Source organism: Taudactylus pleione, unplaced genomic scaffold (genome assembly GCF_031769625.1).
Source record: "Taudactylus pleione unplaced genomic scaffold, aTauple2 ptg000251l, whole genome shotgun sequence".
NCBI lineage: Eukaryota > Metazoa > Chordata > Amphibia > Anura > Myobatrachidae > Taudactylus > Taudactylus pleione.
The window spans coordinates 2,845,793-2,989,971 of record NW_028284653.1 but is presented as its reverse complement, the minus strand read 5'-3'; the positions used below and the strand labels follow the sequence as shown (position 1 = coordinate 2,989,971).

The 144,179-nt window shown below is 44.9% G+C and overlaps 1 protein-coding gene across 1 annotated transcript; it reads left to right on the top strand.

The window, feature by feature from the left end:
• The first annotated feature begins 57,896 nt into the window (after positions 1-57,896).
• On the top strand, positions 57,897-142,416 carry ABCD2 (ATP binding cassette subfamily D member 2). The gene is made up of 10 exons (XM_088480189.1): positions 57,897-58,958; positions 62,703-62,883; positions 72,275-72,396; positions 73,939-74,104; positions 78,376-78,470; positions 83,163-83,308; positions 116,361-116,506; positions 122,443-122,527; positions 132,003-132,128; positions 138,285-142,416. Exons 1-10 carry the CDS (start codon positions 58,050-58,052, stop codon positions 138,493-138,495), a joined length of 2,187 nt encoding a protein of 728 aa, XP_088336315.1. The 5' UTR covers positions 57,897-58,049; the 3' UTR covers positions 138,496-142,416.
• The last annotated feature ends 1,763 nt before the right edge of the window (positions 142,417-144,179 follow it).

Here is a 144,179-nt window from a genome sequence, read left to right as displayed (position 1 = left end):
GACGATTCAATAGTTTTAGGCGCCCCCCGCTGGGCATCTATACGAATAGACGGCTGATGGAGCAATTCCATTGTTGCTCCGTTCGGACGCCTAAAGCTGCGCAGGGGTCTTAGACGCGTGTGCAGCTAAACCCGGTGCTTGTAGCCGTGATAGATACTAATGGCCGTCCGAATGGAGAAACAATTGAATTGCTCCATTGGGCGCTTATTCATATAGACGCCCAGATGGTGGCGTCTACAACAACTGAATTGCTGCCAGTAAGTCTGTCATGACAACCAAAAAGATAACCTTCTAAGAACTAGTAGGCAAATGATGTAGTTGAGAAGATTTTGAATAGAAGTGGAGCAGTTCTTTACATATTTATGAACAAATCTAGTAAACTAAAAAAATAATTCTAAGGTTTTATTAATTCCTAGATGACCAGCAGTAGAAGAGTCATGATATTGACCACCACTTTTTTAGGAGACAATCTTTTTGAACAAAACTTCAAGAGATAAACATCCACCTTCAAGTTCTTGTCCCCTTTAAGCCAGCAATTTCCATTCAAAAAAAGCATTTAATTAAAGTCTTATGTACAATATAGAGACTGCTAAAATTTTATTAGATGGTAATATAGACAGATCTTGAGATCTCTGAAATAATTGCCTAGCGTGCATCATCTATAATATCTCTAAAACCAGGCTTGAAGGTTAACTATCTCCATATGCTGAGGCACAGTAAATGATTAGGGGGTGACTCTAGGGGGTGGGAATAAGGGCTCCTCTCTATGAACTATGTCACAGCCTTTATGAAGTGAAGGCAGGTCCCAGGATACAACCCTCTCATTCAGCATTTGTCTTTTGAAACTTGGGGACCGACGCCCTTATGCTGATGATATTTGGTAGGGAACAGGCTGCAGCCCTGTTTCAAGGCTGCATAGCTTTTTATTTCTAAGTGGGTTTTTTTCTATTTGGTATTACATGGACAGCATAATTTAAAGAGTTAAGCCCTGTACACACTGGATGATGTTGGATGCGGCGGGCCCTATGGGGGTGCCGGCATTGGCAAATGCATACACACTTGCCGATGCCAGCAATGATGAATGACAGCGGGGAGGGGGAGCGGGGCCATGCTGCATTCGGCAGCATGGCATAGCTAACTATGGGCCTGATTCAGAGCCGGACGCTATTTGCGCTCGCTCGTCAAGAAAATAGGGGTGGCTATTCAAATGAACCGTTCGCTGTTCGCGGTCTGTTCACGCCTCTAGGTCTGAACGAGCGTACAAAACTTGCGGTCGTTTTTTGGGAAACTACGCCCCCTGGCCGCTCGCATCCTACGTCATGTCCGCTATTTATTAGATTAATCGAGTACATCGAACAGGGTATGAGTTGCTCGCTATTCCTGCGGCTGGTTTTTGCTACCACAATTTTGCGAGCAGTTCTGGCAAAAAAAAAACCCGTGACGTTATCAATGACGCTGAAGTTTTAATTATGCACACCCATAAAACGCCCGTTTTGACCTTTAAGCACGCCTGCGATCGGATCTCCACTCCCCGTTTTCAAGCACCTTCCCCTGTTACCACCCACATACGCCTCATTCTGTCACTCAAAATAGCAGGCATTCGCTATTTTGCGAGCACACGATTTTCGGCCGCACTGAGTGGTTCGCGCATGCATATTACGATCCGTATGCATGCGCAGTTGGGCAAACTTCGCTCGGAGCGAACGAGCAGCCACTTGCGTCCGGCTCTGAATCAGGGCCTATATCCCCAACTGGACTGCATTTACGGACGACTGGGGATATCGTTAACGACCCGCGGGAGCACGCATCAATCAATATATATTGATATCGTTCATATCATTCAAATAGTTCATCCAGTGTGTACGGGGCTTTAGACAGGAGGAACAAAGGAGGACAACATTTAAAAATAACTTCCTACTACTTAGAAACAATTAAAAAGGATCTTCTGATCTTCTGGACACCCTGCAACTCAGCCACCTGCTTTCATTATAACCTGGACACACCTTTTCCGAACACCCTGTTTCTCCATTGCAAGCAACTACCAGTTAGTTGGCTGCACTTTTTTTTTTCCATGTATATTTTTCTTCTCTACAGTGTTTAAATCATTCCTGTACCACTGTCAATTTATCGCTATATCCAGGGGTTAAAGTGGGCAGGAACGGAGTGGAACTGAGTTCCATCACCGCTAATGGTAGGAGGAACTAGTTCCACCTCCACCACGTTCCTGCACAGAAGTCCCACAGAGAGCCACTCTGTCTGGCCGCAGTCGCCTCCCCTCCTTGATTTCTGGCTCCATGTTCCTCCTCCGCCCGCAGCCAGCCCTCCTGTCACTCATTTTGTGGGCCTGCATCCCGGTGGCTGTTACGGTCTCTTAGGAATCACTGTGTAAAACCCCTACAACCACTGTGACAAGATCTTCTGCCAATAGCAACCACCCGCTGTTCCCTTAGAATACGTCACATTCACCGGTACTTAGGCAGCCCCCTGGACTTAAAACTCGGGATAGTAGGAGCTTACATGGCTGTCCTAAGGCCAGAGGATGTTATGCAACTAGTGGACTGGGCAAGGTGAGGTATCTTCAACAAGGTTTTCAAGGTTGAGCTTGAAGAATTAGAGGTGCGGCTTTGAGAGTCGAGGTGCGGCTGGAAGCCAGTTGGAACATAAGTTGTGAGATGTGGCCTAGAAGGCCGAGATGCAGCCTTGAGGGCCAAGATGTGGCTAGAGAGCAGAGACATAGACAGGCGGAGATGCGGCCTTGAGAGCCAAGGTGCGGCCAATGAGCGGGTAGATATTCAGAATGAGATGCGGCCTTGAGGGCCAAGATGAGGACTTGAGGGCCGAGGTGTGGCTGGGGCAGGGGAGACCACATCTCCAGGATCACTTTAAGCCCTGGCTATATCACTTTAGTAACTACCATTGTTTCACAACTATACATTTTTTAGAGTACTTTATCCTAATGTTATAGTCTTCCAACTTTAACAGCTCCAAACTACTTTTGTTTATAATATACTATTGTAGTTGTGCCTTTACATCTACTAGCACTGTTATTCCTTTTATCTGATTTTTAGATGTTTTAACTGTACTGTTCCTATATCTCACGTACATCACTACTACTGCCATTTTTCTCCTCCTCCATTTTTCTCCTCCTCCCCCCCAATTCACTCATCTACACCATGTCTCTCTTTTCTTCTACTCCCCCCTCACTCAGCATACTCAGATACATACTTCTCTCCTCTACCAGCAGTTCCCACCTCTTTCCTCCGACCATAGTCTCCTCCCCCTCTTTCCTCTCCTCTGTCTCCCTTCATCCCATCTAGTACTCCCTACCACATCTCCCATTACTCCATTATCATTCACTTCTCTTCCACCATGGTCCTGCTACACCACCACTAAGCCCTACACCTTCCCTTTTCTCCAAATCACCTCTCCTCTCCTCCCCAACACCACAGTAAACCTCCACCTTCCCCCACCACCTGCTGTCACCGTTCCTCATTCAGATGCCCTCCACTTACCAACACTCTACTCAGCCCCCTGCTCTAAATCTAAATCAATTTCTCCTCCACACTACCGCAACCCTAATAATCTAATTCTCCTCTTAACTCTGTCCCTCTTTCCTGTGCCCTCTGGAAAGCCAGATCTGTCTACAATAAACTGGTCCTCATCCATGCCAGCTTGATCTCCAACTCCCTGAATCTCCTAGCCATCACCAAATGCTGGATCTACCAACCTGACACCACTTCTCCTGCAGCTATCTCCTTTAGGGGCCTCACATACTCTCACACCCTGGCCTCGGCATCGCCAAGGTGGTGGTGGGGTCCTTCTAAACTCTGTTCACTTCTACCAACTCTTACCTTCTGAACCCTCCCTTTTATTCTTTCCATTCAAGGCTCATGATATTCGCCTCATGCAACCTCTTTGAGTAGCTGCCTTTTTTCGTCCCCCTGCCCTTAGCTCAAAATTTCTTGATAACTTTGCTTCCTGGCTCCTATTTCTGTCCTATATTAAGTGTTGTGCAGCAATGTTTATAAACCATGAATTTGTCCTGCATGGTTTGTACTGTTAATAACTTCTTCTAGTGTGCTCATTTGTTTATGTACTTTGTAAGGCACTGCAGAACCCTTGTGCTGCCATATAAATAAAGGATAATAATTATTATTATTATTCAATGGGATGGGCACACAAAACTGCTTTACTTGATACAGGTGCTGAGGTTTCATTGTTTCACAGAGCTGGTACACCACACAAACACAAGTCAGTAACACGGATAGCTGTAAAAGGATTAGGAGGTACACGGACAGCTGTAAAAGGATTAGGAGGTAAAAGGACGTGGGTGGCCAGTCTACAGTCCAAACTCCAAATAGGGAATGGTCCCTTCAAGGATGTTTCAGTGTTGGTCTCTGAGCTTCCAGGCAACATAATAGGGATGGATATCCTGACAGGTCAGTCCATAGATACCTCCAATGGCACTTATGTGTTTGGATGTTCTGTAAGAGCCTTCACAGTGTATGTACTGAAGCCAGTAGTGAGAAGGAATGCTAAATGGACACCTATATACATACCACTCCCTGCACAGCCAGTCAACTTGAAGCAGTACCACATACAAGGTGGCTTGAAGAAAATTGGTGAGACTATACAAGCTCTGCTACAAGATGGAGTATTCAGGGAACCACAAAGTTGGGGAACAGTGGCATTTATTTGTCCCCCAACTAGGCCCATCTACGATGTTACCCACAATAAATCTGAATTTGTGTGGACAACTGAGCAAGAAGAAGCGTTCCAAGTTGCTAAGCAAACGATCCAGGCGCATAACGCACTGGACCCCTACAACCAGTTCAGCTATTTGTTCTGGATGTCACTACCACAGAACAAGGTATGTCCTGGGTTCTATGGCAGAAGAAAACTCACTTAGGATTTTGGGTCAAACAGCTAAGACCTCTTTAGCTGCATATACTGCCTTACAGCACCACAAAGCAACAGAAAGTCACAGAACGCACAGATCTACCTATTGTAGGATGGGTGCGACAAGAGGGCATAGAACCGCACACTTCAAAAATGGAATTGGTTACTGTCAGAAATGGGTGGAGTATCCACTCAAGAGCCTTCTCAAGTAACCTGTCAGCTAGCAGGAATGATGTTTACATCTAAACAGCCAGGACAGCTTTCTCTGCCACTGAAAGAAGAATCCCCAGTATCCAATGCTGAACCTTACTCTGTGTTGATGTAGAAATAAAGATTGCCTGGTTTACAGATGGTTCATCCACCCTCATACAGAGTGGCAGAATATGAAATGCAGCAGCCTTTCAATCGGTTACAGAGATAGTCTTGCATGAGAGTGGAGAAGGGGGATCAAGACAATACGCTGAATTACGAGCTATCGTAATGCTATTACAATAAACTTAAGGTACATTGATAATCTACACAGACAGTTGGGCTCTGTTCAAAGGACTGAACATGCAGAAGTCCTCATGGAAGAAATAAGACTAGAGAGCCCAATCAAAACCCATTTGGGGTGGGCCAGAAGTATGGGACTATTGCTTGTCTAGACCAGTCTTCATTCGACATGTCAACGCCCATATAGGCTTTAACCACTTCTCTGGCGCAGTCGCATCAGATGCGACCACTTAAGTCTGGGCTTTCCCTTGCATGAAAAATGGGAAAGAAATGGAGCTGGAGTATGGAGAGATGGTATTCGGTAACACAAATGTGGACTTATTTCCATAACTTTACAAACTATGATACTGGTAGCATAATAGCAAAGAGGCTTCTGATGTAATAAAAGTCAATATGAAGGTGGTGTTTAGTGATAATCCAAGTGAGTCCTAAGACTCTGAAAGCATACTGAGATCTCATTTTACTCACATCCAGAAAGCTGCAGACCCGCCAAAGCACGGAAGCGAAGAAAAGCCTGACCAAACAAATGCAACTGGGTAATGACTACTGGAGAGAAGGAGCAAGGCAAAGAAGGCCAGGGAATATCACCACGAGACGCTGACTGCCAACGGAACACTTACTGGTAAGTCTGTTATACAGTGGGACGCTGCTGTCATCTATTATTGACCTTAATGCTCGAGCAGAGACATATAACCCTACCCAGGACATTTACTGTCGGCCAGACATTTAGTAGTTTTAAGTGTGTGTTATCAGTATTCTTTCAGAGTCTTAGGACCCACTTGAATTTTCGCTAAACACGACCTTCATATTGACTTATTACATCAGAAGCCTCTTTGCTATTATTTTACCAGTATCATAGTTTGTTATGTTATGGATGTTACTATGTTGCTGGCATTTTTTGAAACTGTGTCATCCATATTACACTGTTTATTGAAGCAGCGGCGCATCTTTTTAATATTGTGAAATAAACCCACATTTCTCTTACCGAATACCATCTCTCCATGCTGCAGCGCCATTTCTTTCCCATTTCTTCTTTTTTCTATATGTAAGATGGGGAGGGGCTTCACTTGGAAATTGGCAGCAGGGGTTGACAGATAGGAAGCACAGTAAATATACACTGCTAGCAATCCCAATGCATGGCCATGATGGTCCGATATATCGGTGCACAATTTTTTTTAAATATTGATATTCATTTTTATGTGTTTTAAAAAATATATATATTTTTTTAAATAATAAATAAAATCGTATTAGATAAGTTTTTGGAAAATATATTAGCAAATTAAGTGGTTAAGCCCAATGATATCGCTTACGACTTGGTTAAGTTGCTATTGCAGGATATGAGAAGATTGATATCTACAATCTGGACCAATGAGCCCATGAAAAATGTGGACACGGAGGAGCTGAAGGCACCTATGATCGGGCAAAGACAAAAAGAAAACCTCTAACACAGATCATGGCTAGAGACATTGTCAACAAATGTGTGGTCACAAAACCAGAACTTAGTCATTAATTTCCAGTCCAACAGTGCTTCATCAAGGTGGGTCACGATCCCAGAGTGCTGTCACTGCATTCCTAAGGGACAGGGGCGCAGCCATGTTGGTTCTTATCAGCTGAACACTAGTTTCCCATAAATACCTGTCTGCTGCACTAACATGCACTAACATGACTGCTTCCTCCTATCTTCTGCAAGAGCGCCTTATTTAAAACGACAACTGCCACTAGCACACCCTTGGAGCAATGTGGAGACCGTATGCATTTGCCGGATCCACAATGATGGTGGAGTGAATAATTGGCCTTATCTGGGGGCACAGTCAGAAAATTGAACCAGACTCTTCTTCAACTATCAATCTGAATACAACCATTTAATTGAATAGAACATTAAGGTCCCTACATGAACTAGACCAAGATTGGGAAAATGCAGTCATCAGAGGGGGTGATTCAGCTTAGGACGGAATTGCAAAGCTGCACGCAAGCAGCTTTGCAATTCTGTCCTTGCTAATATGCATCTACTATCCCAGCACTGCGGCCGAGGTTGCTGGGATCACCTCGCGGTGGTGGACGGTGCCGGGCCGCCAGCCAGCTGAGTAAGTCTCAGCTTACTCAGGCTGTCCAGCTTGCGAGGCCAGGAAACTGCGTCCGTGGACGCAGATCTTGGACTTGCCACTCCCATAAAACGAGGCCGCCCCCTCTCCCTTTTCCATGAGCGCCAGGAGTCTCGCGCCCCCTTAAATGCATCTGCCTGTCAATAAGACAAAGGCATAGCAGGGGCTGTGTGCTTGATTCTACTTCATCACAGAACAGATCCTGCGCAAACGTAGATTCACGATAATCGGGAACCTGCGGTCAGCTCTGCACATACGTGCAATGCTGAATCAGGCCCAGAATGCATTATTTGCTTGCAGAAAACATGAATGAAAAGCATTGTTGGATATGCACCCATTGCCCGATTTCAGCACGAACAATTCCTTTATCTATTGATTAACTAGTTTAGAAGTACAGGGAGGGAGTCTAGACTGCACACCCTAATAGTAATGAAAGGTGCTATCATCCTGAGATTTTAAAGTAATATACACAGAAAATGGAGTTGCAGATGCACTATGCGATCATTACTGTTCACATTTAAATGTATTTTATAATTAAATATAATTTCAGAGGTAGTTAGCATATCAGTGGCCAATGATACGGGCCTGCCCATCATCGTCAAGGTCACCTCATTGAGCAGGTCCCTAACACTCTGGGGTTCACATCTGGGACGCAGGGCACCCCAAAAGACAGCCAGCCAAAGACCTCCCCGGGGCATGATATGAAAAAAAGAGTGACAGTGAAGTGTTACAAAGTATCAGGTGTGTAAAAGTAGCTAATAAGTGTTCAAAATAGTAATAAAGGTAAAAATATGTGGCAGGCCCATATCATTGGCCACTGATATGCTAACTACCTCTGAAATTATATTTAGTTATAAAATACATTTAAATGTGAACAGTAATAATCGCATAGTACATCTGCAACTCCGTTTTCTGTGTATATAGTTTTGAAGTACAATGACACTTATTTCTAAAACTGGACTTCTACTGTAACACTGACTGCACAAAGGTTTAATAACGCCAAAATATCTTTTGTATGTGGTAGGGTGGGAACCTCCACCCTGGTGTACAGTACAGAAGTTAATTAGTCACAACATACTCATGGCCCTATGCAGAACCCAGTCCATCAATTCTAAATGTACAGTATGAGTAGAAAAACAATAGACATAGGTTTAGGAGACGTGCCTGCAGCCTCAAATCATGTGACAAAGGGAGATGGCATACAAATGAATCTCACCCTGGCCAAAATAAACAATTTAACACAGCTAGGAATCATCCCTAATGAAAAACTATATGTAACTAATGGCAATAATCAGACTCAGTGTTTGGAGATGGAAAAAGGAGAGTTATGGTAAAACTTACCCTTGTTACAGATGTGTCCGCATACATCTAGCCTCCTTGCGTGTTAAACAGCCCTTCTAATTGTGCCATATCGTGGCGTGGCTCGGTAGAGCCGAGTGTATTTTTGTGTGACTTTTTACCTTCAAATGCATCTTATGCACACAGTGATGCGAATAGTTAGCACAATCAGCTTCTGCTGATGAAAATGATATGCAGCATGCCTATGTTGTCTGTGCATCTGCGGGTGTATCTGCATGCAAATCGCTACGTTAAAGTGTTACAGCCGCTGACACTGTAAAGAAGTTAACGCATGCAGATACAACCACAGTCGCACACAGAACATAAGCATGCTGCATATCATTTTGATCAGTAGAAGCTGCTTGTGCTAGGCATTTACATGACTGTGCACGAAAGACACACAGTGCTACCGAGACAAACGGAGCTCCCTTGTTGTGTGGCGCAACTTGTAGCGCATAAAGGATAGATGTATGTGGACACATCTGTAACTTTCTTTTTTCAAAGTCCATAGGTTCCACAGGGAGACAATGGGGTGTAGGTGGTACTTGGGAGGACCAGACACCAACAGTAAAGTTGTTTTCAATCCCAGGATGCTTCGGTCTTTCACCCTAGACACCGCCCACAGCCTGAAGGCAACTCAGTTTTGTTAACAAGCCCAAGGCAGAAACAGGATAGGAGAGAAGGAAGACTGGTACACTGAAGAATTACACTCTAACATAGAGGAGGAAACAAGTGACCAAGAGAAGAAACCCATAGTAGATAGATGCGTCAGGGCGGGTGCCCTGTGGACCCTATGGACTTTGAGGAAATAGTTAACAAGGGTAAGTTTTACCATAATTCTCCTTTTCTTCTTCAGGGTCCACAGGGCTCCACAGGGAGACAATGGGGATGTCCCAAAGCAGTTGTTCAAGAGCGAGGACACTCCTGAGCTGAAAGGAGAACCCGGCGCCCGAAGGAAACATTCTGAAAGGCAAATATATCAAAGGCATAGAACCTAAGAAAGGTGTGGAAAGAAGACCACGTGGCAGCCTTGCACAGTTGTTCAGCAGACACACCACGGCGGGCTGCCCACGAGGGACCCACAGACGAGTAGAATGAGCAGATACTGTAGCCGGCACAGGAAGGACAGTCTGTGTGTAAGCCTGTGAGATTGTCATGCGAAGCCATCTGGCCAGAGTCTGTTTGTTAGCTGGCTTCTTGTGGAATCCATATAGGACAAAGAGGGAGTCCAATTTCCTGAACTAGTATAGAACTAGTATGGTCCACGTAGATCCTGGGAGCATGGACCACATTAACCACTTAACTGACGAATTCTTGTTCCAAAAACCGCTCCAAAATTGTCGGTTTCTTTTATGATTGAATTAGGTCACGAACATAATTTTAAACTTATCCATCACTATTTTATTTGAAAAAAATATTTTTTTAAAAACACAGTATACCATAAAAATAGCAATTTTTATATTATACTGTAGTGATGGCCATTGACGGCTGTACCATCGATGGTTCAACTATCGTTAGAAGCCATCAATTGTTTTGCGATTGGTCGAGGAGATCTGTGTACACCACAACTGCCGATGTTTCCTAAACATCGATTGAGGGTTACCATCGATGGTGCAACATTGATGGCCACCAGCAATGGCAAACCACTTGTTTTTCAGTCAGACCATCGATGGTTTGCGAACCATCGATGGCCAGTTGCCATCCCTAATCAGAGGCTCTGTGATATCCATCGATCGATATATATATATAGATCGAACATTATATATATATATATATATATATATATATACACACACACACACAGTGTATATATATATATATATATATACATATACACACACACACACACACATATATATCTATATATTTACACATACATATATATATATCTATATACACACATACGTATATATATATATATATATATATATATATATATACACACACACATACGTATATATATATATATACATATATATATATATACACACATACATACACACACGTGTATATATATACATCCATACGTGTGTATATATATATATATATATATATATATATATATATATATACACACACACACATTTGTGTATATATATATATATATATATATATATATATACACACACACACACACACATATATCTATATATATATACAAATGTATACATACATACGTATATATATATACATATATACATACGAGTGTGTGTGTGTATATATATATATATATATATATATATATACACACACACACACACACACACACACACACACACACACACACACACATATATATATATATATATATATATATATATACACACATACACACACACACACACACACATATATATATATACACACACACACACACACACAGATCTAAGAAATGTTCTATTATTTATTGCCCGATCACTGTGGCCAGCAGTGATCGGGCACATGGGGACGGGGAGGCGGAGCTGAGGCCGGGAGAACATGGCAGCAGCCGCGGCTACCAGAGCCGCTGCTGCTGCGCTCCTACACAGTGATCACCTAGTGATCACTGTAGCTCCGGAGCCGCAGCGGGAGGGTGTCCCGCTGGCGGCCCGGATAGATAGCAGCAGTGGCGGCTACCTGAGCCGCTGCTACTGCTTTTTACTGAAGGGGGTGGAGATGGCTGCCCGATCACTGCTGGCCACAGTGATCGGGTCACAGCAACAGCACTGCTGCTTCTATGGGAGGGGGGCTGCCGGCGGTGCCCGATCACTGTGGCCAGCAGTGATCGGGACACGCTGGAGAGGCAGCCATTCTTGCAGAGGGACCAGAAGGTCCCTCTGATGTAGGTGGCTGCGGGAAGATTAGCTTCCCATAGCCGCCTAGTGGGCATCTCTGACTGGTCGTATCAGATACGACCATGTCAGGGAAAGCCCAGCCTGGTGCGGTCGTATCTGATACGACCGTGCCAGGCAAGTGGTTAAAAGAGGTCTCACCTGCCGAGAGGTCTGTTGTTTGAAATGCCGAAACCCAAATTTCCTCATTGGAGGTGGAAATAAGAGACCACCTTGGGAAGGAAGCCAGGGCGTGAAGAACAGCCCTGTTCGGATGAAAGATTAGAAATGGGGAGCGACAGGAAAGCACCCCTAAATCCGATACCCTACGGTCAGATGCTATAGCCAGAAGAAACAGACTTCACAGTGAGACATTTGACATCGACTGAATCCAGGGGTTCGAATGGAGGTTCCTCAAGTGCGTGGAGAACCACTGGCAAATCCCACGAAGCCACAGGAGGGACAAAGGGAGGTTGTATACGTAGAACACCTTGCAGGAAGGTGTGGACATCTGGTAGAGGAGCAATTCTGCGCTGGAACCAGATGGACAGAGCAGAGATGTGCACTTTCTGAGAGTCTAGGCGGAGTTTGAGATCCAACCCAGCTTGAAGAAAGGCAAGGATTCCAGAAACCCTAAAAACATGAGGGTCATAGTTTCTAGTAGCACACTACTGGAAATATGTATGCCACACCCGTTGATAAATCCTGGCAGAGGCCGGTTTACGTGCTCTGAGCATGATCTGGACCACAGAGTTAGAAAATCCTTTAGACCCTAGGAGGGATGTCTCAAGAGGCAAACCGTTAAAGACAGACAGGCCAGGTCCAGATGTAAACAGGGTCCCTGAGACAACAGGTCTGGTCGTAGAGGAAGTAGGAGAGGAATGTCTATGGAGACACTTTGAAGATCGGAGTACCAATGGCGTCTGGGCCAAGCCGGAGCTGCCAACAGGACCGTGGCCCCCTCTTGCTTGAACTTACAAAGAACTCATGGCAAAAGGGAGACTGACGGAAAAAGATACACCCATTGGAAGATCCACTTCACAGATAATGCATCCACAAAGTACACTGGAAGCTTGTGGTTGTGTCGTGAGGCCATGAGGTCCACGTCCGGTAGTCCCAATTTGTCCACCAGGCGCTGATAGACATCTGGATTGAGAGACCACTCCCCTGCATGCACGTCGTGACGGCTGAGGAAATCCACCTCCCAATTGAGAATCCCCGGGATGAACACCGCGGAGAATGCGGGACACTTCTGCCATTGATAACCGACTTCACTTGCCGTCTTGGTGATTGAGGTAGGCCACTGCCATGGCGTTGTTGGACTGTACTTGTACTGGCCTGCCCTGAAGAATATCCTGAGCCAGAGAGAGGGCTTTGTAAATGGCTCGGAGTTCCATGACGTTGATTGGCAAGATTGCCTTGGCTGGAATCCAGCATCCTTGGAAGGAGTGCTGGCCGGTCACTGCCCCCAACCCGTGGAATACCCAGTCCGAGATCCAAAAGGGGCGACCCTTGTTTAGGTCTGTAGCCATCAGGATAGGGACTGGCGAGCCTCCGGAGAGAGGCCCATCATCTGGGATCTGAGCAGATGGGACAGCCTTTTCAACCTGGAGTGGATCAGGTGTTGTAGGGGCCTGGAGTGAAACTGAGTGAACTCCACCATGTCAAAGGTGGACACCATGGATCTCAAGGTCTGCATTGCAGAGTGATTTGACACTCGGCGACTGTGGAGAAATCTGCACACTCGGTGCTGTAATTCAGAGATTTTGAGTCCAGGAAGGCTCCCAGATCTACCATTCTTTGAGAAGGTGTCAGGGAAGATTTTTCTAGTTGACCAGCCAACCATACATTTGTAGAATGGCAATGGTTACTTGTAGATGGCAGTGAAAAATTTCTGGGGAGCTTGCTAAAAGCAAAAGATTGTCCAAGTATGGGAGCAGACTGATCCCCTGACGACGAAGATAGGCTGCCATAACTGCCATGATCTTGGTAAAGACCCGAGGAGCTGTAGAAAGCCCAAAAGGCAGTGTTTAAAATTGGTAATGTTGCTGTAGGACAGCAAACCAGAGATACTGCTGATGAGAAGGTGCTAAAGGTACATGTAGGTAAGCGTCCTGAATGTCCAGAGACAACATAAAGTCCCGACGCTCCATATCCAGGGCAATACAAACATACAATTCCATACAAAACCTGGGCACCCTGATAAAACTTGTTTAGAGACTTGAGGTTGAGGATAGGCCGATGACACCCGTAGGGCTTCTGAACCAAAAAAGGGTAGAATAATAGCCTTCACTCGCTGTGATGAGGGGACCGGACTTATTACCCCCTAGAGCAGTATGGACTGAATGGCCTTCTGGAGGAACACGGCTTTGCTTAGGTCCGATGGAGGTCCTGTGGAAAAGAACGGGCTAGGGAGGCCGCCTCAGGAATTAGAGGATGTATCCATGGGAGGCCACTTCTTTTACCCAGGCGTTTGAGGTGGTCTGATGCCAGAACTGGGCGAACTGAAGAAGTCAGCCTCCCACCCTGGGAGCCCAAGGGAGAGGCCCGCCCCATCAGGCTAAAGGCTTCTCCTCAGATTTGGTAGGTGGACGTCTTGTAGCCCAGGTCTGTTTGGTCCTAGGTTTGGAGGCCTTAGTGGATGCCGACAGCCGTGCAAAGGACTGACCCTGAGCTTTTCCTTGAGGATGAAATGTCCAAAAGGATGACATCCGAGGCTTTGTAGCAGATGCAGAGGGTAAGAACACCGTCTTGGAAGCTGCCAAGGTAGTCACAATCTTGTCCAATTCTGGGCCAAACAGGATCTCCCCAGAATAAGGCAGAGACTCCAAAGCCTTTTTAGAATCCGAATCTGCTTTCCATGAGCGAAGCCAAATAATACAGCGGGGTACCATGGAAGTAGCAGATGCCTTGGAAGCTAGGAAACAAGTATCTAAAGCCGCCTCTCCTAAATAGGAGCCTGCATCTCTAATGTGAGATATGTAGGACAGCTGTTCCCTCGAAGCATCTGAGGGAAATGTATCTTCTAGGGCCTCTGCCCAACTCTCAATGGTTTTTGCCACCCAGGCCGTAGCCCTGGCAGAGTGAGTAATAGCTCCTGTAAGAGAGTATATAGACTTCAGGCAAGCTTCCATTCTTCTATCTGTAGTCTTCTTTAAGGAGGTTGCAGTGTGGATAGGTAAGGTAGCGTTCTTAACTAGGCGTGCCACGTGGGAATCCACTGCAGGGGGAACTTCCCATTTAGCGCTATCAGCAGCTGGAAGAGGGTAAAAGGAAATCAAGTGTTTAGGCAGCTGAAACTTTTTACTAGGCATATTCCATGCTTCACACATATGATCAAATAGCTGATCCGAGTGAGGAAACGCTGACAAAACTACCTTCTGTCACTTAAATATTGGCTCTTTTGCCCTAGGAGTGGGTTCTGTCTCTTCTATTTGAACAATAGATTTTACAGCTCTCAAAAGTGCAGGTATATTTAATTTAGGTGGGGCTCCTCCTCTCTCGAGGGGGAGTCAGAGTGAGAGAGGTCTGCGTCTTCTGCCTCCCCAGATGATAACTCAGAATCGGATAGCTGGGTGGACTGGAAAGAAAACACAGCACACTTAGGTTTACTAGGTAAGGGTCTCTCCTTTTGCAGCACTTGTTGAAAGGCTTTAGAGGTAGCTGCCAAACTCTGCAGTGAGGTAGAAATTACGTCTACTCATGGGGGAGGCAGAGGATTGGCAGGGCGTACCTGCTGTGGCCATCCCATAGGGTGAACTACCACAGGAATTGCAAGACAACAGAGTGGGAGCAGCAGGCTGCTTGTTATTCTTGCCTTTGCTAGACATAGCTGCAAGGATAATTGTAGCACACAATCTGGCACAGTTCAGTGAGCAACCCAGATATATGTACAATATGGCACAGTGTAGTGCGCAACACAGATATACAGTATGTGATAGCCCTCACAAATATAGGTAGATGTGCGGTACAATGAACCCCCTATACCTCAGTATTCCAAGGTTATAATGAAAGAAAGGGAATGGTATAAGCTGACAGTTGTAGAAAAAAATTAACAGACAGCACCGCTAGCACAAATCACAAACAATGCAGAGCATACAATATAACTGCAGTGGGCACTAACTTCAACTACACAGACCGCAGTGGCTGGTAGGAAATAGCGCTGTATAACCTGGCTCCTGGTAGAGGTATACAAGGAGACTGGACCCAGTGTTCCTGGAGACCTGAGGCTGATGCAGAAAATGGCTGCCGTGAGTCTCTTAGGGGGCGTAGGGTGAGGGAGGAGGGGCCACAGGGAGAGGGCCTTCTCCCCTATGTTGACATCACCCACCAGGTCCCTGGCCTTAGCTGTCCCTTGAGCCAGTATAGGTTATACCCTGGTGGTCTAGTGGAGTCACGGACGAACCAGTGTCCACATTATTTATTATTATTTATTACTGTACCAGTTATTTATATAACACACACATTCCGCAGCGCTTTACAGAGAATAGCTTACCATTCACATCAGTCCCTGCCCCAGTGGAGCTTACAATCTATATTCCCTACCACATGCTCACACACTTACACACTAGGGGTAATTTTTGTTGAGACCCAATTAACCTACCAGTATATTTTTGGGGTGTGGGAGGAAACCGGAGCACCGGGAGGAAACCCACGCAAGCACAGGGAGAATATACAAACTCCACACAGTTAGGGCCGTAGTGGGAATCGAACCCACAACCTCAGTGCTGTGAGGCAGTAACGCTAACCATTTACACTGTCTGTTCTGCCCCACATCAGCGCCCCCGGTCTGTCTCCTGAGACCGGAGGTAAGACTGCACATAAACGCTGTCCCCTTGAGTCCCGGCTGCAGTCTGGGGTCTGAGGAGCCCTGCTAGCTAGATCCCCCCAAAACCCCGCAGATCTACCTATCCAAGGGCTGGAGTTGAGGTGCAGCGGAGGGGTGATGGAGCAGCAGTGCAGACGTCCAGAAGACTGTCTAACACTGCTTGCTCTATTATGAAAAAATAAAAATAAATCATAAAAATAAAGCTTGTGCTGCTTAATAGCAGCCCCACTGTTTTGCCGGACACCAACGAAACTGGGTTACCTTCAGGCTGTGTGTGGGGTATATGGGGGAAGGACCGGAGCATACTGGGATTGAAAAAAGGTTTGCTGTTGGCGTCCGGTTTTCCAAGTACCACCTACACCCCATTGTCTCCCTGTGGAGCCCTATGGACCCTGAAGAAGAAAACAGTCCTAATTCTCCGAACATTGTGCTACGTCCTATAGCCAGCCAGGGTTATGATCTTTTCAGAACATCATGTATTTGGGCCAAATCACGGGATAAGCAGTGAGCATATTCTGATGATTTCCCGAGTAGAAGAAAAGACTGAGAATAGGGAAACTCTTGATCTATTTTAATCCTCTACTGAACTTTTGTATTTTAAAATTCCTAAGGAGTATAACAGCTTCAGCAACCAAGGACGCTCTTATTACTACTTTTATTGTCATTATTACTATAATGCCACTTTTTCAACTAGACTGGACATATATTTCTCTCAGTACAAATCTCATGTGTTATATGGGTGTACTATATGTATGTTGAGATATATAATACAGTACATTACTGGCACATGTGTATAATAACTACATGCGGTGAATACACTGTATGTGCCGAGCATCGTGTGCTTACCACTCCGTATAGCTGAAGTGAAATGATGTGTCAAGAATCTGCCCTTCAAAATTAAACTATGCCCTCCTCCTCCTCCTAGCACCCTAACCTAAAAAAAACCTAGAGTGAACACTATCCCCCTTGGCTGTTGATCGGGCCAATGGTCTGTGGCCGGAGCTGTGAATTGGTGCATCAGTTTAGGATGGCAGTGTAGGTGGTGTGGAGGGTGATCGCCTGTAACTGCTGGGGGAGTCAACACACATCCAAGACCGAAAACACTGCACCATTGCCACCAACAAAGTGTGCCATAAAGTTAACTGTTTTAAAGTACTATGTGGATAGTGTTCATTCTAGATGGGCATGGGGGCCAGGCGCCTGGCCAGCAAAAGGGCACTATGGCGTGCACTCAAAAAGGGGCGTGTCATTGAGATGCACCCCCTTTACATCGCTGTGGGGGCGTGCCCAGCACTCACGGAGATCCTGGGCTGCCCCCAAGCTCTTCCTGCGCGCATCAATTCACCTGGCAGTGATTGTTTCATCACGACTCCCCCTTCCCCATAAGACACCGTGACCCGTAGGTGGGGACGGCATCCGCTAGGATGATTCACATAAAGTGTTCCTGCTACTTTATGGACGTAATGCTCCATAGAGAAAATGACAGGCAGCATTTCAATGTCAGACATGTCTGGAGGGCTATCCCTAGTATTGCAGAAGAGAGTCACTCCATTGGTTGGAAGAAGTGAGATGCTGCATCATTATTACATGTTGTGCCCAATTTATTCAGGTACAGAGACATCCATAACTGCTTGCATTGGATTACAGCAGCCCAGCATGTATGGAAACCAAGAGCACTGGTCATAAGTGCCCTGGATACACTACTCCTAGGGTAGGCAATAGAACCATACTCCAGCTACTATGAAACTACACCTCCCAGCATGCTCTGCCACAGTTTTCTGTTAGGGAATTCTTTAACTGTGACAGGGCAATTTGAGATGTGTAGTACGACAGCTGCTGGAGAGCCACAGGTTACCTATCTCTGCTGAATGCAGACATATGTTTGGAGGGGTGTCTTCCACTGTAGTCAGTATTTGTATTTAGTGTGTGGGTGAAAATGAAACTTTTGTTCAAATGTAACTGTTTAGGGAGTTAAGTCTAATACTGGACCTCAGAGGGGAGAGCTAATATTAAAAGTAATAACATTTAAATTCATTACTGTTACTTACTTTTTGTTTCTGTCTTTCCCGTTTGAAAATTATTCTGTTCCTGTGGAAAAAAAAGGAAATTTGCATCTTTTCAACATATCTTTTCATTATCCATATAATAAGCGAGGAAGAGTGCCTGCCTGTCTGTTTGTCCTATATGCACGGCCAGAGTTTTGGACCTAGCTTCACCAAATTTGGCAAGGTGGTATAGTTTGACCAGAATTAGGTTTTGCCTAGGTTTAAAGTTCGTCAGGGCCACACACTGTCACACAATCCCTTAAATTACACAGGTTCCTGGGCTGGCTCCAGTGGAAATTGGCAGTCTGACAAAAACTTGTGAGAATTCATATTAAATCCAGAGCCTCTGTGTTTGCATGCAAGAGTATAATTAGAACCTTGTAGACCAAATAGCAAGATTTTAAAAGGGCCCCCCCAGAGGTAAAAAAAAAAATACATATATTTGCCCCCACACAGATCCCATTCAGGTTATGCCACACCACACAGTAGTACCCCTTATACAAATTATGCCATGCAGTAGTAGTGCCCCATATACATTATGCCACACAGTAATGCCCCTTAAGCTGCATACACACACAACGATTTTGTTACCAACGATTTTATGAACGATTTTCAGTCAGATTTTTTAAAGTGTAATGAAAGATTTTTTGAACTACAAACGATTTTTGTAACTTCCCTTAACCACTTGCCTGGCACGGTCGTATCAGATACGACCGCACCAGGCTGGGCTTTCCCTGACATGGTCGTATCTGATACGACCAGTCAGAAATGCCCACTAGGCGGCTGTGGGAAGCTAATCTTCCCGCAGCCGCCTACATCAGAGGGACCTTCTGGTCCCTCTGCAAGAATGGCTGCCTCACCAGCGTGTCCCGATCACTGCTGGCCACAGTGATCGGGCACCGCCGGCAGCCCCCCTCCCATAGAAGCAGCAGTGCTGCTGCTGTGACCCGATCACTGTGGCCAGCAGTGATCGGGCAGCCATCTCCACCCCCTTCAGTAAAAAGCAGTAGCGGCGGCTCTGGCGGCGCCATTTTCTCACTCGGCTGTGGACAGTGAAGAGGGAGGGTGGGAGTTAGGGCTGTGTAGTGTAGTGTAGTGCTGCTGTTGTCCACTACTTCAAAGTCCATAGGGGCTGGCTGTGTTGTGCTGTGCTGCTGTTGTTAATAGGGGCTGTGTCCACTACTTCAAAGTCCATAGGGGCTGACTGGACTGTGTTGTGCAGTCAGTTCTCCATAGGGGCTGTGTCCACTCCAAAGTCCTGTGCAGTGTCCCAGTCCTAAAGGGGTGCTGTAGTGTTGTCCAGGGGGTGCTCTGTCCATCAGGGGTGCTCCCCCCAAGTGCTAAAAAAATAATATATTTTCTGTGTTTGTGAATTGTGTGCGCAGTAGCCGCACGTGCATCAACAAAGTAGTGCCAAGCGTGCGCCTGTGTCATAAGTAAAGGGCCGGCTGGCATGACCGTTAAAGGGTGCTGTAACCCCCGAAAGTACACTCCAGTCCAAACCAAAAAAAATATATTTTCTGTGTTTGTGAATTGTGTGCGCAGTAGCCGCACGTGCATCAACAAAGTAGTGCCAAGCGTGCGCCTGTGTCATAAGTAATGGGCCGGCTGGCTTTACCGTTAAAGGGTGCTGTAACCCCCGAAAGTACACTCCAGTCCAAACCAAGAAAAATTTATTTTCTGTGTTTGTGAATTGTGTGTGCAGTAGCCGCACGTGCATCAACAAAGTAGTGCCAAGCGTGCGCCTGTGTCATAAGTAAAGGGCCGGCTGGCTTGACCGTTAAAGGGTGCTGTAACCCCCAAAGTACACTCCAGTCCAAACCAAAAAAAAAATTATTTTCTGTGTTTGTGAATTGTGTGCGCAGTAGCCGCACGTGCATCAACAAAGTAGTGCCAAGCGTGCACCTGTGTCATAAGTAAAGGGCCGGCTGGCTTGACCGTTAAAGGGTGCTGTAACCCCCGAAAGTACACTCCAGTCCAAACCAAAAAAAAAATTACTTTCTGTTTGTGAATTGTGTGCGCAGTAGCCGCACGTGCATCAACAAAGTAGTGCCAAGCGTGCGCCTGTGTCATAAGTAAAGGGCCGGCTGGCTTGACCGTTAAAGGGTGCTGTAACCCCCAAAGTACACTCCAAACCAAAAAAATATATATTTTCTGTGTATGTGACTTGTGTGCACTGTGGCTGCACGTGCATCAACAAAGGAGCAGCGCCTGTGTCCCATAAGTAAAGAGCCGGCTGACTCATTTCTTAAAGGGTGGTGTAACCCACAAAGTGCACTACTCTCCAGCAAAAATAAAAAAATATTTTCTGTGTTTGTGTGCGCTTTAGCCGCACGTATATATCAATATAACATAAATGGAGGACCAAACTTTCTCCGATAAAAATAAAATAGGGAAAGATCAAGAACCACTTCCTCCTAGTGCTGTTGCTGCTGCTGGGAGTTGTTCATCATCCCAGAGAGGTAGTAGGAACATCACTACTTTTACTAAACAATTGACCCTCCAACAGTCCCTAGCGATGAGGATGAAGTACGACAGCAGTCATCCTGAAGCAAAAACGTATAACTGAGGCCTTGACTGCTATGTTGGTGTTAGACGTGCGTCCGGTATCCGCCATTAGTGCAGTGGGATTTAGACAATTGATGGAGGTAGTGTGTCCTCGGTTCCAAATCCCGTCTAGATTCCACCTGCATCCTCAAAGCAGCAGCGACAAGCGTGCGTCTGTCTGTTAAAGGGTGGTGACACCCTCAAAGTGTGCTACACAAACAATTAAAATATTGTTCTTTTTTTTTCTGTCTTTGTGAATTGTGTGGGCTGTAGCCGCTCTTGCATCCTCAAAGCAGCAGCGACAAGCGTGCGTCTGTCTGTTAAAGGGTGTTGTAACTCTCAAAGTGCTCCAAAAAATAAAAAACTATTTTTTTAATGTGTTTGTGACTTGTGTGCGATGTAGCCGCACTTGCATCCTCAAAGCAGCAGCGACAAGCGTGCGTCTGTCTGTTAAAGGGTGGTGACACCCTCAAAGTGTGCTACACAAACAATAAAAATATTCTTCTTCTTTTTTCTGTCTTTGTGAATTGTGTGGGCTGTAGCCGCACCTGCATCCTTAAAGCAGCAGCGACAAGCGTGCGTCTGTCTGTTAAAGGGTGGTGACACCCTCAAAGTGTGCTACACAAACAATTAAAATATTGTTCTTTTTTTTTCGGTCTTTGTGAAATGTGTGGGCTGTAGCCGCACTTGCATCCTCAAAGCAGCAGCGACAAGCGTGCGTCTGTCTGTTAAAGGGTGGTGTAACCCTCAAAGTGCGCTCCACAAACAATAAAAATATTCTTTTTTTCTTTCTGTCTTTGTGAATTGTGTGGGCTGTAGCCGCACTTGCATTCTCAAAGCAGCAGCGACAAGCGTGCGTCTGTCTGTTAAAGGATTACATCGATGACAGCATCCAAGTAGGCATGTCAGACAGTCCGTACCTGTACTGGCAGGAAAAAGAAGCAATTTGGAGGTCCCTGTACAAACTGGCTCTATTTTACCTGAGTTGCCCCCCCTCCAGTGTGTACTCCGAAAGAGTGTTTAGTGCAGCCGGGAACCTTGTCAGCGAAAGGTGTAGGAGGTTGCTTCCACAAAATGTGGAGAAGATGATGTTCATAAAATGAATTATCAACTCTTCCAGGGAGACCAGCCTCCAGAACGTACAGAGGGACCTGTGGTTCCAGCAGGGACGAATTAATACTCTGTGAGGATGAGGATGTACACACTGAAGAGGGTGAGGAATCGGTGGATGAGGAGGATGAGGATGACATCTTGCCTCCGTAGAGCCAGTTTGTGCAGGGACAGATTAATTGCCAGCTTGTTTTGTGGGGGCCCAAACGAACCAATCATTTCAGCCACAGTTGTGTGGCAGACCCTGGCGCTGAAATGATTGGTTTGTTAAAGTGTGCATGTCCTGTTTATACAACATAAGGGTGGGTGGGAGGGCCCAAGGACAATTCCATCTTGCACCTCTTTTTTTTCTTTGCATTATGTACAGTTTGGGGCCTAGTTTTTCAAACTGCCATCCTGTCTGCCACTGCAGTTTCACGCCTAGATGGGTCACGTGTTTGTGCCGCCCACTCGTGTCGCTTAGCATAGTCATCCAGCTACCTCAGTGCAACCTTTTGGACATAAAAACACTATTGTGAGGTGTGAGGTGTTCAGAGTAGACTGGAAATGAGTGGAAATTAAGGTTATTGAGGTTAATAATAGCATAGGAGCAGAAAAACCTACAAATTCTGTGATTTTAGCTGTTTTTATGCTTTTTTTTCAAAAAAATACAGATCCAAAACACAAAACCCAGAACCCAAAACACGGAAGGGTGGTTTTGGCAAAACCAATCCAGATCCAAAACACGAAGAAAGATCCAGATCCAAAACACGAAAAGTGGCCGGTGCACACCCCTAATATATATATATATATACACATATATATGTATGTATGTATGTGTATGTATATATATATATATATGTATATATATATATATATATACGTATGTATGTATATATGTGTATATATATATACGTATGTATATATATATATATGTATGTATATACGTATGTATATATATATATATATATATATATATATATACACACACGTATGTATGTATATATATATACATGTGTGTATATATATATATATATATATACACGTATGTATATATATATATATATATATATATATGTATGTGTAAATATATATGTATGTATGTGTTTATGTGTATATATATATATAATGTTCGATCGATATATATATTGATCGATGGATATCGCGGAGCCTCTGACTAGGGATGGCAACTGACCATCGATGGTTTGCAAACCATCGATGGTCTGACTGCAAATAAGTGGTTTGCCGTTGCTGGTGGCCATCAATGTTGCACCACCGATGGCAAACCTCAATCGATGTTTAGGGGACATCGGCAGTTGTGGTGTACACAGATCTCCTCGACCAATCGCAAAACAATTGATGGAATCTAACGATGGTTGAACCATCGATGGTACAGCGGTCAATGGCCATCACTACAGTATAATAGAAAAATTGCTATTTTTATGGTATACTGTGTTTTAAAAAAATATTTTTTTCAAATAAAATAGTGATGGATAAGTTTAAAATTATGTTCGTGACCTAATTCAATCATAAAAGAAACCGACAATTTTGGAGCGGTTTTTGGAAAAAGAATTAGTCAGTTAAGTGGTTAATGAAAATCATTCAGTTGGTCAGTCAGAATGAACTACAAATGGGAACGTGCATGAACGATAATCGTTCATCGTTATAACTCAGAAACTGAACGATTTTTTCAACAATTGAACGATAACGAAGTCGTTATAGTTAAATCGTTCAAAAAATCGTTACGTGTGTATGCACCTTTACACATCATACCACACAGTAATGCAGTTTACAGATTGTCACATAGTAGTAGTGCCCCATATAACACATTATTCCACATAATAGTAGTTCCCCTTACACATTATGCCCCCCCAGCAACTCACCTCCCCGAGTCCCTCCAGCAGCCTTTCACCTCCATGGTTTTTGTTTTTTTCCAGGCAACTGAATCTCCAGAAAAACACATTACCTACTCTTACTTACTCTTTCTCACACAGCAAATAAAAACTAGCCAAAATAGTCAAGAGTGAAATTGCAAGTGATTTTTTCCTGTATGAATACCTACAAGAATTATTTTTTGGCTATTCATCTTTCCAAAATAGCAAAAGGCAGGATTCTACTTAGGTTTTAATACTAAAACCTGCACTTGAAAATTATACTGCATACCACTTTGAAAACTAGGAAACCTTACGCATTAAGGGGCCTATTTGTTAAAGTATATTTGCAACATATCCCCCAAAAACAAAAGTTTTAGGGTATACCCGCAAATATTAATTATGCCCAAGATATAAGGAGAGACTGCAGCAGATATCTGCCACTGTCCCTCCAATTCTGACAGCTGCCTCAGCCCTAACAGGTTTCTATGGTGGCTGTTGTGCTGCCGAATTTACCAAAATCCGGAATGCGAAGCCTATAGTATCCTACGGGACACCTTTCGCAAGATTTTTTTGGGAGGGATCTGTGGCTCCGTCTTGCACATGCGCAGTAGCGTCGCTAAAGTGGGAAAGCAGGAGGTAATGTGATTGCAATTCAATCACATTACTTTTCACTGATCGCCAGGATGCGCTCCTATCGAAGCCCCTTTCCTGGCGACTCAAATGATACATCCTGGTAAATAAGGATACATTATAGCCGCAAATTATGACAATAAGGAATCCTTATTATCTGGAGCAGACAGCAAATGATTATAAATATGCCCCCAAATGTGAGGACTACTGTTTTATTTTAAAGATACGGGAGATCTAGCCATTCAAATGCCTCCATCTCTGGAAAACTAATGCTTTCTATAGTATTGGGTGTCATATAATCACCAGACAATTTCTGAAAGACATATCATTTGAAAGAGTACCACTCTGTAACCACTTAACTGGTGCCGTCGCATGGGATGCGACCGCAACCAGCTGTACTTCAGCTGATAAGGTTGCATCCCATGCACAGCCCCGCTGTGTCAACTGGCATTTGAGAGGAGCTCCTCCTCTGACTCTCTGGCCCCCCAGGCAGTCATGCACCACTTCAAGTATCGCGCCTCAGAATGCCGTGCGAACATCATTCTGGAACGCATATACGTCGTGGACCAAAGTACCCTGAACACTATTTGGCTGACCTCTGCAAGTGCAGGGATCAAGTATAGCAAGGGATACTGATCATCAGACCCCCCCGCACACGTTCCGCTGTGCTCTGCATGTTGGGGAGAGGCAGTGCTCCAGGAAAGTGGGGGCTCTACTTGCACTGGGGGAAGGGGTCTAATGCACCAATTAAAAAATATGGGGGTTGGAGGGATATAAAATTAGTTAAATGACACCAGTCCATGGGGAGGAGGGAGGGGCATGTGCAAAAATGCTGACCTATTACGCAGGGGGTGGGAGGGGTTTACACAAATGGGGATCTAATACCATTAGGAGGATGGGAGGTAATGCTAATGGAGAACAATTGCAACTGGGGGGGGTCTACTGCCAATGGGGTGGGAAGTCATTTTCCAATTGGAGCCTATTATTTAAATATATTTTTAAAAATACTTTCTAAACTTTAATAAAAAAAAAAAAAAAAATTAATAATAATTTCTGACCGGTTCTGGGGAAAAAAAAAGTCAGTTATGTGATTAAAACGAGGGTGTCTCCAAGTGCGTACATGCCAGCATGGAGGAGATAGGCCACACACCCTTGCCCACAGCCTGTGTACACCTATGCCAGCAGATTTCAGTAAGGGTTGGTAAACACTAGAACTACTTACAATCTTGCTGATGGTCGGGGTGAATACCCTTCGCCACGGATAATGCATACCTCCCAACTGTTCCGCTTCTGGCGGGACAGTCCCTCTCAGGGGTGTTTTAAGAGAGGAGGGGGCCCGTGTGCAGACTCAGTGCAGGACCCCTCCTCTCCCTGGAGGTGCAGTAGATTGCGCATTTCTCCAAGAAAATGGCGCCTACGACGTTTTCCCGGGGACAGCAGTACTGGACAATCGCGAGTCGCCGGGAAAATGGCCGCCGCCATTTTCTCAGTGATTTTGCAGAGCAGCACTCTGGAGACTACGGACAGGTAAGTATACTGGTGCATACACATGGTCAGATCAGACAACGATAATGATATCGTTGTCTGATCGTCCTCAATGTGCTGGATGATCAATATCGATTATCCAGCACACCACCAACCCCCAAACGACTAAACAACCCGTGTTCTACAATCGTGGGTTCCTATAGTAACCCGGTCGATATCGACCAGGTTGGACTGCATGCACGGGCGATGGTCATTATCAACCATCCGTGCCCGCGCATCGTCCGTCGTTTGGGGGTTGGAAGGGGCCAAAAATGGACGATAGTAACGATAAACGATATCGTTCATATCGTCCTACAAAATCTGACCGTGTGTATGCACCATAAGACTCGCCCCCGGGATGATGAAAAGGAGGGCGTGTCACAAGGCCACACCCCTTGGCAGCAAGATCACGCCACCTTTTTGGGCGTTTAAGGGTCACGACCCTGTCATTCACAAAGTTGTAAGGTATGGATAATGCAGTACACACTAGGAAGATTTAATGAACGACGGATGGTCAATCACACGATATCGCACACGACCGCGGGAGAACGCAATCAGGCACACACACTGGGCCTGATTCAGAGACGGACGCTCTGAAAGAGTGCTCACTCTGAATCAGGGCATTTTTTTTATTTTTTGTGGGGCCTCCTGGCCGCTCGCATAGCTGTGAGTGACTACCCACAGCTATTGCGAGCGGCCAGGATGATGGTCGCGATGGTCAAGACCATCGGGGCTTGCGACGAGACCCTTGTGGTAGGGTCTCGTGGCCGCAAGCCCCAGAGAGCTTCTGGCTCTAACAGAGCCAGAAGCTCTCCCACTGACATCACTGACATCACTGGTATCACTGGTGATGTCAGTGAGGCCGCCCACAAACGGCAGGCCTTCACATGGGAACGCCTCCGTTTGTGAAGCCACCCCCCCGCCAAGCCTACAAAAGGAGGCGAGCTGTTGATCAGCATCGACAGCCGCCACTTTTGTAGTGAGCCACGAAGCAAGAGAATTTCTCTCTCGCTCAGGGGCTTGCGCACGCCCAGTGCGGCCGCTGCCCATGCGCAGAGCACACCATCGACCAAGCTCTTGCGAGCGGGTCTGAATCAGGCCCACTGCACGATATGTCCGATGTGTCGTTCCGATTTCTCTAAATTGGGCCGATATCATGTGTGTACCCGACCTATCACTGAGCTGTCATAAAACGTGGTTAGAGGAATGAAGACTTATATTAAATCCTCCCAGGCTATGCATGGAAAGATCAACTGCACTACCCAGGAGGCTGGCGCAAAAACAGGCAAAAGTGAACTCACCGGGATCCACCGACCCAGTTCATGGTGCGTCGTTTTGGGGCAACGCCGCAGTCACACAGCTGAGAAGACTCGCGGTGCGTCTATGAGGTAATAGAAACGGTTCTGTCATGTCATGTGACCTAGCCGCGCGGTAGTAATAATAACGGCTCATGTCTGGTGACCTAACCGCGCGGACACTGCGTTGCCTCAGTCACCTACACGGTGCAGCGGGCCGGCCTTGGGGTAGCTTCCTGCGTGCAGAGGAGTCAGTAAAAACAAGTACAACAGGCGCCCATACAGCATACTTATTCCCCCCCCACGACGGGGGACCTGAGTGAGTGTGCTTTGAATTATTTACCGCAAGCCAAAACTCCTAAATATTTATTTTTATACAGACAGGCACAAGTCAGTAGTAGCAGTTATATGTATACAGTACTTTGGTGGTTATCATGCACATTATTTTGTAAACACTTTCTGAACAATACGTTTTTATGAGCTAGTGATCTGTGTAGTTGTGTGAAAACATCCCAACTTTTCCTTGGTCCAATGCATGTGCGCACAAGGGGATATAGCCACATCAAATTGGGCATTCCAAGTCCCCAGGTGTGACTATTGTGTCTATCCTTTTCCCTCCCCTAAAACAGAACTTCAATGCCACACAAACCCCTTCCAACGCATACCATTGGTGGGGCACATACCTCGCCTAAATGTCCTCTTTGTTTTCTTTTCCTCCCAATAGATTCGGACGCCTGATCATTACACCAACAGGAACTTTAATGACATTGTATTCAAATACATATGCTATACTTTAATATGGATTAGAACTAGAGATGTACGGGTTCGGATTTACTCGGTTCTTATCGCCATTTTACCGCAAGTTCGGATTTATTTTATTGGCTATCCAAAACACGTGATAGTCGATAGCCAATAAAATGCCGATTTGAGATCCGAGTAAATCCGAACCCGCTCATCTAATTAGAACCTCCTTTTTTTCTGTGGGAATTTGTGCCCATTAATTCTGTAGAGCATCTATGAGGTCAGGCACTGATGTTGGATGAGCAGGCCTGGCTCGCAATCTCTGCTCCAGTTCATTCCAAAGGTTCTTGATAGGGTTGAGGTGAGACACTGTGCGGCCCAGTCATGTTCTTCCACACTGAATTCATAAAACCATGTCTTTATAGTTCTCGCTTTGCTCACTGGGGCACAGTCATGTTGGAATAGAAAAGGGCCTTCCCCAAACTGTTGCCACAAAGTTGGAAGCAAACCATTGCCCAAAATGTCTTGGTATGCAGAAGCTATGGAAGCAGCAGAGCGTTGGCGACTTTTATGCACCATGCACTGAGTTGCTGTTTCTAAAAGTTTCCACTTTCTAATGATATTACTTACAGTTGACCATGGAATATCAAGCAGGGATGAAATTTCACGAACCTTCTTACTGCAAAGGTGGGCATCCTATCACAGTACCACGTTTGAAGTCACTGAGCTCTTCAGAACGACCCATTTTGTATTGCAAATGTTTGAAAATGGAGACTGCACGGCTAGGTGCTTGATTCTATACACCTGTGGCAACGGGTCTGATTGAAACGCCTTCAATAATTAATAGGTGTGACCAAATGCTTTTGTCCATTTAGTGTGTGTGTGTGTGTATATTTATATATATATATGCACACACTATATATAAATTGTGTGTGTGTGTGTGTGTGTGTATATATATATATATATATATATAGTAGCGTTCCCGCTAGGCTGTTTTAGCGGGGCGCGGCGTCCTGCCCTCTTTCTGGAAGGCAAAAAGCGCCCTGCCCTCCAGAAGGAGGGCAAAAAGCGCCCTGCCCTAACAGCCTGCGGGAACTGTCTTCACCTGCGGGTCGCAGTGTTCAGCGGGTGAAGAAATGTGCGGTGACCCGGTCACCGCCGGAGAATAGACGCCGGGTGCATGCGCCCGGCATCTATTCTCCCAGTCTGCAGGGCTTGGGAGCTGCCTGGCGTGTCCGTGAGTGCCGGGCACGCCCCCAAGAGTGACGAAAAGGGGACGTGTCTTATAGACACGCCCCCTTTCGATGACCACGCCCCCTTCTCGGTCGCGCGCGCGCCTTCGGCGCGTGCACAATTGTACCCTCTCTAGCTCCGGGGCCCTGCCTCGCGCCGGAGCTAGAGTGAACACTATATATAGTATATTGTACGTGTGCACTCACCAGTCTTCCAAAATTCTTAAAAAAAAATCACAATCTTTATTCTGTCATAGTAATAAACTTCCGAAGTTTCGGTCCTCTTTGGACCTTTATCGTTCCTTGATAAAAGGTTGGAAGTTTTTTACTATGAAAGAATAAATTGTGATTTTTTAGAATTAATTTTGGAAGACTGGTGAGTTCACATGCACACCTACATTATACTACATTCTTTGGTTTATGGATTGTCTCCATAGCGAACATTGATGTAGCACCCCAGCATATTGGCTATATTCAACTGAGTTTGGATGCTCAATGACTGTGTGTATATATATATATATATAAGTCAGGTGCATAAATATTGGGACATTGACAGAATTTTCATATTTTGGCCTCTATTCACCACCATAATGGCTTTGAAATTAAACAAACAAGATGTGCTTTAACTGCAGACTTTCAGATTTAATTTGAGGGTAATTACATCCAAATCAGGTGAATGGTGTAGGAATTACAACGGTTTCTATATGTGCCTCCCACTTTTTAAGGGGCCAAAAGTAATGGGACTATCAACTCAAAAGCTATTTCATGGACAGGTGTGGGCTATTCCCTCGTTATTTCATTATCAATTAAGCAGGTAAAAGGTCTGGAGTTGATTCTAGGTGTGACATTTGCATTTGGAATCAATTGCTGACGACTCTCAATATGAGATCCAAAGAGCTGTCACTATCAGTGAAGCAAGCCATCATTAGGCTGAAAAATCAAAACAAACCCATCAGAGAGATAGCAAAAACATTAGGTGTGGCCAAATCAACTGCTTGGAACATTCTTAAAAAGAAAGAACGCACCGGAGAGCTCAGCAACACCAAAAGACCCGGAAGACCACGGAAAACAACTGAGGTGGATGACAGAAGAATTATTTCCCTGGTGAAGAAAAACCCCTTCACAACAGTTGGCCAAATCAAGTACACTCTCCAGGAGGTAGGTGTATATGTGTCAAAGTCAACAATCAAGAGAAGACTTCACAAGAGTGAATATAGAGGGTTCACCACAAGATGTAAACCATTGGTGAGCCACAAAAACAGGAAGACCAGATTAGAGTTTGCCAAACAACATCTACAAAAGCCATTACAGTTCTGGAACAACATCCTATGGACAGATGAGACAAAGATCAACTTGTACCAGAGTGATGGGAAGAGAAGAGTACGGAGAAGGAAAAGGAACTGCTCATGATCCAAAACATACCACCTCATCAGTGAAGCATGGTGGTGGTAGTGTCATGGCGTGGGCATGTATGGCTGCCAATGGAACTGGTTCCCTTGTATTTATTGATGTGACTGCTGACAAAAGCAGCAGAATGAATTCTGAAGTGTTTTGGGCAATATTATATGCTCATATTCAGTCAAATGCTTCAGAACTCATTGGACGGCGCTTCACAGTGCAGATGGACAATGACCCGAAGCATACTGCAAAAGCAACCAAAGAGTTTTTTAAGGCTAAAAAGTGGAATGTTATGCAATGGCCAAGTCAATCCCCTAACCTGAATCCGATTGAGCATGCATTTCACTTGATGAAGACAAAACAGAAGGGAAAATGCCCCAAGAACAAACAGGAACTGAAGACATTTGCAGTAGAGGCCTGGCAGAGCATCACCAGGGATGAAACCCAGCGTCTCGTGATGTCTATGCGTACCAGACTTCAGGCTGTAATTACCTGCAAAGGATTTGCAACAAAGTATTAAAAAGTGAAAGTTAGATTTAGGATTGTTTAGTTTGTCCCATTACTTTTGGCCCCTTAAAAAGTGAGAGGCACATATAGAAACCATTGTAATTCCTACACCGTTCACCTGATTTGGATGTAATTACCCTCAAATTAAATCTGAAAGTCTGCAGTTAAAGCACATCTTGTTTGTTACATTTCAAAGCCATTGTGGTGGTGAATAGAGGCCAAAATATGAAAATTCTGTCAATGTCCCCTTATGTATGCACCTGACTGTATATATAGCGCAAGGAGAGGCTGCACTCCTGGGACTAAATGCGGGTACTAAATAATATACACACAGCCAAGTACAAACTCCGTTTCAGGTCTTTATTGACCCTTTTTCAACCAAACCCTGAAACAAATAATATAATATCCATCGAAGGGCACGGATATTTGGTATACTGTATATGCTCAGCATTTTCTTGTTTTTCTATAGCCTAATGTTTATTGATTGTTTCTCAGATTGTGGTGGTAGGTATGTCACTTGTTTTTTCTGTCTGGCCGGTTTGCTAGGCAACAGGGACGTGCTCCTTGGACATGCACTTTCGGTGTTGGTTACTGTATGTGTGGTGAATGGGGCAGTCTTTTGCTTCGCTCCATGGACCTATATAGGTAAGGTATATTTCTGTACATTTGTTCTTTGAAAAAGGGTCAATAAAGACCCAAAAGTTGACACTGCTTTTCTATTATTTAGTACCTGTATTTAGTCCTAGGAGTGCCGCCCCTCCTCCCTGTATATGTTCACTGCTGGACTGGTACCCGGGCAAGTATTCTGTTGTATATGGCAGTGCCGGTCATTGGATTTGTGTGTGTTGGTGTGCGCGCAGGTGTCCGGCATGCTCTTTACAGCATGCTATCCAGATTGGCATTAAAACTGTAAAAACACCTGTAAAGCAGCATCTTTACAGTTGTAATGCCGATCTGTATGTAGCATGTTGACCGTGTCGGCATGAAAAAGTCTCCATGCAGTAGAGACGAAACGTGTTGACGTCATTTGACAGCGGTATTCCTTATTGGCTGCAGAAATCTAGTACCTGGAGTTCCTACAGCCAACCCACTACCTCCGCTCACTGGGCTCTAATCTACATCAAGCGCACAGAGTCAGACGAGCTACCCGGCAATTATAAGCAGGTCCCGCCTCATATACCTGCTACCAGCGCCTAGAGCCAGAAGAGCTGCCTGGCATTTACAAATGGGTCCTGGCCGCCTTACCACAGAAAAGGTTAGCAGTCATTGCTCGGCCGCTCCAACAACTAACTTGTCGGGAGGCGATCATAACAGCGGAGATCACCGACTGAATAATGCGGGTCCTTACGCTGGACAAAGGTACGATTCACGGACCACTTATCGATGCTGGGACGCAAGCACAGGTAACCACTAGTTACAGCATCCACATATAATGTGCTGCTGTTCTCTTTGTTCATGAACATTATTTATATAACTTGAATCTAGGGATGAGCGGGTTCGGATTTCTGAAATCTGAACCCGCCCCCCCCCCCCCTCCCCAATCTGAGCCGGGAACCGAGTCCGGCTCAGGTTTTTCCGCCTGACTCGGAACTGTAATCGAGGCAAAACATCATCATCCCGCCTTTTGGATCTCGTGGGTTTTGGATTTTATAAAAGGTCGGCACCATTTCTCACTCTGGCTGTGGACAGTGAAGAGAGAGGGTGGGAGTTAGGGCTGGCTGGGCTGTGTTGTGCTGCTGTTGTCCATAGGGGCTGGCTGGACTGTGTTGTTCTGCTGTTGTCCATAGGGGCTGGCTGGGCTGTGTTGTGCAGTCAGTTGTCCATAGGGACTGTGGACCTCATTCAGAGTCGGTCGTTGCGGCCGCACGGTCGTACGCCACCGATGTTCTCTAAACTGCGCATGCGTAAAATTCGCAATGCGCGTGCGCAAACTAGCTATTGCGATCAGAAATTGCTCTCTTCTTCAACTTGGCCAGGTCGTTAGTTTGAGTGACAGGATGAGGTGTTTGTGGGTGGTAACAGGGGAAGGTGCTTGTGAACGGGGGAGTGGAGATACGAATGCAGGAGTGCCTGACTATGCAAACAGCGTTTTATGGGAGTGCATAATTAACTAAGTAGTGTCATGGCACATGTGACGTGGGAGATTTTTACACTGACTTGATCGTAGTGCTTAAGAGAGGGTATGGTCAACCTTAAGCTCTACGACCAGCTCCGATGGTCTCGATTAATCCTTATATGCCCGAAGGTAACGTGTAATGCGAACGAGAAGGGGGCGTATTTTTAGTCTTACGGCCGCATCCTCCCCTCGCTCGTCCAGCTAACGATCTCATCTTAACGACGCAACTTGCGAGCACTTCATTTGCATATACGGCCCTTTTACCTTACGACCGTGCGGCCGCAACGACCGACTCTGAATGAGATCCTGTGTCCACTCCAAAAGTCTATAGGGGCTGGCTGGGCTGTGTTGTGCAGTGTCCCATAAGGGCTGTAGTCCTAAAGGGGTGATCTGTCCATCAGGGGTGCTCCACCCAAGTGCAAAAAAAAACATTTATTTCTGTGTTTGTGAATTGTGTGCACTGTAGCTGCACGTGCATCAACAAAGGAGTAGCGCCAAGCGTCGCCTGTGTCATAAGTAAAGGGCCGACTGGCTCATCTCTTAAAGGGTGGTGTAACCCCCAAAGTGCACTTAAAAAAAAAAAAAAAAAATCTTCTTTTCTGTGTTGTGAATTGTGTGCGCTGTAGCCGCACGTGCATCTACAAAGGAGCAGTGCCAAGCGTGCGCCTGTCTCATAAGTCTGTTAAAGGGTAGTGTAACCCCCAAAGTGCACTCAGAAAAAAAAATTCTTCTTTTCTTTTTGTGAATTGTGGGCCTGATTCAGAGCCAGACGCTCTTTCAGAATGGTGGAGGATTACATCGGTGACAGCATCCAAGTAGGCATTGTTAGACAGTCCGAACCTGTACTGGAAGGAAAGAGGAAATTTGGAGGCCCCTGTACAAACTGGCTCTATTTTATCTAAGTTGCCACCCCTCCAGTGTGTACTCCAAAAGAGTTTTTACTGCAGCAAGGAACCTTGTCAGCGAAAGGCGTAGGAGGTTGCTTTCACAAAACGTGGAGAACATGATGTTCATCAAAATAAATTATCAATTCTTCCAGGGAGACCAGCCTCCAGAAAGTACAGAGGGACCTGTGGTGGTGGATTCCAGCGGGGACGAATTAATACTCTGTGAGGATGAGGATGTACACAACACTGAAGAGGGTGAGGAATTGGTGGATGAGGAGGATGAGGACGACATCTTGTCTACGTAGAGCCAGTTTGTGCAGGGACAGATTAATTGCCAGCTTGATTTGTGGGGGCCCAAACAAAACCAATCATTTCAGCCACAGTCGTGTGGCAGACCCTGGTGCTGAAATGATTGGTTTGTTAAAGTGTGCATGTCCTGTTTATACAACATAAGGGTGGGTGGGAGGCCCAAGGACAATTCCATCTTGCACCTTTTTTTTTTCTTTGCATTATGTACTGTTTGGGGCCTAGTTTTTCAAACTGCCATCCTGTCTGCCACTGCAGTGTCACTCCTAGATGGGCCACGTGTTTGTGTCGCCCACTTGTGTCGCTTAGCATAGTCATCCAGCTACCTCGATGCAACCTTTTGGCCTAAAAACAATATTGTGAGGTGTTCAGAATAGACTGGAAATGAGTGGAAATTAATGTTATTGAGGTTAATAATAGCATAGGAACAGAAAAACCCACAAATTCTGTGATTTTAGCTGTTTTATGCTTTTTCCCAAAAAAATACAGATCCAAAACACAAAACCCAGAACTGAAAACACGGAAGGGTAGTTTTGGCAAAACCAATCCAGATCCAAAACACAAAGAAAGATCCAGATCCAAAACCAAAACACGAAAAGTGGCCGGTGCACACCCCTACTTGAATCCAATGCACGTGTTTATTAGAACACGCTGACACTGTGGCTCTTATATATGAACTTAAAATATCTGGCTCATGAGAAGCTTGTTTCCAATAGCTACATTTTAATATTGCTACATTGTGTTTTATATTGTTATTATGTATTGATGTCTGGTACCAGTCAGTAATATTTATGTATTTAATTTCATAAATCATTTATTTCCATAAAGTATTATTTTGTTACTTAAATTAGCATCATGTGTGTATACATTCTTATGTATTTAGGCTATTACCGAGCGCAGTGTTACCCACTCTTTTCTTTTCATGTTATAACCTTGTCAGCATGACTACATCCAATATATACATAACACATTCATCTTTCAATGAAAAGATGAGGGGTCAACGCTCTCTTGATAGTACACGTACAGATGTCTCCTCACTCGTCTTTGCTGCAGTCGCACCTGGTCCCGTGCGACCCTGCTTTTTTTTTACCAAAAATGCAACTTGGGCACATCATAAGACTGTGCTCATTAATGTGATATGCGACACTTGTATATCTGTGTGCGACTTAGTCTCTGAATCAGCATGTGAAGTGCTACGATGCAGCTGCCACAGCTTTTTTCCACACCAGGTTTCGTTTATAGACACAGCATTTCAATAACCCCCGTCACCTGGGAGGGCGAACATTCATTTATTTATTTGTACTGTATTTATATAGTGCATATATTCCACAGTGCTTTACAAAGAGTAATTAGTCGTTCACATCAGACCCTACACCAGTGCAGTTTACTATATTCCCTACAGGAAGAAGGCAGAAGTATTCACTGTGTGGCAGGCCCACTTACATTTATGATACAAAAATAAAATGTAACGTTTCATGATTATATATTAAAATAGAGTGGCCCCCAGGTTTTCAATAAAAAGACAAGATAAATAAATTGTGCAAGACTGAAATAGTGTATTTACAAAGTGTCCCAATCCAAATATGTGATAGAGGAAGGTCCCAGTTGGATATAAAAGTGTAAAAATTTTACACAAAAGTGAGAGTATATACACAATGAAAATTAACATTTTACTATGTAGTGATGTCTGGTAATTAAAATTGATGCACCACAGTCTTATCAATTGTAGAGATATGGATAAATCCAGAGTTTAATCTTTCCTAATGTGCATACACACGGTCAGACTTGCTAGATCAACGATGAACAATTTGAACGATTTTACCAATGATCTCATGAACGATGAACGATTTCTGACAGTATTTAAATTAATGATATCGTTCAAATCTGACTGCAAACACAGTCAATTTTAGATATCGGTGAGTATTGGATCTTTTTTAACAGATACTTCGTTTGGTTACTTTACATTGACAAGGGGACGGGAACATCTGGAAACAGGTGAGTGTGTAAGTGTGTTTATGGATGCAATAAAGCTTTATTTTCACGGTGTGTTGTGTGTTTTATTAACCATTTCTTTACAGGTGAACTTCAGGTACCAGTGGGCCCTTAATGCCCCGCATGCTGGTACTTGTGGTTCTCCAAGTACCAGCATGCGGGGGAGGCTTGCTGGGACCTGTAGTTCCACTGTAAAGACAATGATGAAAATTCCAATTTTTACACTACACCTAACACTATCAACCCGCCACTCACCGTACAGGGGTGGCGGGGATAGCCACAGGCTATCAGCCTAGGCCAGGGGTGCCCTGGAGAGGGTGACCCCTTTATTGGGGGGGTTCCCCAACTCCCCAGGGATCCCTGGCCTGGGCTGACTAACGGTCAGGGCTGATGCTGCGGCTGGGGGATCCGATGAAAGGGCACCCCTGGCTGTGGCATCAGTCCCCTGTTAGAAAGGGTCCAGGGCTGGTTTTAAATATACGGGGTACATCACTTCAATTTTTTTCTGCGTATATTTAAAACCAGCTCTATCCCTGGTGCTTGGTGCTGGTTCTTAAATTACAGTCGAACTATACACATTTTGGACCTCATTCAGAGTCGGTCGTTGCGGCCGCACGGTCGTAAGGGAAAAGGGGCCGGATATGCAAATGATGCACTCGCAAGTTGCGTCCTTAAGATCGGATCGTTAGCTGGCTGACCAAGGGGAGGATGCGGCCATAAGACACAAAATACGCCCTCTTTTCGTACGCATTACACGTCATCTCCGGCCATATAAGGATTAATCGAGACCATCGGAACTGGTCGTAGAGCTTAAGGTTGACCATACCCTCTCTTAAGCACTACGATCAGGTCAGTGTACAAAACACCCATGTCACGTGTGCCATGACACTACTTTGTTAATTATGCACTCCCATAAAACGTTGTTCGCATAATTAGGCACGCCTGCGTTCGGATCTCCACTCCCCCGTTTTCAAGCACCTTCCCGTGTTACCACCCACAAACGCCTCATTCTGTCACTCAAACTACCGACCTGGCTGTGTTCAAGGAGAGAGAGATTTCTGATCGTAGCAGCTAGTTTGCGCACGCGCATTGCGAACTTTACGCATGCGCAGTTTAGCGAACATTGGTGGCGTACGACCGTGCGGCCGCAACGACCGACTCTGAATGAGGTCCTTTGTTCCCTGTAATGTTAAGAACCAGCACTAGTTGCCAAGTCCGGGGCTGGTTAGTGTTTTTGGGAGGAACCTCACATAATTTTTTTTTTCAAATTAACCCTATTTTAACCATTTACAGAAAGAAACATTCACAATGATTTGTCTATGTTTCTGACCATCTCGCTGTTCAGGGGGTTGAGAGTTTGAAAAGTGATTTTGACAGAGTTTGCTCCTATCTCACCCGAGCTTGTCATCCCGATTCTTGGTAAATTTGAGAGATGTATGTTTTAGGTGAAAAGTACTTCCGATTTGGCCCGATGGTGATTTGATTCGAGATTGCTATCTCACCCGAGTTTTACGAGTGAGGTGAGAGAAATCTCTCTCTAACTCACCCAACTTTACCTTTAGTAAATTTGCAAGCAGAAAAAAATTAATAAATCACCCAAGATGGTCATCTTGATTCTTAGTAAATTTACCCTCTTGTCTCATTTTATTACTGTTCTGTTCCCATTTGAAAAATGCAACAAACTATTCTTGCTCTTTATAACAAAATATTAATAATAATAATAATACAAAAGGGTCAGCACTGAAAAGCTTACACATAGATATAAACTTAATACAGCAGTCATCCCTTTAATATCGTTCATTAATGTCATGTTAAGGCAGCGATATAAATATAATTCAATGATTGTCCAAACAGCATGAAATAAATGCAGTTCAAGGTATAAACCACTATTCTTTCTCTGACACAGTCACATCCCATGTAATGTGCACTCCCACTGCGTCCCCGCTGTTTAAAATAGGAAATCAATTCTGCACAATTGCAGAACTGATTTCTGTCTGCTGTCTCGACCCCTTAGCAGTGATGTAGCGGTCTGTGACCATCTACATAATTGCAGATTTTGTGCCCCAGAATGCTGTGCGAATGGCAGTAAAAGTTAATTAGCAAATGCAAAGAGGGGAACTGAAATTCCCCATTGAGCACTATTAGCTGATTTCTGCACTCTGAGCGCAGAAATCAGCTGGGGGACTGATGATTAGTCCTCTCGTGACCCGCTCCTCTGCAATCTGCAGGAGGCTAAGGGGGAGGGGTAAGTAATCTGAGGTGGTGCATCCAAAGCCATAGGGGGATTAATAGATACAGGGTGTGTGCTAGTTATTGTCACAAGGTAGTTATTGACACTGCAGGGGAGGGGGTTACTATTAATACTTTAATTTTTATCACTGGGAGGTGAGTGGCGGGGAACTTCAGTAGTGACCTAAATACACTATGGGCCATATTCAATTAGGTGCGAAAAGTCAGTTTCTGCGGAAAAGTATCGCGAGTGATGTCATTTCGCCTTGCGAAAAGTTTCCTCCGTATTCAATTCTGAAGACTTTTCGCCGGTACGGAAACTCAATGCAATGGGACCTGCGAAAAAGTTTCGTCTATGACTTAGGTGTCAAAAAAAAGTGCAGAATTGGGGTTTTGGGGTGCAAAACTGCGGGAACCCCCCTGCATCCTTGGGACAGTCCCCAAAGGTAAACTGCATCAAAAAAAGTAAAAAAAATTTCTTTAGACACCCCAAAATAGTACTTTCATTTTGGGGGCGAAAAAGTCCAAAGGTGGGGGACAAAAATTGAAAACGTAGCAAAATAGACTCCAGGGTATGCCCCAGGTGTTTTTAAGTTTGCAGGTGCTTGCGGAAGGTGGATTTTTTACGAATTTTAAAACTTCACTTTAGCAACTTAAAAATATGCTTGCACCCATTTTCAGGTACCCCAAATTTGCTGGGACTACTTATTTACACAAAAAAAACTGCAAAATGCTATTCTTCACCACTTCTGCAAAGACGCTAAATAGCAGCTATTGAGAGCATTTAGGTACCCCAAATACCTTCAGCAGGGCTATTCTGGGGTATCTATAGTGATCCCCAATGTCAATGCATCTTTTGGGGGGTGTCAGGCTGATTTCCCCAAATCTGACAGTACTTTTTACTTGTTAGAGCTTTGCCGGGTCCCGTTTTCGATGATTTGTAATTGAATACAGGGAAAAGCGCGCACGCGCGTGATACTTTTTCGCATTAAAAACCAACGATGTCGGCGAAAAGTCCGACATGCGTAAAGTACGGGACTTTTCGCCTGGAATTGAATATGCCCCTAAGGAGGTCGGGGCGAAACCATAGGGCATCTGTTACTATTGGGGTTAAAGACCTCTAGGTCAATGGTTCCCAAACTTTATTGAATCATGGCACCCTAGAGTATCAGCATTTTTTCCACGGCATCCCTGGGCCAAGAGTTTCTTATTGAAAAATTCAGCAAAACTTAAATTAAGTAAATTGTGCTTATATGTAACCTTTAGGGTCAGTTATGTGGTGGTCGGCAGGGCTGCACTTCTTTTTGTCCACATATTATTTGATTGGCTGCCATTAGCACTGGTTTTGCCTATCATACTGACTAAAAATAATTTTATTTAATACTTTTCCGCCAACCTGAGTCACCCCTACAAGTGCCCTGAGGCACCCCATGGTGCCACGGCACACAATTTGGGAACCACTTCCCTAGGTATTTATTTTCTACACTAAAACATTTAAATATACTAATAAAAAAGTATATTAACTTAATTTAGAAAAATGTAAAACAATTTTGTATGTAATTTTTTTTTTCAGTTGTCAGTTAAGTGGTTGAGAACTCAAGGCCTGATGCAGATGTGGATGGTATTGCACAGCCGTAAGGTAGCAGCTGCGTAATACCGTCCCACTAAATGCAAATGCAGCAGGAGGTGCCTGTAGGAAATAGACACCTACTAATTTCTTCAATATGCCATGGGAGGAGAAGGACGGGCTTGACTAATGCCACAGGGCCCATCGTTGAACCAGGATAGATAATGCTCTCTTAAGTTTCTTTATTCACCTCACTAGTGTGCATTTTCTATATGCGAGACTCCGTTATTAGTGGGAGATTAGTGGGATGCTAATTATAGTCTTCACTTACTTAAACCCTCTCTTTATGGCCCTTAAGTTTCTAGGTTATAATTTGCTTTTGTGTCTCTTGGTGGCTTCTGCAGCTTGTTCTGCCGGCTACTTCGCAATCCAGGTATCGCTTATGGATATTAATGGTATTAGTCTAGTTTAGTTTGGGGATCCAGGTATGCCATAGTTTTAGGTGGTAGTAAAAGGTTGGTTGGAGATTGAGATAGTTTGTTAATTTTCATATTTACTCCAGTTAGGGTTAATTTGTTGTTTTACCTGTTATGTGCATTTACATTTTGCTGCCCTTTGTTCACTAGTGTGTAATTTTTGGCCTTTTTTGTTTTTTTTATAAGTATATTTTTGCTCCTTTGTTGGTGGTGGTCCTGGCGTGTGGTAGTGCCGGTCTGGGAGTGTGCCTGTGACTCCTGTCCTCCTGTTAGTCTACTATAATTTGTTATGATGACTTCAAGCAATGATGGTATGGGGCTCCGTCTACTGGTCTGGAAATTCTGAGGCCTTAATGAAGCCAAATCAAGTGGTCCTTAGTTATGTTTCATGTTTGGAAGTATGACTCAGATATCACGTCTCTTGGAGAAGCATATGTATAGGTGCTGGCTTTAAGGTAACCATGGGTTGGCTGGATGTATCATTCTACTTTTTCCCATAAATCACGGTACTGATTAAGAAGCATCTTAATTTCCAACAAGATTATATTCTATAAAAACAAATGGAGCTAGGGGTACAAATTGGGGCGCTTTACATAGATACAATGTAATATATCACAGGATAATATATCACTAAACATACGTCCCTTAAAAAGAAGTAATCACATCTGCAGAATTTTCATTCTTTATAAGATGTATCCAAAGTATTCCAATGTTCTTCGTCTCCACATGGGTGTAATATATTATACAAAAGAAGACAAAAACATACCAATGCATCAAACACTGATTAAACAATATAATAAAATGTATTCTCTTTAGGGGTGTGGAAGTACTCCTATTTATGGAAAGGTGCGTACCCCACTCACAAGAGAAGGTGATAGATAAATCTCATAGCAGTTTCTTTAGAATTCCAGGTTCACCCAGTGCCAAGACCAGAGACTCAAAAATGTACAATGCGTACCATAACTCACATGCATAGAGATGAGAGAAACTTGTAAAGGTATCTTTAAAGGTGAAATATAAACGTACCCCAACTCACTTGAGAGGGGATCAGAATATGCACATCAAGGTTTCTTTAAGGATCCCTTTTAATTCTTTCACTCTGTGTCTTTATTTAATCCACGACTATGAGGATTTTGTGACCTGTATTATCATTGAAGGTATGAAAGTTTGATTATCATCCATTTTATATACCTGTCGGGAATTTTTCCAGTTTTTTATTTTTAGTTTTTATGTGACTACTCCATTTTATTTTGTGATGGACTATTTCTATTAAGTATGGTAGGGACTTGTGTTTCCCATACCCATTGTCACTGTCTATTGTAAAGTCAATAAATACCTTTTGGACTATTTTTACTAATATTGGGAACCTTTTGAGTTTTTTTTGTGGATTAAATAAAGACACAGAGTGAAAGAATTAAAAGGGATCCTTAAAGAAACCTTGATGTGCATATTCTGATCCCCTATCAAGTGAGTTGGGGTACGTTTATATTTCACCTTTAAAGATACCTTTACAAGTTTCTCTCATCTCTATGCATGTGAGTTATGGTACGCATTGTACATTTTTGAGTCTCTGGTCTTGGCACTGGGTGAACCTGGAATTCTAAAGAAAATGCTATGAGATTTATCTATCACCTTCTCTTGTGAGTGGGGTATGCACCTTTCCATAAATAGGAGTACTTCCACACCCCTAAAGAGAATACATTTTATTATATTGTTTAATCAGTGTTTGATGCATTGGTATGTTTTTGTCTTCTTTTGTATAATATATTACACCCATGTGGAGACGAAGAACATTGGAATACTTTGGATACATCTTATAAAGAACGAAAATTCTGCAGATGTGATTACTTCTTTTTAAGGGACGTATGTTTAGTGATATATTATCCTGTGATATATTACATTGTATCTATGTAAAGCGCCCTAATTTGTACCCCTAGCTCCATTTGTTTTTATTGTTTACTACCAGTTGGTGGAAAAAGGTGATTTCCACAGGAACTCAGGGGAACATTCCTGGGCTGCTTATGCGCTACTGAGTTTGACACTATCATCTTTACTTGTTCTTATAAGATTATATTCTGGCTCACCCACCCCCTTTTTAAAACTTGTTTCTGAAATGGGGCTGTCAGAGTTCAGCCGGGGATCGGCTGTCCCTTACCGTCCCGCCGGCTTCCTCTGACTTCCCGGGCAGTCGGGCGGCTGGCGCAGTGACGTGGGAGGAGCTGAGCATTCACCCTGTAGCTGTGGTGTCAGGCGACCCGGTGAGTGGGGATCGCAGTTTCCGTCATGGGCGCCGACATGACACTTTCCCTATGTCAGTACTTCCTTCCCTGAGTGGCCCGGCTGGTCAGCTGACGCTGTGGGCCTATCGGCAGGCTTCCAGGGGTATATGTCCGGCTCCTGTGCTCCAGGTAGTTGCCTGAACAATCATTGTCGCCGCTAGTGTAACTAGAGGAGTCTCGTTCCAGGTTCCCGAGCTTCTAGTGTGTTTCTTCCAGAGCTTCTGAGCTATCTCACCACAGTGCCTTTACTATCAACAGCCTGTGTGCAAGTTTAATCTCCATCTCTCCACAGTGCCTTTACTATCAACAGCCTGTGTGGCAGCTAACCTCCATCTCTCCACAGTGCCTTTACTAATCAACAGCCTGTGTGCAAGTTTAACCTCCATCTCTCCACAGCGCCTTTACTAATCAACAGCCTGTGTGCAAGTTTAACCTCCATCTCTCCACAGTGCCTTTACTAATCAACAGCCTGTGTGCAAGTTTAACCTCCATCTCTCCACAGTGCCTTTACTAAGCAACAGCCTGTGTGCAAGTTCAACCTCCATTTCTCAACAGTATCTTTACTAATCAACAGCCTGTGTGCAAGTTAACCCTCCATCTCACCACAGTGCTTTACCATCACAGCCTGTGTGTAAGTTAACCCTTCATCTCATCACGGTGCTTTTACCATCACAGCCTGTGTGCAAGTTAACCCTTCATCTCACCGCAGTGCTTTTACCATCACAGCCTGTTTGCAAGTTAACCCTTCATCTAACCTTGGTGCTTTTACCATCACAGCCTGTGTGCAAGTTAACCCTTCATCTCATCGCAGAGCTTTTACCATCACAGCTGGTTTGCAAGTTAACCCTTCATCTCATTGCAGTGCTTTCACCATCACAGCCTGTGTGCAGTTTAACCCTTCGTCTCATTGCACCCTAGTTCATGATCTCCGGCCGGCAATCCGGTATATACTTCGTGGGATATCCAGCTGTTACCTCAGCCTACCAATAAATCTCCACACCTCTCTAGCCAGCACCTCAAGTGCCTTTCTCCAGCCAGGAGTTCTATCCCACTCCCCACGTGCCTATTCCAGGCATTACCCTTGGGCCACGGGTGTTTTGATTCTCTTTTCCCTGCAGGCCTTGGTCACCAAGTCAAAGGACCGCGACCTGCTTACAGGGAGCCGCACAAGCCCATATCCCGCTTGAAGGGGTCACTGGCGAACACCTCCTTGTGAGTTAGACTCCGCACCATTGACTAGGTCTAGCCAACGACCAAGACTTGTGGATGCGGAGATCATACGTCCAGGCCCCTCGCCTTCGCCTCCTCCCACAGCCTCAGACCTCGGCTTTCAAAAACCCGCCTCCCAGCGTGACAGTGGCTTATTATAGATGTCTGGAGTGCTAGAACTGATAAGGTGGCCTCCCAGTTCATAGCTGCTTGGTAGGATTTTGTCTCTGAGGATGGTTCTTGAGTGAATTCTCCTTTATGTGGGACTCCTATAAGGCATTCTTTAGAGGCACTTTCTTTAAACGGATAGCTGATATTAAGCATTTTAATAGGAGGAAGGAAGTAGAGCTAGAGCAGAAGTGTCTACACCTAGAGGCCCAATATCTATCCTCCCATGCAATCCCTGACAGGAGGCTACTGCTCTCTGTACAGCAGAAGTGGTCGGACTACCTCTATAATAAATCTAAATGCAGGCTTTTGTTTTCATGAGGGGTAGCTATCTGGCCAAAGAGGAGAATGCCAGTACGGCAATCCCGTTCACTTTAGACTCTAACATTGTTCAGTGATTCTCCAGTATAGCCAATGTTTTTAAGCAATATTATGCTTCTTTGTATGCCTCCAGAGCTTTCTACTCCCATTCTAAGCTTTGTGAATATTTAGCTTTGGTCACCCAACAAGAATGGTTGCAGAATGAATGTATCTTTGGGAGGTTTTAGGTCAGTTTGACATGGGTCCCCGGTTCATCAGCTGTGTTTAATTATTGTACTCCTCCCCAGCTGCTAGGGATTCAATCAATGGATATATAATGGCACTGTTTGGTCTGGGTAGAAGCACCCATCAAGGTTGCCCCATCTTATCTGCTCTGATCGCCCTTGCCATTAAACCCCTGGCATGTCTTGTGTAGTCTATTACCAATATTCAAGGCTTACGAGCTGGCTCTGTTGTGGACACCATAGTATTATATGCCGATGACAAGCTTCTGTTCCTGCCTGAAGCAAATGATTCCCTACATTCTCTTCTTAGAGTGGTTAATATTTTTGTGAGTTCTCTGATCTATTGATTAACTGGTCTAAATCCAGTATTTTTCTCATCTGAGGCTCTATTCCCCTAGCCCCCGCTTCCACCCCCCTGCAGCACACTTTAAAATATCAGTATCTAGGAGTCTGGATTTTCTCTTGTTATGTAACTTATGTGCAGCATAATCATGACACTATCACTACTCAATTTAGAAACAGGGCCTTGGTATGGAAAAAAACTTCCTCTGTTTCTGGTCACATAAACCTTTTTAAAATAATCATCCAGCCAAAATACCTGTAACTTCTCTAGCACTCTTCAGTCTATCTTCCAAAGAAGGTGTTTACTGCTATAGACCGCATAATTCCTCATTTGTTTGGGGTGATAATTGATCTTGTGTTAGCCTTTGCATACTGTCCAAGTCTTATGGTGCATACACACGGTCAGATTTGTCAGATCAACGATAATGATGAACGATTGAACGATTTCAACAACGATTTGAACGATTACATCAAGGATGAATGATTTCTGACATTAATTAAAATGAATGAAATCGTCCAAATCTTACTGCAAACACGGTCGATGTCAGATATCATTATCTGACATGCATGAACGCGCATCGTTGGTCGATGCATGCCCAACATGTCAACGATCTGAACGATTTTTACAATCGTTATCGTTCAGATCTTTAAGAAAATCTGACCGTGTGTATGCAGCATTAAGCTGGCCACACATCTAAAGATAATCTGTCCAACCAGCCAACTAGTTGATTGGTTGAAATTAAAATCTGGTAATGTATGGGAGTAAATGATGATCATCAATTTGAGTGGGTGGTAACAGGGGAAGGTGCTTGAAAATGGGGGAGTGCAGATGCGAACGCAGGCGTGCCTAATTATGCGAACGGCGTTTTATGGGAGTGCATAATTAACAAAGTAGTGTCATGGCACACGTGACATGGGTGGTTTGTACACTGACCTGATCGTAGTGCTTAATAGAGGGTATGGTCAACCTTAAGCTCTACGACCAGTTCCGATGGTCTCGATTAATCCTTATATGGCCGGAGATGACGTGTAATACGTACGAGAAGGGGCGTATTTTTTGTCTTACGGCCGCATCCTCCCCTTGGTCGGCCAGCTAATGATCCGATCTTAAGGTCGCAACTTGCGAGTGCATCATTTGCATATCCGGCCCCTTTTCCCTTACGACCGTGCGGCCGCAATGACTGACTCTAAATGAGGTCCTTAGTGTGTTGGCTATTACCACAAATAGACACTATACTGACAGGCTTCTTGGCTGAGTGGATGGAGTCCCCACATACTTCACTCCAATTTTTAATTTCTAACTATACATTTACTGGATTGGATTTACTGCTGCATCAGGCTGTTCTGATCTGGCTATTGCTTCTGCCCTATACGTAGGCACTGACCCTGACATTCCTTTGTGGTTTAGTGGTGCCTGTCCAGAGCTGAGCTCGCTTAGCGATGGCAATATTTGCTGTTATATGGTGTCTCTTCTGTGGGACAACTTCAATGAATCTTTTGCACAATTACAAGCTGAATATTGCCTCCCTAACACAGCCTTCCATAGAAATATTCAGCTTTGCCATGCTGTGCGTGCTCAATTTGAAAGCGGCTATTTCCTATTCCCCTCTGAAGTGACTAAAGGTACACCTGTACCGGGCCCTGAGGTCCAGAGGGGCCAGAAGACCAGGCAGGCACAAAACGGAGCCGCGGACGGCTGACTCACTGTTTCAGCCAGTGGGCCGCGGCCGCCGGGGCCCATAGCCGCAGCCCAGCCCCAGCTCCGCCTTCCTTGTAGCCTGGCCCGGGCAGCGATGGGCTCTTCCAGGTGGCTTAGCTACAGCCCGGCCCGGCCAAACCTTTAAGTGAGCAACGCAGTGCCATGACGTCATGCCTTCCCTGCCCGTCAGGCAGGCTGCACTGTTGAGGGGACTTGGATCTAGCAACAACCTTGAGGAGTTTAGGGGATGAGAGGAATAGGGGCTGGGGGCAGAGGAAGATAATGGGTGCTGGGGACAGAAGGTGAAGGGGGCACAGAAAGCTGATAGGGGCTGGGGGCAGAGGAAGGTGATGGGGGCTGGGGACAGAAGAAGGTGAGAGGAGCTGGGTACAGAAGAAGGTGATGGGGATGTAGGAAGGTGATAGAGGTTGGGGGCAGAAGGTGATAGGGGCTGGGGACAGAGAAAGGTGATAGGGCAGAGGAAGGTTATGGGGGCTGGGGCTAGAAGAAGGTGATAGGTGCTGGGGACAGAAGAAGGTGATGGGTGCTGGGGATGGAGGAAGGGGCTGGGGGCAGAAGAAGGTAGTAGGGTCTGGGGGCAGAGGAAGGTGATGAGGGCTGGATTGGAGGAAGGGGCTGGGGGGCAGAAGAAGGTGATGGGCTGGGGATAGAGGAAGGTGATAGGGGCTGGGGCAGAAGAAGATGATGGGGGCTGGGATGGAGGAAGGTGATAGGGGCTGGGGGCAGGGGAAGGTGATGAAGGGTTTCTTGGCTGAGGATGGTGAAGAGAGGCTGAATTTAAGGAAGGTGATGAGGGGCTGAGGACTGAGAATGGCTGGCTGCAGACACCATCCCTCCTACCCCTAACAGCACTGTTATCAAGAAGACCTTGTAAGAGATGGCAGACAAGAACTACAGCCTACAGTAAATCGTTAGTGACAGAGGGACAGTGTGGTAAGTCATAGTGTATTTTTACTTTATTTATAGGCTGGCATATCTTTCAGTTAACATTATCATGCTTCACATATCACACATGCAGGGCAGGGATGTGCGGGAACGGGGGTGATGGTGAAAAGGTGGGGCCCCCATAGACATCAGTGTACCGGGCCCGGAGATTTCTGTTGCCGGCCATGAAGTCCATACTTCTACATCTGTGTCCGAGGAAACAGGTATCCTAATGCCCGCTACCTACCTGCTGTTCTCCTATCTTTAAGAATAAAGTGGGAAGCAGAGTTGAGTCTCCTTTCTAAGGAGGATTAGGGGCATGCTTTGCCTCAATTAAAGATGCCAGCCCCTGTGCTCGGTACCAGTGAATTCATTATTATCAGATCTCAGTTGCAAAGACGCACGCAATTGGTCGATTAATTCTCATTGCATTTGAGATGGGAAATGCGTTTGCAGAGCCTACGCAGACCCCGAGCACAGTGATTGACAGGAAGTGTCATTTGTGGGTGGTGACCAGGAGGTGGTCGGGCGAACACAGGCGCGCCAGTGCATTGGGATGGCGTTGCAGGGGCGTGTATAAATTATTAATTGCAATTCCATACGCAGCCTGAAGCCTCATAGTGTGACCTGAAGTTAGCAATTCCTGAGTGAGGTCTGACCTGCCTTAACTGTGCGTATGGGTCCGATGTTACCGATTATTTCGATATGTTGCCCAAGTATACGGATGTGTGTAAGGGGAAGTGGCCGTCCTTATGGTAAGCTGTGATCGCAATGTAATTGCAAACATTTGCATTTCGCCGCTAATATTAGCAACTGCGGTGCGTGTGTTCTAGAAGAATAGCGATCCCTGCTGAATCAGGCCCTGAAATCCTTGTTTAAGGTGTGGCACAAATATGGCAGCTGAAATTATTCGGCCCGGATAATCATACCTTCTTGAAGGTTTCTAAAAAGGCTGCATAGTTATGTAACAGTGGATCATCTCTCTCAGAAAGGGAATGACCAAGGCCAGTGCTTGTCCTGAGATCAGAGAGGTTATGTATGTTACTTTTGCTTTTCAGATGGAAAGTTTGCGATTTATAATTTAGAACTGAATTGAGCACTGATAAAGGGAGCCTCAGCAACATTTGGGCGGGGAAGGTGGGACTATTATACCGTAGACCAGTTAGGAAGCTTGGAGCTGTGAGGGAGCTGGACCCCACTGCCATCAGATCCGGTAAGCTGTACCAGAGCTCCAGCGGTGTGTTATAACAGCACCATGGCATCCTCAATGTGTCACACATCGGACCTCCAAGCCCCATTACCTGACACATTGTTGCCATGTATTAGCCTTAGCTACCCCCCGCAAGCCGCCAAAGACATCTCTGAGACTGGTGCATGCCAATTAGCTGAGTGGTTGGCATATCTTCTGGATCATCTCTCACATGAGCGGTGCATGGGCTCCACACTGTCACCCTCCGGCCCTTAAAAACCACTTTCCTCTCCGGTGCCTGTCACATTGCTCCCGGCTGGTACTGAGGCCTGTCTGTGCTACTCCTGCCCCGTCCGCTCAGTATCCTGTCACTGAGCATGGAGATGGCTCTCCACAGCACCTTGCTCACAGTGGGCCTGATTTAGGGCCTGATTCAGACCCACTCGCGAGCGGCTGTCCGCTCGCAAGTGGGTCGATGGTGCGCATGCGCGAGACGCGACGAGCGAAGGACTTTCCTTCGCTCGTTGTGTCTGATCAAAGGGGGCGTGCTGTCGATGTTGATTGACAGCACGCCCCCTTTGGTGGGCGTGCTAGGGGCGTGCCTGCCAGACGGAGGCGTTCCCAAGGGAACGCCTACCGTCAGAAGCCGGCCCCACTGACATCACTAGTGATGTCAGTGGGAGTGATTTTGGCTCTGATAGAGCCAAAATCACTCCTGGCCTTGCGGTTGAAAAACTCAACCGCAGGCTTCTGCTCGCACTGGCGATGGTCAAGACCATCGAGACCATCATCCTGCACGCTCGTATAGGCTGTGGGTGGTGACCCACAGCTATACGAGCATCCAGGAGGACGCTCCATATTTATGGAGGTGGGCCCTGATTCAGAGCGAGCGAATCAGGGCCTTAGACCCGCTCCTGAGCGCTCGCAAGCGGGTCAATGGTGCGCCTCCGTCGTGCACATGCGCGGCACCCGAATAACGACGGCCAAGCCGTCGTTATGGGTCTCGCACCAAAGAGGGCGTGCTGTCGATGTTGAGTGACAGCACGCCCCCTTTGGTGGGCGTGCCGGGGGCGTGGCTGCCCAGACGGAGGCGTTCCCATGGGAACGCCTACCGTCTGGGGCCGGCCCCACTGACATCACTAGTGATGTCAGTGGGAGTGCTTTTGGCTCTGATAGAGGCAAAAGCACTCCTAGGCTTGCGGCAGCGAGACCCTACCGCAGGGTCTCGTCGCAAGCCCGATGGCCGTGATGGTCTTGACCATCGCGACCATCATTTTGGCCGCTCCAAAAAGGAGCAGGGACGGCCCTGATTCAGAGCGAGCGGTCTGTCAGAGCGTCCGTCTCTGAATCAGGGCCAGTGTGTCTTCCCAGCATGATGGCACACAAGCTGCAAGCCAGAGTTCACTCCTAAACCACAGTATAGGCGCAGCCATTTTGGGCTCTGTCACCTGACACTTTTCATGTATTCAGAGCGCTGCTCCCAGACCGGCTGATCTCACAGCATCCAATCCCTGGGGATCCTATAATTTCCATTTCCTGACTGGCCTCTGTTGCCAGTACAACGTTGCTTCTTGCTGAAATTACAGCTCTGTGCTGAGCTCCCAGGTACTCTGTATCTGAACAGTCCCAGGGCCTGATTCATTACGGATAGCAATATTACGTACGCACACAGTTCAACTGTGATAGAATGCTAATCCATTGCGATCGCAATGCAAACTCAGCACAACATAAGGACGCCCACTTTACCTTACACACATCCGTAATGCTTAGCAGAATAGCGAAACCATCAGTACAATCGAGTACCATCGCAGCCTCACGCACTCTTGCACAATCCCTGACCTTACTCAGAAATTGCTAACAACCATGCACGCTATGAGACCTCAGACTGCGTATGGCATTGCAGTGGCTAATTTATGCACGACCCTGGAACTGCGTGCGAACGCACTGGCACGCCTGCATTTCCCTGACATCCCGCCCGTCACCTCCCACAAACGGTGCTTCCTGTCAATTACTCTGTGAGGGATCTGCGTAGCCTCTGCGATCGCAATAGCTAGTTCGCACACGCACTGCGATGCATGCGCAGAACGCAACAATCGGCCGATGCCTATTAGCAACTGAGATCCAAGCTGAATCAGGCCCCCAGTCCATTATATCCAGTTCCTAAATTTGGTAAACAATTCTCCTATACCATCTTGCACACCAGTCTGGTTTTACCACTGAGACTTGGGCCCTCATCAAATTTGATCCCAACCGATCAAGGCCCTGATTCAGAGCCGGACGCTCTGACCAGAGCGCTCGCTCTGAATCAGGGCCCACCTCCATTAAAATGGAGCGTCCTCCTGGACGCTCGTATAGCTGTGGGTCACCACCCACAGCATATACGAGCGTGCAAGATGATGGTCGCGATGGTCTTGACCATCGCGACCATCGCCACTGCGAGCAGAAGCCTGCAGTTGAGTTTCTCAACCGCAAGGCCAGGAGTGATTTTGGCTCTATCAGAGCCAAAATCACTCCCACTGACAGTGATGTCAGTGGGGACGGCTTCTGACGGTAGGCGTTCCCTTGGGAACGCCTCCGTCTGGCAGGCACGCCCACCAAAGGGGGCGTGCTGTCAATCAACATCGACAGCACGCCCCCTTTGATCAGACACTACGAGCGAAGGAAAGTCCTTCGCTCGTCGCGTCTCGCGCATGCGCACGACGGAGCTCCCGCCGTCGTGCGCAGTGCAGACCATCGACCCACTTGCGAGCGGACAGCCGCTCGCGAGTGGGTCTGAATCAGGGCCCAAGTTCTTAAATTCATCAACATCGGACTCGTATCAATTAAGTTATTAAATTCATCAACATCGGTCCCAACCGATCAAGTTCATCAACATCGGACTTGTATCAATTAAGTTCTTCAATCCTTCAACATTGGTTATTAAAAAAGAAACATTGAGAGTGATGTCACTTTTGGTTATCCATTTACGGGTACCTCATATAAGGATCATATTAGGGGTCTACAGTTCACCTTCTGTGCCACCCACCAACTTTTACTTCACCTCACCTCCTAAACCGCTGATGACAGAGGTATTTAACACAAACAGGATGATTGGGATACCAGGGGAAAGTTAGACACGAAACCGGAAGTGCGGGTCCGCGTCACTTCCGGTTTCAGCTGAACGTGGATACCAGCATTTAAAAGCCAGCGTTGTGAGTAGCATGGATAACCCTGAGGAAGAGCTTATGCTCGAAATGCATTGGTAAAACTTTCATGCTACTTCACATCTGATGACCAAGGACTACTAAGGACTATTACTGTTAGACATGTAAGGTGAAATTCGGAGTCACCTTATTTGCACCCCAAGCCTATCTCGGTGGCTTTCTGGTACGGTGTGCTAATTTGGCTGTTGTGTATGTTGCTTATTTGCACAGTCTAAAGCCTACTTGCACTTTACTATTTTAGATATTTTGCACTAACACCAGAATCCACCCTCAGTATATAGTGTTATTTTTAGTGTTTATATGTATTGTGTTTTATATATTTGGATCCTATTTGGAATAAATCATATTTTATGGAATTACACTACGTTTTCTCATATTTTCTGCTCATTAATCAGGAGCTCTAGGATCAACTGACCCAAGGAGCCTATCAGGGCAAGGGCGCCCTATTTAAGGAAGTCCCAGTGAGCAGACCACTGCCAGAACAACTTCACTCCTGTCCTGTGACCTGCTACTGGCCCATAGATCCTATTTCCTGGTGTGTACCGGTTCCTAGATCTGTACCTTGATCTGTTCCTGCACTTCAGGCTGCAGGACCAGCAGTAGATCTATTCCTGCACTTCAGTCTGCAAAGACCAGCATTAGTTCTGTTCCTGCATTTCTTTCTGCAAATACTAGCATTAATTCCATGCAGTGCACTTTAGTTTGTCAGTACCATCATCCACTGTACACAGTGCACGTTTGTCTGCAAATATCAGCATCCATTCTATGCAGTGCACTCATCCAGGAAGTACCAATATCCACTCAACACTGTGCATTTTAGCAAGTTCCAGTATTCATTCTACACTGTGCACTTCATCCAGCAGGCCCATTGCGGCCTTCCACTCTCCTCATGTCACCCCTGGCTCCTCACTTAGATGGTCCTCATGCTGTTGTATGAGGAGAGGAGCTGTCCTTTCTATGCTTCCCCCCACCTGCCGGTCTCCTTCCTCGGCTGATGTGGACATTTGTCTATAAAGTAGGTACTACTGCCTGGCATGTGTATAATTGGCACTGCTATTGTGTGGCATAATGCGTATGAGGCACTACTATTGTGTGGCATAATGTATATAATTGCTACTACTACTGTGTGGCATAATATGTATAAGGGACACTACTACTGTGTACCATAATGTGTATAGAGGATAATACTATGTGCAATAATGTGTATAAGGGGTACAAATATGTGGCATGTGTAAAAGGGGCATTACTGTGTGGCATTAAGTATATAAGGAGTATTACTGTGTGGCATAATTATGTGAGGGGCACTACTACTGTGTGGCATAATGTGTATATGGGGCACTACCACTGTGTGGTATAATGTGTAGAAGGGGTACTACTGTGGAATTATGTGTAGAAGGGGTACTACTGTGTGGCATTATGTGTAAAAGGGGTACTGCTGTGTTGCATAATGTATATAAGGGGCACAACTACTGCGTGGCATAACGTGAATAAGGGGCACTACAGTGTGACATAATGTGAAAGAGGGGCACTACTGTGTGGCATAACTTGAAAAAGGGGCACTACTGTGTGCAGTAATGTGAATAGGCACAACTCTGTGGCGTAATGTGAATAGGGGGCACATTTCCTTGGTATGGCTAATTTTTCATGCAACTGGGATTAGTAAAGTTGCTTCAGTAAAGATGCAGACACTGGCCTCTGTATGCCCAAAAATGGGACATTGGTGCATTGCTGTGGCCCACTTTACCATGACAAATCACTGGAAGGGTAAGTATCTGTAAATCTCCAGAAAAACTACAATATTTTCTCCACAAAGAGAGGTGTGAGATGTGAAAAGATTTCAAATCGACCCAGCCAATCTTCATGAATAGAGCATGACGACGGAGTAGGGCCGTAGCTAGGGTGGTGCGATCGGTGCCATGGCACAGGGGGCGCTGTTTGGGCCTGTTAATTTTCCTGTTTATTATCATTCTCACTTGTACCTTCCTCTTCTTTTATCCCCAGCATCTCCTGGCCTCCCCTATCTCTTCCTTAGCCCTTTTTCAGGTGCACTATCTTTTGTCCCTATTTAAAAAATGGGGGGGGGGAGCACCAATGGCACAGGGCACCAAAGAGTCTAGTTACAGCTCTGCAGTGGAGACATAATAATAATCATTTTATTTATATAGCGCTTTTCTCCTAAAGGACTCAAAGTGCTTTACATTTGCCTTTACAGTACAAAACACAAAATAAGCAAACAAAGGACATTAGTGAAATGCTTGAGTGAATAGGTGAGTCTTGAGTCTATTTTTGAAGGATTCTAGAGTGGAGGCCTCTCGAACTGTGCGGGGAAGTGAATTCCATAAAGTTGGAGCCCCTTCGACATGAGCGAAACAATGAGGCAAGAGGGTAGATAATATATTGGGGGAGACAATGAGGGAATACATGAGACAAAGGAGAAGACAAGATAAGCTTTATCAAATATGAGTTAAAAAGATGAAATAAGGGTGAGACAAATGGTGGCAAAAGTGCAGACAACATAAAGAGGACACAAGGAGGAACAGACATGAAACTAGAGGGTAAATTTGAAGTGAGGTGATAAGGGCATTCACAATGGAAGAAATACCTAGCCACCGGGTAGATGTTATATGTGAGTACTAGCAACCCGCCCCGGCTTCGCACAGGAGCAATTTTATCTTGCTGCAGCCCCCTGCATCTCATCAATCCATGTCATGTCACCACAGCCCCCTGCATCTCACAACAGCCTCCTACTTCTCACTACTGCCCCCTGCATGTCACCACAGTATCCTATATTTCACCACAGCCCCTGCTCAGTGGCGCAAATGCAACCCCCCTACTACTGCTGGCTGGGGCCCGTCCACTGGGATGTGCTAGGAAGGGCAGGAGGTTCATGAGAGATTTGTATTGCAGCTACCGTAAGCATTATCAGCAGTATGTCTCTGGGGCACCTGTGCATATTTCTGCAGCTTCCATGCGCACCCCTCCCCAGCTGCCAAACATGGCGATGAGCAATATCCTCTTTGCACAATGTACCCCATATTTCCTGGTCCTCCTGTTGATCTTCCTCGCCGTGGTGCCCCTGTCCGAGGACAATGCTGACTTCCATGGTAGGTGTGTCCTGTTCACCAAGGGCATGTGGCTGAGTGGGAACATCACGCTGGAGAAGGAGTACTTCACGGTGTAGGAGTGGTTGGCTTGAGTCCGCCTACAGGTTCAGCGTTGGATGAACATCGAAATCCAATGATTACTAACCTTTGATGTTTTTGTTCCGATGATTGTGTTTTACCATTTCATGGTGGAGGTCCAATGTATGTCACAAGCAAAGGAAATCATTTGATGGTGTTCTGATTGTTCTTTGTTTTTTTAATTCCTGATAGCTATGCCTCCCCTGGCTCCTTTATGTCTACTGTGTCTGCATCAGAACATCTTCATGGATTCGTTGGAGGCTGTCTCTCACTCTCTGGGGCCCATTTATCAAAGGGAATTTGAGGTAAATTCCCCAAAAACACCGGGCGGTTTACCTCAAATACCAAGTATCCCCCGGATGTATGAAGGAGGAACCGCAGCAGGTTTCTCCGATACCTGCTGCGATCCCTCCATTGCTGCTGGCAGCCGCTTCCCCCATAGGTTTCTATGGGGGATGCGATGCTGCCAAATGTATCAATATCGGGAATGCAAAGCATTCCAGATATTGGCTCCAGCAGCTAATGCCATCTGAAGATAGCGTTAGCCGCTGTAGCCTATGGGGACTTACCGCATGTCAGCCGGCGGAGGGATCTCCCAGATCCCTCCGCCGGCAATGGGCGCCGCTCATGTGCAGTCCGCTGGACTGTGCATGCGCAGCACCCTCCGGCCACATCGCAGGAATGGGCTCCTTTCGGAGCCCGTCACCCTGCATGTGCCGGATCATACAGTCGGCCGCTATTATCGCATTTTGCAATGCGATCATGGCCGGTACTGCATGCCCTGATCGCATTGCAAAATGCGATCATTAATAAATGAGCCCCTCTGTCTTCCTCAGACGTGCCTGCTCAGCCCGACTCCCTCCCCTCTCTAGGCTGCTAATTGGCACTCACTGTGTTTTGCTGATTCAGCACTCTGGCCAGCAGCTTGGTGCAAGCTTTTTTGTGTGATTTTGCTTCACTAAAATCGTCACTGCTCGGCTCCAACATAAGAAAACGGTGTGTGTCAGTATGTGCACGAGTGTGAAAGTACCATTAGATTACTGGGAGAGACAGAGAAGTGTTAATTACAGAGTGAGCAATGGTGAGGTACAACTGTTCTTGATGCATAAGAGGAGATGTATGTTAAGGGTGGCAATGGAAGAGATAAAAGAGTAGCAATGAGAGAAACATGAGGAAGGCAATCAGAGGCGTATTAAGAAGAGAAGGGGCCCATGTGCAGACGTTCGAGGGCCCCCTCCCCTAGGACAAAAAATGCCCAGGGGCCAACTCTTGACTATGAGAGACTCTGGCACTGTGTCAGAGTTTTGTAAGTATGTCTTCGGAATAGTTTTCAGAAAATTGTGCCATATTTCTGTTGATTACTCCAGAATTATGTCGCTGGTGCCATATTTCCAAAGCTAGTACCAGAGATCAATGCATGTGGCAGCCGGGAGGTAAGTAAAATGATGGGTGCAGGGTGTGCGCCATGAGCCCCCTGCACCAATTATAGATACGTCTATGAAGCCAATGTATGTAAAAGTATATTTGTGACACGTGCCTCACACTGATTTTTGCTCATGGTCCATGGAGTGTGATTAGAAACAAGCATGCATTTCCTTACTGTAATTGCCATTATGTGTTCAGGGCACAATGGTGTCAAATTGCGGCAGTCCCTCCTGTATAATTTAATCAACTCCTGTTTTATTTCCTTCTGAACCACATATGAAAAAACATTAACTTAGAAATCCTGCATTTGCCCCTGCAATATTTCTTCTTACGGAATGCATTTGTGGTGCTGGTAGTATTTACACATTATACTTTCTAATAACACCATCAGTATATAATTTTGACAATGTTATTGGTAGGGGCCCCCACAAGTTAGTTGCTGTGGGGATCCCACAAAACAATCCAGCCAGAACTATTGTTTAGTGCATTCCGTTTTAATATTTTGCTGTATACTATTTTCCATAGTTCATACATGCATATCTAGAAAAAATGTTAAACAAAAAAGTAAATTACAAGTATTTCCTGGCTCTTCACTCTGCAGCAAGCACAGAGCAAGACTGGAAGCTTGAGCAGTACATCTCTGGCACTAGTGACAGTCAACATGAAGCTTTTATCCCTCTGCACCCAGTGAGGCATTGGCAGGGGCGGGACTAGCAATATCATTAGTGCTGCATGTATCGTGATACTCGATACAAGACAGATGTCTCCATTCTCTGGACCTGTCATAATGCAAACAGCTTCACAGCTTTATCCCAATAGATTTCTGCATCGGTCCAAATGATGCAGCCCCAGTGTGTTACTTGCACAACGGTTGTGAGCTGAGTTTTGATCGAGAGGGAAATTATTTATTTTTATTTTATTTGATAAGGGTTGGGGAAAATGTCACATATGCTGCAGGCAGCAGAACGGGTAAGATGGAGCCAGGAGACTGCTCTGAAAAGAGCCGCTTTCCTGCTGGCTGCAGCGTACGGAGCTAAGACCTTATACCCCATCCTCTGTAGACAGTTCCGGAGGAAGGACAGCAGCCCTTGCCTGCGCCCGCACAGCACCGGGGACAGCGGCTGCCACACTCCCACCTCCCCGGCCATCAATGCGGAATTCTACCGGCAGCTGCTGGTGCTCGGCAAAATCCTCTTCCCCAAACTAGTGAGCAAGGAGCTGGGGCTTCTGTCAGTGCACTCACTTGCTCTAATATCCAGGACGTTCCTATCGGTTTATGTTGCGGGACTGGATGGGAAGATAGTAAAAAGCATTGTGGAGAAGAAACCGAGGAGCTTCTTGATCAAGCTTATGAAATGGCTTCTCATCGCTATCCCAGCCACTTTTGTAAATAGTGCAATCCGCTACTTGGAATGCAAATTGGCGCTGGCTCTGCGCACTCGCCTGGTGGACCATGCATACGAGACCTATTTTGCGGACCAGACTTACTATAAAGTAATTAATATGGACGGAAGACTTGCCAACCCCGATCAGTCCCTTACTGAGGACATTATGATGTTCTCACAGTCCATAGCACATTTGTATTCCAACCTTACCAAGCCTATATTGGATGTGGTGCTGACGTCTTACACTCTCATCCAGACAGCTAGATCAAGAGGAGCTAATCCCCTGGGGCCTACGCTGCTAGCAGGGCTAGTGGTTTATGCAACAGCTACAGTGCTAAAAGCATGCTCACCGAAATTTGGCAAGCTGGTGGCAGAAGAAGCCCACAGGAAGGGATACCTGCGGTATGTGCATTCCAGAATTATAGCTAATGTGGAAGAAATTGCGTTCTACAGAGGTCATAAGGTAAGGCAGTCAGCAGGATCAATGGGTGAAATGTGAGAGGCCCTGGGAAGATGCTGCTATTGTGATGCTGATGTTCCCATCCCCCTCTATTTGCTTCAGTTTCCTCACGATATTTAAAACGTCCTTATCCCTAGCGCAAAGCAGCATACAGTACATGTCCGTTCAGTAAAGCAGCATACAGTACATGTCCGCTCAGTAGGGCAGCATATTGCACATGTCCGCTCAGTAAGGCAGCAAACAGTACATGTCCGCTCAGTAAGGCAGCATACAGTACATGTCCACTCAGTAAGGCAGCATACAGTACATGTCCGTTCAGTAAAGCAGCATACAGTACATGTCCGTTCAGTAAGGCAGCATACAGTACATGTCCTCTCAGTAAGGCAGCATATTGCACATGTCCGCTCAGTAAGGCAGCATACAGTACATGTCCGCTCAGTAAGGCAGCATATTGCACATGTCCGCTCAGTAAGGCAGCATACAGTACATGTCCGCTCAGTAAGGCTGCATATTGCACATGTCCGCTCAGTAAGGCAGCATACAGTACATGTCTGATGTCTGCTCAGTAGTACAGTAGCATTCAGAGGCCTAACTAGGGCATGACAGGTCACTCTTTTTAATACCCCAGTTAAACATGTCCACCATTTACAAAAAAAATAGTTGATTACTTAGAAAATACTAAGGCTAACTAATATATTTAATTATCTAAATAATAATATTGTATATATTTTTTTTTATTAACGATCATGTAAATGCAATAAATGTATTGCTGAAAGTAGTTGGAATTGTAACAGTGTCTTAGTATGTACTATATACAGATGTACATAGTAAAGTTAAGTGAGCAGTTGTAACAGCTATAAGGGTCCTTGCTGCTTGCCATGGGCTGTATGTGAAAGGAATTAAGTGAAAATGCTATAGCTATTTTCCTTCTCTCTAGTGTGCATACCATGTCATAAAAAATTAATGAGTAGTAATGCATTAACAGAGAAGTAAATGAAAGTGACAATTGGACTGATGCAGATTGAACACACACAAGTTTGCATAGCGTGTCTTGCATGTATTTGCTGTGCGCATGCTCAGTAAATGAGCGTATGCAAACGCAAGAATGCAGAGTCCAACCCATTCCGAACGTATTTAAACTTGAGGTACAAAGGGGGTTTGATGGGGCTTTCTCACTAAACCAAAGTTAAATCAGGATGTGTTCACACAAATGTTGCCTATGCAGGCAAACACACAGCTTATATACACATGTGAGGAGGCATATCTTTTTCCCTTTGTAGATAGCACACCCTGATGATGATGACTTGTAGTAAATCAGTTGTATATCCTGCCCATTCAGAGGCAAACACATTTCAGTCTCTGCCAATGGAGCATTTTAATTACTGGGTTTTAGACCCGATAGTTGTAATTTCTTATCACCTCTATATACCACCAGAATTTACTGCATCTTAGTTCATATGCAAGGACAGGATCTCAAAAAGGAACCTCTCCCTGCAAATGTGTTCAGCGTGAAGTGACTGCATTAGCCGTCACTTCATTCCTCTGTCGGGACCCCCACATCGCTAATGACCATGCATGTGCAGTGTCTATTGCCAGGGAGAGTTCCTGAGGAACCCTCTCCCGATCAGCTTGTGAAATGTAGTCTATAGGCTACGGCTTCTGAAGCCATCTTAAGGTGGCGTTAACTGCTGGGACAAGACTCCAGAATGCGTCACATTCCAGAGCTTGGCTAATCTGGTAGCTTTGATAGAAACTCATTGGGGCTGTGGCTGCTGTCCAAAATGAAGGGACTGCGGCAGATATGGAGATATCTGCTGTGGCCCCTCCATGGTACATTCAGTAGATCCTTAAAATGTTTCCAACTCTGCATCAGCCCCTGTGTATTTATATTGTTATATGATCTGTCCCAGCATAATAAGACTATATGGTTAATTACAGATGTGCCCAAATACATCTATCCTCCGTGCGCTACAAGTTGCGCAACACATAACGCCGGAACTCAGTGTTACTCGGTAGCGCTGAGTCTTTTCGTGAATCTTTTTTCACCTTCAAATGCGTCTTATTCACACAGCAATAGATAGCACAAGCAGCTTCTGCTGATTAAAATGATATGCAGCATGTCTATGTGTGTATCTGCATGCAAAGCGCTACGTTACAGTGATACAGCCACAGACACTGTAACGTAGCGTTTCGCATGCAAATACACCCGCACTAGCTCAGAAAATATAGGCATGCTGCTTGTGCTATCTATTCTCATTGTTGTGCGAATAAGACTCATTTAAAGGTAAAAAGACGCATGAAAAGATGCTCAGCGCTACCAATCATCAGGGTGTGCTAGCTACAAAAAGACGCTCAGCGCTACCAAGTCACACCACAGCATGGCGCGACTAGAAGGGCTGTTTAACATGCGCGGAGGCTAGATGTATGAGGACCCATCTGTAACTGTATATTTATTTTCTGTTCGGCCTTCTTCACATCCTATTAGAATATATTCATGCTGTTCTGCATACTGAGCACAAAACAGATATTATGGATGTCAGACAGGAATATGAACATTAACTATGGACAGCTTCCAAATTATATTGTTTGTAATCCAAAATAATTGGCATTCAAGAAAATTATAAGACATAATGGGTCATCTTCCTTTACAACATGTGAAAATATTTAATTAGGTTTAATTTAATTATATCTTAAAAGGTAAAATTGGTAGCTTGCTAACCCTGATATCACTAAAACACAGCCATTTTGAAGTGTGTAGGTTTTTGTTGTTCCCCTACTTAGGCCCGTATTCAATTAGAGGCGAAAAGTCTGAAAGGTTTCGCCTGTCCGACTTTCCGCCTCCTTCGCCTGTTTCAGAGGCAAAAACTTTTCGTGCGCGTCCCCAATTTTCACAGTATTCAATTCCAAACCACACGAAAACGGAAAGTGGCAAATGCGGAACAATCGGAAAGTACTGTCAGAAGTGGGGAAGTCAGTCTGTACTGACTTCCCCACAAAAGTGGTGAAGAATAGCATAAAGCAGTATTTTTTGGTGAATATAAGTAGTCCTGTCAAATTTGAAAATGGGTTCTAGCATATTTTAATGTCAAAAACGCACCTGCTACATGCACCTGCAATCCCAGAAACACCTGACCCATCCTTGCAGACCCCCAAGAAGTCTATTTCGCTAGTTTTTATGCTTGTCCCCCCACTTTGTACTTTTTCACCAAACTGTAAGTAGTTTTTCGGGGTGTTCTTATGTTTGTTTGTTCTTTTTCAAGATTTGGCCTTTGGGGGACTGTGCCAAGGGTTCTGGGTCGTTTCCCCACGTTTGTACCCCATAATAAAAATTTTGCACTTCTTTTCACCTGTTATTCAAAGCAAATCTTTTTCGCCTATTACATTGCATTGAGTTTCCGCTTAGGCGAAATCCGTCTGGAATTGAATTTGGAGATACAATTAGGGCTTTTCACCTCTAATTGAATATGGCCCTTAACCCGATAACCCCTATCAAACTAGGTTATATTTGTTAAATATATTGGTTACAGTTGTAAATGGTCTGAATTTGCAAACCAATCATATGTTGCAAGTTAAAACTCGTGGCATGATTACTTTGTTGATGTAAATATGGACAAACTGCCGTGACCATTTATAGTAAATATTGAATATTTTGTTACTGTTTTTATAGTTTTTTTGGTAGTTATAGTCCGTAAACGCTGATATGTTGTATTCTCTTTAATTCAGCAATTTATTATATTTTTTTTTTAGGTAGAAATGGCTAAGCTACAGAAGAGTTATATGGCATTGGCGGATCAGATTAATCTTATTCTGTCCAAACGTTTGTGGTATGTTATGATAGAACAGTTCTTGATGAAATATGTCTGGAGTGGGAGTGGACTAGTTATGGTTGCTGTTCCCATCATCACAGCAACAGGCTTTGCAGATGGAGGTAAGAACTACTGCTATGGTAATTTTTTGCAAAATCATCACAAGATATATAGTAGCAAATGTATGTTCTCTATGCCTGTTTACACACTTAAGTTGGATATACACTGAGACGATGTCAGCACGATATGTCTTTTCTGGCTGAATCGGAGCGACATGTCGGCCGCATCGCTCAGTGTGTATGGTCATTATACCCACTCTCGCTGTCGCATGCGATATTGTCTGGTCGGACGATATTGCATGCGGCCCTGTTGCAAGTAATGAAGGATGGAAGGAGAGATCAATTACATCGTTCATTACCTCGTTTTAATATGTACCCGAGGTACTATATATATAGGCATACCCGGCATACAGTAACTCTGCTTCTTCACCCTGCGGACACCTTTTATTGTCCCACTGCTAGGCAATGTGATAGTTTTTAAAATTTAGAGAGGCTGAGGACGTGGCACCACAGTCTTTTTGTTAGAAGACTTCCTAGAGTGCTGAATGGAAGGTAAATAAACCAGACGAAATTGAGATGAGAAAATAGAAATAACTGTTAAAAACAAGTGGTATTTTGAACAAAGAAAACATCAGAAGACATGGTAGGGTTAGCATAGCATATTAAAGAAGCAAAATATTGATCGTTATAAGTATCATTCATGTAATAAATTACATTTTTCGTTAACACACCGTGACAGAATGTTGTAGGTTACAAGTTTATGCCAACTTATAAATTGCCAAAACAAAATCTGCAATTTTCCAGCGACTTTGGCCTCGGCACGATTCTATTCTACGCGATGTGAATAGCCCCTGGAATCAGCTCCCGGAGCTATTCAATACACTGCGCAGCTAACCCCGACTAAGGATTTCTTTTCACATCCCTCCGGGATGCGAGCAGAAATCTGACAAAAGTCCCAGCGCGAGACTGTTTTCTGCCCTTCGCGCCTGGAAAACAGCATCGCGCCGAGAAGTTAGGTCGGGGAATGCCCGTTCTCGCGCCTAAAAACCCTGTTTAAGGCGCGAGAACGAGCCTTCCCCGACATAACATGGCGATGGATTGAATAGCTCCGGCAACTATCTCCCGGCGCTATTTACATCGCGCTCAATTGAAGTCTTCGGCTGTAATATCTAGTTCGCCTAGACAGAGGACCTGATTCAGACCCAGTAGCAAGTGCTGAGCGCTCGCAACCGGGTCGATGTTTGCCCACTGTGCATGCGCACAACGGAGCCGGCTCAGTCTTGCGCATGCGCGAGACCCGGCTAGCGACGGGTGCTCCGTCGCTCCGGGTCTCGCACCAAAGGGGTCAAGCTGTCGATGGTGATTGACAGCTCGCCCCGTTTGGTAGGCGTGGCTGGGGGGTGGCTTCACAAACGGAGGCGTTCCCAAGCGAATGTTTGCCGTTTGTGGGCGGCCCCACTGACATCAGCAGTGATGTCAGTGGGAGAGCTTCCGGCTCTCTCGTCGCAAGCCCGATGGTCGCGATGGTCTTGACCATCACGACCATCAACCTGGCCGCTCGCTATAGCTGTGGGTGGGCACCTACAGCTATACGAGCGGCCAGGAGGCCGCTCCAAAAAAAAAAAAAAAACGCCCTGATTCAGAGCGAGCGCTTTTTCAGAGCGTCCGTCTCTGAATCAGGCCCAGAGTTTCCAAGCTGCTAATGATATGTCGGCTTAAAAAAACCCTACATCGCCTGCATTCCAGCATGTTTTTAATCTTTTTTTATTCCCCCACCCCCTAAAAAAAAATCAAAACAATCACTCTCACACATACACACACAAACATGCTTTAATACCAGCCCTATTGCTGACAGTCTAGGATGGTAGTAGAAAAATGAAGGGGATAAAGACTCTGGGGTCCACTGAATTTTTAACTATCAGCACTAGGCATTACCAGCCAGGGCTGGTGACAGTATAGCAAGGAGACACACAGTGTGGTGTCCCCCTCCCACAGTGCTCATCCAGTTCTAGGCTGGTAGGCAGCAGGCTGTATTTCCCAGGGCGATCTGGCCCACAAAAAGATTTTGTCCCCCGTTTGGGAAAAACAGCCCCCTGTTGATAAGACTAGGGCTCTTCCCACATCTCTGTAGTGGTGGATGTCGAGTAATAATCACTGTAAAAAATAGATTTAATATGTTATTTACTGGCCCTCTACAGGTCCCAGCACACCCTGCCATGTCCAATTTTAATGGCTGCCAGGGCATGCTAGCACTTGAAAAATCACAAATGCCACCATGCCGAGGCATTCCAGACCCACTAGGATCTGCATTGCACCTGTAAAAACAAAAGACAAAGGCACAAACCGTAGAAAAAGTATTTTTAGTCAAATAACACTCCCTTACCTATTCCCTGTTTTTTCCCATTTATTACTCACTTAAATCTAAAGGCTCATACACACTAGACAATGTGCTGTATGAACGATATTGGTGAAAGATTTCCCTTGAGCTTTCTGTAGTGTAGGACAAACGAAATCGGTTGTACACATTGGGCGGAATTCAATTGTTTTCGCGGCCCACATCTCCCGTCTAAAGTGACAGGAGTTTGCGGGCCGCTATGCAATTGTTCCAGATTTTCGTGCTGATCGCGCCCAAAGTGGTCGGGTTTAGCCGCGTAAAGCAGCTAATCCCGACCAAAGTGCTGGGCGCGATCGCGAAAAGTGATGTTTGGGCGCCCAAACATGTCACTTTTCGCACATTTCAGCTCTCACCCCCCTGGGGCTGCGAGCTGAAATGTAGCGCTGTCAGCTGATCGTGCCCGACAGGAGCAAGAATTGAATAGCTCCGTCGGGCACGATGGGGGCAGGAATCAATTGAATTCCGCCCACTGAGAGATATCTTTCAGTGAAGTTATCCGGCCACGTCTCTGAACAGGAAATTCTTGATGATATCGTCAGATTGGCCTGCATGTACGGATGACAAAAGACATCGTTAACGACCTGCGGGAGCGTGCATCGTTGGTCGTTCACTGCATACATACTGAACGATATTAACGATATATCGTTGAGCGATATCGTTATCAAATATATCGTTCATAACAATCATCTAGTGTGTATGCGGCTTGAGTGAGAGTCCCCTACATTCCAAGTAGCATACACATCCTCACTTGGCAAAATAAAAATAAAACATATAGAACAATGCTGGACTTTTCCTTTGGGGGACTCCACCATGTATGTTAGCCGTAGCACCTGTCATTCCCATTGAAATGAATGGTTGTGCTCTGGTTGGTCATTATGAAATGTTAGTACTCCATGTGAGCAAGTTCACACTAACAAATCATTAGAGTGTGGGGACATAAGAACTGTCTTTATTACAGGTAGAAAATGTTCGTGTGAAGCATTTTAGTATAGTGTCTGCAAATGCTCTTCTCCAATGAAGTGCAACAAGAAGGCACCTCATTAAGGGTATAGTACACAAACTCTGCCAGCTATAAGCATGTTTAAAATGAAAGTCATTTTGTGGAGTAGCAATCATTGTGTGGTCCTCTGTATGTTGCAATACTTTTTAATCAGTTAGTAAACTAATTCAGACTCCTTGGTTAAATGGGTTCGGTTGTCCCATCTATGCTATATGTAAAACTGTAACCTTTGGTGTTTTATCCACATGTAACTTTTTAACAAATTAAGTTTCTTCTTCAGGGTCCATAGGGCTCCACAGCAAAGCTTTTTTCAATCCCATTATGCTTCGGTCCTTCCCCCTATACCCCGCCCACAGCCTAAAGGCAGCTCAGTTTCGTTGGTGTCCAGCAGGAGTTGGCTCACCGTTAGAACAGTGGGGCTGCTCTCAAGCAGCCCAAGATTTATTTATATAATTTATTTTTATTTAATTTTTTTCTTAAAAGAGCAAGCAGTGCTAGACAGTCGTCCTCTGAACATCAGCTCTGCTTCTCCATCACCCCTCCACGGCACCGTGACTCCAGCCCACGGATAGGTACTCTCGGCGGGGTTCCTAGGGGGACCTAGCTACTAGCTAGCAGGGCTCCTCGGACCCCAGAGTGCAGCTAGGCGCAGCCTTACCTCCGGTCTTAGGAGACAGACCGGAGGCGCTGATGTGGACACCTCTCGTCTGGGACTCCACTGGATCACCAGAGTATACTATACTGGCGCAGGGGACAGCTAAGGCCAGGGACCCAGTGGTTGATAGCATAGGGGAAAAGGCCCTCTCCCTGTGGCACCTCCCCCAGCTCAGGGTGCATATTTCACTCCGGTGTTGCTGCTCCTCCCTCACCCTCCAACCCCTCAGAGACTCAGGGCAGCCATTTTCTGCATCATCCTCAGATCTCTGGGAACGATGGGTCCGATCTCACTGTATACCCCTCCCAGGAGCCAGGTTTTACAGCACTATTTCCTTCCAGCCACTGCGATCTGTGTAGTTGAAGTTAGTGACCATTGCAGTTATATTGTATGCTCTGCATTGTATATGATTTGTGCTAGCGCTGCTGTCTATTAATTTTTTCTGCAAATGTCAGCTTATACCTTTCCCTTTCTTTCTTTCTAACCCTGGAATACTGAGGTATAGGGGGTTTATTGTACCGCACATCTACTTATATTTGTGAGGGCTATCACATACTGTATATCTGGGTTGCTCACTGCACTGTGCCAAATTGTGTGCTACAATTATCCTTGCAGCTCTGTCTAGCAAAGGCAAGAATAACAAGCAGCCTGCTGCTCCCACTCTGGTGTCTTTGCAAGTCCTGTTTATCAGGGTTGGCTTCAGAGGATCTCATTCAAGATGGTCTATGTGCATCTTGTTATATGGCACCTGGCCCCTCAGCTCCTGCATCCTCTCCTTAGGACCCCCTATGGGCTTCTTTTTCACAGATGATGGCAAAAATTGTGGATCACCTAGCAGTAGCTGTGGTAGCTCGCCCTATGGGATGGCCACAGCAGGTACTCACTGCAAATCCTTTGCCTCCCCGTGGGCAGACGTAATTTCTACCTCACTGCAGAGTTTGGCAGCTACCCCTACATCCTTTCAACAAGTGCTGCAAAAGGAGAGACCCTTACCTAGTAAACCCACTAAGCGTGCTGTGTTATCTTCCCAGTCAACCCAGCTATCCGATTCTGAGTTATCATCTGGGGAGGCAGAAGACGCAAACCTCTCTCACCCTGACTCCACCTCGGGAGAGGAGGAGCCCCCCCTAAATTGAATATACCTGCACTTGTGAGAGCTGTAAAATCTGTTGTTCAAATAGAAGAGGCAGAAACCACTCCTAGGGCAAAAGAGCCACTATTTAAGCTACAGAAGGTAGTTTTGCCAGAGTTTCCTCTCTCGGATCAGCTATCTGATCTTATGTGTGAAGCATGGAATATGCCTAGTAAAAAGTTTCAGCTGCCTAAACTCCTTTTAAAAGGAAATCAATGCAGTAGATTCCCACGTGGCACGCCTAGTTAAGAATGCTACCTTATTTATCCACACTGCAACCTCCTTAAAGAAGACTGCGGATAGAAGAATGGAAGCTTGCCTGAAGTCTATATACTCTCTTACAGGAGCTATTACTCATTCTGCCAGGGCTACGGTAAAAGAGAGTTGGGGGCAGGCCCTAGAAGATACTTTTCCTTCTGATGCTTCAAGGGAACAGCTGTCCTGCATATCTCACATTAGAGATGCAGGCTCCTATTTAGGAGAGGCTGCTTAAGATACTTGTCTCCTAGCTTCCAAGGTATCTGTTACTTCCGGGTAGCCCGCCGTATTGTTTGGCTTCGCTCATGGAAAGCAGATTTGGACTTTGGTCTCTGCCTTATTCTGGAGAGATCCTGTTTGGCCCAGAATTTGACAATATTGTGACTACCTTGGCAGCGTCCAATACGGCGTTCTTACCCTCTGTATCTGCTGCGAAGCCTTGGATGTCATCCGTTCGGCCCTTTCATCCCAAGGAAAAGCTAAGGTCAGTCCTTTCCACGGCAGTCGGCATCCACTAAAGCCTGCAAGCCTAGGACCAAATAGACCTAGGCTTCAAGACGTCAGCCTACCAAATTTGAGGACAAGCCTTCAGCCTGACGGGGCGGGGCTCTCCCTTGGGGCTCCCAGGATGGGAGGCCGACTTCTTCAGTTTGCCCAGTTCTGGCGTCAGACCACCTCAGACGCCTGGGTAAAAGAAGTGGTCTCCCTCGGATACATACTCTCATTCCTGAGGCGGCCTCCCTAGCAGTTCTTTTCCACAGGACCTCCATCGGACCCAAGCAAAGCCCTGCTCCTCCAGAAGGCCATTCAGTCCTTACTGCTCTCGTAGGTAATAATTCCAGTCCTCTCATCACAGAGAGGGAAGGGCTATTATTCTACCCTTTTCATGGTTCAAAAGCCCAACAGGTCTGATCCCCTATCCTCAACCTCAAGTCTCTGAACAAGTTTATCAGGGTGCCCAGGTTTCGTATGGAAACCCTGCGCTCTATTGTCCTGGCTATGGAGCCTGGGGACTTTATGGTGTCTCTGGACATTCAGGACGCTTACATACATGTACCTATAGTGCCTTCTTATCAGCAGTATCGCTGGGTTGCTGTCCTACAGCAACATTACCAATTTCAAGCACTGCCTTTTGGACTTTCTACAGCTTCTCGGGTCTTTACCATGATCATGGCAGTTATGACGGCCTATCTTCGTCGTCAGGGGATCTGACTGCTCCCATACTTGGACAATCTCTTGCTCTTAGCAAGCTCCCAAGACATTCTTCACTGCCACCTACAAGTAACCATTGCCTTTCCACAAACACACGGTTGGCCGATCAACTGAAAAAAGTCTTCCCTGACCCCTTCTCAAAGTATGGTACATCTGGGAGCCTTCATGGACTCTCAGAGAATCTTCCTGACAGCAGACAAAATCTCTGTATTACAGCACCGAGTGTGAAGATTACTCCACAGTCACCGAACGTCAATTCACTCTGCAATGCAGACCTTGGGATCCATGGTGTCCACCTTCGACATGGTGGAGTTCACTCAGTTTCACTCCAGGTCCCTACAACACCTGATCCTCTCCAGGTGGAATGGGCTGCCTCATCTGCTCAGATCCCAGATGACGTGCGTCTCTCTGGAGGTTCGCCTGTCCCTAGCCTGGTGGCTACAGACGTTCCACCTAAACAAGGATCACCCCTTTGAGATCTAGGACTGGACACTCCTCACAATGGACACAAGCCTCCATGGGTGGGGCGCAGAGACCAGCCAGCACTCCTTCCAAGCACGCAGTACTCCAGCCGAGGCGATCTTACTTATCAATGTCCTGGAACTCCGGGCCATGTACAATGCCCTCAGTCTGGCTCAGTATATTCTTCAGGCTAGCCAGTAATTGTAAAGTCCGACAATGCCACGGCAGTGGCCTACCTCAACCGCCAAGGAGGCACTTGAAGTTGGTCAGTAATGGCAGAAGTGTCCTGCATTCTAACATGGGCTGAACGCCATCTCACAGCCATCTCTGCAGTATTCATCCCGGGGATTCTCAATTGGGAGGTGGATTTCCTCAGCCGTCACAACGTGCATGCAGGGGAGTGGTCTCTCAATCCAGAAGTCTTTCAGCTCCTGATGGACAAATGGGGTCTACTGGATGTGGACCTCATGGCCTCATGACACAAGCACAAGCTTCCAGTGCACGGGGCCAGGAAAATAGACCCCAACGCAGCCTTCGTGGATGCATTATCTGTGAAGTGGACCTTCCATTTGGCGTACCTTTTTTCTCTAGTCTCCCTTCTACCTCGAGTTCTTCGGAAGTTCAAGCAAGAAGGGGGCACGGTCCTGATGGTAGCTCCGGCTTGGCCCAGACGCCATTGCTACTCCGATCTTCAAAGTCTCCCCATAGACACTCCTCTCCAACTTCCTCTACGACCAGACCTGTTGTCTCAGGGTCCCTGTCTACATCCGGACCTGGCCCGTCTGTCTTTAATGGCTTGGCTCTTGAGACATCTCTCCTAAGGTCTAAAGGGTTTTCTTGCAGTGTGGTCCAGACCATGCTCAGAGCATGTAAACCGGCCTCTGCCAGGATTTACCAATGGGTGTGGCATACACATTTACAGTGATGTGCTACTAGAAACTATGACCCTCAGATTTTTAGGGTTTCTAGAATTCTTGCCTTTAATCATGCTGGATTTTATCTTGGACTCTGCCTAGCCTCTCTGAAAGTGCATGTCTCTGCACTGTCCATCTTTTTCAAGCGCAGAATTGCTCCTCTACCAGATATTCACACCTTCCTGCAAGGTTTTCTATGAATACAACCTCCCTTTGTCCCTACTGTGGCTCCGTGGAACTTGTCAGTGGTTCTCCACGCACTTGAGGAACTTCCATTCGAACCCTAAGATTCAGTAGATGTCAAATGGCTCACTGCGAAGACGCTGTTTCTTCTGGCTATAGCATCTGCCCATAGGGTATCGGATTTAGGGGCGCTTTCCTGTTGCTCCCCAGTTCTAATCTTTCATTTGGACAGGGCTGTTCTTCAAACGCGCCCTGGCTTCCTTCCCAAGATGGTCTCTCATATCCACCTCAATGAGGGAATTGTGGTTCCGGCCTTTCAAACACCAGACTTCTTGGCAGGTGAGGCCTCAATGGATGTGGTCTGTGCTCTGAGGATCTACGTGGACCATACTAGTTCCATCAGGAAATCGGACTCCCTCTTTGTCCTATATTGATTCCATAAGTTGGGATGGCCAGCTAACAAACAGACTCTGGCCAGATGGCTTTGCATGACTATCTCACAGGCTTACACGCAGACTGTCCTTCCTGTGCCGGCTACAGTCTACTCGCTCTGTGGGTCCCTCGTGTGCAGCCTGCTGTGTCGCGTATGCCGAATTACTATGCAAGGCGGCCATGCGGTCTTCTGTCCACACCTTTCTTAGGTTATATGCCTTTGATACATTTGCCTCTCAGGATGCTTTCTTCGGGCGCCGGGTTCTCCTCTCGGCTCAGGAGCGCCCCCGTCCTGGAACAACTGCTTTGGGACAACTCCATTGTCTCCCTGTGGAGCCTTATGGACCCTGAAGAATAAAAGGAGAGTTATGGTAAAACTTACCCTTCTTAACTCTTTCCTCAAAGTCCATAGGGTCCACAGGGCACCCGCCCTGACGCATCTGGCTTTCGTTGGGTTTCTTCTCTTGGTCACTTGTTTCCTCCTCTGTGTGAGAGTGTGATTCTTCAGTGCACCATGCTTCCTTCTTACCTATACTGCTCCTGCCTTGGGCTTGTTAACAAAACTGAGTTGCCTTCAGGCTGTGGGCAGGGTATAGGGAGAAGGACCGGAGCATCCTGGGATTGAACATTTTTTTGCTGTTGGTGTCCGGTCCTCCAAGTACCACCTACACCCCATTGTCTCCCTGTAGACCCTATGGACTTTGAAGAAAGAGAGTTAACAAGGTTACATTTTACCATAACTCTCCTTTTTTTTGGAAATATGGATATGAGAAAACCTATCAAGTGGAGGTCCTCTGATTTTATTCTTTAGATTTAGAAGATGGTCAGAAGCAAGCAATGGTGAGTGAACGTACTGAAGCCTTCACCACAGCCAGAAACTTGTTGGCTTCTGGAGCTGATGCCATTGAAAGAATTATGTCTTCATATAAAGAGGTACCCCAAATAAAATAATATACAATGTACGCATGCATGCATAGAAAGACTCTTAACCTATAGGCACCCTCTTTGTTTCTGCAAATCATAGAAATAGTAAGTTTATGTTTTATTACTTTTTACTGTTTGAGACAACACATTTAAATCCAACTATATGCTACTATATTGATGCAAACAAAAGTAAAGACCTGACTACCATAGGCTATATGTATACATGTAAGGAAAATGTGTAAGACATGCCTAAATGAACATAGTAGTGGAATATATTTATTTTCTGTAACTCTTTGACATCTAGTCACCAAAGAGTGTATATTTCAGTTGCTTAGTATCATTAAACAACACAAGCACACTTCACACTCTGCAAATAGGCACCCGTGCCTTTCCATATTATTGTCTGGCTTAATAGTAACTGCCAGCAGCCACAATTTATCTAGGACAATCCTGATTTTTAATGGCCAGATGTGGCATGGTCTCACTAGGAATGAATTGGTGGACTAGAGGTGATGGTGCCTATTTAATCCTGATTTTAAAATCAGAATTATTTGGAGGTATGGTTTAGTGCAGAGGTACCCAATTACAGTCCTCAAGGCACCCTAACAGTTCAGGTTTTACAGATATCCATGTTTGAGCAGAGGTGGTTAAATCAAATTGACTGAGGTACTAATTAAGTCAACCATGGATATCCTTAAAATCTGGGGGCTGATTCAGTGTGCAATGCTGATTATCTGAGATCTGTGCGTGTGCAGGACCTACGTAATCGCACGCAGCCCCTTCGATGCCTCTGCCTGATTGACAGGCAGAGGCATTTAAAGGGCGGAGACGGGGTTGGCTGGCATTCCCGGAAATTGGGGCCCATTTTCCAGGAGTGGCAATTCCAGGAACTGCGTCAACTTTCGTAGTTTCCTGGCCTCGCAAGCCGACCTGCCTGAGTAAGTGACGTGGTCCACCATCAAGACCATCGACCACCGAACATGATCCTAGCCTGCGACCTTGGTCGTAATGCTGGGATCGCAAATGCAGCAGGGGGTTTCGTACACCTCCTGCTGCATTTGCATATGTAAGGACGGAATTGCAAAGCTGCCTGCTTTGCAATTCCGTCCGATGCTGAATCACCTCCCTGGACTGTTATGGTGCTTTGAGGACCAAGTTTGGGACCCTTTGGTTTAGTGTAATGTGCTGGAAAAATTTAAGTTTACAAGTAGATGATGATTTATGATTAAAGACCACGTACTGTATATATTTATGTTTGTATGTTATTACAAATATGTGCTTTTTCTAGTATGAAAATAATGATAATTTGAGTAACAGCGGTCTGCTTAATAGCCATTTTCATTTTTTTAGCTACAAATTCAAGTTTCACGTTACATTTAACATGCAGATTCATTAGCCTTTGAACTTGTATTTTTCAATGCATTTGAAATGCCAGTGGGAAACCAGGCTGAAATGGGAAACACAAGCTAGAATTAGAACATGTTTTCATATGTACCAGATGACACACTACTAAAATCAGACAGCATTTCAACATTTCATTTTATTTTATAGGTCACAGAACTTGCAGGGTACACGGCGAGGGTTTACAATATGTTTTCCGTTTTTAATGAAGTAAAGAAAGGAATATACAAAAAATCATTAATTCAGGAGACACCTAACCAAATAAAAAATGGAGAAAAAGAAGGATTTCACATTGATGGACCTCTGGAAATTAAAGGTAATTGTTATTTTAATTTGATCCTTTTCTTTGCAAGGTCAATTGAGTAAAGCAAAATAGCTTCAACAAGAATTTGACTGTTTTAGCTAAGTAAAATGTCTTTATTGTGTAACTTTGGCCACATGTTTATAAAATGTTTCTCTGTATAAAGGATAGCAAAGCAGAGGTGACTGGGTTTCTTAAACCACTGCCCTGTGACCTATAATTCTCAAAATGTTACGTTCACACAGCCAATACTACAGTGACCAAATGCTTTAGCAATCCCAGATTGTGCAATCGGAGTAGTTCACATAAGTGAATGCTGATCTTTTAATAGTTCATGAAAACATTCTGCTGCAGTGAGGTTAAACTCAAAGAGGAAATTACTGCACATCTTGTTTACATGCAGTTACACACAAGTCTGTGATTTGTTGGTTATAAACCAAAGTAAAATCAAAATTCCAAAGTTTTTTTGCACATATATAGTCTGGCATCATAATAGGTCGCAAATAGCCATAAGGTCTGATTTAGAGTTGGACTAAACTCTATTTGTGGCAATTAAAAATGGGACTTATGCTCAACATACAGTAAAATATGTGCACAATATCTTATGCTTGTTTGAGACATATCAGAATCATTAACTTCATTAAAGTAGAGTTGTCTAGATCCAACTGAATCACATCCCTCATAGATGCGCCAAATTTTGACTTAAACATATTTTAAGAGACCCCTTTTAGTAGGTATATCTGCGCATCCCAGAGGCCTGGAACAGGCTTCCAAGCAGAGGATAATGATGGTTGTGTTTTCATGCCAGGTGCACTATTTCTAATGATACAACTGCTAAAAAAGTAAATGTGGAGAGGCATTCTTGTGTATATACAAAGTTTTCTCTGCATGCTCATACTGTACTGTAGTTGCATTTTAATACCCCTGATCCACTAGGATCCGCAGATTCAACGTATATGCAACTCTTAATATGGCTGTAAGTTGAGCATGTGCGCATGGCAACAGTTTTGTGCTAAAGTGCACCTTTGTGTTATGCAAATGCACTTCTACAACTATATACCAGGCACACTGTGCTACAAGGGCCTCATCTAGAGTAGGCTACAATTTTCAGGTCCAAACATAAGATTACAATTACGGTTGTAAAATTGCCATGTTAACTCGAAATCCACTTTGCGGATACTCAGTAAAACAAGGTGTATTTCTCATGGCAATTTAGGACCCAAATATTGAAACCAGGGTTGGACTGGCCAGATGAGGGTGGGGGGGGGGGGGGGGGGGGGGGGAGGAGAATCCCTGTGGGCCCCATAACATTAGGGGGGTCCCCAGACGGATCCTCACCTAGATCATCCTGTGCAGCAGGAGCCACTTCACCTGGCAGCCTATGCCGTGGCCGAAATGACAACCCTTCTGTACTGCACATGCATGGTTCTCACTGGTAGCCAGTTCCTGGTAGGAGAATCAGACAGGGACTGCAGTGACTAAAAACAGAAGACAGAACTCAGGAACAGGCCTGCAGGACTGACTCAGAAAAGTAAGTAAAGCTCCCTAGGGGTTCGGTAGGGAAAGAGACTCACTACACTACAGAAAATATGGGGATACATTATTATTATTATTATCACAGTAAAGGCGTCAATATAGAAAATACAAAATAAAAGGTGACACAGATTATATAGATAAATATACTAAAGGGGACATGACATTTATTATTATACTGTTGGCTACACATTTTGGGCAGTATCCAATTAACTGTGAACATTGTTCAGGAGCTAATGGATCCCCCATCCCCCATAAGTCCATCCTGACCCTGACACTTATCGGGGATTTTTTGGGGGGGACCTGATGTTTGCCGAAAAATTCTCCCCATTTTTTTGCCAGTGCAATGGCAAAAACACATATTTCTGTAAACTTATCACGGATCCTGTGTAGTTTAGAGCGAATTATCCTATTTGCTCGCCTGAAACAAATAGGATAGGGCAGTGGTTCCCACACTTTTTTGAATCACGGTGCCCTAGAGTATCAGCATTGTTTTCACGGCACCCCTAAGCCAAAAGTCTTTTATTGAGAAATTCAGAAACAAATGTAGTTAAGTAGTAAAGTGAAGTAAATTGTGCTGACCTGTCATCCTTAGGGTCAGTTATGTGGTGGTGGACAGGTTTGCGCTTCTGTTTGTCCACATATTTACATTATATTGACCATAAATAATTTCATTTGGTGCTGGACCACCAACCTGAGGCACCCCTGCAAGTGTCCCAAGGCACCCCAGGGTGCCACGGCGCACAGTTTGGGAACCACTGGGATAGGGTGGGAAAAAAATGGGAATTTTCAGCTAAAAAATACCCATTTTTCGCCTCCGAAAAAAATATCGGGACTAATTGGATACCGCCCTTAAAATTTTAAAACTGCACAGTTTATATTACTATTTTAATAAACAGGGGCACAGTTTATTACCAGGCTTGGAGACAGGGAGCTAATAGGGGTTACATATGTACTGGGTGCAGAGCTTCTGAGCGGCCCCAGTATAATCCCCTCTTTCCCCCATTATGCAGTACATGTATTTTGAGGATGCACAGTGAGATCCTGTGCCTGGTTGTGGTCACGGTGCATCAACTGTAGAAAGCAGCCTGGCTCCACCATGCATTGCTCATAAGCGTCAGACTTCAGTCATCAACCAATGATGTCCTTGCCCTGCTTCTAACAGTATAGGGGAACCTGGAGACGCCTTCCCAGTTGTGTGTGGGCAAGTCGAGACAATAAGCCTGCCCTGTTCGCAGTGCAATTGGGGAAGAGTCTGAGATGGGATGGAGGCGCTCATCCAGTGTTTGGTACACTGAAGGAGACCGTGCATATGGAGGGAAGCTGTAGCATCACACATGTGCCTTAAGGTTAACTACACCACTGTTAGGGGGAAAGGAGGGATGAGGGAGGTTAGTTTGGTCTCAGTGAAAACTGCTTTCCCTGATAGAACCTGGGGTGGAGGGGGAGCAGGCTTCCATGGGAGAACTGGGTGTGGGTGTAATGCAATCTTGCATGAGAGAATTAGGGTGGGTGGGGATGGAGAGATTACTTTCATGTGAGAATATGGGGGGGTAGAGGAATGACTTATGTGAGAACTAGTGGGGAAGGGGGAGACATCACTTCCATGTGAAAATTGATGTGGAGAAAAAACACTAATGTGAATAAAATGTGTTCAGTTAGAATTATTATCTTGATAAAATTTCATAAATAGAAATTTATTTATATACTAAGAAGGGTCCTAAAAACAAGCAAATAATTACTAAAGTTATGACAAATATCCAATAATATTTAAAAGTACAATAGAGACACAATCACATTAATAAAAATACATTATTGTCACATTGGAATACATTATTGTCACATTGGAATAGGGACCATAAGGGGTGCTGGAGAGCAATTTCCGGCGCTGAGGTATATAATAATTATTATTATTATTGTAATAGCACCACAAATTACACATCAAAGTACAGAGAGTATTTGCCTGATCAGTCTCTACTCCATTGGAGCTTACACTCTAATGTATACACGCTAAGGTACATTTACAGATGTGTCCTCTTGCATCTTTGCTGATCACACTGCAAACATGCGCACACATGATGTCATGTGCTTAGCCGTGTGGACCACGCTACGCCATGCCGCGTGCTGTGTTCGCACCATGCAATCTTATGGAGTCATGGGTGTGAAAGCAGCGCGTGTACTCGTTTGCAAGAGGACCTATCTGTAAGTCAGCAGCCAATTGACCTACTAAGATGTTTTTGGACTGGAGGAGGAAAACAGAAAATCCAAATGAAACCCAAACAAACACGATGAGAACACACAATTCCGCCACGTCTCTAAGACAACTTTAAGCCCTGCTTATTTCAACTGTGTACGGGGATGTGATGGGAGGGGGATGGGGGGAAAACTATGTGTGTTCCGGGTCCCAAGATTTCTTTTGCTGGCCCTGTTTATTACTATTTTATTACTATGTTAATAAAAGGGGGAACAAATTAATAAATGAATGGAGGCACAGGTAACTATTTTAATAAAAGGAACCAGATTATTACTTTGTTAATAAAAGGCACCACCAAATATTGCTAATCTAATAAAAAGGTCACAAATTATTGATCTTATAATAATAATAATATGGGATGGGTACGTCCCTCTAATTGATGGCCACACCTACCCAATTTTTAAAATAAAGTTATAGCGTCCTTTAGCACAATGTACAATGGAGCACAAATGAAATTAAAATAAGATTATTGCCTTTGATCACAATTTTTTTTTCACAGGCAAAGTGATCGATGTTGATCATGGAATCATCTGTGAAAATGTTCCCATCATTACACCAAACGGAGATGTTGTGGTTTCTAAGTTGAATATAGAAGTAAGTAAAACCTATAGATATTTGAGCAATGTATATATAATTTTACAAATAATGTACTCAGGTATTGTAGCTGGAGGACACCGCTCACCGACCATAATGACAGACAGTGTTCTACTAATGGCCCTGTGTAATATCTGCGCAGCAGACGCGGCACTTGTAAAGCCAGCCGCGGCCACCGCTGTGTCAGTGACTGAGATAGTGTTCAGCGGCAGTGCTGCACACTGTCTTCTCCCTCCTCGGCCACCGCAGCAGCAGCGTCTGCCCTGTGTCCGGCTGGGTTCAGTCAGGCTGCCTGCTGTGTCAGCGCTAACGTCACATGCCACCCGCAGCGCTTGCTTTCACTTGTTTGTAAAAGCATGCCAATTAATAAATCGTTTGAAAGTGGCCTAATGCACTAGACATGCCTTGCTGGGGCATGAATGTGGTAGGGCTGGCCATAAATGGATTAAACATTGATGGTTCATGATTTTCAACCATTGATGATTTGTGTCTTCGCCTACGCAAATTAATTAGGTCACGCGTGCGTAGTACTTACAAGTGATGGTCGATGGCTTTCCCTAACAGGAGGTGGAGGTGTTCTACTTGCATTGACTTATTGAATAAATCATTTTGTGGCTTACTGCATACACACTAGGGTTCCCCGATCTGCTCTGCACTACTCAGAGCTGGTTTGGCAAACATCAAGTAGCTTAGTGGGAAGCTCCCAAAAAAAAAGCAGGTTGCTTAATCAATTTTTTACTTGCAAAAGTTATAGACAAGGGATGGGGCAATATACCACAGCATCTTATTTGTGTCTTTTTTTGCCGAAAATGCGTCTGTCACAATGCAATGCGACCAGGACACACCAGCGGACTGTGCTGATAAATTTGACATGCGAAACTTGTATATCTGTGTGCACCTTAGTCTGTATATGAACCACAACAAACTTGAAATGAAAAAAGCTGCGGCCACTACATTGTAGCACGTCGTATACAGATTCAGAGACTTAAGGCCCCCATCCATCATCAATTGATTGCAGCAATCGTGCAATTTGCAATCGATTGTGTATAAAAATCTTTCCCTTTTTCAATCGTTTGTGGCACATCTGCAATCTATTGAAAAAGGGAAAGATTTTTATACACAATCGATTGCAAATTGCACGACTGCTGCAATCAATTGCTGATGTATGGGGGCCTGCAGTCGCACACAGATATACAAGTGTTGCATATTAAATTAATTAGCACAGTCTGCTGGTGCATCCTAGTCACATCACACTGGTGGTAGCAGAATCTCACAGGACCTGGCACTCCAAAAGAGGCTTTTTAGCGCAACTGCAGCAAAGATGTGTTAGGAGGATACTTCTGTACAACAGGATTCTCCTGCAGTCTGCTGATAGCAAAAAACATCTATTTAACAACTTCGGGCCGTATTCAATTAGCGGCGAAAACGGACGTTTTTTTTTTTTCACCCAAAATTTCACACGGTCGTTTTTTGCCAAAGTACGCAACTTACAATTTTTTTTCTTCCTGTAATTTATCATTAGGGGAGTGTCCAAAGGATTCCGAAAGAAATCCACACATTTGTAGCCCAAATTAGGGATTTTGCATTTTGTTCCTCCTGGTCTGGGATGGAAAAAAAATTTCTCCATTTTTTTTTAGCCTGTTGCCGATTTCACCTTTTTTTTTCTTGGCAAAAATGTCACTTTTTTTGGCGAAAAAAATGTGCGTTTTCGCCGCTATTTGAATACGGCCCATAGTCACATTTTCGGCAAAAAATGACTCAAAGAAGACGTCCAGCGGTAGCAGAGTCTCATGGGACCAGGCGTGCAGAGAGGGACTTTTTGATGCAACTGCAGCAAAGATGTGTAAAGGCACATCTGTAGGTAGACCTGGATGCAGAAGCATATACTGTATGTCTGACCGGAGACATATCTCTTATGTGTGCTGCAGTACAAGTGCACTTAATTGAAATTAAGTTGTACTTTTGTTTTGTATTTGTATCTGACTTTAATTATATTTTATATGGTAAATGTGACTTTTAATTTATTACTAACACTTATGTATATGACACCTCATTATATTATATTATGTGCAAATCTTGGTGTGTAAGTATACACACTTGTGACTTCTGAGATAAATCTGGCACATATGCTAGTGTTGGAGAGTTGGAGGCATCTTGAGATAAATGTGCTTTTTAATGTGTATATCTTTTCCCACTTATGATCAAGGTGCAGACGCATTTCACTATAGCTTTAAGACTTTTGCTTTTATTACTTCTTTATATACAGACTTTAAAATTAACAAGGGTTCAGCCGTCAGTGTGAAAGGGGTGAAGTCCGGCTCCTGCCCGGCTCTGATCCGTTCGTACTCCTTGCTCAGTGTCCTGGGTTGGAGCCGGGTTTTTGGTGGAAAAGGGGAAGAGTTTACTAGAATAACTTACTTTAAAGTCACTTACTTTAAAGTCACAAAAAGGTGGAACACAGACCTAACCAATGGCTGAGAGAATAATTAAAGCTTTACAGATGGTAATTCTGGTGGCATAACAACAATCCCAGAAACACAAATAAATCAACAGCAGAATAGCTGAAATGGAATATATATTGCATTTTTGCAATAACCAGGGCCAAATTTTATCCCATTTTCAAGGTTGTAGCAAGATAAGCCAAACATATCAGGTTGGTTTTAATGTGGAATGAGTCTTAATACCTCAGCATAATAAATCTAAAGATTCACATAAGTTTTACCAACATAAAATTAATATTGGATAAATGTGTTCAATAAAAGCACAAAAGATTAACAACAAATTCAAAATGACATGCATGAATACAGATAAGTGTGTTTTACAAGCATTAACAAACATTTATACAGTACCAGTATGGCTAGGGGCACTTGAAATACATTTTACTTGTAACAAAAGACTGGAACACTCTATTTCCAAAACCAGTGGGTGTCTTCAGAACATAATTATAGAGTAACCAAATGAAATTACACATAATTAGAATACATTTACATATAATTTACATTTAGAAAGCTGATTCCAATCAAATGTGCTAATTAGTATTTAATTTAGCATGCTACCCAAATATCACTGTGGTGGTTTGGAACACAAAGAAAGCTTTCAGTATTGTTAAAACTTTCTGTTAGTAACATATCAAACATCTCGGACTAAATTCACCAAATTTAGGAAAATTAGTTGCAGTTCTAGTGGCACCTATATGTATGATGTTTTATAGTTCATTGTTCTCTTCAGAGACATTAAAGTTGCAAGTTACATATATTTTTATCTTTTTTTTTTACCTAGCAGTCACCTTGCATGTGAGCATTTATCTTTTGCAAATACCCACTTCGGATGTATAGTCCCTATTGTTATGACAATTCAAGTTGCTGCTGTGTTTTTAGTCTAAAGGTGCGTAGCGTTCCCAGTAGGCTGTTTCAGCAGGGCGCCGTGCCCTACTCTATTTCTGAAGGCCAGAAAGCACCCTGCCCTCCAGCGCGGCACCCCGCTGAGACAGCCTGGGGTGCTGTCTCCACCCGCAGGTCACAGTGTCCCGCGGGTGGTCAAAACGACGGCACAGTGGTCACCGCCGGTGAATGGATGCCGGACGCATGCGCCCGGCATCCATTCGCAGGTACCGCAGCGCTTTGGGGCTGCCCAGCATGTCCGTAAGTGCCGGGCACGCCCCCAGGAGTTGCGACAAGGGGACGCATCATAAAGACACGCCTTCTTTTATTTGGCCACGCCCCCTTTTCGGATGCGCACGTGATGGTGCCCTATCTCTAGGTCCGTCGCCCTGCCTGCTGCCGGACCTAGAGTGAACACTAGGTGCGTATCCACTACCAGATAGAGCAGTGATTCCCAACCTCGGTCCTCAAGGCACACTAACAGTCCTGGTTTTAGTGATATCCATGTTTCAGCACAGGTGGATAAATCAAAATAACTGAGGTACTAATTAAGTCACCTGTGCTCAAGTAGGCTATCCTTAAAACATGGACTGTTAGTGTGCCTTGAGGGCCGTGGTTGGGAACCCCTGAGATAGAGGAACGACAGTACGATACAACATTGTAATCGTACAGTCGTTCCTCATAATGTGCACCCTCCCTCATCCCTGAACATGCACAATTTGTCGTTTTCGGCGATGATCGGGAGCGCACATCGCTGCTCGTTTGACATTTTTATGCCCGATTTGTGAACGATTAGTGAGCGATTGAAGGATAACGATGTCATTTTAATCACCAAGTGGATACGCGTCTTAAGGTACCTCTAGTTAACTGGCTGAGGGGCTGAAACATTGTTAAAGAAATGCAGTTATTATCCAATTCGGTTCTGTCATTCTTTCAAAACTTGAGCAGCGGATATGTCGCCTTGCATTTTGGAAATTGTGGGGTCTTATTGGGTTGACATTCCATTTGATTTAATTGCTGTTACTAGGAATATGGACCCACCATATGCCAAGTAATGCCCGCCCCTCTCCTTCCTCGCTATAATACTTACCTGCGACAGCACTGCAGGTTTACAGTACATGTTCAGCTATTAACCCCCCTCCTTGTCTGCCATAGGCGGGTAGGGGATGTCGTCATAGCCGATTATTACTTAGGTTTTGTGATCAATTTTCTGTTGCCAATTTGTCTATTAGTAAATGCTTTTATTAATGCATTGAACTTGTTTCTAGGTAAATAGACAAGTGAGCAGATTTGTCTTACTTTTTCTGTTTAGGTGAAGGAAGGGATGCATCTTCTCATTACTGGCCCCAATGGTTGTGGAAAAAGTTCCTTATTCAGAATTCTAGGTGGTCTGTGGCCTGTTTATGAAGGAGTTCTATTCAAACCTCCGCCAGAGAAGATGTTTTACATTCCCCAAAGGTATGTCAAAAGATACTGAGTTGCTTTGCATTAATGTTGTTATTAGTAGAGATGTGCAGTTCGGTTTTCCTGAAAAATGAACACACCCGAACTGTGGGGGACTGAGAAGACTGGAGTCCCAGCTCGGGTATGCTGTAAGTTTGGAATTCAGATTTAAAAAAACAAAATCTCTGGTTTTTGATTGCATGTAAACAGGTCCAAATTACATGATTTTAGCTATCCAAAAACCAAATCCGAACCATAACGCTTGGCCTGACCAGTACCCCATACCCACAGTCCAGTGGTGCGGGAAAGAGCCCCTGGCTTCAGACCAAGCCTGGGGTTTCCGGAGAGGGGGGACCACTTCTTGGGGGGTCCCCAACTCCCCCTGAGATCCTCGGCTTGGCCTGACCAGCTTGGGGTGTGAATGCTTTGACCATGGAGCCCCAGGGATAGCATCTCCTGGTTGTGGCATTACACCCCAGTCGGTTTGGGTCCAGTACTGGTTTTAAATATAGGGGGACCCTACGCATTTTTCCCCCCCTATATTTAAAACCAAGACAGGCCCTGCAGCCAGGTGCTGGTTCCTAAATTACGGGGGAACTCTACACGTTTTGTTCCTCGTAATTTTTGGAAGCAGGACTGGCTGAGCAGTTTGGAGCTGGTTATGCTTTTGGGGGGGGCCCTATGTAATTTATTTTTTTTAAATGTAACCCTTTTTTTAATATGTACAGACAGAAACATACATGGATCACACTGATCTGTGCAGGTTTCTGCCAAACTCGCAGCTCACAGGCAGGTGAATTGATTGGATTCATTTTTACAGGAGTATTGTCCATTCTTTTTATAAACTCTTATCTTGGTAAATTCCTGAATCCTATCTTCACTAGTGAAAAGTTATTTGAGTTTAGCCGATGGTGAAGTGAAGAGAGTTTGCTACCTCTCCAGTATTTTTCCGTAACAACGGACATTTCTCTCCCAAGTTTGTCATTAGTAAATATGCGAGTGGAAAAAAATGCCCAAACTCTCCAGAGTGCAGCAGCCTTGAGGGCTGAATAAGCTTGGCAAGATGTGGAAGACGAAGATCTGTACAATAATAAAGTCACTGGCATTGGTACGCCGGATGCCGCATTGAACACACTGGAGCGTGGCCTGTGCCTCTGGGTTGACACAAGCAGCTGATGATGTAGTGCGGCCTGTGCTGCCGGGTTGACACAAGCAGCGCACGCTGGGCTGCGTACTCTGGACACAGAATACTGTCTGTGCCGCTTGGATAACACAAACGGCAGAGGACAGGTATGCGAACCGTGCCGCCAAGATGACACTAACGGCAGGGAGATGATAAGCGAACCGTGCCACCTGGATGACACAAATGGCAGAATAACACAATACAATAGACAAGAGAACTGGAGCTCGACTGGGTGACAGGAGACTAAGCCAGAACCGGAAACACGAATACTCTATCAACGGCATGGAGTGAAGGGCTGGCTGTAATTTAACAGATACAGGATCCAATCAGAGCAAGCCTCCCTAATGACAGACTAGTGTGTACCTGGCCTGTGCACACAGACAGGACAATTAACTAGTGTGCAGCTGATACTGCACACAGACAGACAGTAATTAATGAACACATGAGATCAGCACACAGACAGGAAAAAATGCAGTGTCCCAGTAGCAACTAAGACTGGGAACTGCAATCAAGATGATCTGCTAACTGCACATCCTAACAATAATGAACATAACGCACTAATATAGACACGACTATGGGAAGGGGGATGTGGGAACGTGTGATGTATCAGTAGTTTGGCAAGATGTGGAAATCCATGCGGTACATACCGGGAGTGGGTCAATTTGTGGTGGTGCTTCTTCCGATCACCCTAGCAACACTGCTGATGCTGTTGGGAGAGCTGTTATAGCGAGGCTACTATGGGTTGTGTGTTGAGCCATCAGGTCCTTGCGGCTGCAGCTACTGAAAAGCTGCTGGGCACTGACAGAGCGGCTGCTGTTGGTGTCAGTTAGCTGGCGGGTGTTGCTAGTGTACAGAGGCACCCGATGACATGTCACAGTGGTTTAATTAGCGGTGAATCGTGGCGGAACACATGATGATGAGAGCTGCCTGATGACCTGTCTCAGCAGGGGAGCTATGGCTGACGATATGAGCTGCTGGTGTTAGTGCTGGCAAACTGCTGTAGTGTAAGATTAAAAAATAATTGCACCAAAATGAGGGCGCTCTCTAATAGTACAAAATTCCAGAGAGAATAAATAATGCCCAATGTTGTGTATCACCAGTGCGTATAAAGAACAATGATAGTCACCATTAAAATATGCTTTATCCTTTAGAATCCTTAGAGCTGAAGATGATATAATCGAGATATATCTCTTTATGCAGCCTTTCACAAAACAGAGCAGTTTTCCTTTTCAGCGTGTATAATCTGTAGAAATGTCTCCCTTTCCAATGTGCTTTTACAACCACAAGGTTCAGGAAGACATATAGAAACAAATAACATAGTGCAGAAAACCTCTTAAAAATACAGGTTTAATTTACATATTGCACTTACAAAGACAGCAGAATACAGGCGTAAATGAACTCCATAGTGGCAAATGCAGCATCAACAGCCTGGGGGAGGGAGAATTCTGGTATTCCTATATGGTGGTTTCTTTGCAGTGGGGAACCTCTACAGCAAAAAGGAGAGGGGGGGGGGGGGGGGGGGAGGAGCAGGTGCACACTATAAGCACTAAGAATACAAATGATCAAAATATCTATAATAGACTGCAATAATTAACACGGTTTGAAATGTAAGGTTTCTTAGTACATGTTTGGCCAAAGATGTTTGCCCACCTACCACGTCACGGTGAACCTTATACAGGTGGGTCCCTAACATCTCTAATACTAACACACTAATTAATTTATCTAGGTCTTACCTATCAGAGCCCATTAGATGTGTGTACTGCAATGCAAGGACCCATACCAGTTAAAATCACCTGGGGCAGGCAGGAAGAGTGCTAGCCCAAAGAAGGGGTCTCACCTTCAGAATGTACCTTAAATACACACACACAGGAAATGGGAGGGGCTGGGCTGCACATCCTAATATTAAACATGATAATAGGTGCTACTATGCTGAGACCAGTAGTTCTACAGCAAAAAGGAGAGGGGGGGAGGAGCGGGTGCACACTATAAGCACTAAGAATACAAATGATCAAAATATCTATAATAGACTGCAATAATAAACATGGTTTGAAATGTAAGGTTTCTTAGTACATGTTTGGCCAAAGATGTTTGCCCACCTACCACATCACGGTGAACCTTATACAGGTGGGTCCCTAACATCTCTCATACTAACACACTAATTAATTTATCTAGGTCTTACCTATCATAGAGCCCATTAGATGTGTGTACTGCAATGCAAGGACCCATACCAGTTAAAATCACCTGGGGCAGGCAGGAAGAGTGCTAGCCCAAAGAAGGGGTCTCATCTTCAGAATGTACCTTAAATACACACACACAGGAAATGGGAGGGGCTGGGCTGCACATCCTAATATTAAACATGATAATAGGTGCTACCATGCTGAGACCAGTAGTTCTACAGCAAAAAGGAGAGGGGGGGGAGGAGCAGGTGCACACTATAAGCGCGCTCGCTCTGAATCAGGGCGTCTTTTTTTTTTTTTTTTAATGGAACGGCCTCCTGGCCGCTCGCATTGCTGTGGGTTGCCACCCACAGCTAATGCGAGCGGCCAGGATGATGGTCGCGATGGTCAAGACCATCGGGCTTGCGACAAGACTTAATAAATTTGAGAGTTTCAGAAGTCTAAAATCACCCGAGCTCTGGCGATGCAAATCAAGTTTAAAAAAAAAAAAACTCGATCAAACTCGAATCTTAGTAAATTTACCCGAGTGTTTGTCTGCAGAGAGACTAATCATTCAGCCATGTAGCTCACCTGTACTCTCTAAAGAACTACAGAGATCCTGAACTACTGCAGTGCTATTAACCTCTGAATTCCCTGCATAAGTTTCAGTGTAAACTTTACCTCTGCTTGCTACCAATATATCAACATCCATCAACACAGTTTTACCACCTGTAATGTGTATGGCTCAGTTTCTACTGAGCCTTGCTATCTGAGCTCCAGACCTGTATACTTGTTTACTAAGCTAGTACGTTTCCCATGTAGTGCAGTCTTTCAGCCAACTGCAACACCATAGGGCTTATTTTCGTGGTAGGTCTTATATTAATTATCATTGACAGCAGTGCCCCTTAATGCAGGCCCCCTTGTTTACTAAGCTAGTACGTTTCCCATGTAGTGCAGTCTTTCAGCCAACTGCAACACTGAACTTTATTCTACACCATACTCTGGGCCTGATTCAGAGGCGCTCGTAAAAAGTGAGCGCTCGCTCTGAATCAGGGCAGCCGCTTTTTTTTGTTTTAAAACCGGCTTCCTGGCCGCTCGCATAGCTGTGGGTGACCACCCACAGCTTTTGCGAGCGGCCAGGTGATGGTCGCAATGGTAGGGTCTCGTGGCCGCAAGCCCCAGAGAGATTTCGGCTCTAACAGAGCCGGAATCTCTCCACTGACATCACTCGTGATGTCAGTGGGGCTGCCCCCAAACGGGAGGCGTTCTCATGGGAACGCCTCCGTTTGGGCAGCCACCCCCCAGCCCGCCCACCAAAGGGGGCGAGCTGTCACTCAACATTGACAGCTCGCCCCCTTTGGTGCGAGACCCGGAGCAACGGATTGCCCGTCGCTATCCAGGTCTCGCGCATGTGCACGACGGAGCCGGCTCCATCGTGCGCATGCGCTCTGGGCCACCAACGACCCGGTTGCGAGCGCTCAGCGCTTGCGACCGGGTCTGAATCAGGCCCAATGTCTTAAGTTGGTATTTACTATTCTTGTAGAAGTACACATTGGGCCTGATTCATCAAAGATCGCTGATGCGATCGCAGCAGCAAGTTCATACGCAGTTCTACCGCAAAATTATGCAAATGACTGCAATCGCAATGCCGCCACAGCACAACATAAAGACATCTACTTCCCTTTAGTCACATCCATAATACCTTGCAAGTCTGCGAAAATATCGGTACCATCGAAGCCTCACGCACAATTAAGGCAGGTCAGACCTCACTCACAAACTGCTAAATTTCCTTTCGGTATCTAGAGCTCAGGCTGCATATGCAGTCGCAGGGGAATAATTATGCACGCCCCTGTAACCAAGTTGAGACGCACTGGCACGCCTGCGTTTTGCCGACCACCACCCCCAAACGGTACTTCCTGTCAATCACTCTGCGATGAGTTTGCATTGTCACTGCGATCACAGTTCCGGTCGCAGTGGCTGTTTCGTGCGATGCATGTGCAGAATGCAACAATCGACTGAGCGCATGCGTTTTTGCACTTGTGATCCTTGCTGAATCAGGCCCATGGATCGGAATATGCTTTATTCTCTATCTCTTCTTGCTCCAGTCCTCTTCTCAGCTTTGTCACAATAACAAAACATTAGTTTTTGCACTGGCTGCTGGTGCCGGAAGGGAGCCTGTGAATCGGCCCGGTAGGGAAGGGGATCTGGCAAACACCTGCGGGAACTGTCCTGTGCTCCCAGTGGCCCAATCAGCTCCCTAGCTAGGCTATGAGTCTTAGGTAGGTGCTTGATCTTTCATAAGGGTCCAGTTCAACAGTCCAGCCAGTCACCTAATGCATTTTGTTGTACACACAACTTCTCCAATGACCGATTTCTCTGCAGTTTTTTTTTCCTGTCTTGAAGTATTTTGATGTATTCAGACAGTACACAATTGGTACACATTGGAGCAGGTATATAGCAGTCAAGAATCAGGCAGAAGGGTATCACAGTAGCCAGGCAAAGTTCACTACACAGCAGAGGAGATATTTAGCAAACTAGGAGCTACCGTGTTTCCCCGATAATAAGACACTGTCTTATTTTTTTTTTGGTTCAAAAAAACACCATAGGGCTTATTTTCGGGGTAGGTCTTATATTAATTATCATTGACAGCAGTGCCCCTTAATGCAGGCCCCCTTGTAGAAGTGCCCCTTATGCAGGCCACCCCTTGCAGGCCCCCTTGTAGAAGTACCCCTTATGCAGCCCCCCCCCTTGCAGGCCCCCTTGTAGAAGTGCCCCTTATGCAGGCCACCCACTTGCAGGCCCCCTTGTAGAAGTGCCCCTTATGAAGGCCCCCTTGTAGCAGTGCCCCTTATGTAGGCCCCCTTGTAAAAGTGCCCCTTATGCAGGCCACCCCCTTGCAGGCCCCCTTGTAGAAGTGCCCCTTATGCAGGCCACCCCCTTGCAGGCCCCCTTGTAGCAGTGCCCCTTATGCATGCCACCCCCCTTGCAGGCCCCCTTGTAGCAGTGTCCCTTATTGCAGTGCACTTACCTGACTCGCCGCCGTCCGGGATGTCGCTCTCACTTGCGCGCTGACTGGATCTAACATGATCCAGCAGGCGCGGCCGCACAGGATCCTCAGCGCGCGGGTGACGTCATGACGTCACCCGCGTACTGCATGACTGGGAACGCTGGTCTCTGCAGCGTTCCCAGCTGAAAATGAGATTCAGGTAGGTCTTACTTTCGGGGTAGGGCTTAATTCGGACCGGGTTACAAAATTAAGGGTAGGGCTTATTTTCGGGGTAGGTCTTATTATCGGGGAAACACGGTAGCACTGATTGCTATGTGAAATCTCCTTATAAAGCATTAGGCGGTGAAGAATACTGCACAGACATATTGAATCTCTACACCTGCTCAGTTGTATTTACATCATGCCAGGACTTGGAATCTTATTTCAACCTGTGAGCCATGTTTACAAACACCTGTCTGGTGTACAAAGCCACCCACAGTGGTGTAATTAGCGGCTATTGCCGCAAACCGCTGATGCTGGTGAATCCTGGCGGTACAGTTAATGATTAGAGCTGCCCGATGACCTGTCTCAGCAGAGGAGCTGTGGCTGACAATGTGACCCGCTGGAGTTAGTGTTGGCAAGCTGCTGTAGTGTGCTTTGCTATGCGCTGGTCGTTAATTTTGGCCGACCGAGACGCTGCTAATTTAGCGCTTTGGTGCGAACCTGGCTCCAGTAAATTACCTCAGGATGAGGAGTAGTGGTGGGTACTGAAGGTAAGTTCACAAGTGTTTCGGCTTGTATCAGGCCTTTTTCAAGAATACGCAGGTGGTGGTTGGAGATATTGCTCTTATTGTTATCATGAACCAATTGGTTTGTGAATCCAAACTTGGGTTGTGAACTGAACTGGGGTCTGAGTGAGAGAAGCTGGCTGACTTGAGCTGTGATCTGCGCAGTCTCTGGGAATAGAGCAACAGGGAGAATGGATATGGTGTGCTTGGAGTATGCTGCTTGCTGACAGGTAGAGGGCACTGGAGATGCAACCAGGATGGAAGTCTGTTACACGAGCTGGCTGAGTCATGATGAGCTTACCAGTGGATTGTAACCAGGCTGGAAATTGAACAGCACTGAGACGGTTACGAACCTGTAGAAGCTCTGGCAACTGGAAGCTAAAGACCGGGCTAGTACCGGCAGTGCTGGACGCTGTAGTGACAGTGGTACTGTGGTTGAACACCAGTTTGTAACCAACTGTGCAATCAAGTGGAGGATTCGCACAGAGGGCCTCAGACCCGCTCGCAAGCTGCGCGAGCCCTGGAGCGAGCGAGAAATCACTCGCTCCGGCGCTCGCATCCAAAAGGGGCGGCTGTCGATGTTGATCGACAGCTTGCCCCGTTTGGTAGGTGGGCCGTTTGGTAGGCGTTTGGTAGGTGGGTCGAGGGGGGTGGCTGGCCAAACGGAGGCGTTCCCAAAGGAACGCCTGCCGTTTGGGGGCGGGCCCACTGACAACACGAGTGATGTCAGTGGTGAGCTTCCGGCTCTATTAGAGCCAGAAGCTCGCTGGGGCTTGCGACGGACGAGACCCTACCATTGCGACCATCACCTGGCCGCTCGCAAAAGCTGTGGGTGGTCACCCACAGCTATGCGAGCGGCCAGGAGGCCGGTTTTAAAACAAAAAAAAGTGGCTGCCCTGATTCAGAGCGAGCGCTCACTTTTTACGAGCGCCTCTGAATCAGGCCCAGAGTATGGTGTAGAATAAAGTTCAGTGTTGCAGTTGGCTGAAAGACTGCACTACATGGGAAACGTACTAGCTTAGTAAACAAGTATACAGGTCTGGAGCTCAGATAGCAAGGCTCAGTAGAAACTGAGCCATACACATTACAGGTGGTAAAACTATGTTGATGGATGCTGATATATTGGTAGCAAGCAGAGGTAAAGTTTACACTGAAACTTATGCAGGAAATTCAGAGGTTAATAGCACTGCAGTAGTTCAGGATCTCTGTAGTTCTTTAGAGAGTACAGGTGAGCTACATGGCTGAATGATTAGTCTCTCTGCAGACAAACACTCGGGTAAATTTACTAAGATTCGAGTTTGATCGAGTTTTTTTTTTTTTAAACTTGATTTGCATCGCCAGAGCTCGGGTGATTTTAGACTTCTGAAACTCTCAAATTTATTAAGAAGTGAGTTTAGCTAAGATCGAGTTTGCCGATGGTGAAGCAGATCGAGATTTATCACCCGAGTTGCAAGTTTTTATTGAGATTACTCACCCGAGTTACTCCCCTGGCTATGGCATTACACTCCAGCCGGATTTGAGTCCGTGCTGGTTTTAAAAATAGGGGGACCCCTACTCAATTCCCCCCCATTTTTAAAACCAGAACAGATTCAGCAGCCCAGTGCTGGTTCCTAAAATATGGGGTAACCCTACTAATTTTTTCCCCCATATTTTTAGGGACCAGGTCTGGTTGAGCAGCACGGGGCTGGTTATGCTTTTTAGGGGAGGGCCCTAAGACATTTAAAAAAAAAAATATTAACCCTTTAGATAGTGTTTCCATGAATAAACATAGACAAATCACACTGATCTATGTATGTTTCTGCCAAACTCGCAGATCAGGAGGTGGTCTATTTGAAACTTCAATTTAGCTGCGAGTTTGCTACAATTACACCCGAGATTCTAATCTTGTTTATTAGTAAATTTCTGAGTTATATCTTTTTCATGAACAGTATTACCGAGTTTGGCCGACGGTGAGTTTATTTGAGTTTGCAATCTCATCCCAGTTTTTCAGTGAAAAGAGAGAAATCTCATCCGAGTTTGTCTTTAGTAAATTTGCGAGTTGAAAAAAATGCATAAACTCACCCGAGATTGTAATCTCGACCAAACTCGAATCTTAGTAAATTTACCCCTTAGTCTTATTGTAAATGCTGGAATCCTGCAGACTTGTAACCAAGTTCTGAAAGTTTCTGGACTCAAAGCAGTGGCAGGACTGCAATGCCACAGGGAATGCAGAGGCTGATAGGCAGGATACAAGTAACACTCTGAGGTCTTTGTATTCAGGGATTGTAATGACAAAAGTAACAGCTGGATTCAGTAGGGCAGTCAGATGGAACTGCTGCACTGATGATCAGGAAAAGCTCTAGCAGGAAACTAGATACTAAAGCTCAGGAATACCTGTCACAGTGGTAACTGTTTTAGATGTTGCACTGGCAATTTGCTAGAGTGAGTGGATGGAACTTAGGGCCTGATTCAGAGCCGGACGCTCTGACCAGAGCGCTCGCTCTGAATCAGGGCCCTCCTACATGAAAATGGAGCGGCCTCTTGGACGCTTGCATAGCTGTGGGTGACCACCCAGAGCTATAGCGAGCGTCCATGATGATGGTCCATCGGTCCATGGTCCATCGGGCTTGCGACGGAGACCCTGCGGTAGGGTCTCACTGCCGCAAGCCCTGAAGTGATTTTGGCTCTATCAGAGCCAAAATCACTCCCACTGACATCACTACTGATGTCAGTTGGGCCGGCTTCAGACGTTAGGCGTTCCCATGGGAACGCCTTCGTCTGGCAGCCACGCCCACCAAAGGGGGCGTGCTGTCAATCAACATCGACAGCTCGCCCCCTTTGGTGCGAGACCCAGAGTGACGGCTATCCCGTCGCTAGCCGGGTCTTGCGCATGCGCACGACGGTGCTCCCTCCGTTGTGCGCATGCGCAGTAGGGCACCATCGACCCGCTTGCGAGCGTCCTGCGCTCGCGAGTGAGTCTGAATGACCCCCTTATACCCCTAGGTTAGCTGTGAGAGGCTAAGCAGAATCAGGTGGTTCAGGGAAGCTCAGTCTGGCATAGGATTGGAAGGACTGTGGTTAGGTGATCAGACATGTCACAGCAGTACTCCAGGCTAGGCTCGGATGTGGATTACGGCCTAGCAGGCCGAGAAAACTGAAGCCTATGTATCCAGAATGGACAAAGGACGCTGGCACCTTGCTGGATCACAGCACGGCAGGAGTGGTAGTAAGTGACCCAGCGGCACATAAAACATGACCGGGCAGTGACCGTTGTAAAGAGAGTCCTGTTTTTCTTGATATGTGACTGGATCCTTCCCATTCCGGGGATGTGTTTAGAGTTCTAGTTATAATCCGTGTTTGCAAATCCTTTTCGTTGATCACAGTCCTGATGTTTGTAATTGCAGCAGCAGGGGAAAAAAAGTGGGGAAAATACATGAGTGTTATAGGGAACATAAAACAAACTATGGCTAATGGTTGACCATCTTTGATTTTATTGTAATGTATTAGAGTCATGAGGAAGACAACATTTGTTTTTTGAATACATGTAATGTATTAAACACTCTTGAAAAAAAATATTTTTATTTTAATTAATTTTTATTTATGAGATGTATAGATCTGAATGTAGTTTGTAGTTGTGGACGATAATGCAGTAACTTTTATGATGAGGAGGTAATAACAATACGGATGGTATTGGATATCTAGAGGATGCCTTGGAGTTCTAGATCTACAGTATATTGCCTCTTTCTAAGTGTTTTCAGTGTTATGATCCATATGATGTCTTCTTTGTTCACTCTTTTGTTGAACTCTCCTCTATAATTTTTGTTTACTTTTTTGTTTGCCGTCGTGTATTTCAGTTGCCTTTGGTTATGATTTAGTCTGAAAAGTTCCAATACACTATATAGTTGAAATTCGTTAGTGAAATTTCTTCTCTGTTTGTTGATTCTGTTTTTTCCTATGTACTATTTGCCTCAAGTGCATTCAAGTAGGTAAATCGCCCATGCTGTATCACAAGTCATTTATTGTTTGATTACAAGATTTTTTTATTGTTATGTTTGATGAGTTTGTGGTGACGGCTTTTGTTGTTCTATCCTTTGTGGTATTGTAGTTTTTGCATCTTTCACAGTGGAAGAATCATTTGTATTTTCCTTTCTGAAGTGATGCCTGCCTTGTTTTTTTGTTTAATTTGGGTCCATATTAATTTTTTCTTGATGTCTGGTGCTTTCTTGAATAGGATATTTGGATGTTTTAGGTAGTTAGTGGTAGTAGTGGTACAAGTGTTTAATCTTTTTTTCAGGATTTACCAATGCTTCTGAATTTTACTCTGTAATGAAATGGTCTTCTTTGTTGTCGTTTCAGTGAATAGGGCTTGGTTGTATGCATCTTCTATTGTTTTTCTTTCTCATACATTGACTAGGAATTGCTGTTTGATGGTGGTTGCTTGCTTTGTCTAGTTCCTTCTAATTCTTATGAATTGGCTTTTGGGAATGTTTTTTAGCCACCTTGGTAGATGATCACTTCTTGCCTGGATGAAACTATTGACGTTCATTGGTTGGTGACATATTTTTGTCTTTATTGTGTTCAGGTTTACCAACATTTCTAAATCTAGATAAACGACTAAATCTTTGCTGGAGTTTGATGTAAATATGAGGTTTCTGTTGTTGTGGCTAATGCAGTCAATTAATTTATGTAGTGATGTTTCCAATCCTTCCCATTTGAATAGGATTTCATCAATATATATTTTCCATTCTATCAGAATGCTATTAAATTAATTTCTTATTCCAGATTTTTTCTTAGCTTAGTGCAAATTTAGGGCCTGATTCAGATCCGCTCGCGAGCGCGCAGCACTAGCAAGCGGGTCTATGGTAGGCCATTGCGCACGTGCGAGCCCCAGAGCGAGTGGGAAATCACTTGCTCTGGGGCTCACTACAAGACGGGGAGGGGGGGGTGGCTGCACAAACGGAGGCGTTCCCGAAGGAACGCCTGCCGTTTGTGGGCAGCCCTACTGACATCACTAGTGATGTCAGTAGTGGACTTCCTGCTCTATTAGAGCAGGAAGTCCACTCGGGCTTGCGAGACCTGAGACCCTACCACAAGGGTCTCCTCGCAAGCCCGATGGTCGCGATAATCGCGACCATCGCCAGGCCACACGCACACGCTGTGGGTGGTCACCCACAGCTGTGCGAGCGACCTGGAGACCGGTAAAAAAAAAGGGATGCCCTGATTTAGAGCGAGCGCACGCAAATAGCGTGCGCCTCTGAATCAGGCCCTTAGTTCACATTTCAATGCCCTGTCATTGTAAATAGAAATTTGTTTTCAAACCATATACAACTGTTGTGCAGAATGAAGTGGATAACCTTGAGGATACAATCTGCTTGTTCCTGATCCATACAGGGATCTTTGTATAAAAAGTGTTTCTTGCTTTCATGGTTGATGACATCACACGTCACCAACTATCTGTTATTGTTCCAGGTTAATTTCTCAAGCATCTGTAGGTTTTGTGCCATGACGTTCAGGTGCGATTTCTATTGATTGGTGTATTTCTTCGGGAAAAAACAACAATGTATTGGAATAAATTAGAGGTGACAGAATTGATGCCAGATATTATTGTCTCCCTAGTGGGTTGGTTGCATTTTAGTCAATGTTTGGTTGACAGTAGAACACTTGGATGACCAGAGGGCTCTATTTATCAACATTATTTTTACTAAAATAATGTAAAAAAGGGTGTTTTCACACCCTTTTCACATTATTTTAGTATCATCTAACGTTACTAAAGGGCAATTGGAGTAGAATTCGTAAAATTCTACTCCAACCCCTAAGTATCACTTATTTTTAGTAAAGCAGATCGCATTTCCCATAATTGTAATGGGAAACGTGATCCGACCACTAAAAATAAAATGTGAAAAAATACCGGGGAAAGCCCTGTGATAATAACGCCACCTGGAGGTGGCGTTATCCAGGGTCTCCCCCGGTTACCGGACTCCTGCCCTGCTCTAACGGGGAGAGCAGAGCCGGGAGTCGGTCCCAGTAATCAGCTGTGTGGTCTAAACAGACCGCAAGCTGATTACTGTAAAAAAAAGAAAAAAAAAATAGTAAAAAAAACATTTACTTACCTGACTCCAGGGACCGGTGATCGGGCCTCCGGTGATGACTCCCCTCCGGTCAGCTGGTCTCCCATAGTGCACTGCTGCCCGGTCATCAGGTGATCGGGCCCCAATGCAGTATGGGAGATCACCTGACCGGAGGAATGGAGAACATTACCGGAGGCCTGGAACATGCAGGTAAGTGTAATTAAGGGAGAGGGGGGTCCGTGATCGCGGGGGCGGGAATTAGCCACGGGGGGGGTAGCAGCGGCGATTGGTCGGCGAATGCGCAGGCTCTTAATCACGGTATTTTTTGCGAAAATACCGTCATAAGGCTCCGAAGAGGATTTGCAGGGACAGAGCTTTATCGCAAGCTCTGTCCCTGTAAGGGATTTGTAGTAAATCCCTGTGATATTGCCTGAATTCGCAATGCGAATTCACTCGGTAATATCAAACTACAACTACAATCTGCATGAGCTCCTTCTTTTTGTTGCTTAATAATAACTTTGTTTTGTCCCAATGTAACTAGCTTGTGGAGTTCCTTACTAAAGTGTTCAGTAGTGTCCGATCAGATGTGGTTTTCTCATCATGAATTTTTCTGGCTTCTATGGCCCTGATTCAGCAGTGGTTGTTAATTTAACCACAATTGCACTCTTTCAAGGAAGACAGCTGCGATTTTATGCAAAAAGCCACCATGCTCACCAGTGCATAAGTACGTCCTCTGGTACATACACATATCCGTCCATCGTCTGGAATCTCCGTAAATTTTGCTAACATCATCTCAATTTGTCCAGCCCAGCAGCTTCTAAGTAAGTCTGACCTGTCTCAATTGCTGCGGATTCCTCCCACGCAGCGAGCTCACCTGCTACAATGAGCTACGCAAAGGTTAATTTATACATGCCCTAGAAATGTTGTTTAAATGGCCCAGCACACTTGCATTCGCACAGCCACCCTCCCTTCACCTCTCTCAAACACTGACTCTCTGTCAGTCAAGTTGCGGCTAGTTCTCTGTGTGTGTGTGATCGCAGTGCAATCGCATTGCGATTGGTACGCATGTGCAGTTGGCTTATAAACAGCCAAATTGCGTAGGATAACACATTAGGAAACACTGCTACATCAGGCCCTGTGTAAGTGGAGTAAGACATTTCCTCGTCATTTGTCTGCATGCTTGATTACTAGTTCTTTGTTACTTTCTAGTGCTTTTTCTTTTTGTTTGTTGATGTTCATAAGTTTCTTATGTTTGTTGTTGTACATATCTTCTTGACGGACGACTTCAATGGGGCGACCGATGGTGCCGTACGAGGACTTACCAATCAGTATTACAGAGTGAATGAATGCTAAAATGTGTGTTTGGGAAGAAAAATCTCATTCCTTACACATTAGGCCGCACAGATGCATTCAAGGAAAGGCATTTGTAGCTACATTTGCATACACTCGCAGATGGGCGACTACCAATAGTGCGCTTCTTCATGCGACTCGGAATCAGGCACATAATATCTTACTTAGGTAATCACAACCCAAAAATATTACTTTCTTGAAAGTAGTTCCCAAGATAAAATTAACTTAGGAGTGAAAGTGCAAGAGACTAAAGAGGTAACTGGGAGTTTTTTATCCCATGTGACAGACAATAATATATGCAAAAAGAATTTAGAAAAAACACTGGCGCACTCTAAGCATTAGCTGCCAATATATACAACTGGATGTTCCCACTTTGAACAACCGAAAGAGGTAAACAGCAATATTAAAATAAAGTCAAATACATGCGGCGCTGCTCATAGAACGCAGAGAAGTCTTTCCTGATGAAAAAAATAATAGTCCTTGTTATGGCAAGTTCTTCATTTAAGTGTTCCAACAAAGGATATCAATGCTCCCCAATATTCAGTAGGTTGCTCAAGTCATACCCCAATGTGAAGTCACTCGAAGAAATATAAAAAGAGAGGGCAAATATAGTGTAGTATATTCCACTTACATTTATTATAAACCATATACAACAATCCATAAAAATAATACACTCGGCTATATGTTTAGCCACTGCTTTAGTCGTACAAACAATGCACAGAAAAAAAACCTCTTTATAAAAATGGAGAATTTACTTAAAGCTAGTGCAAAATATTGAGATTGGAACCGTACTGTGTTTGGCACCAGATTCAGTGCTTCAAGTGAGTGTGAATGGGAGGGAATCGGTATGAAATACCGATTTCCGGCAGCGCCTGGCCAACAAAAGCAGAGTTCCCGGCAGCAGAAGCCCAATAGCGCTGGAAATCCCGATCGTCGCTAAGGTAAGTATAAACTAACCTGGGTGCCTAACCCTAACCCCCCCCCAAGTGCCTAACCCTAATCCCCCCTCTAAGTGTCTAACCCTAACCCCCCCTTCCCCGCTGCCTAAACCTAAGTCCCCCGGGGGAGTGCCTAACCCTAAGTCCCCCCCGAGGGTGCCTAACCCTCCCTCCCCCTAGCCTAACCCTCCCGGGGGGGGTGCCTAACCCTAAGTCCCCCAGGGTGCCCTAAACCTAACCCTCCCACCCCCCCTGCGGCTGTCCGCTCGCAGCGCCCGGCATCCCTTCGATCGGGATGCCGGGCGCCTGTCTCCCGGTGTCAGACAGGCGTCTAGATATAGAGGCCCGGCATTTCACCCTCGCCGGGATATGACAGTCAGGAAGCCGGCTGTCGGTATTAAGGCAGCCGGTTTCCCTATTGTATACCAATGGTAGGTATCAGGATTATAAAAATAAAAGGGGAACCCAGTGAAAGTACACACTTTTCCTCCTATTCGGCAGCACAATGTGCAGCACCGCTTTGTTCCCCAGAGCTCTGTCTCACAGCGCCGCTGTGTCCGTGCACGTTCCACACTGCACTGTGGGCTCTGCACAGATTAGAGATCACTGCTCCTTCCTTGGGGTTGAATGGCAAAGGTTTTGGCCAAAAACTTGCTTTTTATCATTCTGCTCACTGTTACACAAATATGCCAATAACAGCCATTTGACACAATTTAAGAACCCCAAATACTTTTATTAGGTCCACCGATACACTTGTATATTGATTTCCTATGTCAGTTAGCCTTTTTATGGGGTACAGAGAGATTTCCTCAAATCTTGCTGTACTTTTCGCTGGTTTCTCCACTAACCGTTTTTATGCAAATGCATTTTTGCATCTTTTGTAATAGATTTTGTGCGAAAAATAGGGCTTGATTTAGCAAGGATCGCAACTGTGAATGCAATACCGTTTACGCACGCAGTCTCACTACGAAGATATGCTAATCCATTGCGATCAATATGCACAACATAAGGACACCCGCCGTACCTTACACACATCCGTAATGTTTAGCAAGACTGCAAAACCATCGGTAACATGGAGTACCATCGCAGCCTCACACACACTTGCACAAGCTCTGACCTTACTCAGGAATTGCTAACCTCAACGTACACTGTGAGTACTCGAGCTGCGTATGGCATCGCAGCTGTGTATGGCATCGCAGTGGATAATTTATGCACAGCGTTCAAAGGAATGCCTGCGTTTTGCCGACCACCCTCCCCCCCTTCCCGTCACCACCCACAAACGGCACTTCCTGTCAGTCACTCTGCGATGGGTCTGCATAGTCACTGCTATCGCAGTCCCGATCACAGTGGCTGGTTCCCGCAGGCACACTGCGATGCAATGCGCAAAACGCAACAATGAGCCAATTGCGTGCGTAATCACAGTTGCGATTCTTACTGAATCAGGCCCGTAGACAGAAGACGCAAAAAGATTGCACCATGTTGGTGCGAATACTTCACAGACGTCAGGTTTGCGCTTTTTCGCTGCTAATTGGATATGGCCCTATATGTCTTTGAGAAATGACAGAATCTGATTGACAGATATCAGCGCATGCACAACCCGAACCCACTGTGAGGGGAGAGGGGGGCAACACTGCATATTTAACCTCTAGGCGCCTGGTATGAACTTACACCATTGCTACTAGTAACATAAGATTCAAAGGCAGCATGTCCTGCTGGGCTCACAATAGAATATTATTAAATTTTTTAAACAGGAATTAATGCCCCATCTTCACTGTTTTTTAGTAATATGAGAGATGGTAATCTGCACCAGTTGATATAACACATGCAAGAATTTGTATGAAACTAATGGTCTTTATACATATAAATGTAATAATACTAGACCTATTAGTTTGCTTAACAATGTTATAAAGATTAATGTGCCTATACTTGCATGAAGAAGAATCTGAATGTTACCATTAATAATCTATCTGGTTCTCTCTGTTAGGCAGAGAGGAGCCTGAGCAGATCAAGGGCATAAACTTAATGAACTTAGCAAACAAAATGAACCAAGCAACTATGATTTATACCCAAGACCTTCAATTTGGCCATATCTATTGAGTGTTTTAACTAACTTTAGCTAGGAGTCAAATGTATCAATGCATTTGGATCCTTAATATAATATAACATAAAAATAATAGAGCTTCCGTACCAGCAAATGCAGAGAATACACGGCGACTCCCATTCTCCTCCTTGTTTTTTAACATTAAAAACACTTGCTAGATCAGTTAGAAATGAATAGACACTGCTATTTACTTTGTAGGAAGAAAAAAATAATGTATAATGTCCCTCTTAACAGAGCATATGGGTTTGTGACACTACCTTGCACAAGTGGGGTCTCAAACTCGCCAGGACCCCTATGGTTAGGGCAGTGGTTCTCAAACTTTTTCGAATCACAACACCGTAGAGTATCAGCATTTTTTTCACGGCACCACTGGACCATAAGTTTCTTATTGAGAAATTAAGCAAGAATTAAATGAAGCAAATTGTGCTTACAGTATATGTCACCCTTAGATTCAGTTATGTGGTGGTTGACAGGGCTGCACTTAATTTTGTCCACATATATTTTGATTTTTCAGCCATTAGCACTGGTTTTGCCTATCACACTGATTAAAATTAATTTTTATAATTACTGGACCACCAACCCAATGCACCCCTGCAAGTGTCCTGAGGCACCCCATGGTATATGTATAACACCCTCTATGGTATTGGTAAATACACCCCTCTCAGTGTTAAAGATTGCTGCCTGTTGCAGATACTACATGCCTGAGACCCTGGGGAACAGTTTTCAGGTAAAGTAGGGGCTGGGGAGATAGACATGCAGGCGCGGGGGAAGACTGGGTGTGTAGCTGGGAGAGCAGAGAAAGGAGGGGGGAGAGAGGACTAAGGGGTTGAGAGGGAGAAGTTGGAAGGCAGCAGACTTCTTTGGGGAGAGACAGAGCTGGGAAGCAGGAATGTAGCTCTTGCACCCCCCCCAGGAGGGGGAGAATGCCAGGGCCATGGCTGCTGCCACGATGCCCATCTAACGCCCTAGGAGAAAGAGGTCTGGAGAGAGACCTCAGAGATAAAAGTCTGTGAGAGACCACAGAGAAAGAGCTGGAGCATGCAGTGTGAGCAGCCCAGTAAAGTTTTCAGCACCCATGAGAGGGGTAAGAGATGTGTTTGAGAGATGGAGAAGAGGAGTTTCCCAGCAGCTTTACCGTTAAGGGACAAGAGGAGTTCCTTATGCTTAAAACCCCCCCAGCAGCCATTAAAGGGGGAGTCACTGTAGTAGCAGTGTGGCTTTAGGAGCCATACATGTTGAAGAGGGATGGGCTGCATCTGAGAGTGTGATATCTACAGTTGAAAAGTCTGTATATTGCTGTCCCATGTGAAGGAGAAGGGGAGCAGAGAAAGGCAGACTGGGGCTGAGACACTCTGTCTGTTCTTTGTCTCTTCTAAGACAATATACAGAGTGCAAAATAATTTTTGTGAGATGTGTGTGAAGCTGTGAAACTACAGGCAACAGCCAGCAAAGGGCCAAGTGGACCTGCATGTATGAGGTGGGATAACTACAGGCACCAGTCAGTGTAGGGTCAGGTGGACATACATGTATTAAGTGGAGAACTACATGCACCAGCCAGTATATATACACAGTCAGGTCCATAAATATTGGGACATTGACAGAATTTTCAGATTTTGGCCTCTATTCACCAACACAATGGCTTTGAAATGAAACAAACAAGATGTGATTTAACTGCAGACTTTCAGATTTAATTTGAGGGTAATTACATCCAAATCAGGTGAACGGTGTAGGAATTACAACGGTTTCTATATGTGCCTCCCACTTTTTAAGGGGCCAAAAGTAATGGGACAAACGAAACAATCCTAAATCTAAAATTCACTTTTTAATACTTTGTTGCAAATCCTTTGCAGGCAATTACAGCCTGAAATCTGGAACGCATAGACATCACCAGACACTGGGTTTCATCCCTGGTGATGCTCTGCCAGGCCTCTACTGCAAATGTCTTCAGTTCCCGCTTGTTCTTGGGGCATTTTTCCTTCAGTTTTGTCTTCATCAAGTGAAATGCATGCTCAATCGGATTCAGGTCAGGGGATTGACTTGGCCATTGCATAACATTCCACTTTTCAGCCTTAAAAAACTCTTTGGTTGCTTTTGCAGTATGCTTCAGGTCATTGTCCATCTGCACTGTGAAGTGCCGTCCAATGAGTTCTGAAGCATTTGACTGAATATGAGCATATAATATTGCTGAAACACTTCAGAATTCATTCTGCTGCTTTTGTCAGCAGTCACATCATCAATAAATACAAGGGAACCAGTTCCATTGGCAGCCATACATGCCCACGCCATGACACTACCACCACCATGCTTCACTGATGAGGTGGTATGTTTTGGATCATGGGCAGTTCCTTTCCTTCTCTTTTCTTCCTATCACTCTGGTACAAGTTGATCTTTGTCTCATCTGTCCATAGGATGTTGTTCCAGAACTGTAATGGCTTTTTTAGATGTTGTTTGGCAAACTCTAATCTGGTCTTCCTGTTTTTGTGGCTCACCAGTGGTTTGCATCTTGTGGGGAACCCTCTATATTCACTCTTGTGAAGTCTTCTCTTGATTGTTGACTTTGACACATATACATCTACCTCCTGGAGAGTGTTCTTGATTTGGCCAACTGTCGTGAAGGGGTTTTTCTTCACCAGAGAAATAATTCTTTTGTCATCCACCATAGTTGTTTTCCATGGTCTTCCGGGTCTTTTGGTGTTGCTGAGCTCTCCGGTGCGTTCTTTCTTTTTAAGAATGTTCCAAACAGTTGATTTGGCCACACCTAATGTTTTTGCTATCTCTCTGATGGGTTTGTTTTGATTTTTCAGCCTAATGATGGCTTGCTTCACTGATAGTGACAGCTCTTTGGATCTCATATTGAGAGTCGACAGCAACTGATTATAAATGCAAATGTCACACCTAGAATCAACTCCAGACCTTTTACCTGCTTAATTGATAATGAAATAACGAGGGAATAGCCCACACCTGTCCATGAAATAGCTTTTGAGTTGATAGTCCCATTACTTTTGGCCCCTTAAAAAGTGGGAGGCACATATAGAAACCGTTGTAATTCCTACACCGTTCACCCGATTTGGATGTAATTACACTCAAATTAAATCTGTAAGTCTGCAGTTAAAGCACATCTTGTTTGTTTCATTTCAAAACCATTGTGGTAGTGAATAGAGGCCAAAATCTGAAAATTCTGTCAATGTCCCAATATTTATGGACCTGACTGCCTCACACACTCATCCATCTCCCAGGTGGAGTTTCCACAATGTAGTGTGTGGGGAAGGGAGCCATATAAAAAGGCAGACAAGCACCAGGAAGGGCTATATATACATAAAAATATATACACTATATGGACAAAAGTATTTGGCCACACCTGTTAATTATTGAATTGAGGTGTTTCAGTCAGGCCCGTTGCTGCAGGTGTATAAAATCAGGCACCTAGGCATGCAGTCTCCATTTGCAAACATTTGCGATACAAAATGGGTCATTCTGAAGAGCTCAGTGACTTCAAGCATAGGATGCTACCTTTGCAGTAAGACGGTCAATGAAATTTCATCTCTGCTGGATATTCTACGGTCAACTGTAAGTGATATTATTAGAAAGTGGAAGTGTTTAGGAACAACAGCAACTCAGCCACAAAGCGGAAGACCATGTAAAATCACAGAGCAGGGTCAACGACTGCTAAGGCGCATGGTGCATAAAAGTCGCCAACACTCTGCTGATTCAATAGCTGAAGAGTTCCAAACTTCCACTGGCATTAATGTAAGCACAAAAACTGTGTGGTGGGAGATTAATGGAATGGGTTTCCATGCCAAGCAGTTGCATGCAAGCCTCACATCTTCAAGTCCAATGCCAAGTGTTGGATGGAGTGGTGTAAAGAACATCCACACTGGACTGTGGAGCAGTGGAAAAGTGTTCTGTGGAGTGACGAATCACACTTCTCTGTTTGGCAGTCACATGGAAGAGTCTGGGTTTGCCAGATACCAGGAGAAAGTTATATGCCTGACTGCATTGTGCCAACTGAGAAGTTTGGTGGACGAAGGATAATAGTATGGGGCTGTTTTTCAGGGTTTGGGCTAGGCCCCTTATCTCCAGTGAAGGGCAATCTTAATGCTTCAGCATACCAAGACATATTGGACAATCCTATGCCTCCAACTTTGTGGCAACAGTTTGGGGAAGGCCCTTCTCTATTCCAACATGACTGTGCCCCAGTGCACAAAGCAAGGACTATAAATACATAGGGCCTGATTCAGAGCCGGACGCTATTTGCGCTCGCTCGTTCAGAAAAAGGGGCCGGCTATTTAAATTGAGCGCTCGCTCTTTGCGGTCTGTTGACGCCTCTATGTCTGAGCGAGCGAACAAAATATGCGCTCGTTATTTTGTAAAGACGCCCCCTGGCCGCTCGCATCCTACATCATCTCTGCTATTTATTAGATTAATCGAGTACATCGAAAGGCATCTGAACTGCTCGCAGTGCTTGTGGTAGGATTTTCCTACCGCAATCATGCGAACAGTTCAGGCTTAGAAACAACCAAGTGACGTGGCCGATGACGCTGCTTTGTTAATTATGCACACCCTTAAAACGCCCGTTTTGACCGTTTGGCACGCTTGCGTTCGGATCTCCACTCCCCGTTTTCAAGCACCTTCCCCTGTTACCACCCACATACGCCTCATTCTGTCACTCAAATTAGCAGGCATTCGCTATTTTGCGAGCACACAATTTCCGACCGCAATGACTGGTTCGCGCATGCGTATTACAACCCATACGCATGCGCAGTTGGGTGAACATCGCTCGGAGCGAACGAGCGGCCGCTTACGAACGGCTCTGAATCACGCCCATAGTTTGATGAGTTCAGTGTGGAAGAACTTAAATGGCCCGCACAGAGCCCTGACCTCAACCCTATCGAGCACCTTTGGAATGAATTGGAATGGAGATTGCTTGACAGGCCTTCTCGTCCAACATCAGTGCCTGACCTCATAAATGCTCTGCAGAATGAATGGGCACGAAGTCCTACAGAAACACTCCAAAATCGTGTGGAAAGCCTTCCAAGAAGAGTGGAAGCTGTTATAGCTGCGAAAGGAGGACCAACTCCATCTTAAAGTAAATTTTTTTGAATACAACATCATTACAGTCCCTGTGGGTGTAATGATCAGGCATCCAAATTCTTTTGTCCATATAGTCAGGGCCGGCGCTAGGCTGAGCTGCGCCCAGCGCCGCCCTGTGTTACCGCCCCTTCCCTCCGCTCCCTCCCCCCTGAGCTTAAATATGTCCTATAGCGCAGGGAGGGAGGTGGGTGTTTCCTGAGCCCTCCGGAAACAGTGCGCTCCGGGCGACGGACCGGATTGCCCCTGCCTGTTTCCGCATGACTTAAGTGAAGTTTTGCTTGCTAAATAGACCCCTTTATGATAACAAAATCAGTTGTTAAAAAAAAGATAATGGCAGCTAGCCTTTACAATTCAGTAAAGAACAGAAATTAAGTACAATCCAAGTTAGCTATTTATGCTTATCTTAGATAATCCATATTTTATCTTAAAGTTAGAAAGGAACATCTTTAAATTTAGAATGGGTTGGTTGACCTTGATCTATAAAAATAGAGGTAAGGAAATAGAACCAAGGCAATGGAGAGATTTTTTCTTAACAGATAACATTGTTTGTTATAACCAAATAGCCACAATAACACAAAGCAGCTATAATAGCAAAAGTTAAATAGTTTGAAGGGGAACTTTATTGGATGTAACTGTTTGGTAGTGAGATGAGACATTCTAAAAATGTAACAAATATGGAGCTAGCTTTTAAATTCATTTAGTCTACCTTTATTTATATCAGTGCTGGTGAACCTCAGGCTGGGGCCCGTATAAGGCCCCCGGAATTATTTGGTCTGGCCCTCTGAGCTTTTTTCTGCTAGCCTCATCTGGCCAGCAGGGTGCCTAGAATGGCACCCTGCAGCCTGAAGCTATGCAGCAGTGCCGCCTGGGGCGTCTGTAGGATGCTTTAGACGGTTACAATGCTGCCCTTACAGCTCCCCGGAGCATCCTCAGGATGCTCCGGGCATTGCTGTAATCACCGGCGATTGTGGCCCACCCCTGTGTGACATCACACGGAGGGGTCGTGGCCTGCATCGGGCCCGTGAATAATGTTATATATATCAAAATGGCCCTCGGCAGAAAAAAGGTTCCCCACCCCTGATTTATATGTTAAGATGTGTTTTTGTTGATTTGTTATTTACCAGACTTGACCAATAGAATTTAAACCAACATATTCAGAACCTAAATCTTCTTACTGCTGTTTAGGCCATCATATGCTTCTTTCATTTCCTCATATGGATTAATGTGTGTTAAAATGTCAATCTATTTTACAGTAGAGAGGATTTGAAATGAGGCCATCTGTCATGATTACTGTGTACTTGATTTAAAATAGGCCGCAGTATAATAAAATCAAAGCAGCATATTACCACTAATACTTGGAGTCTTCATTAAATCTGCCTTTTGGCATTCAGAGGTTTTTCTTGCGTGATGGAAATATTGTATATTGGAACTTATTGTTAATGTATTTAAGTTTGTTTACTTTCATTTTTCTTCCTGCACGATGTCCAGGGAAACATAAGGGAATGGAGAAACTGATCCTATACGCAGCTTAATGGCACCAGCCTGCTAATTAACAATTTCACAGATCTTGGGGTTCTAGTGCTGCACATATATGTGTTATGCAGGAGTACAGGGCATTTTCATTAGCTGAACCATTTACACCTTGGGGCAAAAGGAGGAATTACCAGCGCTGTGTAGTATAAATGTTCCTTCTCATGTCTCCCTGCAAAACCCCTTGTTCTAGTTATTGTTATTGTTATTGTTATTATAGCTTTGTTTTCGGTTCTAGAGAGGTATGTAGACTTCTGCAATTCAATACAATGCTGTTAATATATATGTATATATATATATATATATATATATATACACACACGCACACACACACACACAGTGTATACATGTGTGTACACACATGAGTGCCTTCCTTTTCATGGAGATATATATATATATAATATATATATAAATAAACTGTATGGATATATTTAATTTATATAGTACCAACATATTAAGCAGTGCTTTACATAAAGGGCCTGATATAGAGTAGGCATCCCTATCTTAGGAGTTGTTTCTGAGGTGGATGCTAAAGGCACAGCTGATGTGCCTTTGTACGCAGCAGTTCTGCGGAATTATGCAAAAGCCGCAGGAGGTGTCTCATATAAAAAGATGCCTACTGCTGGCTTCTGTGATTGATGCTGCGCCCGAAGTCGCAGCATAGGATCACCGACATGAATATCAGATATCAGAGTAACCTCCAGGTTACTCTGGATGTCCATTGAAATCACGCTGCTTGAGCCAGTGAAGCTGCGTCCAAAGATACAGCCACTGGCTTTGGCCTGCCCAGAAAACAAGTCTGAAACGCCCCCATTTTCTGGAACACTGCCCATCGCCGCCAGCAGCATGTCATTTATACAGCGGCTTTTGGGGCTCTATGAGCGACATCACAGGACCAGATCTGCACATGCACAGATCTGCAAACATTGTCAGATTGCGTGAAAATTAATTTAGCATTCACCTCTGAATCAGTCCTTTAGTCGTAGGTCTATGGTTGCAAAATTGCTGAATTATACATGTATTGAATAACTTTGAAGAAATTTGTGTAACTCCAAGTACAGTGTAAATATGCAGACGCATCAAGATATAGATATAAAATCTAGGACAAAATAATTAAAGACTCATGAAATGTGCAGATAAATTTAGATTTGTCAGGAGAGAGACCTTGCCAGGGCCCGCGCTATCATAAAGCAAACCTACTGCAGGTGGTTGCTGAGGATGCCAATGATTAGGGTTTTTTTAAAACACTGAATTGGTGATATATTGTCACAGCCGCTGTTTCTAATGACCCGGGACTTCAGCCACTGACATGAAGGATCAATATTATTTTTAATCACAGATGACACTGCCTCTTCACTAAGGGCCTGATTCAGAGATACAGTCAGGTCCATAAATATTGGGACATTGACAGAATTTTCAGATTTTGGCCTCTATTCACCACCACAATGGTTTTGAAATGAAACAAACAAGATGTGCTTTAACTGCAGACTTTCAGATTTATTTTGAGGGTAATTACATCCAAATCGGGTGAACGGTGTAGGAATTACAACAGTTTCAATATGTGCCTCCCACTTTTTAAGGGACCAAAAGTAATGGGACTATCAACTCAAAAGCTATTTCATGGACAGGTGTGAGCTATTCCCTCATTATTTCATTATCAATTAAGCAGGTAAAAGGTCTGGAGTTGATTCTAGATGTGACATTTGCATTTGGAATCAGTTGCTATCAACTCTCAATATGAGATCCAAAGAGCTGTCACTATCAGTGAAGCAAGCCATCATTAGGCTGAAAAATCAAAACAAACCCATCAGAGAGATAGCAAAAACATTAGGTGTGGCCAAATCAACTGTTTGGAACATTCTTAAAAAGAAAGAACGCATCGGAGAGCTCAGCAACACCAAAAGACTCAGAAGACCACGGAAAACAACTGTGGTGGATGACAAAATAATTATTTCCCTGGTGAAGAAAAACCCCTTCACAACAGTTGGCCAAATCAAGAACACTCTCCAGGAGGTAGATGTATATGTGTCAAAGTCAACAATCAAGAGAAGACTTCACAAGAGTGAATATAGAGGGTTCACCACAAGATGCAATCCATTGGTGAGCCACAAAAACAGGAAGACCAGATTAGAGTTTGCCAAACAACATCTAGAAAAACCATTACAGTTCTGGAACAACATCCTATGGACTGATGAGACAAAGATCAACTTGTACCAGAGTGATGAGAAGAGAAGGAAAGGAACTGCTCATGATTCAAAACATACCACCTCATCAGTGAAGCATGGTGGTGGTAGTGTCATGGCGCGGGCATGTATGGCTACCAATGGAACTGGTTCCCTTGTATTTATTGATGATGTGACTAATGACAAAAGCAGCAGAATGCTGAAGTGTTTCGGGCAATATTATATGCTCATATTCAGTCAAATACTTCAGAACTCATTGGACGGCGCTTCACAGTGCAGATGGACAATGACCCGAAGCATACTGCATAAGCAATCAAGGAGTTTTTTAAGGCTAAAAAGTGGAATGTTATGCAATGGCCTAGTCAATCCCCTGACCTGAATCCAATTGAGCATGCATTTCACTTGATGAAGACAAAACTGAAGGGAAAATGCCCCAAGAACAAGCAGGAACTGAAGACATTTGCAGTAGAGGCCTGGCAGAGCATCACCAGGCATGAAACCCAGCGTCTGGTGATGTCTATGCGTTCCAGACTTCAGGCTGTAATTGCCTGCAAAGGATTTGCAACAAAGTATTAAAAAGTGAAAGTTAGATTTAGGATTGTTTCGTTTGTCCCATTACTTTTGACCCCTTAAAAAGTGGGAGGCACATATAGAAACCGTTGTAATTCCTACACCGTTCACCTGATTTGGATGTAATTACCCTCAAATTAAATCTGAAAGTCTGCAGTTAAAGCACATCTTGTTTGTTTCATTTCAAAGTCATTGTGGTGGTGAATAGAGGCCAAAATATGACAATTCTGTCAATGTCCCAATATTTATGGACCTGACTGTATATGCTAATCGCAACTGCATTCTCTCACGGATCGCAGTTGCTAAAATATGCTAATGCCTTCCAAAGCATAGCCAAGCACAGGGACGCCCACTGCTGCCTTCTCATATCCGTCCGACGACGTGCAACAGCATAAACATCGATAACATCGATACATAGCAGGCAATCATGCTGCATACTGTATGTGGCAAGTCTGACCAGCCGCAAACACTGCGGCTCTCATGACATGCAGTAAGCGCTCATGCTGTGAAGAAGATCGCAATGACTAAATTATGCACGCCCATGAAACGGCATTTAAATAGTTAGACATGCCTGCATGTGCCTAGACACCCCCCTCCCTCCCCGTTACATCCCCCAAGCACTGACTGTTACTTACTGTGCCGGCGCAGTGCAGCTGACGCGCATGTGCAAAGGCAAACAATCGATCTGTGTAAACATTGGCATTGTGTACATCTCTTACTTAGGCCCTAAGTCTACCAGTGTTGTCAGTTGTCAGCATAATTATAGTTTTTTATTTCAGCTAACAACTTAACTGACCTCCAGATGCGACGGCCAATGGTGCCGATGAACAATATATCGGGCATTCAGTACACACTGCACGATCTCATTATATTTCGCCTGATATGTCGTTCACCGGCACCATTGAACTCGCCGATGTCGGTAGCTGGGTTGTTCTGCTGTTCGTGCATGCACGGACGATGGAACGACCCCGATGTTGGGCAGCGGGGTCATGCATAGTGAGTATACACTAGATGATGTACCCGATATGTCAGCCCGATCGTGGGATCGGGCCGACATATATCGTCTAGTGTGTACCCGGCATTAGAATCGGATGAATGCATAATGGCTAATTGTCATGTAATGAGAGGTGTCCCGGATTCACTGCACTGCTAACAACTGACACTGGCATATCTGAGGCTTATAGTCTAATGCAGGGCCGCCATCAGATGGGTACAGGGGATTCTGGTGTATGGGGCCCACATTAAGCACCTCCAATATATGGGGATTGGAATTCTGGAAATTGTAGTTTTCTCTGCAAAAGAAATAGAAACTGTAGTTATGTTTATAACTACAGTTCCCATAAGCACTCAGTAAACAGTGAACCCAGTGATCAGCCTGACAGCATCTGGCCCATGCGACCAATGTGAGGGTGAGACCCCAGGATCTACGCATGCTAACCGGATATCTGACCACTGCCCACTTTGACTATACTTCTGCTGTGCCCATTTATTACAAGACTACTGCAGTTGATTCCGATAAGTCCAGGTAGTTTACTGCCAGCAATATATTATTGTGAATATGTGGATCATTTATCCTAGTTAGTACAAGTGCACATATGAAATCAGTGCACTGCTTTGTTTGCAGTTACACAAAGTAACACCAATTGATTACTGAAGGAGGTGATGGACTGCACAGCGAGTCACCTAGAGGTTGCAGCTGCTAGTTTGACTATTGGCATAAAAGTAGTTATAGAGCAAGACATACATGGTAAGGGTCACTAGTAGACAGCTGCATGGTAAGATGATAATTCAGACAAACAAGCAGATGACCAGTGCAAGAATGGTCATTGACAAGCCAGGTCAGAAATGGTATTAATTATATATTGTGGGCTAAATTATGTTATAAAAGGATCATATTTCTTTATACTCCTAGTTCTATTTTTATTTAGTCTTCCCTTGTTTTCCCTTTAACATTTGTTCCCTATCTGTCATGGTCTTATATTGCCTAACTGGTAATTAAATTGCTGTTTACTTTGACCCTTAAGTATAAATCCCATTTTTTCTGCAAGGCTGAGTACAGTCATCGTTGACGACTTGCAAACAATGCGATGTTGTCAACGATTTTCCCAGAACTCCCCAGAACTCCTGGACAAACGATATAGTGCATACACACTGTGCAATTTTACCAACGACCAAAATATATATCTTTTGTCATTTACGATTTACAAATCGTTAGATTGTTAACGATATATTGTTTGCTTGCCAAAACACCTGCCAACCAGCTTAAAGATTTCTGCTAAATTTAAGTAAGGGGCGGTACTATGAGGCACAGATCAGTGAGAGACCCCTCAATAAAAGGGTCCCTCTCTCCTGGGCACCCGGGACTATCCTCCGCACCCCTGGTTGGTGGGTGCCGGATTGATTGTGTATAGTGTGGTGTAAAATATAGATGAACTAATATTGTATTTTGCTGGAGAACTACAGGTCCAGCAAGCCTCCCCCGCATGCTGGTACTTGGAGAACCACAAGTATCAGCATGCGGGGCATTAAGGGCCCGCTGGTACCTGCTTGTGATATATAAAAAAGGAATACAAGACACACACACCGTTACAGTATAACTTCATTGTACTCACACATACACTCACCTACAATCCCTGGATACGTCCTCTTCTCTATGTAGACACCTACCGTCTTCTTAAAACAAAAAAATGAAAAGTTCCAACCCACGAACTTAGCATCGTTCTCTAAGAACGGTACTTTCCAAATGACAGCTCAGTCACCGGCATTTCTCTTTAGAAATACCTGGGCTGAATGTTCATTGGCTGAGAGAGGTGAGCCTCCGCCTCTCTCAGCCATTGAATGGTTACCACCATTGACTTCAATGGTGAGAACCCCTAGATAACCTTTAGTAACTTAGTGCAGTGGTTCCCAAACTTTTTTGAATCACGGCGCCCTAGAGTATTAGCATTGTTTTCACGGCATCCCTAAGTTTAAGTTTGTTATTGAGAAATTCAGAAAAAAAGTTTGTAAAATAGTAAAGTGAAGTAAATTGTGCTTACCTGTCATCCTTAGGTTCAGTTATGTGGTGGTGGACAGGTTTGCACTTCTGTTTGTTCACATATTTACAAAATTGACCATATATAATTCACCATTGAAGTCAATGGTGGGAACCGTTCATTGGCTGAAAGAGGCAGAGGCTCAACTCTCAGCCAATGAATGCTCAGCCCAGGCATTTCTATAGAGAAATACCGCGGCTGAGCTGTCATTCGGGAAGTACCGTCCTTAGAGGACATGGGTCGGGACATTTTTTTGCTTTAAGAAGACTGTGGATGCCTAAATGGAGAAGAGGATGTGTCCAGGGATTGCAGGTGTGTGTATGTGAGTGTATTAAAGCTATTCTTTCATGGTGTGTCCTGTATTTATTTTAATATTTCTTTTGCAGGTGAACTCCAAGTACCAGTGGGCCATTAATGCCCTGCATGCTGGTACTTGTGATTCTCCAAGTACCTGCATGCGGGGGAGGCTTGCTGGGACCTGTAGTTCTCCAGCAAAAGACAATATTAGTTAATCTATTTTTTACACCAGACTATACATATTCAACCCGGCACCCACAGGCCAGGGGAGCCGAGGATAGACCCGGGCTATCAGCCCTGCAGAGGGGTCTCCTTTATTGGGGGGTCCCCACCTTCCCAGTTAGTCAGCCCAGGTCGGGTATCCCTGTCAGGTGTAATGCTTTGGCTAGAAAGGGTCTGGTGCTGGTTATGGAAAATACAGGGGATCCCTACTCATTTTGTCCCCTGTATTTCCAGGACCAGCTCGCTGAGCCCAGTGCTGGTTGTGCTAAATACAGGGGATCCCTACGTCTTTTGCCCCCGTATTTACACAACCAGGACTGGCTCTGAAAAGTCCAGGGCTGGTTGTGCTTTTGGGGGGGGGGGGCCCACATCATTTTTTTTTTTTCAATTTGACACTTTTATAGCTTTTTACACAGATAAATGCACGGATCTCACTGATCTGTGCGTGCATCAGTGTCTGAAGCAGGTTTGGGAGGGGAGTGGGTATGCAGAGTGATGTTCTGAATGACATTGTTTGTCGTTCGGTAGTGCGTACACACTGCACGATAAGAGGGGAATAGTTAACGAGATTGACAGATCTTCCTGCATGTACAAAAAATCTAAAGATGCGACCAATGACCTGCGGGAACGCTCATCGGATTCATGTACACACTAGACCAGGGGTAGCCAACTTCGGTCCTCGTGAGCTACCAACAGTTTACGTTTTCCAGATCACCTAGCAGGTGCACAGATGTATTCATTACTAACTAACACATTTGAAAAGATCCACAGGTGGAGCTAATTATATCACTTGTGATTCTGTGAGGAGATCTGCAAAACATGCACCATTTGTAGCTCTTGAGGACCAGGGTTGGCTTCCACTGCACTAGACGATATGAACGATTTGTTGTTCCGATGCATCGGAATCGGCCAAATCATTAAAGATATCGTCTAGTGTGCAGAGGCCTTATAAGGTTAAAGATCTTCAAAATGTTATATTATTTTTGGTTTGTTTTTATGTTAAACTTTAAAATGCTGTTGAGTGTTTCAGCACCACCTAGTGAAAAATTAATTGTTCTCTTTCCAATTTGTATGTGGTCATGTGTCTGAATTCTAAAATCTCTCCTTGGAATTTCTTTTGCTATAACTCAGGGGTTCCCAACTACGGCCCTCAAGGCACACTAACAGTCCAGGTTTTAGGGATAGCCATACTTGAGCACAGGTGTCTTAATTAGTACCTGAGTTATTTTGATTTAACCATCTGTGCTCAATCATGGATATCACTAAAACCTGGACTGTTAGTGTGCCTTGAGGAATGAGGTTGGGAAACACTGCTATAACTGAATCTTGATTTTTAGAAAAAATAAACATATGTGCAAATTTCTGAACTTTTGTTTTAATCCAACACTGCATTTGATTAGTTGCTATTCATTCCCTGCTAAATTAAATGCATTCTACATAACTATAGGATGTCATATTCTAAAACTGTTGATTTGTTACTCCCTAAATATATATTTACTTTTTCTATATATTAAAGCTGTATATTTACATGTACAAACAAACAAAAAACTTCCCCAATATATTATTAGATTGTTAAATGATAATTTTTGACTTTTCTTATTTTGAATACCAAAAATAAAGGTTTTCTTTAGGCATTGTAACCTGGCTGCTTTTGCTATGTGCTGTCAGCTCTAGAGTAAAGCTAGGTACACATTGGAGCGACGGGCATTCTCTTCGACATCGGAACGAATGCACGTCAACAGTGATTGTGTGCCCACACTGGACAACTTTAATAAATGTTAGGTCATTCACTAACATGCACTGGCCGCTAGCGATATCGCTAGGTTTGATGTGCAGCACATCAAACCTGGAGACCATCGCTAGTGACCTTAAGAGCGCGCAAACATGCGTACAAACTGAGCGATGTAGGCGATATGCCGTTACGAAATGGCATATCGTCCCAACATTGCTCCAGTGTGTACCTAGCTTAACCGTCTGCTTGGAAAAACACTGTGGTAAAACAGCAAATGCTGTGAAATACAGATTCAGAGGTGTACGCTAATGCAGCCACGACTGTGTCTTTTTCTGCAACGCAACTGTGCTTTTATGTTAATGCCGCAGTCAATGGGATTTGTACAGAGACACTCACTGACTGCAGCGCTAATCTGCCGCTCTGCGTATTTAAACACATACCATCGGTCCACCTCGGTCACACCATAGATCACTGCACCAGCCCTATGGAGCCGTAGAATGTTCGCCTGAACATGGGCGCCAAAGTTAGTGCAACTTCAGAAAAAGCTGCAGTCGCTCACCACGAGACGTTCGCGTCTGGCTAGCCAACCCCTGTTACCACCCGGGAACACCCACTCTAATTCTCTTTCTCTGCGTACAAATTAATTCTGCAGCCATCGGAATTCATGTGCAGTGTGACTAGGATGCATGCGCAGACTGAAAAAATCGTCCATCTCAGTCCACCTGACATCGGCACTGCATCCATCTGAATCGGGCCCTAAATGTCACTATTTAGTAAATGTTCTTAAATGGCTTGCCAGTTTCGTCTTCTATCTATGACAGCATGTGGAATGTATTTAACCAAGCATTTGTTTTACAGGCCATATATGTCTATAGGGACATTAAGGGATCAAGTCATTTATCCTGATTCCATGGATGACATGCATGAAAAAGGATATCAGGACCAAGACCTTGAAAGTATTCTAGACATTGTACATCTTAATCATATCGTACAGAGAGAAGGAGGTACATGCTTCTTTACTTTTGGTGAACTGTTTTTATTCAACAGTATAAACATCACAATTGTCTAAATTTGTAAATAAATGTATGAATGCAAAACAAAACAACTTTCTCCAATTAAGAAAGAGTATATATTGTAATAGCCATTTTAATTACAAACCTTATAGCGTATCTTACTGTCAATGTAAACAAAAGGCCTTTCACAAAAGGAAAGGAAACTATAGCAACACCAGATATTGCATACTTGAACACCTACAGGATATACACATGGATGTTTATCCATGCATGTGCCCTGTCTTGCTTTGAGCTGCATTCACCATCTGCCATCTGTTATCACAGAGATCATTGATCCATATATTAAATGTAGTGTTGATACACACTTGAGTACAATTCATATTTTCTAACAATGACCTCTTTGCTAATGAAGCTAGTGCTTGACTGGATCCTAGGGCTTCCTGCATTTTGCCCACTGCAAATAGATCACTAATGTATTTCGGAATGTTAAGCACATAGGGGCTGGTGTTGAATACACGTCGTCCATAACTACTCCCGCATTGCATGCACAGAAATAAATGTGTATATTGACCTGTATGCATCTCTGTGGCTGAACCGCCCTTATTCATAGTCTTGGTTTCACAGTCATCATTATCCTCAATGCACATTTGCACCATCCCTATACTAGGTGTAAAAGATCCATATGAAAACTTGGAGATGAATGTGTTTTATGTGCAATTTTGAATTTCCAGTAGTTGCGTACACTTGGTTCCAGAGCATGTGCTGAGCTTAAATATGCAAGATGCAATGCAAAGCGCAGCTGAAATCAATATTGGGTAAATGCACCCTAATTAGCTCTTTTTATTTATCTCCTTGCCTTGCTTATGCTGGGTATTAAAACTGAATGTAGCTCTAGCCGGGCAGCTGTCAGGATTACAGCTGGAGCTCCATTAGGGATATAAGTGCTGAAATGAATGAGTACTGTGCTACACTGGGTCTGTATGCTACTGTACTACTGGGTTTTAGTAGTTTTCTAGTAGTCAAAGCAAATCTTTGTGTGCCAGACTTTCTACAATGTAGAAGGTTATATCATTTTGACACACCTAAAGAACCAATGGGAGGTCTGTATTTTTTTCAATTAATGAGGCTTATTGTGTTAAATATAGCATAATATTGTGGTAATATTGCAAGTACACAGCATCCCTGTAATTCTAGGGTTATTAAACTGCAATAGTTAATAGATATATTGTTATAGGTAAAAAATTGTAATTAACCATAGATAGAGATAGTGTAGGTGGGCTTGTGATGTAATATTTGTTGTGATATATTATTGTACTACAAATATGTATTAGATATGTGCACTTGTACATTAATGGTGGTGTGGGCCAGAATCTACCAGAAGGTTCTCGCTGCCTGGGACCGATTAGAGCCAGTGCTGCAGCCTGAGCAGACGGACACTGGGAGAATAAAAACTGACAGCTGGGGTGGTGTACCTCAGAGAGAGGGAGAGAGATAGAGCCCGTGCTCTCCAAGGGAGAGATCGGAAAGGTACCTGAGATGAGCAGTACCTTAGAGGAGGGGGGGGGGCAGGTGCTGGGAGCAGAGTGTCTTACATGAGGAGAGTGGGGGAGTGCGGAGCACTGTTAGAGGCATCATGTTGGTCCTGAGGGGAAGCTCCCAAGTGAACAGCAAGTAACGCTGCTTGATGTGGGGTGGAGATACCGCTACTTCCCCAATAGTGCTCAGTGGGAGGAACAGGGGGAGCAGTAAGAGCAGTTCCACTGTGGGCATGAGGCAGAGCTGAAGTCACTTGCAGATGTGTTTAATGTGCTGTGTGCACTACAGTCAGACAGCCGACTGCCAGACACCTTTACATACACGGAGGCTCTATTCCATAAAGAGTCATAAATCACTATACTACTCCTATATAATAACTCTCCATAGGAGACTGTATAAGCTACAATAAATTATACCCCCTGAGAGTTATGGCAGTAACTGTTACATTATAGTACCACACAACAACACTGACAGCATGGCAGCTCTATAAGGAGAACTTACATCCAGAGAAGGAAGGCTTTATTTGCTGCTGCTGGCTGACATAGCTTGCACCATAACAGAATAGCTAGATATCCTGCTGGCTTAGAATAATAAACTAGATTGCAGACTCATCTTCCTCTAGCTCCTAAAGTGGGCTGTGGAGACTATTTCTGCCCAGTGCTTCAATTATGAAGATTTTTTGATGGTAGCAATTTATATCTGAGGATCACAACAGGCTATGTGCAAGGAAATTCTTAACTAATTGAGATTCAACATAAACTAACAATCCCAAGATGTAAATATCTATCTATACATATTCAGTACTGTATATATCACAAATGTGCAGTGTAAGCCCAGCTACTGTGTGACACTATCAGACATCAGAGCGGTATACCTGTGTCACTATACAGTGCTACACAGAACTGGAGCTACCACTGTTATCAGACTTGCTGTACATCTAAGGACTCATTTATATGCACCACTGTTTTTCACTATCCAAATTGCTATATTGTAATTGTTTTACATTGTAATCCATGCTGTATAAGTTACATGACCATAGTTGTTATAAGAGTGAAACAGGAGATAGTATATTCATCCTAGTGGGAGTTGTGGATAAAAGGGAGCAAAGTCTTACACACCTCTTTATATATAGATCAATCTCCTAGCTAGGGGGTAAGAGGATTTTAATTGAGGTGTAGTAATTAACTAAAGGTGCCCATACAGTGGTGTCTCTACCTGCTGATGCACACGGTGCGGGTAGGGGTGGGCAGTATAGCAGTGCGTGCTGGATCGCCGTGTTCCGTGGAAAAGTGGGCGTGGCTTTGTGACAATGGACATGGCCTCTCGACTGGTGGCAGGGTCACACACCTGAACCCCGGTTTTAGTCTCTCCAGGGTAGCAATAGTGACGGCTCCCTAACTGTGACAAGAGCCGAGTGCTGCACGTAATTCTACAGTGTAGCACCCGGCTCCTGTCACTGAGGGGGAGTCTGCACTTTGGTGTCACTCCTCGGCGGGTGACACCCGGTCCGCACCCCCACCCCCCCTTGTGACGTCACTGTGCCCATACCCGGTGAGATAAAGCATCCGATCCAACGGGTTGGTGCGATATCACTGCTATATCGTACCGTGTATGGGCAGATTATCGGATAGAGCGCGCTCCCGTGGGGTCGTACATCGCACATCCAGATCTTACTGCAGGTACATTTGATCTGAGGATGCGATGTATGATCCCATGCAGCGCTATGCGGATGGGGAAGGGGGTGCTGGCATATCAGGCGGTCGGCCACCCGAACGCACAGTGTATGGGGACCGCTTGACATGTTGGCCATCAGATCCCCCGTCGTATCGCAAGGTGCATATCGCACCGTGTATGGGGACCGCTTGACATGTTGGCCATCAGATCCCCCGTCGTATCGCAAGGTGCATATCGCACCATGTATGGGCGGCTTTAGTGTAATATATTACAGTTAATACTAGGTTTCAGTTAGTGACGGGAGATTTACTGACACAAGTTAGTTATCAGATGGAGAGGTTGTTACTACAGGGTATTAGTGTAAATGTGTATAAGAAATGTGATAAGGTAAAACAAATGCTACATGTAAATAAATATGTATTACTCTGGTAAAGTAATGTGGAAATGAGAAACATTTTCACTAAAACTCAAGTGTAGAAGACTTTGGGCTCTATTTACTACAATCCGCATTGGTAATGCAGATTGTAGTGTGATATCACCGACTAAATTCACATTGCGAATTCAGGCAATATCACAGGGATTTACTACAAATCCCTTGCAGGGACAGAGCTTGCGAGAAAGCTCTGTCCCTGCGAATCCCCTCCGCACTCTAGTCACGATATTTTTGCAAAAAAATACCGTGATTAGTGCCCCGCGCATGCGCCGACTGACTGTCGATGCTTACCCCCCCCGGCACTAAGACCCGCCCCCGCGATCGCGGACCCCCCGCGCCCCCCCCCCCCCTTAATAGCACTTACCTGCAGTCATCGGTGCTCCGGTGATGTCTTCCATGCCTCCGGTCAGCTGATATCCCATACTGCACTGGGACCCAATTACCTGATGACCGGGCTGCAGTGCAGCATGGGAGACCAGCTGACCGGAGGGGAGTCATCACCGGAGCCCCGACCACCGGTCCCTGGAGTGAATTTTTTTTTTTACTTTTTTTTTTTTTATTTGCAGTGTATCAACTGGTCTGTTTAGACCAGACAGCTGATCACTGGGACCGGCTCCGGGCTCTGCTCTGCCTTTTAGAGCAGAGTAGGAGTCCGGTAACCGGGGAAGACCCTGGATAACGCCACCTCCAGGTGGCGTTATTATCACAGGGCTTTCCCCGGTATTTGTTTACAATTTATTTTTAGTAACTTTGGTCGGATCACATTTCCCATTACAATTATGGGAAATGCGATCTACTTACTAAAAATAAGTGATACTTAGGGGTTGGAGTAGAATTTTACGAATTAATAACTGTAATAACTATAGGTGATAGTAAAATAATGTGAAAAGAGTGTGAAAACACCCTTTTTCACTTTATTTTAGTAAAAATAATGTTAATAAATAGAGCCCTTTATGCTGATTCAAAGAAGAAGAGTTCATGAAAAATAAAAGAAAACCTTTTGTTTGACATGTGTGTTGGTTATTATAGCTATTGTATATTGTATTTATATTCAATTATAGTGCATGAGCTGTATATCACTCTTCACAATAAGAGGCCCATTTATCAAGGATCGCTTTTGCAATTCGATCAGGGCATGCCAGTAATGACCCTGATCGCATTGCAAAAAACGATCTTTTTGTCCGCATGTATCATCCAGGACATGTAGGGACATGGGCTCCGAAAGTAGCCCGTCCTTGCGATGTCTCCGGAGAGCTGCCAGCCAGTGCAGGGGGTGCTGCGCATGCGCTGTCCCGCGGACTTCACATCCGCCAAAGCCGGGGAGGGTTTCGGCGGATCCCTCCGCCGGCTAATAGTGCGTGGTGTAGCGCATAGGCGTCAGATGGCGTCAGCTGCAGGACCAATATCTGGAATGCATCCCATTCCGATCCGCAGCGGTCCTGACGTGCAAATCGGTCGTCCGACGTGAATATAGGGGCGAAAGACTAATCGAACCATCTAGTAGCTGGTTCCCTCCGAAGTTTCCCTCAGGTTAGCTGGCATCGCATCCCCCATAGAAACCTATGGGGGAGGCAGCTGCCAGCGGTAATGGAGGGATCACAGCAGGTATCGGAGATATCTGCTGTGGTCCCTCCTTAATACATACAGGGGATACTTAGTATTTGAGGTAAACCCCCGAAAACTGGTGTTTTGGGGGATTTTACCTCAAATACACTTTGATAAATGGGCCCCTAAAAGTGTTAATTAGGGTTTTCCCAACAAGCCCTTGTTATTCCTCAAAAAAGTGTAGCTTGAGTGGAGTTGTTTCCTACCAAGATATAGTTAGTCTACACACAAATAAAAATGTTAACAAGAAATGGATCAACACAGGGCATGTTGTTATATAGCTGCCTATAACCAATTTTTGTTTAATGTGCCATAAGAGTTTTAATGTCTCACCTATTCAGTATATGTATGGCTGTGATCAACCCATAAGCTCTAAGTCACTTGTGCTCATCTTGGATTAATATATAGTTTTCAAGGGAAAAGTGGGATATCAGTCAGATTGTAAGAGTGTTAGCTACAACCTGATGACTGTTAGCATAGGCATCACATTGTGCTAGTCAGCTGTGGGTCTGTCAGTCAGCCAATGGGAAAGTGACACTAGTGCAAAACAGTCAAAATCTGCTGGATAAATTAAAATTAGCTAAAGATAAAAAATGTGGCACTGATAATAGTACTGTAAAAAGCAGTGTAATGTTATTTTGAAATCGTATTTCATTAGTTTTCTTGTGTGTATACACAGGCTGGCATGCAGTCACAGACTGGAAAGATGTTTTATCTGGTGGCGAGAAGCAAAGAATGGGTATGGCCCGGATGTTTTACCACAAGTAAGAGCAATATGCTTTACATTCATTATTTCACAGTATTAAAAAATATTATATCTCTCCTCTTTTCAGTTGTTTCCTCAGCCCCTCTTGGCGGAAAATTCATCTAAGTCGTAATGCGATGCAACTAGGACGCACCAGGAGATTGCTCTGATTAATTTGATATGTGACATGTGTATATCTGTGTGCGACTTAGGCCCTGGTTCAGAGCCGGACGCTCTGACCAGAGCGCTCGCTCTGAATCAGGGCCCACCTCCATAATTATGGAGCGTCCTCCTGGACGCTCGTATAGCTGTGGGTCACCACCCACAGCATATACGAGCGTGCAGGATGATGGTCGCGATGGTCTTGACCATCGCGACCATCGCCACTGCGAGCCGAAGCCTGCGGTTGAGTTTCTCAACCGCAAGGCCCGGAGTGATTTTGGCTCTATCAGAGCCAAAATCACTCCCACTGACATCACTAGTGATGTCAGTGGGGCCGGCTTCTGACGGTAGGCGTTCCCTTGGGAACGCTTCCGTCTGGGAGGCACGCCCCCGGCACGCCCACCAAAGGGGGCGTGCTGTCAATCAACATCGACAGCACGCCCCCTTTGATCAGACACAACGAGCGAAGGAAAGTCCTTCGCTCGTCGCGTCTCGCGCATGCGCACGACGGAGCTCCCTCCGTCATGCGCAGTGCACACCATCGACCCACTTGCGAGCAGACAGCCGCTCGCGAGTGGGTCTGAATCAGGCCCTTAGTCTCTCAATCAGCATGCAAAGTGTTACTATGCAGCAGACACAGCTTTTTTTTCACGCCAAGTTCTGTTTTCAGTCTCAGTAACTCCACACTCTAACAGATAAGCTTCACCAGGTACCTGCACATAGGCTAATGCTAGCCTTATTATAAACATTCCATAGTGTGGCACTCATGGTTAGTTGTAAAACTCTCAAAGTGGCATTAATGCTCTAACCCTTTTTTACCTTTGTTTGGCAATGTCATCAGGAATAAGAAGGCCCGCCAAGAGCCGCAGCGGGCCCGGGTAACTGGGGGGCATGGCCTAATCGCGGGAGGCGTGGCCATGCTCCCTTCACAAAAAAAAGCTTTTGCGGCGCCTTGGGCGCTCTGAGCCCCCTCAGCCCTGCTCAAAGCCAGGGGGGGGCGCGATCAGTGTGATCTCTCCCCCTCCACAGGCGTAGGAGACTGTTGTGGCTGCTGCTCACACTGTGTGCTGGGCTGCTGTGAGGGAGGGGGGGGGGCGGCGCCGGACCCGGGCCTCCGCCGGGCCCCTCATGAAGCCCGGGTAATCTGTACCCGCTCCCCCCCCTCTCGGCACCCCTGGAGATAAGAGATTACACACAATGCTTACCTTATATAAGACCCTCCACCATGTGAGTGGCTACCTGCAGCAAAGGGACCTAATTCATTATGACATCACGCCCTTAACTGGCGCGAACGCTCGGCAGTGACTTCATCACTGCCATGCCAACTTGTAAACAATACCAATATCATGCTGCTAGGATGTGAGGGGGGCACTAATAAAGAGTATTATGACTCTGGAAGGGGGGGGTAAAATAATAAAAAGAAATTATACTGGTCACAAGGGAGGAGGAGAATGGGAGGGGCAAAGAAAGAGTCTTTCTACGGGGGGGCGGGTTGGTTTGGAATACAGGGATTTGTTTACTATTAATGGGTTGTGGGGGGTATTAATATTGATTTATAAAGGGTCTATTGCCTAGAGGGGGTAGGCAGCTATTTTATAATGGGGGCCTATAGACACGGAGGGATGGGTGCTAACAAAACACCCCCTAGATAGATAGATAGATATATATATTAGGGGTGTGCACCGGCCACTTTTCGTGTTTTGGATCTGGATCTTTCTTCGTGTTTTGGATCTGGATTGGTTTGGCCAAAACCACCCTTCCGTGTTTTGGGTTCTGGGTTTTGTGTTTTGGATCTGTATTTTTTTTTAAAAAAGCATAAAAACAGCTAAAATCACAGAATTTGTGGGTTTTTCTGCTCCTATGCTATTATTAACCTCAATAACCTTAATTTCCACTCATTTCCAGTCTATTCTGAACACCTCACAATAGTGTTTTTATATCCAAAAGGTTGCACCGAGGTAGCTGGATGACTATGCTAAGAGATACGAGTGGGCGGCACAAACACGTGGTCCATCTAGGAGTGACACTGCAGTGGCAGACAGGATGGCAGTTTGAAAAACTAGGCCCCAAACAGTACATAATTCAAAGAAAAAAAAGAGGTGCATGATGGAATTGTCCTTGGGCCCTCCCTCCCACCCTTATGTTGTATAAACAGGACATGCACACTTTAACAAACCAAACATTTCAGCGCCAGGGTCTGCCACACGACTGTGGCTGAAATGATTGGTTCGTTTGGGCCCCCACAAAACAAGCTGGCAATTAATCTGTCCTTGCACAAACTGGCTCTACGGAGGCAAGATGTCGTCCTCATCCTCCTCATCCACCGATTCCTCACCCTCTTCAGTGTTGTGTACATCCTCATCCTCACAGAGTATTAATTCGTCCCCGCTGGAAACCACAACCACAGGTCCCTCTGTACGTTCTGGAGGCTGGTCTCCCTGGAAGAGTTGATAATTCATTTTATGAACATCATCTCCACATTTTGTGGAAGCAACCTCCTACGCCTTTCGCTGACAAGGTTCCCGGCTGCACTAAACACTCTTTCGGAGTACACACTGAAGGGGGGGCAACTCAGGTAAAATAGAGCCAGTTTGTACAGGGACCTCCAAATTGCTTCTTTTTCCTGCCAGTACAGGTACGGACTGTCTGACATGCCTACTTGGATGCTGTCACCGATATAATCCTTTAGCAGACAGACGCACGCTTGTCGCTGCTGCTTTTAGGATGCAGGTGCGGCTACAGCCCACACATTTCACAAAGACAGAAAAAAAAAGAAGAATATTTTTATTGTTTGTGGAGCACACTTTGAGGGTGTCACCACCCTTTAACAGACAGACGCACGCTTGTCGCTGCTGCTTTAAGGATGCAGGTGCGGCTACAGCCCACACATTTCACAAAGAGAGAAAAAAGAAGAATATTTTTATTGTTTGTGGAGCGCACTTTGAGGGTTACACCACCCTTTAACAGACAGACGCACGCTTGTCGCTGCTGCTTTAAGGATGCAGGTGCGGCTACAGCCCACACATTTCACAAAGACAGAAAAAAAAGAAGAATATTTTTATTGTTTGTGGAGCGCACTTTGAGGGTTACACCACCCTTTAACAGACAGACGCACACGTGTCGCTGCTGCTTTAAGGATGCAGGTGCGGCTACAGCCCACACATTTCACAAAGACAGAAAAAAAAGAAGAATATTTTTATTGTTTGTGGAGCGCACTTTGAGGGTTACACCACCCTTTAACAGACAGACACACGCTTGTCGCTGCTGCTTTAAGGATGCAGGTGCGGCTACAGCCCACACATTTCACAAAGACAGAAAAAAAAGAAGAATATTTTTATTGTTTGTGGAGCGCACTTTGAGGGTTACACCACCCTTTAACAGACAGACGCACGCTTGTCGCTGCTGCTTTGAGGATGCAGGTGCGGCTACAGCCCACACATTTCACAAAGACAGAAAAAAAATAAGAATATTTTTATTGTTTGTGGAGCGCACTTTGAGGGTTACACCACCCTTTAACAGACAGACGCACGCTTGTCGCTGCTGCTTTAAGGATGCAGGTGCGGCTACAGCCCACACATTTCACAAAGACAGAAAAAAAATAAGAATATTTTTATTGTTTGTGGAGCGCACTTTGAGGGTTACACCACCCTTTAACAGACAGACGCACGCTTGTCGCTGCTGCTTTGAGGACAGTATCATATGCAGTGACAGTAGACTTGTCAGAAATTGTTGGCACGTCCTTCAGTCTGGACCAGATGTCCAAACCGGCCCTTGACTTATGACACAGGCGCACGCTTGGCGCTGCTACTGTGTTGATGCACGTGCGGCTACATCGCACACAAGTCACAAACACATAAAAAAATAGTTTTTTATTTTTTGGAGCACTTTGAGGGTTACACCACCCTTTAACAGACAGACGCACGCTTGTCGCTGCTGCTTTGAGGATGCAAGTGCGGCTACAGCCCACACAATTCACAAAGACAGAAAAAAAAGAAGAATTTTTTTATTGTTTGTGGAGCGCACTTTGAGGGTTACACCACCCTTTAACAGACAGACGCACGCTTGTCGCTGCTGCTTTGAGGATGCAAGTGCGGTTACAGCCCACACAATTCACAAAGACAGAAAAAAAAAGAATATTTTTATTGTTTGTGGAGCGCACTTTGAGGGTTACACCACCCTTTAACAGACAGACGCACTCTTGTCGCTGCTGATTTGAGGATGCAAGTGCGGCTACAGCCCACACAATTCACAAAGACAGAAAAAAAAAGAAGAATTTTTTTATTGGTTGTGGAGCGCACTTTGAGGGTGTCACCACCCTTTAACAGACAGACGCACGCTTGTCGCTGCTGCTTTAAGGATGCAGGTGCGGCTACAGCCCACACATTTCACAAAGACAGAAAAAAAAAGAAGAATATTTTTATTGTTTGTGGAGCGCACTTTGAGGGTTACACCACCCTTTAACAGACAGACGCACACTTGTCGCTGCTGCTTTGAGGATGCAAGTGCGGCTACAGCCCACACATTTCACAAAGACAGAAAAAAAAAGAAGAATTTTTTTATTGTTTGTGGAGCGCACTTTGAGGGTTACACCACTCTTTAACAGACAGACGCACGCTTGTCGCTGCTGCTTTGAGGATGCAAGTGCGGCTACAGCCCACACAATTCACAAAGACAGGAAAAAAAGAAGAATTTTTTTATTGTTTGTGGAGCGCACATTGAGGGTTACACCACCCTTTAACAGACAGACGCACGCTTGTCGCTGCTGCTTTGAGGATGCAGGTGGAATCTAGACGGGATTTGGAACCGGGGACACACTACCTCCTTCAATTGTCTAAATCCCACTGCACTAATGGCGGATACCGGACGCACGTCTAACACCAACATAGCAGTCAAGGCCTCAGTTATACGTTTTGCTTCAGGATGACTGCTGTCGTACTTCATCCTCATCGCTAGGGACTGTTGGAGGGTCAATTGTTTAGTACAAGTAGTGGTGTTCCTACTTCCTCTCTGGGATGATGAACAACTCCCAGCAGCAGCAACAGCACTAGGAGGAAGTGGTTCTTGATCTTTCCCTATTTTATTTTTATCAGAGAAAGTTTGGTCCTCCATTTATGTTATATTGATATATACGTGCGGCTAAGGCGCACACAAACACAGAAAATATTTTTTTTATTTTTGCTGGAGAGTAGTGCACTTTGTGGGTTACACCACCCTTTAAGAAATGAGCCAGCCGGCTCTTTACTTATGGGATACAGGCGCTCGCTTGGCGCTGCTCCTTTGTTGATGCACGTGCAGCCACAGTGCACACAATTCACAAACACAGAAAATATTTTTTTATTTGGTTTGGAGTGTACTTTGGGGGTTACAGCACCCTTTAACGGTAAGCCAGCCGGCCCTTTACTTATGACACAGGCGCACGCTTGGCACTACTTTGTTGATTCACGTGCGGCTACTGCGCACACAATTCACAAACACAGAAAATATTTTTTTATTTGGTTTGGAGTGTACTTTGGGGGTTACAGCACCCTTTAACGGTCAAGCCAGCTGGCCCTTTACTTATGACTCAGGCGCACGCTTGGCACTACTTTGTTGATGCACGTGCGGCTACTGCGCACACAATTCACAAACACAGAAAATATATATTTTTTTGGTTTGGAGTGTACTTTGGGGGTTACAGCACCCTTTAACGGTCAAGCCAGCTGGCCCTTTACTTATGACACAGGCGCACGCTTGGCACTACTTTGTTGATGCACGTGCGGCTACTGTGCACACAATTCACAAACACAGAAAATATATATTTTTTTGGTTTGGAGTGTACTTTGGGGGTTACAGCACCCTTTAACGGTCAAGCCAGCTGGCCCTTTACTTATGACACAGGCGCACGCTTGGCACTACTTTGTTGATGCACGTGCGGCTACTGCGCACACAATTCACAAACACAGAAAAAATATTATTTTTTATAGCACTTGAGGGGAGCACCCCTGATGGACAGAGCACCCCCTGGACAACACTACAGCACCCCTTTAGGACTGGGACACTGCACAGGACTTTGGAGTGGACACAGCCCCTATGGAGAACTGACTGCACAACACAGTCCAGTCAGCCCCTATGGACTTTGAAGTAGTGGACACAGCCCCTATTAACAACAGCAGCACAGCACAACACAGTCAGTCCCTATGGACTTTGAAGTAGTGGATACAGGCGCTCGCTTGGCGCTGCTCCTTTGTTGATGCACGTGCAGCCACAGTGCACACAATTCACAAACACAGAAAATATTTTTTTATTTGGTTTGGAGTGTACTTTGGGGGTTACAGCACCCTTTAACGGTAAGCCAGCCGGCCCTTTACTTATGACACAGGCGCACGCTTGGCACTACTTTGTTGATTCACGTGCGGCTACTGCGCACACAATTCACAAACACAGAAAATATTTTTTTATTTGGTTTGGACTGGAGTGTACTTTTGGGGTTACAGCACCCTTTAACGGTCAAGCCAGCCGGCCCTTTACTTATGACACAGGCGCACGCTTGGCACTACTTTGTTGATGCACGTGCGGCTACTGCGCACACAATTCACAAACACAGAAAATATATATTTTTTTGGTTTGGAGTGTACTTTGGGGGTTACAGCACCCTTTAACGGTCAAGCCAGCCGGCCCTTTACTTATGACACAGGCGCACGCTTGGCACTACTTTGTTGATGCACGTGCGGCTACTGCGCACACAATTCACAAACACAGAAAATATTTTTTTATTTGATTTGGACTGGAGTGTACTTTTGGGGTTACAGCACCCTTTAACGGTCAAGCCAGCCGGCCCTTTACTTATGACACAGGCGCACGCTTGGCACTACTTTGTTGATGCACGTGCGGCTACTGCGCACACAATTCACAAACACAGAAAATATTTTTTTATTTGGTTTGGACTGGAGTGTACTTTGGGGGTTACAGCACCCTTTAACGGTCAAGCCAGCCGGCCCTTTACTTATGACACAGGCGCACGCTTGGCACTACTTTGTTGATGCACGTGCGGCTACTGCGCACACAATTCACAAACACAGAAAAAATATTTTTTTAGCACTTGAGGGGAGCACCCGTGATGGACAGAGCACCCCCTGGACAACACTACAGCACCCCTTTAGGACTGGGACACTGCACAGGACTTTGGAGTGGACACAGCCCCTATGGAGAACTGACTGCACAACACAGTCCAGTCAGCCCCTATGGACTTTGAAGTAGTGGACACAGCCCCTATTAACAACAGCAGCACAGCACAACACAGTCAGTCCCTATGGACTTTGAAGTAGTGGACACAGCCCCTATGGACAACAGCAGCACAGCGCAGCACAACACTACTCTGCACTACACTACACAGCCCAGCCAGCCCTAACTCCCACCCTCCCTCTTCACTGTACACAGCCGAGTGAGAAAATGGCGCCAACGTGGGTACCTTATATAGGATCCAAAACCCGCGAGACCGGGAAGGCGGGATGATGACGTTTTGCCTCGATTTCAGATCCGAGTCAGGCGGGAAAAGTCGAGCCTGACTCGGATCGGCCTCGGATCGGGGGGGCTCGGGGGGGTTCGGATTTCAGAAATCCAAACCCGCTCACCCCTAATATATATATATTTATTTATTTTTTTAAATATATTTAAAAAAATAATTTGTAAACTTTATCAAATTAAAAAAAACAATTTCTGAGCGGTTTTCTGGGAATTAAATTGTCAGTTAAGTGGTTGAAGCTTTTATGTGGAACGTCGCTAATCTGACATAATTCTACCTCTATTAAAAACAGTTCAAATCAAGATATTTGTTCAAACCTTTGGGGGCAAATATCTGCAGTCTGTGAATCCACCTTGACTCACATTGCAATAACCGTCTTGCTCTATCTCCAAGTGCCAGCTCTTCCCATGCTGTGAACGGGTCCCGAATCATATCAACAGGATGCAGTCGGGATACTGGGGGGATTTAGGGCTAGGCACCCCCCCGGGAGGGTTCGAGTAGGGGAAGGGAGGGTTAGGTTTAGGCACCACTAGGGGGGGTTAGGGCTTGGCACACCCCCGGGAGGGATAGGTTTAGGGTGCGGGGAGGGGACGTTAGGTTCAGGAACTAACGGGGGGAGGTTAGGATTAGGCATTAAGGGGGAGAATAGGGTTAGGCAACACTAAGGGAGGGTTAGGGGGAGAGAGGGGAGGGTTAGGGTACTTAACTTCACCTGTCGAAATTTCGACCCGTTAGGCTGCCGCTGTCGGTATTTGATCCAGCGGCTAAACAGCCGCCAGCATTACATACTGATTCACGCATCAACACGTGTTACCCATCACATTGCACCGCGAGCCGAGTTGAACCCGTGCTCAACCCTGCTTGTTACCTGGGTTATTTCATCTGGGCCTTTTCACACTGAACAACTCAGCATGAGCCCCTATATTAGATATGCCTGCAAGTAAGGTATGTGGGCAGCACAGACGGTGTAATGGTTAGCATTACTGCCACACAGCACTCAGGTTGTGGGTTCGATTCACACTATGGCTCTAACTGTGTGAAGTTTGTATATTCTCCCTGTGCTTGCGTGGGTTTCCTCCGGGTGCTCCGGTTTCCTCCCACACTCCAAAAATATACTGGTAGGTTAATTGGGTCCCAACAAAAATTTACCCGTGTGTATGTGAGCATGTGGTAGGGAATATAGATTGTAAGCTCCACTGGGGCAGGGACTGATGTGAATGGTAAGATATTCTCTGTAAAGCGCTGCAGAATATGTGTGCGCTATATAAATAACTGGTAATAATAATAATAATAATAATCCAAAAAGTGTATCTGTAAACATTTCCCCATTTTTTCCTGTATAATGCTCATAAATAATAAGGATATTTACTGAACTATGATATTAAAAGAAAAAACCCTATCTGTAATCAAAATTACACTATGTAATTCTTTTTTGAGTATGGCAAGTAGACAAATGTCCCTTCTACTGTCCCCTCTGCCAGTCCTTATATTGCCTGCCTGTATTTTACTTAATGCAATTAAGTAAAATACAGGCAGATTGAGTGAAATGTATTCCTAAGTGTAAGTAGCAGAGTACATTCATGTGCATACCCTGTAGGAACAAACATGAGAAAGCCATGCACACAATGCTAACCAAGATGCATGCTGCACTTACTGGTTGCACATAACTGCTTAATGTAACAAATACATTAAAATACAGACACAAAAATATGTTTGATGTCATTAACCTTTGCATGAAATTCATTGTTTAAAAGCAATAGAATTATTATTAATTACAATACATATAGAGCATATACAAATAACTATTTTCTACGTAATTTCTCCCAAACAGGCCACAATATGCACTGCTAGATGAATGCACCAGTGCTGTGAGTATAGATGTGGAAGGAAAGATATTTCAAGCTGCAAAAGATGCTGGGATAAGCCTCCTTTCCATTACCCATCGGCCTTCTCTGTGGTAAGCAGTACATCTTATAACCAACATTAGAGGTACACCAATATGTTTTAAGACACACTGTCAAATATGGTAATGCCATTATTGTTCAATTGAAAAATGCAGAGTTCACTTCCACATTAATCCAGTTCTGTGGACCTACTGTGGAGCCAAAAATAATATACTGTGCACCAGTGGCGTAACTAGGGTATTTGGAGCCCAGGGCAAATTTGAAAATGGAGCGCGCCCCCCCCCCCTCCCCTATGTGCGTGCGGAATAATGGGCGTGGCCACTGAAAAGCGGGGCATGTCAACATGACACACTCCCCTTTCTTGTCACTGGGAACATTTCTTTCCATTTGCACCTTAATGGAGTGCCCCTTATACAGTCCCCCCCTATGCAGTGCCCCTAGTAGTGGTCCCCCTTTTGCAGGCCCCGATTAGTTCCCCTTATACAGGCCCCCAGTAGTGGTCCCGCATATGCAGTGCCCCTTACACAGTGCCCCCTGTAGTGGTCCCCCTTATGCAGCCCCCCATTAGTTCCCCTTATACAGTGTGCCCCCAGTAGTGATCCCTCATATGCAGGCCCCCAGTAGTGATCCCCCATATACAGTGCCCTCAGAAGTTGTCCCCCTTATGCAGTGCCCCCTGTATTGGTTCTCCCTTTTCAGTGCCCCCTGTAGTGGACCCCCCTGTGCAGTGCCCCCAGGAGTGAGCCCCTTATATAGTGCCCCCAGAAGTAGTCCCTCCTATACAGTGCCCTTTATATAGTTCCCCCAGTAGGAGTCCCCCTTGATGCACTGCCCCCTGTAGTAGTCCCCAGTAGTGGTCCCCCACAATGCAGTGCCCACAGTAGTATCCTCCCCCAGTGGTAGTCCCCAGTAATGGTCCCCCATGGTGCAGTGCCCACAGTAGTATCCCCCACCAGTGGTAGTCCCCAGTACTGGTCCCCCCCTGAAGCAGTGCCCTCAGTAGTATCCCCCCAGTACCCAGTAGTATCCCCCAAGTAGTGATCCCCCCCCCGAGGCAGTGCCCCAGTAGTATCCCCCCCCCCCCAGTAGTTGTCCCCAGTAGTGTTCCCCCCCTGGAGCAGTGCCCTCAGTGGTGTCCCCCACCCAGTAGTAGTCCCCAGTACTGGTCACCCCCCCACCTGAAGCAGTGCCCACAGTAGTATCCCCCCCAGTAGTGCCCCCAGTAGTAGTCCCCTTCTTTGTAATAGAGCGCCCCCGCCCCCCCCTCCGCCCCGCAATACACACTAAAATGAAACAAAAGAAAAATACTTACCTGCTCCCGCCGCCGTCCGCACGTCCATCCTCCCGGGCCGGGGCACTCTGCATTATGGGAGAGACGTCATGACATCATGACGTTTCTCCCATTACCACTGCAGGAGCCGATCGGAAGCCCGGCTCTTGCAGTGAGCGTGCAGCAGTCAATGAGAGTCTATCTGACTCTCATTGGCTGCTGATTCACACACACATCGCTGCCGCTCGGCAGTGATGTGTGTGCAGCAGCAGCAGCAGCCAATGAGAGTCTGTCTGATTAACACACACATCACCGCCAGTGCTGGCGGCGATGTGTGTGTTATGCACAGTCTGAGCCCGCTTGCCACCCTCGTCTTGCCGCTATTGGGCAAGCGCTCAGGGGGAGGGAAGGGGCTCAGCTGTGCAGCTGGGAGCCTAGCGCCGGTCCTGTGTAAATTAGTAGCACTGACCGCACTCACTGCGGTCGGCGCTACACTGGCTAAGTAGGGCGGGCCGGTACCATGGCCGGCGGTGCCCCCCCACGCTGCCGGTCCCACGGTGCCCAGGGCACACACCCCGCTCGCCCTGCCCAGGTTACACCACTGCTGTACATACATTTTACTCTGTAATATGTTAGATCAGTGGTTCCCAAACTTTTTTGAATCACGGCGCCCTAGAGAATCAGCATTGTTTTCACGGGACCCTAAGCCAAAAGTTTGTTATTGAGAAATTCAGAAAAAAATGTAGTGAAGTAGTAAAGTGAAGTAAATTGTGCTCACCGGTCCTCCTTAGGGTCAGTTATGTGGTAGTGGACAGGTTTGTGCTTCTGTTTGTGCACATATTTACATTACATTGACCATAAATAATTTGATTTGGTGCTGGACAACCAACCTGAGGCACCCCTGCAAGTGTCCCGAGGTACCCCAAGGTGCTGCTGCGCACAGTTTGGGAACCACTGTGCAACATACATGTATTACTTGTTGTTGGTAGGACCTCAATTCTTATAATAAAATAAAGCTATATGATCATTATATAAGGTAGTGGAGCATATAAAATGACATATATTCCAATGCTGCTGTATCTATCATGCAGCACAATGACCACGGAATAGTATCTACACAGTATGCTAGTCAGATGGAGCCATGTTTCAATTTCTAGTAGCTCTTTGACATAACTATTTTTCAGATTTGTTACTGTTTATTTAATACCACCCCCACATTGGACAACCTCCACTTGCACAGTATTTGCCATTCAGATTTTCCTTTGCAGCATGCTGGTGTAAGAGCTGGGCCATTTGCCTGTATTTAACCCCTGGCCAAAAGTTGCCAGCCGCTTCTCGTGGGGAGGACAGGTCAGCTTTAAACTGTGACTGTGTGATCACTTTAAAGTAGAGTAACAGCCCTTTATGTCCCCAAATAAAATAGTCAATAGTCATACTATAATGACATTTTTTTTTAAACTCCCCCATAATTGTCAGTTATTTTTTATTAGCAAATTATGTAAATAATAGCTATTTAAACTTGATTCAATATATTTTTTTTTTTAACAAAAATGTTAAACCATGTTTATGTAGCTATTTATTATATAATGTGATAATAAAATGCACCATTTTCGGGACATTTTGGAAAAATTGCTCGCTGGGGGACGACGAAGGAATGAGAGACAGGTATGTGTATATATATATATATATATATATATGTCAGGTGCATAAATATTGGGACATTGACAGAATTTTCATATTTTGGCCTCTATTCACCACCACAATGGCTTTGAAATGAAACAAACAAGATGTGCTTTAAATGCAGACTTTCAGATTTAATTTGAGGGTAATTACATCCAAATCAGGTGAACGGTGTAGGAATTACAACGGTTTCTATATGTGCCTCCCACTTTTTAAGGTGCCAAAAGTAATGGGACTATCAACTCAAAAGCTATTTCATGGACAGGTGTGGGCTATTCCCTCGTTATTTCATTATCAATTAAGCAGGTAAAAGGTCTGGAGTTGATTCTAGGTGTGACATTTGCATTTGGAATCAGTTGCTGTCGACTCTCAATATGAGATCCAAAGAGCTGTCACTATCAGTGAAGCAAGCCATCATTAGGCTGAAAAATCAAAACAAACCCATCAGAGAGATAGCAAAAACATTAGGTGTGGCCAAATCAACTGTTTGGAACATTCTTAAAAAGAAAGAACGCATCGGAGAGCTCAGCAACACCGGAAGACCACGGAAAACAACTGTGCTGGATGACAGAAGAATTATTTCCCTGGTGAAGAAAAACCCCTTCACAACAGTTGGCCAAATCAAGAACACTCTCCAGGAGATAGGTGTATATGTGTCAAAGTTAACAATCAAGAGAAGACTTCACAAGAGTGAATATAGAGGGTTCACCACAAGATGTAAACCATTGGTGAGCCTCAAAAACAGGAAGACCAGATTAGAGTTTGCCAAACAACATCTAAAAAAGCCATTACAGTTCTGGAACAACATCCTATGGACAGATGAGACAAAGATCAACTTGTACCAGAGTGATGGGAAGAGAAGAGTATGTAGAAGGAAAGGAACTGCTCATGATCCAAAACATATCACCTCATCAGTGAAGCATGGTGGTGGTAGTGTCATGGCGTGGGCATGTATGGCTGCCAATGGAACTGGTTCCCTTGTATTTATTGATGATGTGACTGCTGACAAAAGCAGCAGAATGAATTCTGAAGTATTTCGGGCAATATTATATGCTCATATTCAGTCAAATGCTTCAGAACTCATTGGACGGCGCTTCACAGTGCAGATGGACAATGACCCGAAGCATACTGCATAAGCAATCAAGGAGTTTTTTAAGGCTAAAAAGTGGAATGTTATGCAATGGCCAAGTCAATCCCCTGACCTGAATCCGATTGAGCATGCATTTCACTTGATGAAGACAAAACTGAAGGGAAAATGCCCCAAGAACAAGCAGGAACTAAAGACATTTGCAGTAGAGGCCTGACAGAGCATCACCAGGGGTGAAACCCAACGTCTGGTGATGTCTATGCGTTCCAGACTTCAGGCTGTAATTGCCTGCAAAGGATTTGCAACAAAGTATTAAAAAGTGAAAGTTAATTTTAGGATTGTTTAGTTTGTCCCATTACTTTTGGCCCCTTAAAAGTGGAAGGCACATATAGAAACAGCTGTAATTCCTACACAGTTCACCTGATTTGGATGTAATTACCCTTAAATTAAATCTGAAAGTCTGCAGGTAAAGCACATCTTGTTTGTTTCATTTCAAAGCCTTTGTGGTGGTGAATAGAGGCCAAAATATGAAAATTCTGTCAATGTCCCAATATTTATGCACCTGACTGTATATACAATCTTCTGGAGTGCCAAACCTTGCACAAATATATATTTGTGCAAGGTTTGGCACTCCAGAAGATTATAGATGACTTTAGCCGGTGCCCTCACAAGATTGGATACAGAGAACGAAGGTGCTGCACTCATAGCATAATCAAGACACGAATACAGGCTTTAGTGTTATCAACGTTTCAGTTACTCCAACTGTCGTCAGGAAAATACAGAACGTAAACATACACATACCTTTATACCGCTACACCACGTGAAACTGGAACTCCGGGATCAGGGACCGCACACCCGCACTGGTGTCCACACTAGATGACGTCATCGCGCTAACAGCGTGCACCGACGCCTCTGCTAAGTGTCATATATATATATATATTTATACACACTGCCCGATCACTGTTGCCAGCAGTGATCTGGCACATAGATGGCAGAGGCGGCGCTGACAAACCTGCTGTCTGCTTCTAGTGCAGACACAGCAGCACTGTGAAGCCGGTGGAAGGGGAGGGAGGTCTTGGGGGCAGGAAACAGCCGCTGCGCATGCTAGGACTCAAAGCTACACTGCTACGGCTGCTCTCACTGAAGACAGCTGCACTGGGAGGGGGTGTCAGCTGCTGGACATAGTCCATCAGCCACGGCGACTACTAGGAGCCGTGGCTACTGCCTTTTTTTAAACCAGCTTCCCGATCACTGCTGACCACAGTGATCGGGACACAGCAGCATCCGCACCTGCTGCTTCTATGTAAGTCACTGCTGTCCTTGCAGCCGCACTGGGAGGGGGTGATGCCGGATGCCCGATCACTGTGGCCAGCAGTGATCGGGACACAAATGAGGAGGAGCTGTGGGTGTAGAGGGACCATTTGGTCCCTCTGATATAGGCGGCTGCGGGAAGATTAGCTTCCCGCAGCCGCATAGTCGGCTTTTCTTACTGGTCGCATCTTATGCGACCATGTCAGGGAAAGCCCATTTTGGTGTAGTCGCATCTGATATATTTGTCCCAGATTTCTGACTTATATGTATTAAAACCCCAGGAAAATGTCTGCAATTGCAAGACGTTTGGGCTTTAGCAAAAGCCAGTTAAGGGTTCCTGGGGGTAAGGATGGAGAGTGGGGACGGGCTCCATCCATTAGGCCCATTTTGGGTCTTTAAGTCTTCAGCTTGAGAACATGCTAATTATCACTTGCACCTCTAGAAGGGTGATAGAAGTGGGTCATGGGTTTTACTCTGGATCTGACTGCGAGTACTGTGCATATGCCTATGTTTGTGGTAGGGGCATTAGGTCCTAACATGGTTGAGAGTGGGAACCTGTGTGATTAGTTAGCTCAGACAGGTTAGCACCCCTAATTGATCCCCTCACAATATATATATATATATATATATATATATATATATAGTGTCAGAACCTGGTTTGTTTTTTATTAATAATAAACTCCGCATTTTTAAATATATCTAAACATTCAACACATTGTTAGACATTGCTATATTTATAATTTCTCTGTTTCAGTTTATTGCGCACAACTATTTCATAATGCAATTTTCATTAATTATTCATATCAAACAAGTTATATAATTTTTGTAGTTTTCCTCATCGTACTGTTTCTATTTGCACAGGAAATATCACACACATTTATTGCAGTTTGATGGGGAAGGAGGTTGGCGCTTTGAACAACTGGACACTGCTACACGTTTGTCACTAAGTGAAGAAAAACAAAGACTGGAATCTCAGCTTGCTGGGATACCTAAAATGCAGCAGAGGTTGAATGAATTGTGTAAAATCCTAGGAGAAGATTCTGTTCTTAAAACTATCTCTGAAGACAAATAAATGCTTTTATCTGACAATGTGCTGTCCATTCTCTGTACCTTTTTTCAGAAGTTTACCCATGGTAATGGTTATGATATATAATACAATGAATGTACTTTATGCATGGATTCCTGTATGTGGATCTGGGGAGAAAAAAAGTTAAATAAATTAATGTACTTACAATTATCATTTGATGGATCAGTGCTGCAGAATTTGTGCTTGAAAGGGATAAATGGTTGTCATGTGAGCACCTTAAATGTATACAGCTGACCACACAATCAGAATTGTATGATTTATTTATCTTTTTTTTAAGTTTTAATTAAAGTTTTAAACAATCATCTGAGTGGATGACAAATGATCCAATATAATAAAATGTAACATATCAATCACAATTCTGATTGTATTGGGAGCAAATTTGTTTGAACATTTTCAGTTTACTCACATGCTCTAAATCAAATATTGTATGTGTAAAATCTGCTAAGAAATTGTTATTTGAGTGCTTCAGTCGTATCAGTGTCAATCGTTTATTGATTAGATTGCCCAACAATGCAACTAATCGTATATAAATCAAACAATTTCATGGGCGGTAAAAGTTAAAACTGTCCATGTAATCTGGTGTCATTTAATGTTGATGACAGAGTTAATATGTTTTTTTTTTGTATTGCCCCCTCCCCAGAAATAATACATTTTATAGGATACCTGACTCAATATAACCTCTCTCAACAATAGATGAACGGGCTTTCAGATGCTGTCTCACTTTGCCCTATGTATGGCTTGGGAGAACTTCCTCCAAATATGCAGATAAGTTAATCACTAAAAGCAGATGAACACAAGCAATAGGGGAGATATATAAACCTTTGAGATAAAGTGAAGATGCCCATAGCAACCAATCAGCTTCGATCTGTCATTTTATAGACTGTGTACTAGCAGGGGCGTATTTAATGCTTAAAGTGGTCCTAGAGTACTTAAAGTGCCCCCCTCCCCGTCCTTGGTGCTTTTTCAATAAAGGGACAGAGGTGCGCATCACAAAAAGGTGCCTGGTCTCAAAAGAAAGGGGTGTGGTCACACAATAGTATCCCCAGTTCAACTTACGCCACACAGTAGCACAATCTTATTCACATTACGTAGTGCCCCTGATTCACATTACACAACATAGTAGTGTCCCTTATTCATGTTATGACACACATTAGTGCCCCTTATACACAATGCCCACAGTAGTAGTGTCCCTTATACAATTCTCATAGCAGTAGTGCCCCTTACATATTATGCCCACAGCAGTAGTGCACCTTATGCAATGCCCCCAGTAGTGGTACCCCTTATGCAGTACCCCCAGGAGGGGTGCCCCTAGTAATGCCCCATTATACTGCTCCCAGTAGTTATGCCTCTATTAGTAGTGCCTCCAGTAGCTATGCTGCCATTAGTAGTGCCCCCAGTGGTAGTGCCTTCCGTAGTTATGCTGCCATTAGTAGTGCCTCCAGTAGTTATGCCTCCATTAGTTGTGCCTCCAGTAGTTATGCTGCCATTAGTAGTGCCCCCAGTGGTAGTGCCTTCCGTAGTTATGCTGCCATTAGTAGTGCCTCCAGTAGTTATGCCGCCATTAGTAGTGGCCCCAGTGATAATGCTGCCATTAGTAATGCCCCCAGTGGTAATCCCCCCATTAGTAGAGCCCATTACACAAAAAATAACAATACATACCTTAAGCCCGCTCCTTCATCTGCTGCCGTCAGGTCAAAGTGCTCCCATCCTCTAACTATGACGTCTCTCCCTTCAACCACTGTGGGAGCCGGAAGGCGTAGCTCAGGAGTGAGCTCTGGCTGCCTCTGTAGGGAAGGAGCCGGGCGCCAGCTGGTAAAATCTCAGCGGGCACCAGGCATCTCTCCAGCCCGCTGCCTCGACTGGCCAGGTAAAGTGGGCTGGAGGAGGCGGAACTCGTTCTGCCTCCAAATAGAACTGACGGAACGCAGTTCCACTCCATTCCGGCCCACTTTAACCCCTGGGTGTATTTACACCCTAGGGGGCCCATGTGCAGCGGGGCCTCTCACTTGAACAACGCCCCCTTCCCCTCAACCCCAACCAGGCATTTTTCCTTGCTTTGGAAAGCGGGTCCCTCCACCTACGTTGTCATATTCCCAGTGATATTTGGGAAGATGAGTATATGCACTAGAGAACAAAGGCTCTGTTTGCTGTCACTGTGCAGCGCCATCTTCCCTAAAGATGACATCACTGAGGAGGAGGGACCCTCTTGCCAGAGCAAGGTAAGTGTACTTTGGGTGCAGGGTATGCGGTACGGGGCCCACCTGGATTCAGGCCTGTGTGCACAGCACACCCTGCACCCATAAGCGTAATCACCATAAGTGCAAAGGGTGCAGCTGCTATGGGGACCAGAGCTGAGGGGGCCCATCTTTCTTGACAAAGTTACATGTGTTATATCCATTTTTCACCATTGGGTGATACATACGGGCCCTTAAAAACTTTTGCTATTGGGCCTTCAAATACCTAGTTACGGCCCTGCCTGCACCCATTATAAATATGCCTATGTGTGCTAGATAAATGATAGTTAGAATTTGATTGGTTGCTCTGGACAACTCCACTTTATCTCTCTGAAAAGTTTTATACATCTCCGTTTAATGTGTTATACTGTGGTCTGAGGGTAATCTAGTCAAAATACGAGAAGGTAGGCATCTATTTTAAGTCGGTTTAAGTAAGATCAAATCATATTCATAAATTATACACTCTTTGGTATCAAAGTATTTTTAATGACAGTGTGAAAGGTATAACAAGTAAGATAACTCTTGCTATTGTTGAATAGAAGCTTAATCAAGAAACTTAACTTTTTTTACAGCATCACGTTATGATGTCTGGTCTACTGTCTAATAAGATATGGAAGAAATGTATGTCTTAATTTCCCTTTCCTATATAATTATATATTGTGTAATAAATACATGCTAATGTGTACATGTCCACCAAAAATGAAATCCATACATTAACGCTGGCTATTAAACGGTCCAAAATGTTGCAAGTTGTCAAATTTTGTTTATGTTTATAGAAAAGAGGAATATAAGTGATACCTTTTTAGGCAATGGTGCAGTGGAATAATGACTATTTGGGGCTCTTTGTCTATTATATCACTTGGCATACACTATACTTATCTGAGTGACAGGAAGCATTACAGATAAGTAGTGAATGTGCTTTGCTGCTAAATATATATCTAAAACTTATTTTCTGCTCTTATTGAAGTGTTCCACAGTACAACACTATAGTTTTTAGTAAATGCCAATTTTTGAGGTAATGTCTATCTCTTTCTGATATAAAGGTCCATATAAATACTGCATGCAATATATTGTGCAGGCCTAGGTCATCTCACTCCTATTATTCTTATAACAATGCAGTGGAGATATTTTTTTAATAAACTAAAGCAGAAGTTATTTCATTTATGTTGTTTATATAAGGTGAAATCTATGATACCTCATAAACAACATTTCTGTTTTTGTACAAGGTTGATGGGCTTGTTCAGTGGGCATATGAATTGAATGTAACCATACTTTACCTATTATACTATATATTACATTCAAATAGAACTTTAGTGGGGAAGAATAGAACTTTGACCAATGCTCAGCAAAAGCCTGTTTGATTTTCTAAGTTTAGAACCACCCAGAATGTATCAGTGCATAATGCACATGTTGTATTCTAAGCCTATTGAACAGCAGAACCTACAGTCTTGCAGCAGCATGTGGGCAGTCAATTACTGTATGCACTGTAAATGCACAATAAATTATGTATCATGATTTGCAATTGTGATAGCAATAAAAGCATGATCAATCAAAGAATAAGAAATGACAAACAAGTTACATCAGTTTGCTATGGTGTCACTGAAACTGTATTTCAAACATCTCAGAGAAATGAATGCTGAAACAGAAAAAAAAATATTTTAATAAAATACATTAAAGCACAATATATTTTGTCTAGTTTCATTTAATGCACAATAATGCTATTAAAACTAATTTGACTATATGTCTTAAATCTAAATTTGAAATGAATATGTTTATCCTTCACTGACAGAGATATATATACAGTATATATCTACAGACAGATGAGGCGGCACTCAGGTCAAAAAGAAATCACCAAGAGACAGGTAAGTATAGTCAACGTTTCAGAGAATTAATTCTCCATCTTCATGATACAAAGATACAAACAAAATGACTTACTTTTATCACCAGCACCTCCCCACATGAAAACAGTTCAACGGGCATCCAGCAGGGCGGCGTGTCGTAATGACGTCACAGCCGCCCGACTGCTCCCGGGAAACCAATACAAACAAACATAGTGCAGTTGTGTGATGACAAAATCGAGACTTCAGTGTATCACAAACCTACGGACAGAAATACGATACTGCACGCAGATAGTTTCCATCCTAAATCTCTCAGATTAGGTTTACCGTATTCATAATTTATCTGTATACGGAGGATTTGCAGCAATGAAGAATCTGCTATTGATCAGATTAATGCTATGATGGTTAAGTTTAGAGAGAGGGGATATAATATAACCAATCTTGAAACATCTAACAGGAAAGCACTACCCCACGCAATGAACTTGTTGCCAGGTCGACGAACAGGGCTAGATGTGATGACAGAATGCCTTGGGTACAACAATTTAACTCGGAAAGTGTTAATATCAGGAAATCTGCCAAAAGTATTGGCCCATTGTTAAAACAGATAAATACTTGAAATTACAGAATATAAAAATTTAACCTTCATATAAGAGAGGCCGCAACATCAGGCACTAGGTGGTGCGGACTGATGTTGCTACATTGAGTCAGAATGTTTCTGACCATTTTTTAGGACCTAAGTTAGGCTGTAACAAATGCTTAAATTGTATAACCTGTCGATACTTAACAGCGAGTAACACTTTCTGCCACCCATATAGTGGTAAGCGCTATAGCATCAGACACAGAGTTACAGCATCAGTGTCAGTGCTCGCCGCTCTGGCGTCTGTGCATGCCGCTGACTGGATCTAACTAGGTCCAGCAGGCGCGCAAGCTCCTCACATGTTGGGTGATGCGAGTGATGTCATCACGTCACCTGCACACTGCATCACTGGGAACGCTGGCCTCTGAAGTGATCAGAGGTGTCTTTAGTCTCTGATCGCTTCACAGACCAGCTTTCCCAGTTGCGCCAGCTACAGAGGGTGCAGGGGGACGCTCTCTGGGCTGGTGGGCCCCCTAAGCCGCTGGGCCCCATAGCAAGCGCTCCCCCTGTACTCTTTGTAGTTACGCAACTGGATACATAAGTAGTATGCTTTCAGTATGTCAACATGGTCTGAGTGTAAATGTTCAACATGTCACCATTCACAATATCAAAAATGACAATATCCACATGACATGATGTTGACAATTTTTTATCGATTTTAGGGTTATGTTTAGGCTGTGGTTAAAGTTAACAGCTAGGTATACTTACCTTGTCAATGGAAAACGGCATGATCAGCATTGTGAATGTCAACATGTAACTTGTAGATCTACAGTCCATATTGACATTGAATGTCAGCATTCAGAACCTGTTTACACTCAATACGTCCACATGGGCAGCAGGTTGACAAATCAAATGTTGACCATGCGGATTTCTATTAATGAGGTAAGCAGGGGCGTATCTACCCATTGGCCAGGATGGCACTCGCCAGGGGCGCCGGCCAAAGGGGGGCGGCATCCGACA

What these genes read in the sequence shown, in the direction of transcription:
- ABCD2 (XM_088480189.1), top strand. Translation starts at nt 58,050, where the DNA reads ATGTCACATATGCTGCAGGCAGCAGAACGGGTAAGATGGAGCCAGGAG. An exon ending in AACAGGCTTTGCAGATGGAG is followed by an intron (nt 62,884 to 72,274) that starts GTAAGAACTACT and finishes TTTATTCTTTAG; the next exon opens with ATTTAGAAGATGGTCAGAAG. An exon ending in TATCGTACAGAGAGAAGGAG is followed by an intron (nt 116,507 to 122,442) that starts GTACATGCTTCT and finishes GTGTATACACAG; the next exon opens with GCTGGCATGCAGTCACAGAC.